General features: G+C 42.1%; 3 protein-coding genes across 4 annotated transcripts; 2 read left to right on the top strand and 1 right to left on the bottom strand.

Moving 5' to 3' along the window:
- Positions 1 to 1488: 1488 nt before the first annotated feature.
- Positions 1489 to 37611, top strand: mybpc3 (myosin binding protein C3). Its single transcript, XM_086288843.1, has 31 exons — positions 1489 to 1643; positions 4142 to 4411; positions 6362 to 6457; positions 7488 to 7565; positions 7857 to 8005; positions 8476 to 8593; positions 8763 to 8811; positions 11142 to 11201; positions 12020 to 12043; positions 13669 to 13832; positions 13927 to 14059; positions 15553 to 15555; positions 15672 to 15796; positions 15900 to 16005; positions 18443 to 18609; positions 19932 to 20097; positions 20185 to 20291; positions 20406 to 20435; positions 20520 to 20659; positions 22986 to 23145; positions 23295 to 23399; positions 23519 to 23707; positions 27445 to 27579; positions 27672 to 27839; positions 27960 to 28048; positions 28872 to 29067; positions 29205 to 29344; positions 32019 to 32178; positions 32267 to 32403; positions 33000 to 33186; positions 34276 to 37611. Exons 1-31 carry the CDS (start codon positions 1619 to 1621, stop codon positions 34335 to 34337), a joined length of 3738 nt encoding a protein of 1245 aa, XP_086144969.1. The 5' UTR covers positions 1489 to 1618; the 3' UTR covers positions 34338 to 37611.
- On the bottom strand, positions 36601 to 70020 carry lgr4 (leucine-rich repeat containing G protein-coupled receptor 4). Of its 2 annotated transcripts, XM_086288819.1 has the most exons (19): positions 69607 to 70019; positions 69131 to 69458; positions 58182 to 58253; positions 53498 to 53569; positions 52596 to 52667; positions 48398 to 48613; positions 46923 to 46994; positions 45658 to 45726; positions 45090 to 45161; positions 44828 to 44899; positions 44586 to 44654; positions 44432 to 44503; positions 44137 to 44202; positions 43938 to 44009; positions 43776 to 43847; positions 43565 to 43690; positions 43141 to 43238; positions 42806 to 42859; positions 36603 to 42711 (listed from the first exon to the last, which is right to left on the bottom strand). In XM_086288819.1, exons 2-19 carry the CDS (start codon positions 69310 to 69312, stop codon positions 41303 to 41305), a joined length of 2937 nt encoding a protein of 978 aa, XP_086144945.1. In that variant the 5' UTR covers positions 69313 to 69458; positions 69607 to 70019; the 3' UTR covers positions 36603 to 41302. The 2 variants fall into 2 exon arrangements, with proteins under 2 accessions (XP_086144953.1, XP_086144945.1); XM_086288827.1 differs by lacking the exons at positions 52596 to 52667; positions 53498 to 53569 and having other exon boundaries at positions 36601 to 42711; positions 69131 to 70020.
- A 25068-nt stretch (positions 70021 to 95088) lies between these two features.
- Positions 95089 to 98546, top strand: LOC147339087 (uncharacterized). The gene is made up of 2 exons (XM_086298965.1): positions 95089 to 95660; positions 98498 to 98546. Exons 1-2 carry the CDS (start codon positions 95089 to 95091, stop codon positions 98544 to 98546), a joined length of 621 nt encoding a protein of 206 aa, XP_086155091.1.
- Positions 98547 to 144179: the final 45633 nt, after the last annotated feature.

Raw genomic sequence — 144179 nt, forward strand, 5'->3', positions numbered from 1 at the left:
AGATAATCTGAGACACAAGCACAGAGAGGGTATAGATACGGCAAAAACTGAGTTGAAAAGGAAAAGGCTAATTGTGAGTTGTATGTAAGGCTGAACACTAAAGAAGAAGAAGATCAGAGAGGAAGTGTGCTGATGCCAGTTTTCAAGATGATGTACGGAGCTGTAGTAACTGCACAGGGATAAAGTTGAAGAGCCATATCATAAAGATGTAGGAAAGAGTTAGTTTAAGAAGAGAGATGATGATCAGTGAGCAGCAGCATGGCTTAATGCTGAGAAAGAGAAGTATAGATGTAATGTTTACTTTGAGAGTGTTGATGAAGAAGTATAGAAATGGTCAGACGGGGCATCACTGAATGAATCTGCAGAAAGCATTCAGTAGGAAAGAGTAAGCGAGTGGCAAGAGAGGAACTGTAGTACTGCATGAGGAAGTCAGGGGTGGAAGAAAAGTATGTGAGGGTGGTGCAGGGCACCATGAGGATAGTGAGTGAGTAGTGAGGTGTGTAGTAAGAGTGACAGATGGGTTCAAGGTGTGGGTGGAATTACATTACTGAACTATGATGTTTGCAGTTGAGATTTTGATCTGTAGTGGGAGTAAGATGCAGGTGGAAGAGAACCTGGGCAGGTGGAGGTATGCTGTGGAGAAAAGAGGAATAAATGTTTGTAGAAGCAGGACAGGGAGAAAGGTGTAACAGCAATGCTTCGAGGGGTAGAATTATGGTATGATGTATGTGGCATTAACAAAAAGGAGGCAGAGCTGAAGATTTTCATTGAGAGTGACGGGAACAGACAGGATTAGAAATAAGTACATCAGAGGGACAGTTCAGGGTGAGCAGTTTAGAGATGAAGAGACAAGGCTTTGATGGAGGGATAGTGAATATATTCAACACGGCATGTTGAAGATGGAGCTGAAAAGAGGAAGAACACAGTGAAGATTCATGGGTGTAGTTAAGGAGGACATGTTAAGGAGGAAGATGCTAGAGATAGAGTGAAATTGAGGCAGATGATCCACCTCGGTGGCCCCTAAAGGGATCAAGCAACTTTGTATTTGCTCGACAACCTCATGGCTCAGTTGCTGCCAAAAAACAACAAGATTGCCATGCATGTGTGTCCAAGACACAGACCAGTTAAAGACCTTATCCATTAAAAAAAACAAACAAACTAGAGTTTGTCTCTCTATTTGTAGTTTTAACTCTTAGACATACAGGCTAACAGGAGGCAGAACAGATGTGGGCAGAGCAGACTTTTTTTGGAATCAAAGTGCTAAATATAAACTACTGCGTTACATCTCTTCCCCTCCCTCTCAAGGCCTATCATTCAGCCGAGGTGCTGGAGGAAAGGATGGTTGAAATATAGCCCTTGGTCAGACGTGACCGGTGACAGGCGGTGGGCTGGGAAGTGGGGGCTGGGTCACTGCTGGAATGGGCTGTAGGAGTGGAGTGGTGTCTGCGGACACTGGCTTAGGACTAGCAAAAATGGCACAAGAGGTGGGATGGTTCATGGAAGGAGGGGAGGCATTTTTGGAAAGAGGCCCACTATTAAAGGCAGGGGGTGTTGAGACAGACAGCAGACTGTTTGGGAGCAAAGAGTCACACAATTTGAAGAGAGGAGATTGATCAGGATGCCAGAGCCAGTCAAAAAACCAAGTAAGTGGACATATTCGACTACCTTAGCAAACAAAGATGGAGCAATTTATTTCTCATCTTATTTAATGTTCCTACTGTTCTGTCACATGCCTGCTTTGAGCAAACTAATCCATGAATCAAAAGGTTTGCCATAGATATGAGTTCTCTTAATAACTGTAAACTTTTAGATACACTCTTTATTGTGATATTACCACGTTCTACCTTAATATCTAGTCAGAAGAACAACAATATGGCAAGACATGTGTAAAAAGTACATGTGAGAAAAAGCTGAGATGGGCCACACCCCTCTTAAGCAATGAACCACAACTAAACTGCCTGCCAAATACCTGCATATCATTTTCGTTATAGACGGTGACACAGCCTTTGTTTTTTGTTCATAGTGTTTTTATATGAAAAGTTTTCTAAACAGACTTAAAACATCATTTTAAATATAAAGCTTATTTATTCCCACGCAATGACTTTAACCTGTGTAACTGAGAAATGACATTTGGAAAACATAAAGAAAATGTAGCTCTTCCTTTTGATGATTATTAAATGAAAGGTGGTTCAATATGTTCACTTTGTACAGCTTAAAGATGTGTAATGCAGTTGACCAAGTAAAGTAGCAGTATTCTTCTTCCATCCCCTCAAATTTAAATATATTCCATGGCTTATTAAGGTGCCACAAGTGCCTTTATTAAAATGCTTTATCAGCCATCATGTAGCCAGGAAGGGAAAATCAGAACCTACTACATTCGTGTGCATGCAGTTGTTGTTTCTCATCAGAAAACACTCTGAACTTGAAGCCCTTTTTGGTCTCGTCAGTAGCTCACTTACAAATCTCGCGGCGCAGGTGGAAACATCGTCTGATGTGAAATCGACACTGTCACATTTCCAGCATCACTGCATTCACAAAATGATTCACTGATCCAAAAATGCCCCGCAGGATTCCAACTTGACAAATGACTTTCCACAGTTTTCTTTGCGCTCTTGAGTGGGAAATGAATGGCCGCTTGAGGAGCGAGAAGCCTGACATGTCACATATCCGATGACAAAGAGTGCAGCCCAAATGGCCAAGCTTGTGTGCGTGTGTTAAGACCTTTAGTGTCAAGGACTTGTTCAGGACAAATTGTCTTGAGCCCATAACATTACTGACAATTACTATCAGTACAGTGCGGTCAATAAGATTGTTTTCAGTCAAACATTTAAAGACAAGAATAAATACAGCAACAACATTAAGAAAAGCTGTAATAATATATAAATGAACACATTTGGCTGCAGAAGGTGCATTCAGCTCAATCCTAACCTTTAACACTAATCACTTGTTAATGTGATTGAATTAAACAGAGATTAAACTGTAAATGCCAACATTTAACCCGGTCATCGTGAGATTCAGCTGAAATAATTTGCTAAACATATCCAAAAATAAGGTGAAATTAGGTTTAAAAGACCACTAATCAGCTTTACAATTACTAAAATTCTCTAAAAATAAAACTCAAGGGAGTCTATTTGACCTTAAAGCCAGACAGCAGTATGAAAATTAGAACAGTACAGATGATTGACAACATGACAAGAAGGGCACATTATTCTTCCTCTCCCTTTAAAGTCACAAAAATAGCATCCAGCTAATCCCTCAACTATGATACCTGCAACCCCTGTTGCAGCTTAAGCCTGCCAGCCTCATTTATTAGTCCAGTACATATGCATCCTATATTTAAACTCATACTTGCGGGGCCATCTGTTAACATGTGGAGGGCTTTTTTTTTTTTCTTTTTTTGGTTTGTGTGTGGTTTGGTGAGGACTCGCTGAAGACTGTCCGCCTGCATTACGCCAGCACAAAGTGTGCGATTCATAACCGTTAAACCATTAAACATGTCAGTCAGTCGTGTCAGTCACGCTCCCTGTTTTTAGGCTTCTTGTAAAGATGACAAACACTTAAGAGTTGCTGAAGAAATTTTTTCAGTCTTTCAGATTAAAAGTGTTTAGCTTGTACACATACAGTACAGCACTGTTAATGCTTGTTCACGTTCCAGAATGTGCTCCGGAATTCATTTTTGTCTTCTAACTTGATGTTTGTGCTCTGACAGGATCTGTGTGGAGTGGCAAAAGGCAAATTTATTGGTTTTCAGTTAGCCCCACCCAGTGTGCTGTGGACTGTACAACATTTTTCACCCTGGGCAGCCATGCTGAGCTCATGACTCTTCTAGCTTTGCTGACATATTCATACTTATTGTTGCCCCCATATGTCTTGTTCTTTCTTCAGAATTTCTTCGGGCATGATCTTTGTTTTTTGAGCAGAGAGAAATTAACCAGATGAAAAAAAGTTTAAATAATGTCAAATCTCACAGATATTTGTCATTTAGTGTTTTTACAGCATGATCAAATTCTAATCACTGAATTGTCGGTGAGATGATGGTATCTGTGTTCACTGCTGGCCTGGCAGCATATGAGCTTTAAAGAAAGAAAGTTAAATTGACACATCAAAGGTTTGCTTTTAATTTCCAACCCACCCTCCCCAGTTTCAGCATTTGCCAGGAAACCAAAGACTCAGGAGGCAGAAGAGGGGTCCTCTGTGATCTTTGAGGCAGAGACCGAAAAGCCAGACGCTAAAGTAAAATGGCAGTGCAACTCAAAGGACATTGCCAGCGACAGCAAATACATTATTGCAGCCGACGGGAACAAGCACTCGCTCACTATAAAAGTTATTACCAAAGAAGACGCCAGTGTCTACGCAGTGATCGCTGGGGGCTCAAAGGTCAAATTTGAATTGAAGGTGGTGTCTCAACCAGGTGGGAGATTGCGATGCTGCTGCTGTGCATTTGAGGTCTCTGTGTGCTCACCTACGGGCTGTAATGTCATCACTGTGCACAAAGCAAAATGGAGCACTCGATGCAGAAAACCACTGAAGCAGTAAATAGTTGACACACTGCATGCACTTGATGTTTCTGCACATTCTGACAGCACCCTCTGACAGTACTCAAAACCAGATCTCTGAAACAGCTTGTATGCTGTGCATTTGAGAGATGTTTGCTTTAAAAGGATCAGTTTGACATTTTGGGGAATGCATCATTTCTTTTCCTGTCGAGAATTAAGTTAGAAGATTGATGAAACTCTCGTATTTGACAGCTAGATTCAAGGTTATAGTCAGCAGACAGCTGGCTTAGCATATAACTCATACTGTATTAAGGGCAGCTACCTTGACTCGGTCCAAAGATTAAAAAAAAACATCAGACCACCTGTGCATGAAAGGGCACCTCTATAGCTCACTGTGAAGTTGCTGGGGAACCAGAAATGACTGTGTCGAACTTTGTCTTGACCTTTTTTAAAAAGAGACATCTATAAAGGTTTAGACCCTCAGAAGTGGCCAATTGTTATGTGGTTAAATGTGTTTTGTAGTTGTGCATACAAACTTAGGAGAGGCATTCTTATGGGGCTAGAGTAATCAACTTAAAAACTTGTTTTGTGTTCTGTTGTCTGACGTCACACTGTGTTTTCCCCAAACATGACATTGTGATTTTTTAACACATCAAAAGATCCTACTGAAACTACATGAGAACCTACGTGGTCCACTAAATCAAAAATAATTGTCCCAGAAGGGACTTGAACACTAGTCAGCTGGCGTAAGGGTCTGTGACATTTGGCTTTGTCGCTATAACTGGAAACAGGCCTTCATGTTGTTTCAGTAAGACTTAAATTGTACATAACAGATGGTGGAGAGAGAGAGAGAAGTCATCCAAGCCAGTGGTCGGATGACTCGTTGTAACGTGACTAGAAATTACACAGCTTCCTTCAGTTAGTTGCATGCCTGTGTCCTGGGGACTGTTGTCTCTAAATACAAATGATATTACAACAGCAAGTTTATTTCCCAAAAAGTCCAGCTCTTCATTTGAGGCCGTGAACACACCTACTCACTCGTTTAACTTCACTCCTTTTGTCCTGTATTTTATCGCACCTGCACAGCACTCTAATGTACATTGAGATGATTGCCAAGTGTGTCACGGAGCAACATTTGTGCTATTGCATTTGTGTTCGTTTATCAGTGTGGCCCTTTGGCTTTAGTAAGATGTAAACAAATGTCAAAGAAAGACAGCGGCCAAAGTGCCCAGTGTGCTATAAGGGACTGGCCACAGCTGTCTGGGGCTCATATCAAAGCCACCTTTACTCTGTTTGCATGACGACCTTGACCCACACCAACGCATTATTTCCTCATGAGTAACCACCACTTGACTGGCACTGAGGAAAGGCATGAGAGGCAGCTGATAACACATGGAAAGTCAGCGGGCCTTTAAAAAATGATAAGATAAAAATATTTTGGTGATGAATGTTGGCCAGATACCTTTGTGGAGATAGGTTAATTGAAAAATCTAAATTGCCCATAGGTGTGAATGCAGGAGTGAATGTGAGTGCGAATAGTTGTCTGTCCCAGTGTGTTAGCCCTGCGACAGACTAGCGACCTGTCCAGGGTGTACTCCGCCTCTCGCCCTATGACAGCTGGGATAGGCTCCAGCGCCCCCCGCGACCCTGAAAATGATAAGCGGAAGCGACTGGATGAATGTTGGCCAGAGAGTTTTTGTTGACAAAACACAAAAATGTTTTCACCTCTCGTATTATTTATGTTGTTTCAAAGACTAAAAACTCACTGTTTGGAGCTGATTCTTTGTTGAGAGGGGAACAGTGAATGGACTAAACGTATGATTGTCGTTTCTCTGTGCCTCTCAAATGTTTCTTGCTATCTTCAGCTGAGGCCCCTGCTGATGGAAAACCAGAACAAGCCCCTTCTCAGCCTGCAGTAGCCCCAGTACAAGAAGAAACTCCTGCCCCAGCACAAGCTGAGGGTAAGTTCATTTTTATCACTCAGTGATTCCTTTGTTCTCTTACCAGCTGTCCATTTTTATAAAATATGCTGTGAAAATCATTCCCCGAATGCTCAAAAATGCCCCCAAATATCCCATAACTGTACATGTGTACTCCACAAAGACTTTGAAAACAGCTGCCATTTGTAAGAAAAGGCATTGCCTGGATGCTATTTTAAGTTTTGCACATGCTATGTTTAAAGAAAAGGTCTCCAAGGTCCTGTAATTCCATGTAGCAGGGTGGATAAATACAGGACCCCTCGGACTTTTTAATGACCTTCTTTTAAAGAGGATTTCACATTTATTTTTACTGTAGTAGAGTAATGTCAGATCAAAAATTGTCATATTCTATTTAACAACAACAGCAGAAAGTTGAATGGTTTATGTCATGTGCCTCTATGTGACAAGTGCATTAAGGAGGCAAATACAGGACACAGGAAATAACCTCAAACAATCAGCAAATCCAAACATTTGCCAGTGAAAAGTTGCCAGAAAACATTAGAATGAACCTCAAAGACAGTGAGCAAGTTTACTCAACAAAGGGCAAAAGGCGACTAAGACAAGACAGATGCAGAGGGATGATTGGGGCAAAGAGGACATACAGCTGAACTGGACAAGACAAGAGATGAGAGACTACCACAATAAAACAGGAAGTAACACAGGCACAACAACAGCCACACACAGAGACTTGACAACCTGACATGAGGAACAATATAGTGACCACAACAGTAACTGAAACTAAAAACCCAAGCGTGAACACGAATTAACATGCACAAAGCTGAAAAACAAAACAATAATAAACAATTTAGGAATGACCCCGAGGATCATAAACAGAACACGAGGGACCGAAATATAAAAAAGATTGGGTCAGCAGCCCAGGACCATGATAGGTTTGCCTTAACTCTCAGAGCTAAGCTAATCATGTGCTATTTTCAACATAATGAAAAACCCAAACATTTTTATAATTGAAGTTTATGCTGTAGCATTGTATTTTAATCCCGTCGGTTTTCAGATGCACATCCTCCAGACACCAGACAGGACCTGACTGGACTCTTCACAGAGAAACCTCAGAGTGGAGAAGTCACTGTAGGTGAGTGGCTTCAAAATACAGGATATAAAATTAAATACATTTAATCCTTAATCTAATCCCACAGAATTAACCAGCTATGTATAGGAAGGGTGGACACACAAAAGCAAAGATACTTGTAATGAAAATACTTAAAAAGTAGAATATTGTATCCTTTTAATAAAAAACAAAAAGAAGCTATATCGCACAATGAATGTAATGTGTATAATGTGCGCTCAGTAAGATGATCATTTGTAGAAAAGGCAAAGATGCCATCAGATATGAGAATCAAATCCAAGCCTTGTTTTCACACAGGTGAAAACATCACTTTTGTGGCTAAAGTGAACGCTGAGTCGCTGCTGAAGAAACCCACGGTCAAATGGTTCAAAGGGAAGTGGATGGACCTTGCCAGCAAGTCTGGAAAACACCTGCAACTGAAGGAGACATATGACCGCAACACCAAGGTGGGCTAATGCTAAAAAGACATCACAACAAGCAACACTAGAAGAAATTTGGAATAACATATGTTAAAAGCTATGCTTCCGTTCAAGGAACACACAAACGCAAGGGCTCATGTTGTTTGTCACTAAAATGACCTTAAGGCTGGAATATGTAGCATTTCACGCTGAAGCAACCGACATGTTTTGCAAGTCCTGCCCTTCTCACTCTCAGTTGGGCAACATCTTGCCTCAGGCATTTATCCTGAAACCACGACAAACCACAGGCACGCTATCTTCGAGGTAATGACACAGCAGTGACACATCTAACCTGTTCGGAAACCCAGAACTTCAGGGAAACTTAGAGATTTCAAAGGAAAGGAGGCAGGGAAAATCAGCAGACACCTTCCTAAAAACATCCCACATACACACAGCAAAACACATTATATCTCCAAACACATTAAATCTCACATCTCTTTGCACACATGTGATTGCAGGTCTACACATTTGAGATGCACATCATTGCTGCCAAGGCTAACTTTGCTGGAGGTTATAGATGTGAGGTTTCATCCAAGGATAAGTTTGACAGCTGCAACTTTGACCTCACTGTTCATGGTGAGTGTCCTTATTTTATTAATGTGACCCTCTTTTTATAATACATACACACACACACACACACACACACACACACACACACACACACACACACACACACACACAAACATATATATATACATGTATACATGCACCACAGTGATTTATGGTATTGGACACTTTCTTTCAGAGGCTCGTGCTCCAGAGGGCCTGGATATAAGAGCAGCTTTCAGACGCACGTAAGTTTTATTTAAAAAAATTAAATTAAATAATAATATATGTCATTCCAAGAATAAACAAAGTGATGTGACATTTTTAAAAAGATTTTAAAAAGTAAATTGTTTATATGAGTTGTTCATTGAGAGTTTAACTTCCTCATCCCATTTCTTTAATGTCACAGCTATAAAATTCACATTCCCTTTATAAAACTATTTATAATCCAGTAATCAGTCACACTTTTTCTTCAATTTTGTATTACCAGGCTGACTATATTTTAATAAAAGTGAAATATTGTCATATGTGAAGGGTACATTTTGATACATTTTTTGTGATCTGTTTTCTGTAATCTCGTTTTATAATCAGAAAACCATTTTATTTTGGATTTGTTTCATATGAACAAACCAGTTTTTGCCCTCTGTAGAAAAATACAGAATATTTCTAAACAGTCTAAAGATGGCTATTTAAAGGAAGGACTGAATTATTTCATTAGATGAGCTGGATTAATTACTTCTGCATGTTTTCGGTAGATAACAGAAACACTGAAAACCACTTAAGTACCCATAGGCAGATATATTTTTGCACATGCTTTAAATCAGAGTCAATGGGGAACAAAACTGCAGCCATCACTTTGCCGTCAGCTTTGTGTATGATAGCGAGGACTCAGTACATTATAAAGTCAATGCACAAGTACAGTTGCTAATAAACTGCAGTGGATTATTGCTGTCTGTGAAAAATAACTGTGGAAATGCTAACCTGTCAGGAGTGAAGGCGGTAAGAAGAGAAGTGGACCAGGAGCAAGGTAGTAAAAGTGTTTGTTGCAGCAATTGAGGCCTGTATTCAAACTCTGAGGACTTTGTTAAAGAACAGAGAAATCAGGATGCAGATCAGAGACTCCTCTCTCTTCTGCAGCCTGCCTTTTCTCTGCCAAACAAACCCAGTGTTGTGAATGATACGGCCTCCCTTTTGCAGATTTTTGAGAACGACAACAGAAGGAAGACCTTGAGAGAGAGCTAAGTGTGGGACTCAAATTCAAAATCCAGAATGCAACTGCTAATTATAGCTGCGATTGTGTTAATCTTCGGCTCTCCATATGTGGAGATTTGAGCTATTAAACTGTTAAGTGACATGCCGCTAGTTGCATCTGTCAGCTCCCTCTGATCTCCTCCTGGGTCTTCATCAAAACACCAAAGCCAGCTGCACAAACAGCTACATGGCAGAGTGAAATTGGACGGTGGTTTGATCATACTGAAAGTGCAGGATGTGCTAAGACACAGGCTTTTCAGTAGCCGAGCTCTTCCATAAGGGGTTGCCACACAGAGGAAGTGCAGCTATGGTGTGTTGTAACTCCACCGCATAAACCAGAGACTCACCTTCTAATCCTGCTGCCGGGTCACAGGCAGGAGACAAATACACAGTCACGTCTACTGTGCCCTTGTTTTTATCTGTTATCCCACTCATGAGCAGCAAACAGAGCCTATACCGTACGGTGACTTGTGTTTGCTTTAACCTTCAGTGTTTTGCTTTGTTCTTGCGTGAATGAATGCTGCTGCTCATGGCTTGAAGAACAGTTCTATAGTTTTGGGAAATACAACTTTTTGACTTTGTTTCCAGAAATGAAGTAAAGTTATCCTAATGTAACAAGAATGGAAGGAGATGTAAACGGCTTGCCTCGATGCCTTAGGCATGACTGGCTTTGCTGTTTTGCTCTTTGTTAAAAGATGCTGGTATAAGACAGATACAGCCATTCCGCAAAAACAAGAACACCATCTTGTGTAATTTCTAAACTTCCATGCAGTAAACTATTTGAGTTTCAGCAGGGATTATAGTCACATTCAGATGCACACTGGCAGCTGTGGGCACCACAGTTGAGCAGTTATTCCTGTTAAACTTTTCCAAGTCTGCTTCGAGTCCGGCTGGACTCATGAAGCCGGTATGCAGTATTTGTGGAGCTTTGTGGATAAGTTTCCACCTACAATAACTGGACCAAACAGACCCCGACCCCCCTGACTACACCAGCATAAATAAATGTGTATTTCCCAAAATGAAAGCTGCTTCCTTAAACATGGCAACATCTGTCTTTCCAGACAAAAACATCTGCCTGCACTTCACATCTTTCCATTTGTTTTCTTTTAGTTTCGGCGTGTCCAATCCAGTTTTTTTTCTTCCAACATTTTGATATGCAAGTCTCTCCCTTGCATATTCGAGTAAACAGGAAATGATTTACCGAGTCTGGGAATGTGGATTTGTTTTATTTAAAATAGACTATTTCTGTTTAGTAATAACATTTACTTATTGAAGAAATGAGAAAAAGGTAACCTACTGGGTTGTTGATATTTTCTGATTCCTGCAGTAGCACAGACGGAAATGATGACTCAGGAGAGCTGGACTTCAGTACTCTATTAAAAAAGAGGTAAGCAATTACAAACTAATAAACAAAAAAATTCTAATTATTTATAGTCTTTCAGCTTTTGTTGTTGTTTTTTTGGGGGGGGTTGCCCTTTATAATCTAAAACTCTCACGCTTTCATTCCTTCTGGATCTCCTTGCATCTTCAGAGAGTAAGCTACTTCTGCATTTGCAAACTAAAAGTTGGAATGATCACGGATCTGCAACCAAATAAGCCTGAACACAAACTAACAATGCAAAGTGATAATTTAAGGTGGCATGATGTGTTCATTATTTCCGAGCTTATACATTTGTCTGTCACGCAGAATAGAAAAAAGTGTTACCATTTTTTAAACGTATACACATGATTTTCCATCACATAACATCCTGAGTCACTTTGTCAGATCCCATTGTTTTTCCTGACACTTTAAATAAATCCCCTGCTCACCACTGTCACAGCCCCGAAGATCATTTCACTCAGTCTATAATAAGTCTGACAATACTTCCACCTCCGTGCACCTACATTTTTCTTTGAAAGTCTTCGGGGTTAACACATGTCACATCCCTAAAATCCGCATATATGCCTCACTATGAGCAAACCCTGTGTTAAAATCCTAACAATGCATGCTTTGTTAGCATATGAGTCATTTTTGACTGACGTTGTGACTCAGGTTTAGCGTGTGCACGATTGCTTCAGTGCATTTTAACCATTGTAATGATATTTAATGTGCTTTAAAAGCATATTTCTAATTTGCTGATTGCATTGCTTTTGAAATGCTGTGTTTTAACTTTTCTGGTTTGTTTTGCCATATTTGCCTCTTGGGTTCTACCTCTGAATGAGCAGCAGTTTCTTAAAACCCTCAAATCGGTAAGAAACTGCTGACACGTTGTCTGAATGTCACTGGGAAACTTCTTGTTGTTCTGTGTTACGTGTTTTTTTTCCCCCATGACAGCAAACATTTGACTGCAATAATTAATAGTAACGCTGAAATCACGATCATTCTTAGCTGATTAAGTGCTGCTAGTCTATTACAGAAGCATAAGCAAGAGTCAGTCATTTTGACAGTATATAAAACAAATGCATAATAATTCCCCATTACATGATGCACAGAGCAGGCAGACAGAGTTAAACAAAACTTTACTCAGGAGGCAGTCTCACACCAAACAAGACATCAGCAGCAAGTAAGCAACAAGGAAACAGATGACAGGTACACAGAGGTACACAAGCAGTGTGCACAGCTTAGATCCAAGGTATGAAAAGGAGACATTCTCATTTGTAGTGAAACTGCTCTAAAGAAAAAGAAAATGCACATTTTATCTTATTTTGATACAAATATGTTGATATTAATGTTTAATGGGGATCATATTTGCTAGGGAAATTTAAGCATCTCATAGTTTTTCACATCTATAACTTTTATTAACATTGACACTCTCATATGGAAGGTGAGCAGCGCAACTGGACTGTATAAAAGTAATGAATTTCAGGCCTCAATTATGGTGCAAGGGAAAGCTGTTTTCTCTATTTCTTTTATCTATATTATTTCTGCCTCTTTTCTGGCAGCCAGTTCTTTATTTAATGGGGTTAGGCAAGTAGTTTAGGTGCCTAAACATAACCAAATAAATAAATAAGTTCACATAAAATTTTAAAAAGTAAAAAAAGAAGAAGAAGAAATACAAAGTAGGTATATATGGAAATATAGTACTACAAGTAAGTCAAACTCTTGCCATGCCTTCACCACCACTTTAACCTTTTTTTTCAATCATCAAGTTTTTTGTTGTCTTCACTACCAAATGTAATTTAGTAGCGAAGATAATACATTGTTATGAAGCAGGGTACAGGGCTGTGGTTCAGGAGGTAGAGCAAGTCATCGACTAACTGGAAGGTTAGTCATAAAATCCCTGGCTGCTCAAGTTTGATATTGAACCCTGAGTTGAAGAATGAACATGAGAGAGAAAGCATTTAGGCGAGGGGAAAAAATGCTCGTTTAAATGTGTCTGTAAATGAGACATGTTGTACAATGCACTTTGAATGCCTAAGTAGGACAAAAAAGTGCTCTATGAGAAACTGTCCATTAACAGCAGCACAAAAAATGTGCATGGGGAGCTTCATAGAAAGCCTTTCTCAGGTGGCTCAGTAATTTTGTTCATGTAGTTTGTAATACTCCTAAATTCTTGAAATTAGCTTTACAATAACTACAAAATGAGATCAAGCCCATAATGACACAACAGGAGATTACAAAACACAATCGATATCGATCTGTTTAAGCTAATCGTTAGCTACAAGTCTGTAAACAATCTACTAAAATGACTCTTGAGCGGTTGCTTGTTAGTTTTTCAGTATCGAATAATGAACTGATGCATGCGATATCAATGAATCTGACTGTGTCAGTTTTGCCAGTGTGTTACAGTGACTGTCCCTGTTTTAACAGCCTGCTTCTTTTCACTTATTTGTGTCACTCGAGTGGTTTTAACATCTCTGTCTTTGTGTGTTAGAACCGTGCAGGTGCACACAGAGACCGATGTGGATGTGTGGAACATCCTCAGCCAGGCTCCTCCTACTGAATATGAAAAGATTGCTTTTCAGTACGGAATCACCGACCTGAGGGGCATGCTCAAGAGGCTGAAGAAGATGAAGAAAGATGAAAAGAAAAGTGAAGGTTGGTGCACTGAGATAGTAGCAAAACTAACACAATTTAAATGAAAACCTAACAGAGACTGATTATTTTATTTTATTTATGCTCTGAAACACAGCTTTCCTCAAAAAGCTGGATCCTGCCTACCAAGTGTCAAAGGGCCACAAAATAAAACTGGCTGTTGAGGTTGCCAATTCAGATATTGAGGTGAAGTGGCTGAAAAACGGGCAAGAAATTCAACCAACTGGAAGGTCTGAATACACCCTACCTGTGCACCTTTGCTAAGTTTTATTTTTATAGATGCAAGTATTTTATCTTAATCAGGGCCTCATGCCTCAGTTTGCAGGGTGAGCTGAGGGATACTTAAAATGCATGCAGCCTTCTGAATGAGAAAGTGAACGCTGTTTTATTTCTAAAGTTTTAAATAACTCTGCAAAAAAATAATCTGGTTTTTAGCAGGTCTTAAAATTAGTTAAATACAATTAAAGTCAGATGAACAACAGCACATATTATATATTACACTGTGTCAGTATTTATGTAACAAAGATTAAGGTGTGATGGAAGAGGAGTGTGTGGAAAAACTAAGTAACACTTCCACAGGAATTTGATTGATCATCGGTAAATGTGAGCGGCTTTATAAAAGCAGATGTTTTGGTAGTTTCTAGATCTGGAGCATTCAGATATATTTTAACACAATGAGAAGCAGGAAAGAAAACATCAGAGATCTTAGAGAAGCTATCATTGTTGCACATCAATCTTCACTTCAAACACGTTAAAGTCTGTCATTCTGCATTAGGGAAGCGTATATTCAGTTGTAAAACATTTAAAACAGCTGCCGATTTTCCCACGAGTGGACGTCCCATCAAATTCACCCCAAGGCAGAAAATTTGGAAAAACCCAACAACTACAACTCAGACTCTTACATGTTAAATGCTAAAGTTTGTTACAGTACAATCAGAAAAAGACTGAACAAGGCTGGCTTGCTTGGAAGGGTTGCCAGGAGAAAGTCTCTTCTTTCTAAAAAGATCTTGGCAGCATGGATTAGGTTGCATAGTTGCATCTCAACAAACCACGAGACTTCTGCAACAATGTCCTCTGGACAGACGAGACCAAAGTGAAGATGTTTGGCCATGTGGTGGAGGGGGTGATGATTTAGGGTTGTTTTGCAGCCGCAGGAATTGCAGTCACTGAATCGACCATAAACTCCTTTGTGTACCAAAGTGTTCTGGAGTCAAATATGTCAAAATTGCCAAAACTGGGCCATGCAAAAGGACAATGATCAGCAAAAGAATCAAGGTGTTGCAATAATCCAGTCAAAGTCCAGACCTCATGGGCATAAATAAATGCCCACAAGCCTCAATGACCTGTATTAATGTTGCAAAAAAGTGGGTCAAAATTCCTCCACACCAATGTGAAAGCCTGATAAAGTCATACCGAAAATGATTACTTCACATTATTGCAACTAATGGTCTTTCCACAAGCTATTGAATCATGGGCTGTGCTTAGTTTTCACACACTGCTTCTGCATTTTGCAGTTCTTTTTAATGTGTTGTTGTTCATCTGAAATTCTATTTAAATTATTTTAGAAGATGCTCAGGGTGGCTTTTTATTATATTCTGTTGCAAAACTTTAGGAAGAACATACTTAACTATATTACTGATTGTTTTTCATTTCTCTCTTTTGCCTCTCCATGACCAACTTCCCTAATTTGTGCCTTTATTGCGTCATTTGGTTAAATCGATAGCAAGTAAGTGTCATAAGTAATACAAAACATTTCCTTTCCTTCTCACACGCTATATTGTGGTTTTAAAAAACAAATAAAAACAGTGTTTTCATTGTGTGATAATCTTCCTCCCTGTCAAGGTACATATTTGAGAGTGTTGGCAACATGCGGTACCTCACCATCAACCACTGCTCCCTGGCAGATGATGCAGCGTATTCCTGTAAAGTGGGAGATGAGAAGTGCACCACTGAGCTCTTTATTAAAGGTATTTGATGTTTTGAGAACATTCACAGCATACCCGTTCCAGCACAGGTATGCAAAAACAGAGATGTTCAGCTAAATCACATGTTCTTATCTGTTTTGTGCAGAGCCTCCTGTCCTGGTAGTGAAAAATCTGGAGGATCAGATGGTCATGAAGGGTGAGCGGGTGGAGTTAGAGTGTGAAGTCTCAGAGGAAGGAGCAAATGTTAAATGGTTAGATGTTTTTCTTTACACTCATGGCTAAGCAGCCAGTAACTGATCATCCATGTCCCAATTTATAAAAAAAAAAGTGAATAATCATTATTAAATAAAATAAATGAATCATGACTGAATAAAAAAGCATTCAAAGTGCCATCTACCATTAAATTATATTTAATCGGGTTAAATTTAGGCTCTCTTTTAATTTGCTGGATCCTTAACAGTTGCTCAGACACCCCACAGATGGCATCTGAGGATGTCATGTCTGCAGATAGATACCAGGCCTCAGAGACTGTGAAATGTTGCTACAAGCTGTGAATTATCATCTCAATGAAAAGGTTGCATGAGCCATTCAGTATGTCCCTCATGACCTTTACCCGAAGAAGAAAGTTGCTGCTACAAATGTATACAAGATATTATTGTCTGGCCAGTGTAGGTTTGTTGAAACAAAGTACAAAGATTAAATGTATCAGATATAATAATAATAATAATAATAATAATAATAATAATAATAATAATAATACATTTTATTTAAAAATAGCACCTTTCAAAGTACCCAAGGACACTGTACAACAGATAAAACACAGAAACTGGAAATATACACAATAATAAGAATAACAGATAAAAGATATACCACCTCTGTATTACAGTTCTCTGTGGTTCTATGTATTCCTGAATTACCTGTTAATCTGAAAGGTCACCTTGTGTATTTAATGGAGTGATGCAAGTAGACCTAAACCTGCCAGTAAATTGAGTGAAGGAAATGTGTGATTGTGTAACTAAAATGCAAAAAAACAAAAAGAAACAGGTGGTTGTAACAAAGTGAGAATCATCTGAAAGTTCCAACTTTTGCTAAAGCGATAAAATAAGTGTATAACACAGGACTGCAGCCAAAATGCTTCAAACAAATAGTCAAACCTGAATTCTTTTGCAAAAATGGCCCAAACTGGCATGTGTATTAATTTGTACATGGTCCATCTAACTAAACAATGTATCCCATTTGTTGAAGTTGGGCTCATGTGAATTCAAATTGGATCAATTCTGAAATGCAATGTAAACTTTCTAACTTAAGATATTGTCTTTATTTCACCTATTGACCTGTACTCTGACCTTGGATTCTGGAAGCAGGAAATCTGTAATGTTGCAATGTAAAGTTACATGTTGTTTAAAGTGTAACACCCAGAATAACATTTTAAATTTTGTTCCACCGCATACTATGAAAAGTACACAAAAACTCACCAATGAAATGCACTGAACCATAATCAGACATGTTGCTAAGTGATGAAACCAACGCGTGTGTCATAATATTTTTAAGTGATGAAACAGATGAAATTTCTAAATGTCAAAACATCCCACAGGTCAGTGCTAAACCACCTAACATTGAAATATTAATCATTCAAGCTCTTTTATCTCAAGGGATGACTCAGTCATGTGTCTAAACATAGCAGGCAACTAAGCAAAGAAGTAATTTTAACTGTAACTCTTTAAGCTTTTTGTTACTAGCAGCCTGTTGCAAAAATAAGTAGTTTGTGGTGCGTGGTATGCAGTGTGTTCTTAAAAAATCTGAGGAATTTGGGCAAGTGGAGGACAAAAAAAGAAAGAACCTGCCTTAAAAAAATGTCTGCAGTAGATTAACAATATCTCACAGTCGTGTCCTTAAGATACAGGGGAAATGTCAGCTAAGCCCTGACACTGGCCCTTCAGTTGATCAGTCTAGTGTTCATCAAATCCTCATCACAAATGGTCTCGGTGGAAGTTTGGCTGACAAGAAGTCATTCTTGAGGAAGTGAAACAGGATAAAAAGAAGCCTGAGATTAGCGAGTTTACCTCAGTTGGACAGAAAGTAAGGTCTGATGAAGTGATGAATCCATATTAAAATTTGTGGGTACAAATAATCATCAGTGCATATGGAGGAGGTCAGGAGAGAGCTTCAACAGTGAGTATCTGCAGCCATCTGTAAAGCACGGTGGAGGCTCTGTCATGGTTTTGGGACTGCATTTCAGCCAATGGTGTTGGGGATCTTGTCAAAATGGAGAAAGATTGATGAATTAAATACTGATTAAATACAGAAAAGTATCCTCAGATTTTGATTTAGTGTGCAGTGCCAACTTACTTACTGTGATTTTGCCTTATGCTACATTTCCACATATGTTGGCACATGGTTTAGTAACATGTTTCACCATCTATTTACCATTTTCCTAGCAACATATTATGTACTGTACATAATATGATGCAAAATGTAACAAAAATCTAACGTCTAGCCAATTAGCTGTTTTAATTGTCATACTAGGATTCAGTGACATCAACATCCACAAGACGTAGTGCATTTTACCTCAAAAGTAGGCAACCTCTGAAAAATGGTTGAGCAGTGTAACTAGCTCTTTTTATCTGAAACGTTTCACCATGTTTGTTGATCATATTAATTTTAATTGTGGTTTTAATTTCTGTTCAGGGAGAAAGATGGTGTGGAGCTGACAAGAGACGAATCTTTCAAGTATCGCTTCAAGAAAGACGGCTGCAAGCATGTGCTGATCATTAACGAGGCCACCAAAGAAGACTGTGGCCACTACAAGGTTAAAACAAACGGTGGCGAATCTGTGGCAGAAGTCCTGGTGCAGGGTGAGTGTCAGTTACGCCGTACAAACCATATGAACCATTTTTGTCAGTGATGAATTTTTCAAGGACGTATTCCCATACCTTACCAATAGCTCCGTGGCCTTGCCACTCTTGGTATGTGGTCTATCTTTAGGATATAGCACCTATCATTGTCCCAAGGTTGCTCCACAGATGTAAGAGCACATGTAAGCTAAAGTTAGAAGACATATATTTCACCTAAAGGGCAAAGAGTACTTTGTGGTTTGAAAGTATGTTTTATTATTAGATGGTAGATTTTCCTCTAGTACCAAGTCACAGCAGCTGATGTAGGATCCCCGCTGGGCACAACTGAATTTTGTAAGTCTCCTTTTGAGAAATTAGTTAGATTTGGAACTTTTTTTTTCAATAACATGATGGTCTTTGGTATATTTAAGACAAGTGTCTCTTTGAAGGTGATTAGATGTTTTATTTTTAATTCCACAGGTGATCTAGAAATAATGGATGGAGACTGTTCAAACTCATCCATACACGGACGTAGGCAAAATTCATTAAGAAAAATCTAGTTAGTTTTCCCTGTAACCATTTTAGCACCATTATCTGACAGAACAAAACATTCATCAAAATCCCTCTAAAAGAAAAGATTATCACACAATGGTCATCAACATCTGCTTAAAATTTCTTCGCATTATATTGAATATGCATGCTCTCTCCTTTGCATATGTTGTTTTTTTTTGTGTGTGTGTGTGTGTGTGTGTGTGTGTGTGTGTGTTTCAGAGGTGTGTGTAGATATAAACCTGATCTTTGCCTCTTTGTTGGCGAGCCTGCCAAGAAATACCAGCTGCTATCGTGTTGCAGGGATCAACACCTCAGTCCACAGTAGAGCTCCCATTATAATGCCATTGGACATTCCCATCATATATGCCCTACCTAGCAGTGAGCTGACGTGAAACTGTTGTAACCTTTAAAAGGAGCGCGGTGTGAGATATCTCACCCAGATAACAATTTCCCTGGGACAACTTTAATAACCCTCTTGTACATTATTTCATCTGATATACAGTAATAACCCGAAGCTCCTGCATATGGTCCTCATATCCTCATATCTTGCCACTTTATTTTCTACTATAAATCTAATTAACTATTCCTCTTGTGTCTGTAGCTAAGATACAACACACAGAGGAGACCCTCATGCTCAAAATCATTATCACATTATCCACGCGTACAGTCGCTGGAGCTTTTATTTTTTTTAATCATATTATCCTCACAAGCTATCAACTAAACCTGGCGTCTCATAAAGCAGAAGGCCTGCTGTTATCTGCACTCTGAGCCTGTGTTTTCTGAACATGTAGAGAAAGAGCTGGAAGTCTACCAGAGCATCGCAGACCTCACAGTGAAGGCAAAAGATCAGGCGGTTTTCAAGTGCGAGGTGTCAGATGAGAACGTGAGGGGAACCTGGTACAAGAATGGCGTCGAAGTCAAGCCTGATGCCAGAGTGAACATCACGCATATTGGCAGGTGAGGACATGTTTGCACGTGGTAATGCGTGTTCGGTATGCTGCCTGCACTCCATGACGCCACAAGCTAAAGTTTTTGACCCCGTAGGATCCACAAACTGACCATTGATGACGTCAAACCGGAGGATGAGGGGGACTACACATTTGTGCCAGATGGCTATGCTTTCAATCTCTCTGCTAAACTAAATTTCTTGGGTAAAATGTGTGCTTTTATATTCTTACACTTTAAAATTAGAGTCTCTTTAGAGACTCACATGTTCAAATTTTACTTAAATAACTTATTTAATTGTTTTTTTCTTGATTTCCAAGAGGTGAAGATTGATTATGTGCCACGCCAAGGTACACAGCCACCAACTTACGCAGATTGTACCAGTCATAATACAAAATATTTTTCCATTTTAACCATTTACATTACGTTCACAGATCCTCCTAAGATCCACTTAGACTGTATGGGTCGCACCGCCGAGTCAACCATTGTGGCGGTGGCTGGCAACAAACTACGTCTGGACGTCCCCATCACTGGAGACCCAGCTCCAACAGTGATCTGGACCAAAGGAGAAAAGGTAAGACAAATGGAAGGCTTGTGCTATTAATCATTAATTAAGACATGTGCCACCAGTCCAGAGTTATATAGGTAAGATTTGAAATCTGGAAAAAAAAAACCCACTTCATTCATTACCAAAGACACACTGATCAATTACAACATTAAATCACCTACGTGACAGCTTACAGGTCACTGTTGTGCCACCAAAACTGTTCTGACCCAGGTGAGACCTCCGAGGTTGGATAGCGGAGCCTACAAGCTCAATTTGATTGAGATACAGGGATCTCAGAAGCCAGGAAAAAAGATCTTTTTGTTTGGTTTTGCTGGGTGAGGTGGCTGGCTGCCATCGGGGAGTGCTATCATCATGGGGGTGCATGTCCTTAAATAATGTAACTGCAGTGCAATGAGAAGATGAATGTTGTTCATTTTACCTGTCTGCAGTTTCAGTGTTGTAGCTGATTAGTTTATATTTGTAGCTGATTATTTTATATTTGAAAGACATACTAATACTGCATTTTAAAAATGAATGCAACAATATGTTACATGCTTCCAATATTAAACAAGCCAAGGAAGTATATTTTCATCAAATTGCTTTTGATAATCTAAAGTGGAACAGGCTAGTTCTTCCATATTCCATATTCCATTCCTCCCTGCTTTGGCTTGTAAACTTTGATGCTTTCACCGAGCCGAGTAAGCACAGTGCTGCTAATGGCTTCCAACAGTGATGCTAGCTGTAGTTTGCAAGTCTTTGATTTGAGGGGACCCTCTCTGTCCTCTTTGGCTTTTAAGGCTTTGCTCTGCTCAAATGTAGGCTAGTTCTGTAAAACCCGGTGGAGATGACAAAGGAGGGCATACAACCTCTTGGACCACGAAGGATGGGGAAGTAAGTGTACTTTTCATTATATGCTTATTTTTTGTTTGTTTTTTTTCACTCACGCCAGCACTGCCAGCGCATGCCTCAGTTTCTACGCATGTGCACTTGCTGACCTTTACAAGCTTTTGTGACACATAAACAGTAACGTCACATGTCATGCATTTAGATTTGCAAATGTATTGTAGAAATGTGCTGTAAACCTGCTGTCTTACAGCTTGAGCTTTGAAAAGACTTTAACAAGAAAACCTCAAAGAGCAGAAGTAACAATTGTAAACTAATACATGGATTTTCTTAAAAACACTTTCTCCAGTGAATACCATGGTTTTTTCCTTCCTCTGTGTCAGTTTTAAACACTAAGAACAGGATAAAACTGCATGCAGAGTTCATCCATGTCACTAAGGTAAGAGCATGTTATGACTCTTCCCTAAGACAGACAGAGGGCACAGGAGGCTGAGCAGCAAGTACAATGTGTACAGTATGGAAAAGGTATAAACCATATGAGCATGAAAACGACATTTGGAAGCTCTCTTGCCACAAGGGGTCACGACAGCAGGTAGTTCCACACGTCTGATTTGGCAGAGTTTTTTGCCTGATGTGACTCCAATGGGGATATTTGTATCTAGTTGAAAATGAGCTAGCAACCTTTTGTTTGGCAAGCAAATGTGTTAACTGCTACACAACTGGAGATAAAATATGCAACTAAATACTAGATTCCAACACTAAATGTAGTAATTGAGAAATATTGTCAAGGTATAATATTAAGTTTGTCATAAAGGAAGCAAGAGCAGCATCACCTCAATCCGGTATTGGTCAAGAAAAAAATTCAAATGGTTAATACTATCAGTCAGACCAGTATGTTATATTAGCATTTTAAAGTTCACCTACTCTGAGACTTAATCTGAAGGTTTTTTACTTTCTATTTTAAAAAAATAAGAGGAATTAATTAGCTCATGAAATTAGATTTCAAATTAGATCTTCAAGTTGTAAAGCAGCAAATTGACATGCTAAATTGTATATTCATGGAAATAATAATGAAAGCAATCAGTGTCTGCATTTATAAAAGCTGATAAATTACTTCAACAAAGTCAAGAAGAAAGGGGAGAAACACCCTTCAAATACGTTATGAGAGTTGAATTTGCATGGTTTGTCCACCACAGGGCACTCTGCAATTTCCTTGTCAGCGACACATGTTTGCAACACTACAAACAACCAGCAGATGTGAGCAGAGTGAGGCAAAGTGTAAAAAAATAATAATTTTAACAAATATTAACTACACAAATGGCAGTGTAAAATATTAGCTGATACACTTGGATTTTTTTTTTTTAAATCAGCAAATATTGTTATTTGTATTCGTCTTAAAAGTCATAATTGATCCGGCTACAACTATCATTTTTAAGAAAGTGCAGCACAAATTCCCCAAAAAAACTTTGCTCAATATAATCGAGTAACTTTCATGGTTGTCCTCATGTAGGTCGTCACAGAGGGAGATGGTAGGGTCCATGTGGAAACCACCAAGGGCCACTGCGTCTTCACTATTGAGTGTGCTGAAAGGCAGGATGAGGGAATCTACTCTGTTGTGGTTCGAAACCCTGCTGGGGAAGATACAGCAGATATCCACGTGAAAGTTGTCGGTAAGACATCTTTTATCATTATTCTCCCTACCAAAGCCCCAGCCCCAATTAACACACACCAACAGCCATCAAAGTTGTAAATTTATGAAATTTATCTATGAATGTCAAACTTTCTTCTGACAAAAAGAAGAGTAATGTTTCTCCTCCAGATGTTCCTGATCCTCCCATGGCTCCCACAATCCTCAGTGTGGGTGAAGATTCCTGTGTCGTTCAATGGGAACCCCCTCTGTTGGACGGTGGCCAGCCAATAATTGGTAAAAATAACTTCTAATGGGCTTTATTTCATAATAATATGAGCCATTTTCTTTTTGCATCTTCCTTTATTTTTCCTTGGAGACACCAAGCCAATGGCAACACACATTTGAATTTGCAGGGTATGTGCTGGAGAGAAAGAAGCTGAAGAGCTACAGGTGGATGAGACTCAACTTTGACCCCTACCCTGAAACCACCTATGAAGCCAAGCGTATGATAGAAGGTGTGCCGTATGAGATGCGAGTCTATGCTGTGAACAGCATTGGTATGTCTCGTCACAGTCCAGCCTCTCAGCCATTTGTGCCAATCGGTGAGTCTGTGAATTTATCTTTAGATTAAATAAACAGAAATAATTGCAACACTGAAATGGATAAGTGGATGTTCCATTTTCATTCAGGTCACTTTCATGAAAAGGTTGATTGATGAGTTGTCTTGGTTGTAAAGACAGATTGTGATAACATTGGCATGTTTGACTTGAATAAGTTGGGTCATGCAAGTTCCAGTGACTTAGTCAGTCTAACGTTTCACTCAGGTCATAGGGCTAGGGTGACTTGTAATGTGGTCATGAGTTCCGGGTCTGTGAACTGCGCATGTAACAAATTAAAAAACAAAAACATGATGATGCAAAGATCATCTCTGAGTTAACTCAGGAGTACAGAGCATGTCTGTTGGCTATAAGGAAGAAGTGGCATTTCTGTGGTATAACGCAAACATGAGTAAATAGTCACTGAGACACCGAACACATGTCAGGCTCCTATGATATTGATTTAGAATGGACTTTTAATTAAAACAATTGATAGTCTATGACTAATTCATCAATAGTCTACTGGGCTGCAGGCACACCAGTTCAGCTCCTGGGCTCCTCTTCTCCAAATCTATGCGGCTGTACTAGATGCAGTATGCAGTTTAGCATTGTTTTACTGAAATATATGACATAATCTGGATGGGAGCATGTGTAGCTCTAAAATCTGTATATACAGACTTTAGAGGCATTGATGGTGCCTTGCCACATATGCAAGTGCCCAGTTCCACAGCCAAACAAGGTTTGGAGTTAGATGCACTCTTTATGACTGTCACTTTTCATTCAGCAGCTCAGGTTTTAGTTGTCTTTTATTGTGGCACTAATTTATCTAAACTGCAGTCTTATCCTACACTTGTTGATTTAAGAGGGAGCATCAGTGTATCCAGATGGTCAGTCACTCCTAAGACAGCTGATTGGGAAACTATCCATGGCATCCCTCTCTATAAATAATGGCCTGGAAGCCCTTGACTCTGCTGGGACCAGCTGCTTAACACACAGGGGGGTCACTGCTTCTGTGGAGGCTGCTGCAGAACAAGCATCGTTATTACAACAAAGACAGCAGGACGAGAAGAGAAGACTGTCAATGAGAGAAAGAAAAAGACCACGTTGAAGAAGCAGATACAACCACCAGTTTAAATTAACAGCAGGACGTCTATGCACCGAGGAAAAATATGACAAAGGCTAAGCTCTCAAAGACGGCTGAGAAGAAGCCAGTGGAAGATAAGAAGTCTTTGGAACGTGTGGAAGAAATGGCAGCTGGGGCTCCAGAGAATGCACAAGCAAACTGTGAACACAGTAAAGCTGAGACAGAGGCACCTCCACCTCCTGATGCAGAACAGGAACCTGGAGCCAGTAGTGCAGAGGCAGCACCCAGTGGAGAAGAGGGAGCACCAGCTGAGGATGAAACACCAGCAAAAGGTGTCACTCTGACAGAAAGTGGTTCTCCTGCAGAGGAAGCTGCAGCCCCAGCAGTGCAGACCCCCGTGGAGCCTGCTGCTGCCGCTGAGCCAGACCCACAGCCTGTTTGCAGTAGGCATTGTTTGATTTAGGATTTTAGGATGTGATTTTTATTTGATTTTATTTTTTGCTGGATTATCATGCAGGTTTTAGAAAAAGGTTCAATCCACACTAGCAAAATTATTATGGTCATAGCTGACTGTATATTTAGGTCATGCTGGCAGTGAATTTTGATTAAGTAAATATTTGTCAGTGCACTGACTGCTCAGCAAATCATTCCCTAACATGTTTACTGGCTGTGCAACACACACAGAAATAGTCACACAATATTTAAAACTTTACACATTTGGTTTCTACATGTTTAAGGGCAAGATGGAGTAGCTATTCAGTTTGTTCATAGTTCCGCATATGCTTTCAGTTTGTCCTCAGAGTGATAACAATAGGGCTAAACTAGCCACTAAATCAGTTCCTCCTCTGTTTCACACAAATTCTAATTAACCCATTGAAGCTGTTCTTCTAACTGTCCTCCTAAAAGAAAAGATTTAATCCAAAGATGTAAGGCCGAAAATCGACCATCTTGGTCTCTATGGATGAGAGACTCCCAGGCAAAAGAGCTGTATAGCGCTCCAGAGCCACAGGTCTGAAATCACGTGTCACACAAAGTATCACAGCCACTTGGACTTTAGCCTGGCAAGTCAAGGTCAGTCATATTCACAGACTCATATTTCACTGGATGGAAAATGATGCCTAAATCTGGCTTATGGGCTAAACGGCCATTTGATAACTAATAACATTTAATATTTAATTAATATGTCTTTGTTGTTCAAGTTAGGACAGGATTAGGCAACCTGACGCTGATTTTCATTATTGGAGATGAAGATTGTGCTAAACCCTGTGGACTATATAAGACCAATAGCTCATCTTCACATACCTCCCACTACAGCTGCCTGAGTATGATCTGTGTATGCTAACAAGAACTTACACAAGTGCATACTGAATTTAACTTGACGGTCTACCACTGCTTCTTAAACACAGAAATGTAATAAATGCTGTCGATTATTATCTTATTGGATGTAGTCAAGCTTATACTAGCAAGCTATATATACAATTATAGAGTGTAGAGGAACACTGCAGGAAAGAAAGATGCAAATTAGCCCAGATATCTATACAGAATTCATCAAAACTGCAGCACAGGAAATTCTGGATGGTCTGTTAGTAAAATTACTGCAAGGCAAACAGCATCATTGTCATAATTCAATTAAAATGCTCTAGAACCTGCTTTTTAACTAAGTGTAGATCTTTGCCTTAAAAATAAATTAATTTAAATACAAGATGAGGAAAAATAGTGATTTTCTTTTCTCAGTCATTGCTTACCTGGCATGTTCTCCTTAAATTCTCTTTACATTAGAGTTTTAAATATTTTTATTCAGCCATAAACTGACACACAAAATAGGACCCAGTGAGATCCACTAAGATAGATTATGGTGATTTCTGATGCAAAAGGTATCTGGGGTCATGGAGATTTTACATTTTAAATGTACAGTCGAGAGCATTTAATAACATTCACACTATGTGGAGCCTATATTAAAAATCTCACATTATACTGCATTTACAACATTCATCTTCACTCAAATATTAACATCATCTCTAAAAAATATCTACAAAAGGCCTTTTTATCATCGATGTGATCAATTGTAAGAGGATAAAAAGTTAAAAAGATTGTGCATTAATATATAACATATATGATCCCTAAATTCTAAAGCTCTCTGTCACTGTCCTGACACTGATGACAGACTGATTGTGGAAGGAATTATTTTAAATAAAATGAATGACAAACTAGCATCTACCTGGGGTTTCAAGAAAGACATAATGTGCAGCAAAAGTGGAGGAAATGGAGAGAAGACCTGTTCCTCATAACTAACCTGAGGTTTGAGTTAGCCCTCTGGCTTTGAGCTTTTCCTCATTACAGGGTTCACAAATTTTACTAGGCCTCCTTTTTTGGAACAGGACTCTAAAGTGTAATGAAATGCAATTTATTAGGTAGACTTTAAGAAGGGAGTTTTTTTTTTTCTTACTGTCTATGACTTGGAGCTTGCTGACTTGACCTGGTGTGGAACAAAAGAAAAGGAAAGCTGCAGTGTAATGTGATGATGGCTCTGAAGAAGGGTTAAATAATCTTGTACTGATTATTGTCATCCACTTGTCGAGTAATTAATTAAAGTAATGTATTGCTTTAAAGCTCTAGCTGACTCAAAGGGACATTTATGTGCTCTCTGCCTCTTCCTCAGCTCCTACAAGCGAGCCCCTTGGACTGTGCGTCGACGACGTCAGTGACACTTCTATCACGTTGAAGTGGCGGCGGCCTGAGAGAATTGGCTCAGCTGACCTTGAGGGCTATGGGATTGAGTACTGCAAGGAGGGTAGTACGTACCGGAGCAAGTTGCATTTATGCTAATTTCCACATCATAACTCTGTGATTTGGTTTATTTGAATTTTTTGTGGTTTCTGGCAACAGCTGATGAATGGATACCAGCAATGGAGGGTCTGACAGAGAGGACGTCGACGGTGATCAAAGGCCTCACCACCGGAGACAAGCTGCAGTTCCGTGTGCGAGCCTACAACATGGCGGGACCAAGTGCTCCCGCCACTCTGGCTCAGCCCGTCACCATCAGAGAGATTATGCGTGAGTAATTATAGATTACACGCTTCATTATTCGCTTGCATCCTTTAGTTCCCTACGTGGACGTGATACACAATACTCAGCCATTTTTTCATACTCTTATTTTGTGTTTTATTTTCACAGAACGCCCTAAAATTTGGCTTCCAAGAAATCTCCGTCAGACTCTTATCAAGAAAGTTGGAGACACCATGAACATCGTGATTCCATTTCAGGTGGCTTCATGAACACATGAAACACAACAAGGGATGTTACCTATGTTTGATATCAAAGTAAAACATGACTGATGTCTTTATCATTATTGGTCATATCTGGTGGTCATATCAGTGTGACTGGATGGATAAAAAGGTAGGATTATTTCACCTTTCCCAGCACGGACATAAAAAAATGTAAACCTTGGTCAAAAGTCAAAAGTCACTTTCATGTTAACATGTAGGCTGTCAGTAATTAGGAATGAGGCCACTTAAGAATCTGCTCTTTGGAATCTGGAAACTTCACCTGTAAGGTCAGATAATTGCTTGTAAAACTTGTTTGGGGGAAAATTCATAGTAGTTTCCTCAAAAGTATTTAAGATTTTTTAACTCTGGATCAAAGCAGTGTAGTGATGCCACTTTGAGGTCAACCACTTTTAAAATGAGGTGCCTTTGATATTGACCATAGACTGGTCCAGGTCCAGGTCTGAAAAGGGAAGCCACAGTAGAAATGTTTTGAACCCACACTCTAATGGACCAGCAGGGGGTGAGTCCTGAGTTTGTAAAAAGAAGACAGGTTGTACTGAAGTCTATAGAGAACTGCTCCTCATCTCCCTCACTCTATCACCTCAGCCCTGATTGTGTTCAAAGAAGGAGTTTGCAGTTTTGTTTTGACAAGCTGACCAACTGTGGCAACGCTGAGCAATGTTCTGTTTATGAGCTGCTGTTTGAACTTGTAAGTGTGACAGGAGAGAGCTGAAAGGTTGCTTTTCTTGTCTCTTATTTGCAGACAAACACAGAAGCAATCTGAGTTACAGCCATTCCTTTCTCTTTTCTTGTGATGCAGGGGAAACCCAGGCCAAAAGTCACATGGAGCAAAGATGGGGAGCCCCTAGATCCCACAATAGCTAGTGTTAGGAACAGTGAAGTTGACACGATATTCTTCATCCGCAAAACAGAGAGAAAACATTCTGGGAAGTATGAGCTCCAGGTGCAGATTGAAAACGTGGAGGACAAAGCAGCAGTAACACTGCAGGTCGTTGGTAAGCAGAACTGAACAAATGGAGAGCTACGTTTGACTTCTAATCGGAGTATAAAAAATCACTGCATTAAAACAGCACCACAGATGTTTTGTCAGTGGGCACTGAATGAGAGCTCCTATTTTTTTTTCCTTCTACAGACCTCCCAGGCCCTCCTGAGGCTCTAAAGATTGTTGATACCTGGGGTTTTAATGTGGCGCTTGAGTGGAAGCCTCCAAAGGACAACGGAAACTGTGAAATAACCGGTTACACCATTCAGAAAGCCGACAAAAAGACTATGGTGAGACTGCGCTAGAAAGCTTTTTGGAGTCCAGCTGGATCCAAACACTAGTTCTCGCTTTTGCTTTTAGCATGTTTTTCCATGCTTTTCCACCCAATAATGAGCAGCTCAATTCAATAAAAGCAGAGATTAATTTAATGTTTTAATTTACCTAATACTTTCCTGTCCCTTTTTCCACGTTTCAGTACCAAAAGTTACATAGAGCAGACGTTCAGGTTAGGAAAATCCTGGTGGACAGAATCTATTGGAAGCACTTTTGCTCCACTTTCTTGTGGTACCATGCCTGTTCCAACTTTATGGTACCTGTGCCAGTAATAGAAATTTGTGCAATATGTTCCACATGGGGAACCTTTGGTAATTTTTGTTGCTAGTGCGTTTCTCCAGTGGTCAGGTTAGGTAGAAGAGATAATAACACTCAAATCTAAATTTCTTTCTCCCTGGCCCAACCGTCTGTGGTCCTGGATGAGGTCAGATTAATATTTTAGTCTCCCTCCTGGAACATATCCTCTAATTACAGCAGCTTATGCTGAACATGCAGTTTCTGCTGGCACACGGGAGAAGTTTGGTTTCTGGAATTTGTATTTGGAAACATCTGCATAGTTTGGTTACATTTAGGTAACAAAACTATTTTTTAAGTTAACAAAGTCTAAATATAAGTCAGCAGTTAACAAAGATTTATTAAATCAATGAGGCTTGGGACTCTCAAGCAAGCCCTACTTATCCACCACAGCCTGCTCCCAGCACCAACTTAGTCAGTCAGTATATTACAGTTGTGGTCAGTTTACATACAGTTTTTAAGTTTACATAAACTCATCATGGGCATAAATGGTAACGGTAAATGTCCTGTATTTGTATAGTGCTTTACTAGTCCCTAAGGACCCCAAAGCGCTTTACACAACCAGTCATCCACCCATTCACACACTGGTGATGGCAAGCTACATTGTAGCCACAGCCACCCTGGGGCGCACTGACAGAGGCGAGTAATATTATAGTAATTTGTTTTTTAAATAATTTCTTTCAGCTGTTAACCTATGGTATTTGGTTAATTGTCCCTTATCAAGTTGCACCTTGACCAGATACTTCTGGTGGCCATCAACAAGCCTCTGGCATCACACAGACCCAATTTCTAAGGAGGCCTACACATTTTCAGTAGGGTTTAGGTTGGGAGGTTCGCGAAAGAAGCTAAACGTTTTATCCACTGCAAAGCAGGTTTTGATGTGTGTTTGGGATCATTGTCTTTTTGGAACATCCGTCTGTGTCCAAGTTTGATTATTCCGTCCACTTTGTGCAATGCAGCAGTACCACTGGTAGAAAAGCAGCCCCAAAGTATGATGTTACCACTTTGACCATGCTTAAGAGTTGGTACGTTTTACTCCTCCAAACATACCTCTTGTCATTTTGGCTAAACATCTTAATTTTTGTCTCATCTAAGCACAAAACTTTTCTCTAGAAGTCATTTGGCCTGTTCGGGTGTGCAGCTGCAAACTTCAGTCCACCTTGAAAATGCTGATTTTGGAGCAAAGGCTTCTGCTGTGGTCAATAACCTCTCAGTCTGTGGCGATTTAAACCTTATTGTGAACAGTAACACTGGTGTTCCAACAGTTTCCAGTTAGTGGCAGCTTTGAGCCTTGGTGGTTCTCATCTGATGTTTAAATTTCTTTCTGACCTTAGCAAAATGGTAGCAGATCTAAATAACTTGTAGTTACGTACAATTGTGTAAACTCCTTATCTTGAAATCTGCAGTTGTTTAGAAACGTCTCCAAGAGACCTTCCCAATTCTACAATTCTCCTTCCTAGATCCTATTGTTAGTATTGGTTACTCCAGTGAGTGCTTGTTAAGATATAAGGCAGAACCTTTCAAAACCACTTATTAAAAAATTAAAGTGACTTTAATGGCGAACCCGTTGTGTATATTTGAGCCTTTTTGCCGACGTTTGATCCTGTGTGGATTATCGAAAACTGCAAATAAATTTGATCTTGAACACCCAATTCTTGTTTTTTAAAGTCAAATTCAGACTCTTCCCAGTAACTTTCCTCTGTGGGTCACTAGTGATGTAATATCTGGCCTCCTGGCAAGAGCTCCAACTGCCACCATCCTCCACCTCGAGCCGCCAGGAACAGTGTCAGCCAGGAATGTCCTAATCTTATCCTTGTAGCTTTGAGCTGGTCCAGATTGTCTGCACAGTGACGCAGGACCATTGTTCCCCTGCCAGCACAGCAAGTGCTCATGTTTCACTCCAGCCATTATTATTAGATCAAATTAAGTTTGCTTGCAACATAGTGAGGTAGGAGTGTTTGTTATCATGTTACCAAAAACAGTGTACCTGTTATGTGGCATAGATAAAAGCACTTAGGGCAGGTGTCCTTTAAATAAACCCTTGTCTCAGTGAACAAACAATATATCCTGTGTAACTTTATGTGGGCTGTGCCTTAATGTAAAGATTAAATGTCATAAAATGAAATATTATCATAGCCATCCAGAGTAGCTTCAGGTGTCTTTAAGCTGAAAACTTAAATAAGTATGAATGACACCCTTCTGGACTCTAAATAAAACCAATTTATAAAAGTATGATGATTCATTCTTTTTCCTCACTCATTCAGTTACATTTGTCTTTAAAGTGGTACTTAAACACTCAATCTGTTTTTTCGTGTGTTTTTTGAAATTAATGTGAAGGAATGGTATACAGTCCATGATCAGTACCGCCGAACCCATTGTGTTGTGTCCGACCTCATCATGGGGAATGAGTACGTGTTCCGAGTCTTTTCCATAAACCTTGTGGGCCTCAGCCCAGAGCCGTACTGCACAAAAGACAGTGTTTACATTCAGAAAACAGGTGAGCAAATATAGCCAGTGTGATGCACTTGTGGTTATGATTATATGCTCTTTGGAACTGAAAGGAAATTATCCAATTGTCATCTCAGGTATCATATACAAGCCACCCAACTACAAGGATCATGACTTTACAGAGGCTCCCAAGTTTACACGCCCTTTGGTGGACCGTTCTGTCATAGCAGGATACAACGCCACCCTAAGCTGCGCCGTGCGAGGAATACCAAAGGTCTGTAGGGTATGAATTAGATGTTTCAAAGATATTCACTTTTACTAGAATTAAACCTTGTTAAACATTTTCCTCTGCTTATATACAGTGCTTAACAATTTTTTAGACCATAAGTGTGTGTGTGTGTGTGTGTGTGTGTGTGTGTGTGTGTGTGTGTGTGTGTGTGTGTGTGTGTGTGTGTGTGGATAGATAGATATAGATAGAAAGAATAACTCTATCAGAAAAACTTCAGGAATGCAAATAAATAAGCAAATAAATAAGCACTTTACAAATCCTAAACTAGTACAGAGAAAACCCCACCATCAGATGACCCCCTATGAGCAAGACTCCAGCACGCTGAATGAACAGATCAGCAAAGCTGGCTCTGTGATTGGCTACAAACTGGAAACTTTTGAAGCTGTGGTGGAGAGGAAGTCACTGAACAAACTGTAATCATTATAATCTTGACCACCCTGAAATCTTTATTATTATTAGTAGTAGTAGTAGTAGTATTAATTGTATTATTATTATGTTATTCAATCAACATTTAAACTGCTTTCCAAAATCTTTTCCCAAAAATATATACTTACATAATTCTACTTTTCCTCCCTTATTAGCCCAAAGTAACATGGTACAAAAACAAAATGGACATCTCAAATGAAGCCAAGTACAGGATGATCAGTAAGCAAGGTGTCCTGACGCTGGAGATCCGTAAGCCCTGTCCATTTGATGGGGGGGTGTATACGTGCAAAGCAGTCAACGACAGCGGTGAAGACACAGTGGAGTGTAAACTGGAGGTTCGCCGTAAGTAGTTCATGAAATGCATGTGTCCTCTTTTGCATGCCCCACTTAGACTGCACTTTTTCTCCAGCATCCTCCTTTAACACCCCCTTCCACCTCCCTTGTTTGTTCTTAAAGAAAAACATTCACGCACACATGAACTCATCAAATAATTAAAGAAAAATATATAAATATATTTTAGTGTTAATAGCAGAATACAAAAAAAAAAAACATCCACATTTGATGTGAAATGGTTTCTTGGAAAATATTAACTGACCACACACCCCAGAAAATCTTCGACACAACAGTCTTGTATTTATGTATTTATTCCATGAGTAAAACTGGACATTCATTAACAAAGAAAGATAAAGAAACCCATTCAGTTTGATATTTCCCCACATCCTGAATTGGCTCTCAGGCTGCACACTTACTAAGAGATAAACAAGTTTCTGCTGAAGTCCTTTGAGTCCAACTAACAATTCATTTAAATTATGAATTAAACCAGCCGAGCCTTTTCTGTTTTTTCTGTTAAATACTAACATTTTATGAAGTTCTTTCTGAGATAATGTCTTGGGGATTATTGGGAAATTATAGAGCTCTAAATTGTGCTGCAGAAAAATAATCCTGTTAAAAACTGATTTGCAATTTCTGTCATAACTGCAAACATAAAAATAAAATCACATTTGCACAGAGTAAAAGTTGGCATTTTTAATTGTCATAATTTACCCTGTCAAGCTCCAAAATAACCTGTAATATGATGATAATATGATAAGTTCTTAGGAGGGATTTGACAGAGAATTATGGACTTTATTACAGTCTCCACATTTATGAGGTTTTAAATGTCCACTGAGAATGTTTAAACAGTTCAGCTGTATTCATTTATTTTTAATTCAACAATAATTATTAATTGAATCTACAGACAATCATCGCCAAGCTGTGCAACTCTCCTCAGTTATGTGGAGGTGTGACTTTCAGTGAACTTTCAGCATTTTTTAAAAACCAATAAAACAGTAAAAACACACTACAGACATTAATGTTACCTACTCAGCACCTAACAGATTAAGTAATTTTTTGTTTTGTTTTTACTGAATAAAAATCCCCCCTGCCTTGCAGCTCAAATTACTAGAGAAGATAAGAAGGAGCCCAAGAAGGAAAAAATTCAAGAAGCCAAATGAAGAGAAGATGGCATCTCAGAGTTCAGCTCCACATCCTTTTTATGTTTATGTGCTGCTTTCCTCTCCTGCAGTCATCTCACATCATGTTATCCTCACTGTTATATTAGTGTCATGTAAACCACTGGATGACAGAAGTGAATGGGGCTCACTGAATTTGCTGTTCCTTTATTTTCATTTTGCTATAAGTATTTATTATTAATTATCCCAAACAATGATCTTTATTTCAGTCCAGTTCTTGGTATTGATAACAGAGATAACAGTGTTTAGTAAATAGTATCAATATTTAGGAAACTACTGTCTGATTTGCTGCTTGTCTGGGCTGATTTGTGTGCATAAAAATTACTTGAAAACAGAATTACTAAGTGATTTTTTTTCAGTCATGTAGTGTACAGAGCTGTGAGGACTATGTATTTGCTGTCTTTCTACTTTTTAATTTCTTTTCACATTTAAGATCATCAAAGTTTACACAATATTGGACAAAAATAACCTGAGTAAATTCAAAACAGACTTACAACCACCGTGTTAAATCATGAATTAACTATGATTAATCACATTTTTCTTTTTGGAAAAAAGAAAAAAAAAACTACAGACCTCAGTCCTCAGTTAAGGTCTGAGTTCTTGATTCAACAATATGAAAGGGAAAAAATCACATCTATAGGGGAGCTCCAAGGAGAAAACCACTGCTGACCAAAAAGAATACAAAGACTCATCTTAAATTTGCCAAAAGACCTCTTGTTGATCCCCAAGACTTTTGGGGAAATATTCTGTGGACTGATGAGACAAAAGCTGAACTTTATGGAAAGTTTGAGTCCTGTTACATCTTGCATTAAAACTTCATAGAAAGAACATCAACAGTAAAACATGGTGGTGGTAGTATGATGTTCTGGGGCTGCTTCGCTGCTTCAGGACCTGGACAAATTGCCATAGTTGATGAAACCATGAATTCTGCTCTCTACCAGTAAAGGAGAACATCCGGAGGTAAAGAGTACTTGACTTATGCAGCAGGGCAATGATTAGAAACACACCAGCAAGTCCACCTCTGCATGGCATGAATGCAGGTGTTGGATTGGCCTAGTCAATCTCTGGACTTAAATCCAACAGACTTGTTTTTGCATGACCTTAAACAGGCTGTTCATGCTCAAAAATCCTCCAATGTGTCTGAATTAAAGCAATTCTACAGAGAAGAGTGGGCCAAAATTCATCCACAGTAATGTGAAATATGAAAAAAAAAAACTAAGAAATCAAGAAGTGTACTGTATATGTAGGTGGTATTACATTATAGTGCAGCAAGGATTTTTTTGAAAACCCCCAAAGCCTGCCACTGATACTCAGAAGTCTGGTGCAATTGATACGAGTTTCTGAGAGCTTAGTTTTATTGTAACAAAGCCTTTTTAAAGCCAGAGCTGTAAGGCATGTGCCTGAACTATGTGAAGGGCTAGAATAGCCGGGATGTGATTAAATGTAGAGTAGAGCACATTCTGGCTTTGCTCCATAGTGGGCTCCTGTAAGATCACTCAACAGTTATTCCTTTGATGCCTTGAATGTAAATATTTCCCGTGCCCTTTCAGCGTACAGCTGCAAAAGATCCAGAGAGCCTTGTACGTGTCACAGGGTCACCTGGAACATACTTGATAAATGCTTTAGAGCATCTCTGTTTTTTGCAAGGTGTTTTGACAACTCACTGGCTACTGACTAGTGACTGATATCTCTTTAGCCAATGAGTGTGCGGTTTCATACCACATATAATCCACCATTTTGAAATAGAATATCTTGAAGAGTTACAAAACAGAATTACATTTCATTCAGCATGACCCAAATTGGTTAAGTGAGTCCATAAACTCAGCAAGAAAGTCTTCAGAGAGGTCAAGACAGAGAGCAATTTTCCCATAGACCTCTACAGGACCGGCAGTCTTTTTGCAACCACAACTATCGCCATCTGGTGGCCTTCAGAGACACTGCAGGCAGGTTGAAGACACTTTCACATTGGCTTCATTTCTCCATCCAAGAAGCCTTGTCCTGGTTTTTTAAGGCTCTGGCTCAGAACTAGCATTGTGTAATTAATCACATTGTTAGCTTGAAGATCAACTAAGTTTCTGTAATTTACATTTAGTGGCAGAAATGGTACAAAGTTTTGTGTATCCATCACATACTGGGTAATAAGACTGATAACTCCTCACTTTAATTCATCAGTTGTACCTCAACTGAACATGTGGACAGAGCAACTGGCTCAAGTCACTTCAAATGTGGTACAAGCAAGCAAACAAATGACCTTTCCTCTCATATACTGCCAGATGCTGGTTTGTGAATAGGACTTTCATGGTCTTAAAAGCAACACAAAAGTACAAGAATTATTGTGTTCATCCAATTTTATTCATTCAAAATTTAAAGAAATAGCTTTTTTTCTACTTTAACAGAATAAAAACAACTCGGGGAGATCTCACGTGTAAAACTAGTAAGATTTAATTCAAACTGACAATAAGTGAGATACTTTATATATAATCTGTATTATTCTGCAGGTTCATACCTATAAAACATAAAACCAAAAAAATTCATAGTTTAAGGTTGGTTAAAAAAAAATCACAGTATACAGTACATAGATTCCTCCCACAATTTGCAAAGAACTAAAACGATGTACAAACAGAGGTGACAAATTAAAGGAAAGGCCAACTTTAAGCCCTATGTAAGGTGTGGCATTCATTCATTCATTTATTCTACAAGTCTGTTTGGATGACGGTGCCGGAGAGCCCCGTCTAACTTATCAGTCTACAATCTCCCATAGGTGCTGAGATCTAGCGACTGTGAACACATGACAAACATTATTAACGATTCAATGATCCCTCATGCCCTGTGGGATTATCATCCTGGAAGAGACTGCTCATATGATGACAGAAATGCGTCACCACAGGATAAGCTGTGTAGCTAGTCGCCAAGGAAAAGTTCTATTTTGCAGAGAGACAAGCAGACCTAAACATAACAACAAAGCACAGCAAAGCCTCCGAATCCACCCCACTGCATGGATGTCAGGCATTTGAGTTTTCCTTTAATTTGTCACCTATCCTCTGTCAATGTAAAGCCAAGAATGCAAAAAAAAAGAAAAAACAAAAAAATGAACAAATCACTGTTGGTAGCCACTACAGTTGAGGAGGTAGCTTCCGTAGTTAGCATCCCATTCTTGATTATCTGTGTTCAAATAATTTACAGACAGACACAGAAACAAATAACAATAATCAAAACTACACAGAAAGAAAGAAAGAAAGAAAGAAAGAAAGAAAGAGATGCATACATTTTCACCACGTGGCGCATCAGACATCTCAAACAGTCAGCGAGACATTTTAGTAAGTGAACTTATTTACACACTCAGTTGTCTGGTGTGTGAAAACAGAAGATAGGAGTCGAAACGCCGAAATTGAAAGTTGCAGTAGAAGAACACAAGAACTTTTTATTGGTGGAAGAAAATGTTTCCCTACATTGCCTGAATTCCAAAGCGCTCACATGACGTGCACTTGTGAATACATGCTCAGAGGGTGTATCCACCTCAATGTGTACAATCATGCTCTAGCACAACACCAGCCAATCCCTCGTCAAACACAGCTTCACTTAGGTCAGCTCTCAGGATGGAAAGACTTACATTTTACTTTGAAGCATTAAAAAATGCTTTTCTGATCAGCTAGACGGACGGGACTCAGTATAACTTCTCAGTTAAGTCTGAGAAGTCTCAAACAGCAGAGTTAAAGTAGTCAATCTGTTATAGATAAATCTTCCTTTTCTTTTTAAATCAAGGCCTTATTTTCCTTCTTTTTTTTTTGTACCATCACATATTTACTAGTCAATCCATCATATACAGGAAACACACAGCCTGCACACAAATACCTTTTAATACAAGAGCACACTGCAGATGCTTGTCTTTAAATATCTGTGGGTGACTAACAACCGCCCCCTCGTCCATTTCATACTTATTGGCAATGCTAATGCACCATCTTGTCAACTCAGCTGGCTGCCAGTCTTGTGTAGTGTTCAAATCACGTGAAAGTGAAAGCAGTATTACATTCATGTTTTTGTCTTGGATGATATTCATGTTTTTTTTTTCTTGCTCATGAGCCAAAATCTGTTTAATATGTATACGACTTCAATCAATAGTATATAAAAAGCAAGTTTTGGCTGCTCCATTGCCACAAGGGGTCACCACAGCGGGTAGCTCTGCACTTTTTTGTAGTATAACCAGCATAAATGTAGCTGATTTAAATTCGTAGACTGTTTATTGCCTTTTTTTTTGCAACATATATGTGAGTTTCCATGCTCTGAAGTAAATCCAGGGTTGTAAATGTTTGCTAAACATAGAGCTAGAGCAGCAGGTGGATAAAAAAACGAATACAAAAGAAAAAGCCTGGCTAAGCTAACAAGCTGCTGGCTGTCATCTTACCCTAAGCCAGTGGTTCCCAAATTTTTTTTGCTAGGCCCCCCTTTGTTTTACAACATAGGTGTCAAACTCTGGCCCGCGGGCCAAATTTGGCCCGCAGCCTAATTACATTTGGCCCGCGAAGCCATACCAAATTACTATTAGAGCTGGCCTACTGGTATTATACAGCTAATATATATATTGTTTAGTATTAAGCTTTGCTTGTTCCATATTCAGTTTTTCAGCAAAACTTGTTTGAGTCCATAAGAAAAGATTCATTCTTATATCTAGAGGAAGATTTTTTTTCAATAAATATTAACGTTAGCCCGCGACTTTGTTCCAGTTTTGAATTTTGGCCCACTGTGTATTTGAGTTTGACACCCCTGTTTTACAAGAAAAATGTTCGCGCCCCCCCTCGCACGCACACACCCTTATTTTGCTCCATTGCAGTTTATTTCACACCTCAAACATTTAGTAAACAATTAAGCAAATACAAGTAAACTGCAATAAATTACAGGTAGTAATAAAATAAACTACTAACTCTTTTATGCTACGTCCGCACCTACACGGGTATTTTTGACAACGCAGCTGTTTCGTCCACACGTAAACTGCGTTTCGAATCACCGACTTTTTAAAACTCCTTTTTTGCGTCTACCTGTTTACGAGGAATACAGAGCTCGTCACGCAGCGTCAAAGGTATGTGCCTTTTTCACGTCACGCTGTGCGCCACGTTATTGTTTACATGAGATGAATTGCAGAATGGCAGATAGTCAGATTAACAGTATTTTGTCTCTATCTGCAGGTTTTACACGCTTACATATACATACACAGTTACTGTCCCTCTATTTAGAAAGGCAAAGGCGTCACGGTGTAATTATTTTACATGTAGTTGTTTTTTTCCTGTGTAATAATATTCAACATTGCTATCAATACATTTTTCAAAAAATGCCTCTCTGTGCAAAATGGGTTTAAAAACATAAACAGCTGTAGGATACTGTTTGTCCGTGATTTGAACCGGGGGAACAAATCGTGGCAGGATCAGCCTGATATTATTTGTATCCCACTGTAACTTTACTGTATAAAGAGCTAACATCTCCAAAATGTCAGGAGTAGTTAGTCATTACAAGTGTTTGTGAACTAAAAATCACGAATGTGGGATGCTGTTTGTCCGTGATTTGGAGAGCCCAGCGCTGCTCCCGACGAAGGGGAAACCAATTATGCAGGGGAGACCTACCTTGGCAACTACCTTGGAAACATATTCAGCTATGCTTCATCTCCTGCTTTGCGTTTCTGTGGCTGCCCTGTGCTAGCAGTGTCCATGCGTTTTGTTTTTCCCCCCCTTTTCATACCGCGCCCCCCTGCAATGGCTCTGCGCCCCCCCTAGGGGGGCGGGCCCCACACTTTGGAAAGGTCTGCTCTAAGCAAACAAGCACATTTCCCAAAATATTGGTTTATTCCTGTGATTTAAATGATTTCTTTTTTTATTATTATTATTCATAGGATTCAATTTTTGAGCAGTTTATGCTTATAAATACTCTGCATTCAGCACCACTAACAATCACCCTGTAGGCCACAACCAATCTGAGTATCAGGCCTAGGCAGATCTCATTTAAGTGTCATTGTACTGAAAAGGCTAACAGCATGCATCGCTCTGTAATTTAGCAAACAAATAGCTCAAAAAGGAAAAACAAATATGAAAATAAGGCCCAGATTTTAAAATAACTGGAATTTTCCATAAGAAAGATCAAAAATTGTGACATGAACCTGCATGAGAGTGCTTGTTTTGGTTTTTTGGTGAGGAAAAACTAATAAAGGTGCTGTTTTTTTGGTGAATGCTTGTTATTACACTGTATTTATCATTCAGAGGCCAGAAACTGTCTCCACCCAGCCAGAGACTTAATGCTACTCAAACAATAAATAATCTTTCACATCCGCTGTGCCTAGTTGTTGCTGAAACAGTGATATCTGCTACTTTTAATCACATTCTCTTAAAGTAAAGACATGTTTGTTTTAGACTATTTTAGACACTTTACAATCACACGCAGGCAGGGCAGAAGTTATTGCTGACTTTATATTATCCCCCCCGCTAGGTGAAGACCACCTGAAAGTTACATTCATACATGAAAGTTTAGCGTGATTATTACATTTGCTACATTTTTGTAAAAGAAACAAAAATTCTGAAATCAAAAGTTGCTGTGAAGAAACTTTAAAAATTGACAAGATGTATAATAATTAAAAATTTAAAAGCTTATAAGTACAGGTGAAACAGGGCAAAAAAAATCATTAACACATACATGGAGGCTTGCAGACGCAGGCACCGGTGGCAACATTTTCCTTTGCGAGATCCTTTGTCGACCAGTTTGTGATGCAACTTTCTCGGTTCAGGTCTCCTAGAAACTGTTTCTCAGTTCAAAAAACCAAGTTCCCTTTAAATGATTGGCTGTGTCTGTTAACACAGTTATTAGAAACTAAGTGCTTGCTGAATCGTAGGGTAGTTGGCACATTTTGCTGTTTGATATAAAAACGTTTATTCTTGTAGCATCCAAGTTCACATGACACAGATGCGTCATTAGTCCTTGACTCGAGGTATGTTGTATGAGTAGTGTACAAGAGGAAGGCCTCTGCTCTGACAAAAGCAAGCTCGGCCACACGCCTGAATCTGGTCCGAGCTATCTGACACAAAAGAGTCCCCCTCGTCTGCGTACTCAGACTGTGCAGACGGCGTGCTGCTGTCTCCCCAAAACCCCTCCGAGCGCTGGTATGCCGCAGCTCCAACCAGGAGGGTGGGACAACTGTGGGACTTGACCAAGTGTCTACAGACTGTGGAGGACGAGGGGGAAGAGCAGGTCCTGGCACGCAGTGCTGCCTCACACTGCTCACAAACAACCACCTCACCGCAAAGCTGCGAGTACATCCCACAGTCAAAGCCCAGGTGTGTGGAGGAGCCCCCGTCTGTGAGCTCAGACCCTCCGCCACTGTCATCTCGGTGACCTTCTGTGGTGGTCTTCATCTCCCTGGTTGAACTTCTGCGACTGCGTAGTCTCAGCCAGTCCTCCCTGAAGGCTGGGCTGAAGAACACGTACAGCACTGGGTTCAGGCAAGCGGGCAGCGGGAAGAAGATGAGGGTGACGGTCTTGGCAATCTCCGGGCCACCAGCTGTGGAGCCAGTCAGGAGGGGGGCAAAAGAGAACGCTGCCACAGGACAGAAGAAGATGCAGTTGGTGAAGATGAGCCAGGCGATGTGTCTCAGGGCACCCGTCTGCTCCGGATCTGCCAGCTCCACCCTGCCCAGTGTGCAGTACAACTGGGTGTACACAGCTGCGGTGAACAGGTAGGCCACGGCGTTGAGCAGCACCAAAATGACCGTAACACTCAAAGCTGGACGCTCACCGCCGGCAAACGGCAGGCAGAGAGGAGACGAAGACTGATCACCGGAGGTCACGAGAGGCAGGCAGGCCCCAGCGGCGGCCAGCAGCGCCAGCAATCCTGCAGCGAGGCTGAAGCGTCGATCTCCTCTTAAGCACCCGCGACGGCTGCTGGCACTCCTCCTGGGCGACATCATGACCTTCCCAAGAATCATCCGCACGGCCACGCTGCGCTCCACGGCTGCCAACGACAGCAACAAGACTGACCACTCTGACGAGAAGACGGCCAGAACTCCTGTGATCTGACAGCCGGGTCCCATCTCCCACCACACCCCAAACTCAGCGAAGGATCCCCACGTAGCAACATCGAGCACAGTCAGTACGCCGACGTACAAGCCCGTGAGCAGGTTGGCCAGAGCCAGCAGCCCCATCAGCAGCCTGGCTGGAGAAAGAGACGGGGTCGGGCAGTGGGAATGGGCAGCAGCTCGATGTGAGGGAGAGAAGGTGGCCACCAGCACCAGGCTGTTAAAGACCAGCGACACCAGGCAGATGAACCAGACTGTCAGACGGATCATCCAGTTACCCAAGAGGTGTTCACAAGGCTTGAAAGCTCCTGAAAAGCCAACAATATGACAAATTTAGTTATTATCTTTTTTGGGATTATTTCAAATCTTTAACACTGATTGATAAACACAAAAGCTGACTACCTGGTGAAGGAGAACAATGCATAACCATTGAGATTTTTTCCACATCTTCCCCACCTGCAACAAGAAAGAAAATGGATATACTAAGAGGGGAAAGTGTTTTTTTTTTTTTTAAACTCAATCCAAACTAGTAACATTGCTGTTTAAGCTCTCTGTGATACTTTCAATTTAAATGTAATTTACATTTTTTTATATCTTTTTTTGGGGAATTTTACAACCTCATGACAGCCAGGAAATATAGCACAATTTTTAATGTTAGTAAGATGGAGTAACACTAACACTGCAAACAATCTTTTTACTTCAATAACACATGCAGTTAACATGTCCGCCATCCCCACCTGCAGTTTTCTTCATGTGCTCTTTCTCAAAAGAAGTCGTCACTGAGTCACATCCAACGAATGCACAGCACTGGTAGGCGTAAGGGACAGAAATGGACCTTAAAAAAAAGAAAATGTTTATCATTTAATAGCACTGGCAGATTTAAGTGTCATATATACATTTCTGGCCCTTCTGATTGCTTCCAATAGTAGTATTTAGATGTGGATTAGCCTCCTCATTCGTGGAAGCTGTTGTGTTTTCCTCAGTTTTTCTATACCATTGTTGATTTGTTTCTCTTTGCTGTACTGAGGGATAACTGTTCAGTTTATACTTGTGTGCACCATGTATGCTTTTCAGTTCTTGAAAACTACTTGCCCTCTTTGTCTAAGCATGCAAGTGTATTTTACACTTACATGTCCTCAGCCTACACAGCGTCATTCTCACCTGAGTTTAGGCAGGTTATTTGCAGTTAGCACATTTTTCATCTGCGGGTTCCCGGAGAGTTTCAGCTGACTGAGCACGCTCAGTCCAGCTGTTGGAATCCCAGTGAGAGAGTTCATACTCAGGTCTCTGCAGAAATGATTGCACACAGACAGTTTAATTTTGTAGGGCACAGAGAGTGACACCAAACAGTGTGACTGAAGGTCCTACTCACAGGTTGGTGAGCGCCCTGAGGGTGAGGAAAGCATCTCTGTGGATAACTCGGATTTCATTTCTACTCAGGTCTCTGTGTAACATAACTCAGTGAATTCACAAATCAGGCATAAAAACATTTGTTTATATTGCATCAAGGAAGTGCATGACTAAGTGGACTTACAGTAAACGGAGAGCAGAGAGACCTTGGAAAGTGTCTCGGTTAATTTTTTCAATATGATTGTGCTGAAAGTTTCTGTAAATGGGAAACATAATTTTATCAGGTTATAAACAAGCAAACATTTCTTTAATCGCCTTATTTGTTCATTTTTTCTGCCTTTTAAAGCTTTCTTTTGTGTAATGGCTTTTCGATCTTCACTCACATCTCCTGCAGCTGGGTGCAGCCCTGGAGGGAAGGTAACTGTTTTATCTCATTGTAGGACATGTCGCTGATGGAGGAAAAGAAACAGCTTCAATAACTGCACAACTGGGACAAATTAAAATGAAAGAACAAAGACAAAAAGGTTGGACTGTTCCATTCAGTGATAACTGGTCTGTAAAAATGAGTGCACAGACCTTACTAAAACACTATGCACTGTTCGACCTACTCTGCTCTCTTTGTATTTTCCTAATGATCAATTACCTGCTGTAGGTAACAGGAAAGAGAATGTTTCTTACAGCGTTCGCAGCACTTTGAGGTCCTCGCACAGATCAGTGGGTATGGATGATATCTTGGTGCCCGAGAGGGTCCTGAATATGAAAAGCTACTCAGTCACTTCTGAAACACAAAATCGCACAAGCAGAGAAAGATGCCACATCTGAGTTCACTTACAGACTCTCAAGGTTGTTAGTCCATGTAAGGATGGGGAAGTCCTGCATCATACTGGCGCCACGCAACATTCTGAAAACACAAGTTTGAAGAATAGTAAAATCATTATTACAGAGATCAAAGTGTGAGATGGTGTGACTTAAATAAGACTGACTGACTCTTAGAGCACATTCAAATTGCCTTTTTCATATATTTTTATTCAGCACTACCATCTGTCAGGAGTTGAGCCTGACGGAGGGACTTACAGTGAGTGCAGGCTGGACAGGTTCTGGAAAGCTGACGCGCCCACGAACGACAGAGGGTTGTCATAAAGATGTCTGGGAGAGCAGAGGGGGGAGAATTCAAAGCAAAAGTCATTCACTATGCAAGAATGGCACCATCTTCTGGACATTCATCTTTCTGAAGCCTCAAACTTGTATATGGCGTATTTACAAAGTTAAGCTATGAGTGTGCCATGTCTGTTTATAAATGAGTGTCTGCAAGTCAGAGGGGAGAGTTGGACCTTACATGGTTTTCAGCAGGGGATTGTTGTGGAAGGCCCCCTCGGGTATGGAAGCAATATCATTGCTATGAAACCCACTAAAGAGAGAAGGTGGCAGTGTCAGTAAACTTTCCACAGTTCAACACGTGGCATACACATTACTTAATTTCACATACTCTAAGCCAAAGTTTAAAAAAAAAAAGACATAATGATTCTATCAGTGAGTGTCAAATGCTTTAAAAAAATTTTATCAAAAAAACATGTTATCTATTTCTCTTTAAACATCATATCCAAAAGGTAAAAGCTCAGATATATAACGATGTAACAGCATTAAAGTCAACAGAATATTTTGTTTCTGTGTGTGACAAACAGAAACAGTCACAGAAATGAAGGTAGCTTAAAATAATTTCAGTATACATGTGTCTAATCCTCTAATATTTAATATAATTAATATTTTCCTCATTACACATCTGTCCTTTTTTAAACCAGAAAAAAAGACAGCAACTTGCCTCAGTGAGGCATTAAAAGTTTCCTGACTTTAGTAACAGTACAAAATGTCTTTCTCGGGCAGTAGAAATGGGGCAGTATACTCACAGCTCTTTCAGTTTGGGGAGGGCCTGTATTGCTTTGGGAAAAACCTTCAGGTTGTTGAAGTTAAGATCTCTAGACAGAGAGAGACACAGGAAATCAGTGCAGTTTCATCCATCCTGTTTCGCATCCAAAAATCAATGCAACATTCAAACAAGGACATCTACAATTAGGAGGAAAGACTGGTTTTGTGACTAAGGCCAGCACAGAGTCACGCAATATTGCGTGCCCCCCCCCACACACACACATTTTAGCCAGAGTCAAAGGAAAATTATCAGCCCTGTAAATATTTTATAAACACTTTTGTTAATTGGGGTTTCATGTACTCGGACATAACTGATGTTTTTGTTTATTAATGGTCACACATAATGGGGAAATGCATTGATTTCTGTCAAATAAGGTAACAGAGACTTATTGCCTCTAATGATCTACTGATCAATTGAGCCTGTTTCTTCCCCCAAAGGCCTAGCTCCAGAAAAAACCCCTGCTCGTTTCTCTAAATATAACAAAAGCACATTAATCTATTAAATATTAAAATACTGAATGCTTCCAAGTACACTGTGTTGTAAGAAACTAGTTAATAATTCATTTTTAATCAATTTATTACTCGGTTCATATTTTAAGCAAAAAAATAAATATTGTTGACAATATCCTTGTTCAGGTTCCAGAACTGTGACATATTCAGTTTCAGTCATAAGCATTTTTCTTTGCTTAATAAACATATGCAATAACCCACAATGAGTCTGCCCCTGAATGTATGAATGAATCACTATTCAGCAAAAGCAAAGAAAGCCCTTCAAGTCCTTACCAAACCTTTCTGTCAGCAGCTAAACCTCCTGCCTCCACAGATATTACACACTTAAAGAAAAAAGATACATTAAAAAAACTGTTGAAATGTAATACTGCACTAGTTTTATAAGCTTACTTGTGTCCCCTGTGCTGTGTCATTGTGTCTGTAAATACCAACAATGGCTCAGAGCAAGTGCCACCAGATTATGTGTTGTACAGTAACCATTTGCCAGGAGGTACGGCTGTCACTGAAAGGTTTTTCATGGCTCTGTGGCAGTAGGAAGTGAACAGTGGGAGGGCAGATTTGATAAGCATCATGTACTTTGCTCTATTTATCCTAGAGCAATTAAAGGAGGAAGTGGACACAATGATGTCTGGAGGACTGAAGCACAGGAGGGTGGGAGCACCAACACACACGCACGCACGCACACACACACACATGCACACACACGACAACAATTACCATACTGCTGTGTACTTACAGCGTCTCCAGGTTTACAAGTCCAGAGAAACAGTTGTCTCCTATCTCGTTGATTCTGTTGTTGTGAAGATGCCTGAAAAAGGTAAAACACAGATCTGCAAGACCGTCGTACCAAAGAGAAATAAAATAATTCAATCATTCTTCGTGGGTTTTAATTTACTTTTTAGCTTTTGCAAAAATATCCCATGCATGATTTCTGAATGGCGCTTGTGAATCAGGTGTCTGTGCTGTATGTGTATATGCAAAGAGTCCTCCTCGCCTAATAGATTCAAGGTCTTTTCTTCCTGTTTATTCTGACGTGTTTATACTAACCCTGCAGCAATGCCACTCAATGCGTGTGTTCTTGAGCGTGTGTTTATGTGAACATATAACAGCAGCAGTGAAAAAAAAAAGGTCTGGAACAATCCCTTGGATTCGCAGTGCAACGCATTTTTGTACAAGCTCCTGGCAAAGGATGGTTTTAGGATTTCCCTTAATACATAAAACAACATAACTTCTGCATCACTGCTCAGCATCAAGCTCCTTTTACAAAGATTTTGCTAACATTGATTTGCGATGTCCAGTGCCTGTGGCTCGTTTCACTGCAAAAACGCCCTCGTGCATAAACACAGCAGAGAATGAGTAGCGACCTGTTTAGCTGACTTATTAAGCTGTAAGCTGTGGAAATAAACTATGGTATGTCTGTGTTTGGAGTTTGACCCGCAGTCAAGCTGAGGATACATTGATAGCTAAAGCTCAGCTCAAAGAAAGGTATTTTATGTTGACTTGTGATGACAGAATAATACAAATGATATATGAAAAAACACATACTATAGCTTACTTAACTCAGATGGGAACACAGGCAATACATTTAGATTTTACTAACATGATGTTAATTATACAGCCAAGTAGAAGAGATTTACACATGACTCAGAAACTTAAGTACCTTTAAACTATAGCTAAACTCACCCTATAGAGAGTTAACATGTGCTGGCATTATAACCTGAGAATCGTCCTGATCTTATTGACAACCCACCCCCGAGGAGTTTCACTTTGGCATCTCCCTCAGGCCATGTGAATGTTTGCAGTCGCATTGCCTGCTTAATTATAGTTTTTCCAAAAAGTACACCAACAAGTTGTTCCTGCTGAGTTATTCTGTGTATAGTTCTATGAAAACTGCATGCAAAGGTCCTTTAGCTATCCTGGGGAATTTACTTTTATGGCAACTGTTTCACAGGCAGGCTACTTAAACATGATGTTAATAATTTGATATTTATACCAACTATCAACAGATCATTTATAGATTTATATCCATCTAAAGTTAAGGCACAAGGCGGTTTGGTGCCCTATGACGTTCATCATCCGCCCTGCACTCTGCAGCATTGGCCCGACTGGCCAGAAACAATTGTCAAGTACACTGTAAACATTTGCGCTCAAATGCTACTGTGCAGATTTTCATTCTAAACCACAATTAAACAGAAGCTTAATATAACTTACAGTACAACTAAACTGGTGAGGTTTGCAAAGGCGTTGTCTGGTATGTACAGGATGCGGTTAAGTGCCAACGTCAGAGCCTGAAGGTTCGCCTGGTGCCTCAGAGAACCGACGGGCACCTCCATCAGGTTGTTATCATCCAACCAGAGGTGGCGCAGCTGCTGAAGGCTTTCAAAGCTGTCATCTGGAACAGTTGTAATATGGTTGGCATCCAGGCGACTAAAAAACAGAGCAAATAGGAAACGCATTTGTACTTTGGATTGGATTTAATAAATACATATAGAAATTACATTGCAATAATGGCACCGTTACCTTCACCCTCTACATTTTCTTGAGCTTTTCTCTGAGCCCTTGGTATACATTTGTTATGCAAATATATATACAGTATATTAGGGCAGGGCAATATGGCCAAAAATATTTATCACAAAATATATTTGGAAATTTGCGATAACGATATAACTGACAATATAATTGACGCGAGACAAAATACTTTACAACTCCACAACTTTATTAGTGCAAAAAACCCCATCAATGTATTTTCACTGAAACAAGCAGCTGTAAAAATATAAAAATTTAACAGTGCAAACGCAAATTCCTTGCTGACAGTTTAACCAAAAGGCATTTCCAGTGAAAACTGGCTGACATATCCTCAGCATAACCATGTTTAATATCCACAAAACTTAAAAAGAAGTTATACACACACAATACGGTAATATTATGTTGAAGCACAGTACGTATCACTCTGCAAGGCTCCTGCCTACGATAGCCGTAATGCTCCGACAATCCATCAAGTGATGCTAAAATTAGCAGGGAAAAAACAACGGCGAGCACGTCAGGGATGACGAGAAAGTGACAGGAGAAAATCCGTCCCAGTCAACCACCCAAACATCAATAACGGGAACCTTATACAGCGCTTCCCTATACACGTCGAACTCCCGCAGGCACAAAGAAATTACGGAGGCTATCACTTATCACCTGACCAAACATATGGCTCCCATCAACACTGTGCAAAACCAGGGATTTAGGAAAATGATCAACACCCTAGACAAACACTACACAGTGCCGTCCCGCAACTATTTTTCTATTGTTGCACTACCTGCTCTATACACACAGTGTCGAGCAACGGTGGAGACGGAATTTCAAGCAGTACAACATTTTGCAGCAACAACAAAACGTGAGACATTTGTTGTTTTTATGTTTATTTATTGTTTTTATGTTCAGTCTCAACTGTTACGAAGTTGATGTGGAGTTAATAAGTGCAATAAATATTTATACTGGAAAAGAGAATCGTGAGAGAATCGTGATCTCAATTCTAAGCCAAAAAATCGTGATTCTCATTTTATGCAAAATCGTGCAGCCCTATCGATCAGAGTGTGAATGTTAGACAGGAAGCACTTGCGCACAGTAAAAATTGCTTGTGTGAATTAGGCAAGTAAGCGCTTTGATTGCTCAGGTAGAGCAGAAAAGCACTATATAAGAACCAGTACTTTTACTAATACTTACTACTTTATTTAATTGGATAGAAATTGTATTAAACACGTAAACATTCTGTTACAACCCGGCTTAAAAGCCGCAACATAAATATGGAGACTAATACCAGAATTTCATAGAAAAGGGGTTTTATTTTAAATTACATAACAAGTGGGGCGTAACACATTCATAACTTTACTGACAACAATGGAAATCTTTCTCTTTACTTTCTCTCGTTTTCTTAAACTATCCATGTTGTATATTAGGTGGTGTCAAAAGCAAATTACCTATATCATCATGTTTCTTTGGCATGTTCTATAGAACATAAGACAGGCCCTTTTGCCACAGTGGTTTAACTCACAGCCTACTTTTAACCCTCACTTCTGAGAAACAGTGAAACACCTGAAATTCTCCACGTCCCCACAAACTCGTAGCTAAGACATGAATGTTTATTTAGTAGCCATATATAGCAAACTCAAATTCTTTGTAGACAATTCACAGAATTTACATTTTAAAAAAGCAATATCTGCGTGTACGATGAATGATCCAACAAGATCCTAAAATTCTGATCACTGACAGTTTTGGGATTAAAAAAAAATAAACAAGAAGGTAAAAAAAAAGGGATTTAAACAGTATTATGAATGCACAAGTGCTCTTTTCACCATAACCACGTTACGTTCTCCTGCTATCCTCCCTAACTGAGTGTCTCACCCTCCCTCAAAATTCCTCAAGTGTCTGGCCTGTAAGAAAAACAGACATGATTGACATTTAGCTCTCTCCAGGCTTTATACAAACCAAGTCCTTACTCTGCCAGTGCATAATACTTCAGCTACAGACCCTAAAACCCCAACAGAGAAAAGACATCTGTTAAAAAAGGAAGAAGAAAGCCGGAAAAAAGAAAAGGGAGGACATATGGAGGGATACAGAGGAGTGATTATAGCTGAAGGCAGAATTTTCAGCACATTTCTCCAGCTGGATGCATTCCTACTTTAGTCTCTGTCAAACTCAAAGGCACGGTGCTGGAGAGAGGTGGTGTCTCGAAGAAACTGGTATTTTGAAGTTGGTGAAACGACACTACATATGAGGGTTAATGGAAAAGATAATTGTGAAAAGGCCGATGCTTACAAGCAAACGTAAAAACTCCAGAAACAAACAGAAACGTTAGAAACGGATTGGCTGAATAAGACTCACCTACAAATACAGCAGCGGAGTGATAAGAATGTGATATGACTGAAAGAATGTTCAAATGCCTCAAAACAGATTAGGCAAATAAATCATTTCAACAATCACTCTCAACATTTTAGTTACTGTAAAATTGCTGTGTACAGTCACACATTAAACAGGAGCCACTATCTACAAGAACTTGGTCCACCTGGTGCGCAACATAAATGCAACTCCACCACACACTCAGGCATGAGACAACAAGGCTATAACGTTTACAGCACAAATGCTTACATCTAGAACAGTTATTAGAAAAATTCAGCACGTGTTTTTAAAGACTTGGACATAACTGATGTTTTTGTTTATTAATGGTCACACATAATGCTGGTTGTGCGTTCAGCTAAATCCTAACGGCAACACATCTGCAACGTCAACACTAACACGATGAAGCTCAGGAGGTAAAGTGCTTACAACTGTCACTGTCTTAATTTTTGCAGCTTAGTAAATAAATGTTTACTAGTTAGTACTGAACACACAATACATCCTAAATACTGCACAAGCTGAAAACCAAGATACTCAGTTATTCATTAGTTGCTGAAGACAACTTTTGGGAGTCAGTTTAAACCACACGGTAGTACTGTGAATCACATAGCGGTACTGCGAAAGTAACTGGGATTTATCATCTGACATTTGGGAATCTTTGTGGTAAATTTAAAAGCGATCCCTCTCATAGATGTTTACCACCAAAATTGTGGGCCAACTAATCAACACAGCAAGAAGATACAACACAGCCCTCCCCCCAAAAATAATCCCAGTAAAAATCAGCGCAGCCGATTTTTTTTTCCTGTTTTTCACAACATGAAACTAAAAGCTCAGCTGCACAGTACAGACCCATTTGCATACATTTGTTATGCAAATTTTCAGCAGCAAATGTTATCGTTACATATCATAGTAGATAAACTGTCCTGCAGTGCTACTGTTGCTTCATTATCATCTTTGTGAGTACCCATCTTGGATGGGCTTGTTAGTTTGACGTTAAATTCCATTTCCACACTGTAAGTTGCTTAATACACTAAGAGTGCTTTGTTACTACAGTACATATTCCTAAGTACACACTTAAAACACATCAGTATCTGTAAATTCTAGAAGAAACAGGCTTTTTAGTTATTGATTGAGCCTCTCTAATAGAAACACTGTATGTTTATAGTAATAATAGCAGGACTTAAAACAGCATCTCCACTTTTTGACCATTCACATTTTCCATAAGCAATCCAAAACAGACAGTTTTCAGTCCAGAGTTGAGGCTAAACTTTATTTCCCCTGTGAGACCACGTTTGGAAGTTTACAACCTTTTATAACTAATCAAACAATATATCTAAACAGCACTGTAATACAATAACAAAGAACTATTACAATCTCTGGAGCAGGCCTGTGCATCGCTTCCTCCAAGGTTGATGCAGGAGAGGAAGGTCCACTTGAATCCTTGAAGGATTTTTATCTAGACAATACCCGGCACGTGCTTAAACATGCTGCATGTGTGTGTGTACGTGTGTTCATGCAAATGACTTACAGAGACTGGAGAGAGTGAAGGTTCTTCAGTGCCGAGTTTGGCACCGTCTTCAGCTGATTATTCTGGAGCATCCTGAGGACAAATTGGAAAAAATATATCTGAATATTTCAATTATTTCAACTCTTGTTACAAAATAAATAAATTCATTTCCTGAGGTTCCCGTTCGTACACTATCACGTGGCTTCACTTTGGCTATTATTACTCGCTTTAGAAAACGGAGTTTCCCCGAGCAAATACAGACAACCTAAAGTCTACAAAATCTCCCACAACTTTTGTGTGTTTAATAAACTTAAAACAACATCACATTCCTGTCTAACAATAACTCTAAAGTCTAAAGTTTGCAAACAAATATGAAGAAACCCTGACCTGAAGTGAACATTAACTTAGTCTGCCTGAAGCCAATTATTTTCATTTGTGTACTTATAAGTAACATGAATAAATCACTGGATCTGACATGCACATATAATGTTTCCATGTGTTTCTGTTTGCAGTTTCTATTCAAAACTTCCCCTGTATATCAGCAGGACTTTGAACTTTTGGCTAAGTGCACAATCTACAGGACTGTGCTTTGTTTGTCACTCCCTGTGTGCAAGCACACTAGGGTGTGCTGCCTGATGTAAATTTTGGAGTTCTAGCTTTTAAAGCAGAGCATGTACGCAGTTCTCTGTTGGGGATTCCCATATACACAGTCATAGTTGGGGAAGGGGTGGAAAACTACATTTAGTTTAAACCAAGTATATGCCCAGCCTGTCAGTAACTGACACTGCCACAATGTTCCCGCAAACTGCAATATTTACTCTCTCCCCCAGTGTGTAGAAAACACTGTCACAGCCGTAAGTGCGTCTGTGTGTGTTTGCGGGGGTATGTGAGTGTTGAGATTGGCAGAGAAGGCAAATGCTTACAGGACTTTGAGCTGATGCAGTCCAGAAAAGGCTTCGGGGTGGATGAACGACAGGTCATTTCCTGGAAGTCGACTGGGTGAGAGAGAGAGAGTCAAACTTGTATTTAAGACATTTTTCAAATGATCAAAAGCTGCAAGAGGCATTTAAGCAAAAACAGAACAGAGTGTAAGAAAACTGCAGACTCTGTTTTATTTCTGAAGCTATGCATTCAGTTGAGGACTTCTTCATATCCAGCGTCTCTGCATATCATGTTCCAGCTCTCAGGGTGAACACGGGGCCTGGAGTGTCAAAGACATGCGTCTGTGCCCCTGGCCTGTTGTCACTTCATCTGTCACCCATGAGAGATTAGAGCTGTTCCTGGATATCCCCTGCTTAAATCCCTTTCTGAGCCTCCAAAGCATGACTATGAAGTGCTCTTTTTAGAGAGAGTGAAAAATAATTCACCTCTCTGAGGCTGACACAAGCAGAGTTATTCCCTTTGAACAGTGCTGCCTTGTTACATTTATCATCACACAGCTCCTTCAGAGCATTTATGAATAATTTGAGGCTAAGGGGACAACTCCCTTTCCTGTTGGAAACAGGAAATATATAGGAAATATGGGTGTAAATAAGCATGGGACAGACTGACTGGGATACAGAGACCAAGTATCCTATCTAGTCTGAGAGATTAGCAACAGATTTATCACTCTGCAATGCGAGTCAGGCCAGGCTAAATTCCCTGCAACAAGAGCTGCTGGGTGTGAGCCTGAGAATCAAGGCTGAGTGTATTAGAAGACAGTTTATCCGACTTAAAATTTGTCTTTCTCTGCATGTCACGTGTTCAAATTTATTTGAGAGTTAGTGCACTTTAGTGCACAAATTTAATTGGTTGGATTAAGGAAGAGGTCAGGTCAGAAAGTTAGTAAACTCTACACATAAGAAGCAAAAAACACAATAGATTCAAATGCTTCCGCTCTCCCCCTTCAAGATCGTTTCCTTGTGAAGTCTTGCGTCTCTGTCGGCACTGCTGCAGATGTTGGAACAGTCTGCAGGAGTCTCGTGCTGACCACCTGCACATCCTCATTTGTCACAGCTTTAGCATGGCCCTTAAACTCATGCAGAGAGAAAACATTAACTTCTGTGTCAAACTGACCCGACCTTCATGCAGAAGACCATCAGTTGTGATACAAGCAGGGCTGGGATCCAGAGAGCAAATATCAGACTGGGTGCTTCTCATTTGATCATTGACAGGGATTGTGCACTACCCCCAGGCTTGTAAAGCCCTGAGGCATCTGAGGGAAAACCTTTGGCGGAAACTTTCTAAACCATGGCGTGTGCCATAACGTCATCGCACACTTTCCAAAATGAAATTCAAGTTCAAGGGTTTACATTTTGTTACTGGGGGAAATCAACGGTGCGTTGCAAATGTGCGCCTGCAAGTGGTCAGAACAGGATTTCTAAGAAGCGCTTCACATGAGCCGAGCTCATGGTGAAGTTTGAGCTGAGTAACAAACCTGTCATACATTTACTGTGGTGTTATACTTTTTTGTTATACATGTTCTTTAAACACTAAGCAGTTTTCTTATAGTTACATGTACGCATATTGTACCACAGATGATTAATACAGAACCTTCCTGAGAAAAAGATATTTTGTCATTATCTAAGTAATTTAGTGGTGCTTTCTAGTGGTACAAACTGGATGCAACGGACAAAGAAACATCAGGTAACCTTGCAAGATTTGTACATAATGGGCCTTGTGCTGTAGATTAGCAAACTATATCTACAATATTAAACTTATTAAATCTGCTTTCTGTTAGAGTTTATATCTGTTCACATGAAACAGACTTAAAAATATTACAATTTAATTGCAGAATACCATCAAGCCATTTTATGCATCACAGTAAATCAGGCACAGCCACTTTGCTGCAAGCTTATCAAGTGAAATACATGAAGCAGTGAAGTTCCTGGTCAGACAAATCAGACAGATTAAATATTCCTGCTTCAATAGTCAAATTGGGTCCACTGTTGACTTTATCACAAAATCAAAAAGCATGAAAAACATGTTTTCAATATTTGTTTCTTTTTTTCTGTTAGAGTCATCTAAATAACTTGACAAATTCTGATTTTGGACTTGCATGATACGCATGTTAACATGACCTTAACATTTAGTATTAACTGTGAATGTTTGCCAGCTATTAGAGGCTGCTACCTCACACTTTGAGACAAACCCAATTATAACCTCCAAAGCAGAAGCCCGTAATTCACAACACCAACAAATCAACCAATAAATCTAAACATTTGTTTCACTTCCGACTTAAAGGTTGTCACAATGATGTCTTGCAACAGAATTTGGACTTCTAATTATTAAAGACCAGTCTGCAGGTATAGTCGTGACTGTAGCAAGTTGGCACACGCATAAAGACGCCTATAAATCAAACATGACATTAATCTTGTCAGTAACTGTTGAGTCACTCTTGTTCATTTCCAACAGATAGTGACCAATGTGGCTAATTCGATCACACAACCCAGAGCTTGTGGTGACTGTCACAAGCCGCTAATTACGACGCGCAAACACAGTTTGACAAATCGTTCAGGTTTCTCAACATCTTTCAGCAAATTCAGCACATGTCCCCTCAGGGCTTTGATGGATTTCACTGAGGAAAGGCTAAATCCTTTCCTTGTGCAATACCACTCCCACAGGTCTGCCTCTGTCAACAGCAAATTCACTAGAAAATGCACAGTTTTGTAGCAGTAAATAAAAACAACACGATTACTTTCTATCTGGTAAACTACTGTGGGTAAATCAAAACAAGGACCCCCTCCCACACATGTGTAATGCACACCTGTTTGTACAACTATTAGTACAGTTACCTGTGATTATACAGGCCTGACGTCATTTCCTATCTACACACAGCAGACGCAGTCCTATGGTTTGGATTTGAACTCCTCTGGTTTATCATCTGATAGTGAACAATAACAATTTGAACGTGATCTGAGCCGTATCGTCTTCTGCCCAGCAATAATGGCTGGAACTTCAACTTCTCAGAAATGAAACCATGTTATAAAAGCAGGAATACGGAGTAAATCCCATCACAGAACCACCATTTCTTCTTTATATACTTTATAACTCAACAATTTTCATTACACTGTAATATATTAACTTTACTTAAAAAGAAACTAAAAAAACAAAAAACAAATACATTAGCTTACATTTACTAAAATAATATGCCAGATTCTGCAACTTATAATTATCAGAAATAAAGAAACTTTTATGTAACCATTTCAATGCACAAAAGAGAAAAAAGATGTGGACCATGCGGCTGCAACCAAAAATATTTAACAAGGATGACTAAAAATAATAAACACATTAATGTTTTAAATCTTTGTTTCACGAAACTAAACATATCAATGCTGACTGACTCAGTTGAGTGCAATTCCCTCTTGATACACAGAGAGCCAATCAGTCACAGGTTACTTTAAAGAATATAAACAAACAGTGAGGGAGACAGAAAATACCTCTGTCATCACGTCTGTTGAGCTTTGTTGTGCGCCATTGGCAAGAAAGAAAAAGAGTGAAGAAGATTGCGTGACTAAGAAGGAGGGAATATTCCTCCCTTTTCTGTGCTCCTGTTCTGTAAAGGGACGGCCTGCACTTTTTTCTTTTTTCCCCCCCTTCTCCTCCTGATCTCTTTCTCCCCCTGTTTTTTACCCTCAGGGCCCATGCATTGGTTGACTGACACTGCTGAAGCCCTAAAGCGAAACAGTTGTCCACCAGAATTCACTGAATACTGAAGACTGATACTGCTGATTTGCTCTGAGAAAGAAATGTAAAAAAACAAAAACACAAAAAATGAGCTAAGGGTTTTTATCAATAGACCCCTGGAAATGCCTTCTCCGGAAACAGACAGCTCATCGGCAGTCAGACAGTTTTGATGATCTAAGACGAGACAGAAGTGGCAGCGAGACTGGGTGGGTTTTTTTGGCCTTGTTTCCATAGAAACCATTGTTTTGCCCTCTTCCTTCCTGCCTTGCATTCCTACACACAATGCGATGAAAAGTAAATTGCCCCTTCCACAAAGCAGGTTTGAGTGGTACACTCGATGAAGATTCTGCCGACTGAAAGATGCACAAGGGGCTTGAAAAAACAACAACAAAAAAAGTACACAACCGCATCGAGTCAAGTGGAGCTGGAACTGCCCGAGTACGTTCACTCGCTGGTCATTTTTCTCGGGGCTGCGTGTTACCTGATACCAGGTAGACAGATTTTTATCTCTGGCACTCAGCAGTGCCGAGCCAGACAGCAAAGTATTTAAAGAGCAAAGAAATAACACCCACGAAGATTAGATGGAACTCCACTCCAACAAAGCCCCAGAGCACAGATGTGCTGTTGCCACCCTGATAATCCCTTAAAAGCAAAAATCCACACAGGATGTCACATGATCGTTGCCTCAATGCATGTTGTCTTACCTCACCTTTTTAATTGAGCATTACTGCACCTTTTATTATTGCCCTTGCTCAATTCGTGAATGGTGAGTGATTCGTAACCTCAGTTAATGCTACGCTTATCTCCCTCAGCTATGAGGAAGGGCACGCTCTGTGCACTTTACAGTGCAAGCTAAAATACCCAGGTGCATATCATAAAGACCAGCCCTCATGTCAACACTGCACAGAATAAATACATCATTTAGAGGGGGCATGTACTCACAGTTCTTCGAGATAGGGGAAGGTTTTGAATACGTATGCTGGAAGCTCAGTGATGTTGTTCATGCTCAGGTCACTGTGGAAACAGGAAAAAAATTTGTTTGAGTTCACCGATACATTTGCAAAGATCACTTTTCATTCATTCGAGACTCTTGTTTTTTTTTTTAAGTTGCTTTCTTGGCTTGATTTTGCACTCATTTTCCAAGTGTTCACTTTTATGTTGATTATAATAGTTATCCCCTCATTTTCAACAGCTGTAAAGTATTCATTTAACCCTAGATTTAAATAGTAAAATACGCAAAATAAAGTTTTTCTTAGTTGCAAAATAACTTCCACGTGAAATCATCTGTCTATGAAGCCTGATTTTATCACATAAACTAAACATGCAGACAAGAGATATTACCGTGATGGAAGATTTTGATTGCCATTGCAGCCTATTTACACAAACAATAGGGTCGTTAGATCATTCGTCCCCAACGGCAGCTTTCTATCTTTGACTGTGCCTGCATGACTCTTCAACTTCCACCAAAAAAACCCTTGAAAAAGCCCTTCTCTTTAGCCGCAGGGATCTTCATTTTTCAAATCAACAAGTAAAGATAGGCATGTAGCAGCATGAAAAATATGCACAGAGGACTTGATTTGCTTCCCCATCAAACCTAAAGTGTGTGTGTGTGTGTGTGTGTGTGTGTGTATGTGTGTGTGTGTGTGTGTGTGTGTGTGTCTGAGTGTGTGTGTGTGTGTGTGTGTGTGTGTGTGTGTGTGTGTGTGTGTGTAAGCCTGTGTTTACATATTAATAATAATAATAACTTTAAATGTAAGACTCTATTGTGTTTAGAACTGGCGGTACAATGTTTTCAGCTGGTGATGAAAAGTAAGCGTCCCCAAGAATAAAAGAGCGGAAAGGACGTCTTGGGGTTTACTGCGGATATCACGTCTGGATGCCTACTCCTAATATGTAAAGAGACATCAATCCACAACAGAGACGGATAAAACATCCAGTATTCGCGAATGAAGCAACCCCCTGCACCCCGCTCTCTCTCCCCTCTCACTCCTTTCACTCCCTGAGTGGCCATCTTGAATTTCACTGCCAGATCTCTCTTGGACCTTGTGTGTGGGCCCCTGAATCTTACAAGGATCATATTGCTCTTCCTCTGCAGACCCAGATACACACACACACACACACACACACACACACACACACACACACACACACACACACACACACACACACACACAGATACACAGCCAGGCAGACACACAAACACACACAAAAGCCTTAAAAGGCAGGCCCTGACAGAACCCTCATCATCCCTGCAACCTACAGCATGTCCCATCTCCATTTACCTGGTTATCCAGTTACCATATAGACTAAATAGACACAAACACACTTGTATCAACAGTCCTTATGGTTTTGTTCCTACACTGACAACATCTCAAGTGGTGTTTCCCAACCACGGCTGCAATGGTCAGATGGATACATCCTTAACCACATTTTTTAACCTTTTGACTAAATCATCCACGCAGACTGTTGAGTGGCCTAAACCACATGCCGTTCTGGGGAGTACAGGAGGCTTGAATGACTCTATCACACTTCCTTCCCTCCCACTGTGTCTGGCTGCTTTACTCATCAAGGTCCTGGCCTGTCCCTGCTAAGACAGATTGAAGAGGACACTAAAACTGCAGCTGTGATAAATGGTGACAAGCCTAAACGCTTCTACAAACAGGTATCTGCACATTTCTATCCCGTGTGCTGTTTGGCTTCATTTTAGCAGCAAGGAAAGAGATAATCTGAGAAAGGTATGAGATGTGCTAAGAGAAGAGGAAAATATGGAGAGCTAAGGTGAAGCAGGGATATATATTCTTAAAGTCAAAACATAGGATCTTAAAAAAATGCAATCTAAATCTGCCAGATAAATTGGGTCAAGGCAAGCAAGCGCTTGCCATGTCACAAAAATACTACATATAAAACTGTGCTGAAAGGGTTGGCACCCACACAGACATTGTTTAAAATATTTAAAACATCTCTGAAACTTCTTACATTCAAAAGTAATTATAAAAAAAAAACTACAACAACATAGCTATTTGTGACCTAGAACCAATTTCAGGCAATTTTTGGCATCTTTTTAAAATCATCAGATTAAGAAATTAAACAAAGCACAGGTCTGCAACCTATAGCCTGTGGGTTCAAACTGAGTACAGGTATAAAAATTGCTAAATTACCACAAACACAGTCTTAACAGCAAGCTTACATGTCAGTACTTACACCTGATAACTACTGGGTGTACCTGTTGCTCAGCCCCTTTAACCACATGATTCATCTCTCTTGGGAAACAGTGTGACAAAATTTCAGAGAGAACAAGAGGACTTATAAGAAGAAGGAAATAAAAAAGCACTTGCGCTGATTCTCCAGAGAGCTAGCTGTCTGACCAAATCTAAACAGGAACCGTGAAAGGGCTTTAATTAGGGTCTGAGGCCAAGATGCCAAGAACTACTGTAAAATAACTCGAGAGGTCATCGGTTCCTGTGGGACACTTCACCGGAAGAGAAAACAATCGCTGCAGTGCTTCACAAATCAAGCTTGCATGACAGGGCCAAAACACAAAAAAGGGGTTGTGTGAGGCACTTTTTATATCCTTTTTATATGCTCCTAGGTCTCGGATTTTTCCAGATCTTGTGTTGTAAGAGCAAAAAACTAAAACATACAGACTACTGGAGCACACTGTGCCACCTTTTTCCTCAGTCTGTAGATTGATGGCTGATCTACTGCATTCTCCGTGTGTGACACTTTCCACCAGTTAGATAAAGAAATGTACAATAAGCAGAAAATGGTAGAAACCTTAATAGAAATATTTGACTTTTTTAAAATAGTCATTCACTGGGTAAATATTTTTAAATTCAGATCTTTGTTTTTTCAAAATGTGGAAATATACTCTGCTTCAGTGCCTGATACCCTCATGACATACTCACAGCAAAAGCTAAGCAATGCTTTCATGCCACACAATTACATAAAGAAGACATTAACTGCCCCAAAAACTGATTCAATTACACATGAGTATGGAAAAATTTCAACTGTGCTGCTAAAGGCTTGTCAGCTGGGATTGATCCCCATAGACTCGGCATTCTCGTGATGCCTCTAACAATCACAAATTTGAGTTATTGTTTTTGTTTATGTGACAAACAAATTGCAGGACTTTTTTTTTTTTTTTTTTTTTTTTTTCTTTTAAATGACATCAGAAACAGCAGTATGCGACATTACGTGATGGCAGAGCTTCAGTTCATCCTTTGTCATTTTTTTTTTTTTTTTTTTTTTAATAAATAGGACAGGGGGAATGAATGAGAGAAAGAGGGGGAGAGAAAGAAAGAAAACCAAAGGGGAGAAGAGACGGTGAGAAGGGGGGGGAAGAGAGAGAAAAAAAAAAAAGAACTCCTGGGTCACCTGTAAAATTGCAGGACTTCTTGGTAAGTTCTTAAAGTCACCCAACAGCCACTGGCTTTCATGAATGACTATTTGTGGGCCTCAAAAAAACACAAAACTATCCAGTAAAGAAGCAGAAATATAGCAACAGCCAGCAGCCCTCCAACCACAAGCGCACCTTACTCTGAGTCTACTTTGTTCAGTGAGGGGCTGAAAGAAGAGAGCAGCTTGCATGTGAGCAGTTGCCTGGCTAAAGGCCTCTGAAACGCTCCACTCCACTGAGCTGGACTAAGAATTAACTGATAATTACAACTAGAGCAGGGCGATATAACCAAAAATATTTATCACGATATACATTTGAAAATTTGCGATAACGATATAACTGACGATATAATTGACACTAGACAAAATACTTTACAACTCCACAACTTTATTATTGCAAAAAAAAAAACCATCAATGTATTTGCACTTAAACAAGCAGCTGTTTTTTATGTGCATTAAAGTTATATAAAAATTTAACAGTGCAAATTCCTCACCGACAGTTTAACCAAAAGGCATTTCCAGTGAAAATTGGCTGACATATCGTGAGCATAACAATGTATAATATCCACAAAACTTAAAAAGAGGTTATACACACACACGCACAATATGGTAATATTATGTTGAAGCACAGTACGCATCACTCTGCGAGGCTCCTGCGTAGAATAGCCGTAACGCTCCGACAATCCATCAAGTGGTGCGACTTCGTAGCTTAGCAAAGTCGTACTAAAACATTTGACAGATTTTCGAGCGCCGTGTACCACATAAAATCGTTTTGAGGTCAGTAAACACAACCAGAATTCATACATAAAGCACACGGGATTATAAGGGGCACTGTCGATTTTCAGAAAAATCAAAGGATTGATTTTAAGTGTGCCGTATTTTCCAAAAAAAAAAAAAACTAAGTAATGACGACGGCCCGCTAGCATGCTCTACCAAAAATAGTGCATTGTTGTGTATCTGATGGACGAAAGCTGCATGCAGACGTGGTCAAGGCCCCGACTATATTCTGGTGGCTGCTTCCTGAAGGATAACGTGCCGTGTCACAAAGTTCAGATCATCTCAAAATGGTTTGTTGAACATGGCAATGAGAACTCAAACACCCTCCACGGTCACCAGATCTCAACCCACTCCCGCAGGGATGTCAAACTCAGATTAAATTCTGGGCCACAATCTATACACTTTGATCTTATGTGGGCTGCAGAAGTAAAACTACAGTTTCTCTCACTGTGAATACGTTTTACTATACATTTAATCAATGAACTATACACTCAATCTTAATGTAAGAAGAGAAGAGCATTTTCAATATTATTTCAGAGAATATATACGTGGTAAAGAAATGCTGCTGTGGTAAAAAGAAATTTGTCAGCATTACCTAAGCCATATGTGTCAAACTCAAGGCCCGCGGGCCAGATCATTTTATATAGATTTATTATTACTGTTATGCATGGCCCGGCAATATGAGGTGCTAATAACACACAAACAACAGATCCCATAATGCAGTGCTGCAGCCTCCTTTTCGAATGCTAGGCTACCCAGGAACATTCCCGCGTCAATCAAGTCAAACTTCTGTTATTGCAAAGCTAGCCCTCACAACGGCGAAGAGAAAAGTTGATTCTGAAAACAGAGCCTTTCAGCACCGGTGGGAGGCTGAATATATGTTTACAGACATTGCTGGTAAACCCGTGTGTCTTATTAGTGGAGCTAATGTGGCTGTAATTAATTTAATTTAAGACGGCACTACGAGACAAAACGTCAGGATAAGCTGAAAAACCTAAATGCAGAGCAGAAACTACAGAAAGTAGAAGAGCTAAAGAAGAATCTGACATTTCAGCAGACGTTTTTCACCAGAGCAAAAATCACAAAGTGAAGCTGTTGTGAAAGCAAGTTTTATAGTAGCAGAGGAGATAGCCAAATCAGCCCGGCCATTTACCACTCTAAAGTGCTGCATGATGAAGGTGTGCGACGTCTTGAGTCCAGTCAAAACGCAGATTTTGGCAAATGTCAGCCTGGGGAGAAATACGATTGCTGATCGGGTTTGTGAGATGGCCACTGATTTAAGAACACAGTTGTGTGAAAGAAGCAAAACCTTTATTGCATACTCTCTTGCTGTGGATGAAAGTACAGACATGATGGGCATTGCGCAGCTGGCCATCTTCATCCGTGAAGTGGAAATATTGGACATTAAATTGATTCACGGGACAACGACAGGAAAAGACATTTTTTAAAAAGTATGTCAAAGTGTAACCGACATGAAACTGCCCTGAGACAAACTTGTTGGACTTACAACACTGGTGTTGTGCGGTGAAAAAAAGTGGACTAGTCGGCGGGATGTGAGTAAATATACAGGAGGAGAACTGTACCGGTGAGTTAACAGCATATCACTCACTTCATCATACACCAGGAAATGTTGTGGTAAAGTCCTAAAAATGGAGCATGTAATGATCACCGTAATGCAAACCGTAAATTTTATCTGAGCTAAAGGTTTAAATCACTGTCAATTTCAGTCTTTTATGTGGGAAATAGATTCAGAATTTGCCGACATTCCTTATCATACAGTATGATGCGGTGAAGGCATTTCAAGTGAAGCTATCACAAATGCACCAGTACAACCTTGCCTTTTTGACAAGTAATGTTGAACCAAGTCAGCGCAACAGTGTTCCCAAATGCGCACTTTGCTGATAAACTGAGTGCACTGAGTTTGCACGGAGCTTTGGTGACTTTGAAGCACATAAAGAGAATTTCGGGCTGCTTCGCAACCCATTTATGTGGAAACTGCACCTGTGCAGATTCAGATGGAGCTGCAGTGTAATGGTACACTCAAGGCAAAGTACAACACTGAATGGCCCGCCCAGTTTATTAGTTCCATTCCTGAAGCAATGCCCCAGCTCAGTCTACACGCGGCTCGAACCTTGTGTATGCTTTCATTTTTTTTTTTTCTGGGGTTTTTGGCAGCATGTTCATATTTCTAACTTGCATAATTTTGACAGGATATATTTTTATGAAGAGCAAAATATTTAAAGTTAAAGTTTATTTTTTAAAGTTTATTTATTCTGGAATAATATTCCTGTCTGTTTTTATTCATATTTATGTTTAAAAAAACATTGTTTTAGTGTGTTCAATAAATGTTTATCTTGTTTGGCCCGCAACCTAAAGTGTGCAATGAATTCCAATTTCTGGAAGAACTGAAAATGTGCACAAAAGCCCATCCTGTTATAAAGATATGCGATGGCATTTATGAGGGTATTACTCTGAGCTATGGCGCAGGTTGCACAGCAACACTGCAGTTAAACTGTTATATTGTAAACTATTGCACAGGGCAGTAACTGATTGTCAAGTTTTGCAAATGCTGTTGGAGTGATTAAAAAAAATAAACAACGAACCACAATTTCAGGTAAAAAATTTTAATTGCAGTTCGAATCTCAGATTAACAGTTATGAATCATTCATGTTTTCTTAAACATTTGGTCATTTAATGTTAAAAATATTAAAATAAAGGAACCCAATTAAAAGCAACTATTATGGGGAAAAACAAATAGAGAGTCGAAACAGCTCCACTGAACGTTTGGTTTTTTGTTTTTTTTTACTTTAATCTGGTAAATTAATTACTTTTTGAGAATTTTAAATGACTGGTCTCTACTTCACTGGTTGACTTATTTTACAAGAAAAGTAAGTATCACCCTTCACAAATGACTCCATTACATCAGTGATGTGGAGCCTCATAATTCACTCATAACATATAATTAAGGTTGTTAAACAGTTCAAGATACTGAACACAAAACATACAATTAGATTAATTCTAGAGAACACTTCACAATAATTTAGCACGACAGCAAATAGACAACATGATGATAAGCATTTCATGTGTATGTGTGAGACAAACTGGTGGCTCTGGTATATTAATGGCCAACAAAGCATGGTGGATGACTCATTTTAGTATTGAAGTACTTAATCCACCAACTAGTTGGTGGGTAAGCTACCAGGCTAACAGCTGTAGTTCAAGTCCACCCACAGGACAAGAGATCTACTGGAGAGGCAGCTGAATCCAATCATTTAACATCCACCATATTACCTAAGTGCCACCCCTAAGCTGATTTCCCAGACTGTCATTTGCATATCACCTGCCACAGATTAGATTCATTTTCAAGGATGTGGTCTCACATCCTTTTGAGTTACCCTAAAACCTCTTCCAGTTATCTCTCTTTGACATTATAGAAGACCAGACACTTAAGTAAAAAATCTGAAACCCTGAGTTTCTTGTAGAGGTTTGAAGAGAATTTCTGAAAAATCTCTGAACGTTTGAAGCTTTGCAGGTGGAGGACGGAAATAGGTATACCAATAAAGCTCAGTGTTAAGAACTCAGAGAGGATGTTGATATTCTTCCATCCACAGCTCATCCTGTTTGGAAGCAGGAACTACTTACTGGCTCCTTTCACCTCTGCTGACCAAGAACAAAAGTATCATTCAGTTAAAAATGGATTGAGGGCACCAGTGGTGAAGTCGGCAAGCTCTACCAGCAGAGTGCAAGACCCATGACGCCACCCCTCCATTCGCCTCCCAAGTCTCAGGCACCCTCACGCTATGAAAGGACCTAACATTACTGAGATATCAGCTCTAATAATGCCTCTATGCTTGCTTAAAATACACACGTTTGTGCAGACACTGTAGCAAAAGAGAAACCTATGTGGACACTCTGTGACAGGTACACTACAAGAGTGTTTGCCTTGTCACTGGCTGAGGGGCCTCTTCTTCCATCTGTTTTTCTGTGACAGGCCTGGTTCCATTATAGAAGCCAAAACTCAAGCCCCTGTGGGCTGAAGGTAAGAGTCCACGCCAACAATGTCATATGATTTATTGTAAAAATGCGTTGTCTCCCATTACCACGTTTATTTTTTCCTTCATGACAACGATACACTATTCCACAACATTGAGATCATTTCCTTACCTTTGGGCACTGAATCTGCTGCTGTGAGCGAGCACACTTGTGTTTGTTTCTTCACACACCTTCTTTCCTGATGCTGGAACCCACCAGCCTGGATATAAAAGGTTCTACTTTTGGAGTGTTTCTGATTCTAAACACATGATAAACAAATGGCCCTTACTGTAGTGACAAAATGCTCATATGAGACATTTCCTTTACACTTCAGCGGGCCATTGTGGGTGCATTAGCCCTGAGAGAAGGAGCCTTTGCAGCTGCAATATGTCTCACTAATCCATCATGATCCCTAACCCCCCCTTGCTCCACATACAAAAGACAGAGAGAGTAAGAGAGGACAACTAAAGTTCAAGAGACCAGGAAGGGGAAAAAAGAGAGGGGGACAAGCAACATACTTTAAGTCTCAAATGAATACATTAAGCGGTTTAAAATGTGTCACAGAGCATTTAGATTGCTATGAGTAGGACAAACTATGAGAACCAAAGACACCACAAGCTCGCAAACAACACAGTGTTTTCCTTTTTGGCATAAAACTAGCCAACAGAGTAGCATGGAGAGCAGCAGTGTTTTTCTGTGAAAACACTGCACCATATTGTAATTCAGATGTCATAATACAGTGGTGAACCTTTTATTTTGTTTTTACCCAGAGGAGCAAGTATGCCGAGAGGTTCAGCTGTAAGCCTCATGCGCCATGCAACCATTTCCCCTCTGTTTAGTTCACCTCACACCTTCAACAATGGGAATTTCAAGTGGTACACTGTCCATTCTGGTGCAGCAGGGCTTTGGCCGCCATTCTTAGAAGGCAGCACAGCAGCACAGAGGTTTCAACAAACAAGCCTCTACACTTTTCTGAAAGTCGCATGCACTTTTGCACATTTAACAAGGCCCAAACTCAAAATGGCTGTTCGTATGTGTGAAGCTCGAGTGTGTTTTTCACGCGGGAACTGGCAGAGTCAGTGACTAAAGAGTTACTTTAGTTTGTGATTAACCCAGAAGTTGTGACACAATCTTTTTCTTCGTGGGCCAGTCATCAACTGTATCTGCACTGCTCCATAAAAGACCAAACCTACCTGGTCTCTATTTGCTCAACTTGTTGTAAAAATGAGTGCAGCAGTTAAACATAGCCAGACTTGCTGTGAGAATGTGATAAAGGAACAGGCTTGACTCCTTATTTTATTGTTTCAATCTTACAGTAGAGGGAACAAGACACTGCTGGCTACCATCCATGCATTACTCACCCAAATCTAGCCCTATTTGTGATCACAGCACTTGGTGCATTACTCGGTGATTCAGTCATTTTTCCCACAAAAACCTTTAGAGAAACAGTTGGATAAGTTGTGGCTTTACCTGGAGGATTTATTTTAAATATATTTGTCATACTTGTGTGTACATGTCAGGAGCTAAACCAATGTTTAAATATAATATTTCCACATAGACTATCCATGCAGTCTGCACAGATGACAAAAGACAGAGAGAGTAAGACGGAGGTTACCCATGGTTCAGGTAAAGCAAAAATCAAGAGAAACTTTAACTGTATTTGGCCCCTAAATGGACAGTGGTTTTGTAGCGCTTTTCTACTCAATTTGAACACTCTAAGCGCTTTCTTACAACAAGCCTCATTCACCCATTCATACAAACACTTTTAACCCAACATTCACCCCTGACTGATGCATCGGGGTAACTCTGGATTCAGTATTTTGTGGGATCCAGGGATCGAACCACAAAACCTTCCAATTTACCTCCTGAGCCACAGCCACCCCCCTGGAGAACATTTCATTGATCATGGCAAAAGTCAGACATCACGGAGTTCAAATGTACTTTAAAAAGGCTTCCTGAAGCTGGGCAGTATTTAACCATAACAATCGTAAATAGGTAAATATGTGTATTTCATTTCTTTGCAGTGTGTTTTCCTTTTTCCTTTATGTTGTCATGCACCATAGACGACAGTTTTGCATTAGATCAAGTATTGCAGAATCAATGTATCGTGGGAAGCTTCATAGTAGCATCATAAATCTTTCACTTCTCAGTGTCTACTGCTTTCACTCTATGATTAGTAGCAGATATTTTCTCATAAGGAACCACTTTTAGTAGCAAACCACGCAAAAAGTTTCAACCTGTGCTTAAAAATGACTTTATTCACCTCTTCTGGAAACAGTTTATACAGATCCATCTATCAGCTGATTCCCTGTTTTAAATAATAACTGATAATCTAGTTAATTATTAGCTGCAATCATTACACATGTCATTACAACATTAATGGAGGCTGTGGTGCTATACTGATGCTATAATAGTGATAAGTCCTGAAGATTCAGCTGTGTATAGTTTGTTTCTGAACTATGCCAGGCTTTTGAGTGTTGTGATGCTTTAGATAACAGGTCAGCCTTTGTAAGTCCGAAATCCTAAAATCCACGGCAGGACATTCCCTCCATCTGCACTAAGTTTACCCGGTGATGTTCAATGGCCATCACTCACTTACGTCGTAAACACAGTACAGTAAACGATGAGGCAGGTTTTAAGTGTGCAAATAGCTTGTGTTTCATCATAGATGCTTGGTTGTCACTTACAGGTAGTAGGTGAAAGTACTGAGCCCGGTTGGGACGGCGGTCAGCCCTCTCCCGGAGCAGTCTGCACCCCCATCTTCATCGCAGCTGCATGAGAGCGAACAAACGGCCGTCGACTGCCCTTGACCGGTGGCACCGGGGCGAAGCAAACACCACAAACAGACCCAAAACAGATCCACACGCATTTTCTCCTCTTCGGTTCAGGTGGAAGCGACGGTAGAGGGGGGAAGAAGTGGGGCCTTTGTTTGCGGTTTAATCTACTCCGGACGTCGTCTTCTTCTCATGTGGTTTGGTAGGTTGTGAACCATGAAGAGGTGAAGCCTAACCGACGCTTTTCAAAACAAAACCCCAGCGGTTCAAACACTTCATACATTCACAACCCCGACCACAGAAAACAAAAAGCAAAAAAAAAAATGTACCCACAAAAGCGTTTAGCTAGCTCAAAACACAAACACTGCCTTCGAAGACGGCCAGTTTACCTTGGTGGGAAACATTTCTCAACCCGTGTGTCGTATTAGTCCGTGAAAATAAAAGTAGCTCTGCTGGCGACAGGAGCGGTAGCGTACCTTGCGTTTTTTTGCGTTTTCGCTGTCCCATTAAATAACCCCCCCTCTGTAAAAGAAAAGAAGAAGAAAAACACTAGCAGTGCTTGTTAGTGCGTCGCTGAAAGGCTGGTCCGGGGGGCAGTCAGGTCCTCAGCTAAACATAGCGGACGTTTGCGTCCCGGTTTGTTTCCTTGCGGGAGATCACCGTCAGTTTTCAGCCATTCCTCACGTTCCTCTCCTGTGCTCCTGACATCAACAGCATGCTTGTAGCTCGGCAGGCACCCTACCGGACAACCTGCAGCACTGGGCCCGGCCTGTGTAACACTGAAACCTGCACCACCGCATCAGGCAGCCAACCACTGCACACTCCCCCACTACACACACACACACACACACACACACACACACACACACACGCGTCAGGTAAAAGTGCTCACACATGCATGGAGGACCAGTACGGCTGCAAATTTTCTTGCATGGTTGTGCTGCTGTGCATAGCCAGCTGCTTCTTCAGCCTTTCAATTGTATATAAGCATGAAAACTTCTCAAGAGTAATCGTGCAGTAAACATGTGTGAACATGCGCGCAACATGCATTAATGTACTTTAATGGTTGTTACATGCACAGGTAGTTCATGATGCAAATACACAACCCAGTCTTATATATGTAGTTTTACATTATATTTAAGATAAGATATAAATTATTATACAGGTAGAACATCTCTGAATAATCATCACCAATCCAAAAGATTGTTTTTTAAAATAATTTCAAATTCAAATTTTATTTGTCACACACACAACCATACACAGTATGACATGAGGTGAAATGCTTGTAGCTGTGCAATGCAATGCCATTAAATGACAGTAATTTATTAGTAGTATAATGTAAGTAATCAGTTCATGATACATTTATAATTAAAAAGCTGCTATTTTAGCAGTAATGAATCTTTTAAAAAGTTTTTTTAAAAGTCCACAATATTTGCGAAATATTGTGTTTATAGCACAGTAACACATCCAGGTGCAGTCTTTTACATAATATATTTATTATGTAAGATTTTTATCTTGGATGTAACAGGTAATGTAGTACAAGTATGTGATTTACCAAAATGGGAATAAGCACATGTCATTCTGCTTTAACTACTTTACACTTTGAATGTAGTGACTGGGCACCAGTAGTTTTGCTCACTAATCTGCCCTGACAGATAATTGACTGGGTGTATACTTGTCAAAGTAGATTTACTACGTACAGAGTTCACTTGAGATTGCATTATACATGCATGGATGAGCCAGGTAACTGTGCATGCAGTGGAGGATGTCAATAAATGTAGATATCATTGTAAACATATAGCGAGAATTAGTTTCAAATAATATGACAACAATCACACATAAATGTATTTTTTTAAAGTGTGCATGTTTTTTCTTTCAAACCTCAGAAATGTGACGATTAAGGGAAAAGTAATACTGTGAAGGCAGGGTCAAAGACTCCTTGTTTTATTAAAGGGATTACATATTGTTGTTTTTAGGGTTTTGTTTTTTTATCATCTTGTCTGTTAAATGTGCAAGAGACAGGAAAGCACTCTAACGAAGCATAAATCAACAACTCCCATCAAAGAGCTTTGAGCAAGAAAACAGTAAACCGCCAACAGCTCCTGCCAAACTGTTTTGCAGACCACAGCTTTTCCCTGAAGTGCTTTGTGTGTCTGTGTGTCATTAAAATGTGGGCATGTTGTAAATAACTAATCAGCTAGACTTGGCCTGCTGAATTTGGGAAAAACTACAATTCTAAAGAATAAGGTTAATAGTGAAATGTAACATTGTAATGACCAAGTGAGTTTCAGATGATTTACTGCCTGTGTTAGGTTTTAATGCTTACAGAAAGTGCGATCAAAAAGCGAACGAAACAGAGCCGGATCTTTGAAGTGAATGACACAAGCCGTGGGTTTTTTTTTTTTCTTTCTCTCACCCTCTCTCTCTGGCACTTTTTTACCGCTTCACTCCGCATGCGAGCCTTGTGCTTTGCGCTGGGAAGAGGGGGGAGGGGCGGTAGTTACACTCGCAGTAGCACAGGAACAGAGCCGGAGGGAGAGAGAGAGAAAGAGAGCCAGGGACAACAACGTCACATTAGAAAGGTATAGTAATCATCCACAACTATTTTCAGTTGCAGATGATAAAGGATTCAGAAAGTTTATTCATGCAGGTCCATATGACAGAGAATGTGCATGTTCTTTTTGTTTTCATATTTTAATTTATATTTAATTGTGTTGTGGCTTGCAGTGTTTTGTGTTGTTTCACTTTAAATTTGTTTAAAAGGAAAAAACTGAAAATTTAAATAGCTAAAAGTTGAAATGTGAATAGTTGGTTTTTGTATAATATGATTTTATTTATTACATTTTATGTGGAGTGAATAAATAAAAGTATATTTATGGTGGCCCCTACAGACAAAGCACGTACAAACTTCAAAACACGTACGAATTCTGAAGCATGTACAAACTCCAAAACACAGAAAAACTCCAAAACACGTAAAAACTCCAAAACACGTACAAAAGACAACAGAAGTGCTTCAGAATACTAGGCGCAGTGTTGAGCTTTTGTTACCTAGTGGCTACACAAGCCAGCAAGTAGCAACAACTGCATTTGGCATGTGGTAGTAACAGGTAAATGAACTTTTTTTTTTAATTATTTGAATATATATGAGTGCTTGTGTATAAATACACAAATAATACACATATGCTTTCATTTGTGTGATTTAAGTGATCTAAGTAGCTCTGTTTTGGAAGTTCAGTTAACGCTAGAAATGTGTTTTGGAATTTGTACGTGCTTTTTGGAGTTTGTACATGTTTTGTCTCTAGGGGCCACCGCATATATTTATATATAAACATATATAAATAAAACCACTTTTTTTTTACATTAGTAATTTCTTTTGTGCATAATTTTATATTATTGTTAATAATAAATTAATTAAAGCAACAAAACAACCTGAAGACCTGGTTCGGAGCCGAAAGAGCCGGCTCTTTTCTCTAAAAAGAGCCCGGAATCCCATCACTATCGCACTGACCGTTTGCACCTCAGCACTGAATTCTGCATGAATTTCAATTTGGGGAAGAGGACTAAGTCTCAGAGAATGCCATCTGGTGAGTTAAGTAATTGTATAGACTGGGACAGTAACTGTAAGGTTACACAGGTTATCCAGATGAAATTCAACTTATCAGGGGGAACTTTTCTGTTGTAAATATGTTCTAAATTGCCCTTAAGTCTGGTAAGGCATGGTCTTGCATTTGTAATATAGGCACTTTATGTGTTTTTGTAAAAGTGCATTCAACAGCTCTTTTCTTCTTATTTTTTGAGCCAGCACCATTTGGTGCACTGTGACTTTAAATGGCAAGCACATTTCATTATATGCAGGAATATGCATACATTCAATACCATCATTCAATTAAGTGCTGACTGCAAACATAAACTGGCACAAGAAGCTGCAATGCAACCAGAGTAAGCCCACAGACTTCTACATTAACAGCTTCTCTTAAACACCACAGCAGTTACTTCTTTTTTTTTCACCCAATTTAGTGACCTTGCACTTGCTTGACTACTCTTTTTTTGTTTGTTTCCATGATGAAGAAATTCCTCTTATTCGCTAACTACATACAATTATAGTTTAACAGCACCTGACACTCAGAGCATCTCTACTGTTTGCATTATAGGATAATCAGTGGTCCATGGGCAAAAGGGCAATCAACCAGATAAGGCACAAGGCGCACAGGGTGTGGTGACTATGTTAGGTATTTGTGTACCCAGAGGCACATGGCGCACCTGCGGCACAAGTGGTATTGTATTACTATCAATACAGTGTGGTGTTTACTGTTTGGTATCTAAATCAGGCTTGTATATTCACTTTAAAAGGACTCTCAGCAGTCCTTTGAAAACCTAAGTACACCCCACGATTCAGAAGATTGTACTACTTTTAGCAATAGTAGGTTGAAGTTTTCTGTTTAAATTTATCTTTCTCTGATTTTGTTGTGGAGAAATTTTGGCCTCCTCTTCTTTATGATGTTTCAGTTCACTGAGGTTTGCAGGGGTTCATTTATGCACAGTTCTCTTAAGGTTAAGCATTTCAATCAGGTTGAGGTCTGGACTTTGACTGGTCCATTGCAACACCTAGATTCAGATGACATGGGTGACTTTACAGGGTGGGCCATTTATATGGATACACCGCAATAACATGGGAATGGTTGGTGATATTAAAGTCCTGTTTGTGGCATACTAGTATATGTGAGGGGGCAAACTCCTCAAGATGGATGGTGGCCATTTAAAAGTCGGCCATCTTGGATACAACTTTTGTTTTTTCAATAGGAAGAGGGCCATGTGACACATCAAACTTATTGGTAATGTCACAAGAAAAACAATGGTGTGCTTGGTTTCAATGTAACTTTATTCTTTCATGAGTTATTTACAAGTTTCTCTTTGTTCACAGCCATTGACATGTGGAAGGGGTTAACACGTGAGGAGCAGATCGAAATTGTGTTGATATCTGGTGAATGCAGTAACCGGGTCATTGCAGCAGATTTCAATGCAAGACACCCTACGAGACCACCCATCTCCCATGCTACAGTTACCAAACTGCTTGCTAAGTTTCGTGAAACTGGTTCAGTGTTGGATTTGCCAAAATGTAGACGCAAGAAAACTGTCACTAATGAAGAAACATCAGTGGCTGTCCTAGCTTCATTCAGCAAGAGCCCACAGCATAGCACTCGCCTCATGTCACTGGAGAGTGGCATTAGTTGAACATTCCTTCGGCGGATATTAGCTACTCACAAATGGCACCCTTACAAACTCCAGCTACTGCAGCATCTCAACGAGGATGACACAGATCGGCGCACAGAATTTGCAGAATGGGCAAAACAAAAATTGGAACATGACCCTCAGTTCACGCAGAAGATTTTGTTCAGTGATGAGGCAAACTTTTATGTGAATGGTGAAGTTAACAAACAAAACCACCGCTATTGGTCTGACACTAACCCACATTGGATGGATCCCTCCAAGACTGTTGGAACAACAAAAGTGATGGTTTGGTGTGGTATATGGGGTACAACGATAGTGGGTCCATTCTTCATCAATGGAAACCTCAAGGCCACTGGATATTTGAAATTGCTACATGATGATGTGTTTCCCTCTTTATGCACTGAAGCTGGCACGTTCCCTCAAGATGGTGCACCACCACATTATGGGTGCCAGGTCCGAGCATTCCTAGATGAACAGTTTCCTTGAAAGTGGATTGATCATTGTGGGCCAGTTGAATGGCCCCCAAGGTCTCCCGATCTGACCCCCTTAGACTTTTATCTTTGGGGTCATCTGAAGGCAATTGTCTATGGTGTGAAGATACAAGATGTGCAGCACCTGAAACTATGAATACTGGATGCCTGTGCTGGCATTTCTCCTGTGGTGTTGCTATCAGTGTGTGAAGAGTGGGAGAAGAGGGTTGCATTGACAATCCAACACAATGGGCAGCACACTGAACACATTTTATAAGTGGTCAAAAACTTGTAAATAACTCATGAAAGAATAAAGTTACTGTCATGGTCCTGGGTCGTGCGACCCAGTGTTTTGTGTTTAGCCTAATTTGATGTTTATTGTTTGTTTAGGTTCATTAAGTTAGTCCAGCCCATTTGTAATTATGTTACCCTTGTATTAAGCCTCCCTTGCCCTTCGTGTGTTATGTCTGTGTGTCTTGTATTGTCAAGTTCATGCTGTCGCTTCAGTTGCACTCTCCTGTCCTGTCGTTAGGTTCATGTGTGTCAGCTGTGCTCCCATGTGTGGCCACTTCCCCTGATCATCCCTCATGTGTATTTAGTCTCGGTGTTTCATACAGTCTGTGTCGCGTCGTCTGTGTTCCCACCCTCCGTGTTTCCATGCCCGGTCTGTTGTATTCTAAGTCATAGTCTTACCATAGTTTATTCCCAGTTTAGGTTTCTGTTTAGTTATTGCTCTTGTGCTGCCCTTATTCTTGTTTGCTTCTTTTGTATTCATCAGCCACAATAAAAGGCTCGCTTTTGGTTTAAGTTCACTCCCGTATCACTTGTGTCTGCACCTGAGTCCTCCACGCACTCTCCACACGGTCTGCCACAGCGGACTGTGACAGTTACGTTGAAACCAAGCACACCATTGTTTTTCTTGTGACATTACCAATAAGTTTGATGTGTCACATGGCCCTCTTCCTATTGAAAAAACAAAAGTTGTATCCAAGATAGACTTCTAAATGGCCACCATGGTCACCACCCATCTTGAGGAGTTTGCCCCCTCACATATACTAATGTGCCACAAACAGGACTTTAATATCACCAACCATTCCCATGTTATTACGGCGTATCCATATAAATGGCCCACCCTGTAGAATACTTTGTTATGCAGAGGAGTTCTTAGAGACGTCTTAGAGAGCCACATCTGGCGAGTTGGGTAATGGTGTAGACTAGGACAGTCATTGTTCTAGTCTATACCAAATTACTGTATTCAAGGGAAAACTCCAACAATCAGACAACATCCTAAGAAAAGCGGTTTGCAGTGGTGGGAAAGTCCATCCATCCACAATACGAAGCTTGTCATTAATATACTGCAACAACATGGGAATAGAGCAGCTTTAAGAGAATTCAACATTAATGAATCAATGGTACGAAGAATGAGTTGAGTAAAGTTTGACTTATCTGACTGTTTTGTTTCGCTTAATGCGCCTTATAATCCGGTGCGCCTTATGGTCCGAAAAGTAAATAACATGCTGGAGTAGTATATAAACATGTGGAGAGTGAAAAGACACGCATGGAGAAAAAGTGCTCAATGCACAAGTCCACAGCAGTCTGAGCCAATACCAACATAACTAAGAAATAGGTTAGGGTCATCTGATCCAATCCTAGTAAAAGACTAGGGATGGGTACCGGTGTCGGTTCTGACATAAACGGTAGTAACCAGACCGAAAAGCAGTGCACATTTCTGTGCTTTATTTCGGTGCTTTTTTTTCCTGAGCTGTGATACACTTCTAGCCAATCATTTTACGTTTCCGAGGATAGTAGGCGGGCCCAGGTACATACGGTCTTTTAGAGCAGAGCTACAGATTAAAAATGCCCAAGGCGAAGCGGTCAAAAGTCTGGCTGTACTTCACAGCAACAGATGCAAACTCAGCAGCCTGCAACAAGTGCTTTAAGCTGATACTGTGAGACTGTCAAAGGAGGTAACACCTCGAATCCGATGAAACACCTGGCGACGCATAGCGTTTTTTTTTAAAGCCGAGAAATGCGCCGTATTTGATAGCTTGCTGCGAGACCTCACACCGAGCACATCTACTGCGGGTGGGTTGCCTGTTATGCAACATCCCCCAAAAACCCGAAGAGGAGAGTCCTGGCCCCTAGCCCTGCCAGTGTAGCAGAAATGATGACGGACGATGATGGCAGCAGCAGCTGTTCTTCTCTGCGTGAGTAGCTTAATGTTGTTCGTGTGTAATCTACGTTGAGTAGGCTAACCATGTTATTACATTAATGCATGTAAGGTGAACTAGTAAACATGGCAGATACTCCCTTCACCCTGGCCAAAAAGGCTAAAATGACCAAAGAAAAAGTGGAAAACAGTTAAACATGAGAGGTTTAGGACAAAGTTTGTGTTTTTTCCATTGTTTAAGCACTGCTTCCAGCCAAGAGTGATACCATATATGCCCCATAGCTGCAGAAAAGGCTAACATTGTTATCTTTTTACAAAAAAAACAGCTGAACATGAGAGGTTTTTGGACCAATTTTGTGTTCTCCATTCTCTAAGCACCGGTTTGAGCACCGGCACCGTTTCAAAAGTACCGATTTGGCACCGGTATCGGATAAAACCTAAACGATACCCATCCCTATAAAAGACTTAATGAAAAAGGAAAGAATCTGGAGATGATGTGTATCTCCTGAATCTAAAATGGAAGCTAGTTCCACAGGAGAGGGGCCTGAAAGCTGAAGGCTCTGCCTCCCATTCTACTTTTAGAAACTCTAAGAACCACAAGTAAGCCAGCAGTCTAAGAGTGAAGTGTTCTGTTAGGATTATAAGCTACTATGAGGTCTTTAAGATATGATGGGGCCTGGTTATTCAAGATTTTGTATGTGGGGAAAAGGATTTTACATTAAATTCTGGATTTAGTAGAGAGCTAAGGAAGAGAAGGTGATAGAGGAGAAACATGGCCACTCTTTCTCGTCCTTGTTAGCTGGCTCAGTACAGTGTTTTGAATCAACTGAAGCTTTTCACAGAACTTTTACAACAATCTGATAAAAATGAATTAAAGTCGTCCAGCCAAGAAGTAATGAGCTCATGAACTAGTTTTACAACATCAATCTGAGACAGGAAGTAAATTTAAAGATATTGTGCAGATGATAGAACAGCCCTACATATTTGTTTGATATGGGCTCTGATGGACAAATCCTGATCAAAAATGACTAAAAGATTTCTCACAGTGTTGCTGGAGGCCAAAATAATTCCATCAGAATTAAGTATCTGATTAGAAAACATGTTTCAAGGAAGTCTCAACTAATTGATTTGTGTCATCTGGCTTGATGGACAAATAAAGCTGGGTATCATCTGCCCAGCAGTGAAAATATGCACAGGGTTTCTGATAATCTTGCTGAACGGAAGTGGGTATAAGAGTGATCCCAACACAGAACACAGTGTAACTCCATGACTAACTTTTGTGTGTGAAGAAGACTTCCCATTTTCTAGAACAAATTGGAATCTATCTGATAGATATGGCTCAAACATTGCAGCTTAATAACAACAGTGTATTCTCTTCTCTGTATTAAAATGTTATCATCAGCGGTACAGAATGCTGCACTGAGGTCTAACAGGATAAGCACAAAGACTCCACTGTCAAAGGTCATAAGAAGATGATTCAGAACTTCAGTAGTGCAGTTTCACTGCCATGCTGAACATCTGGATTTAGGACACTGATCCAAGAGTCTTGTGGTTTGTTCAGATGCAGCTTTGCAAACCGAAGCTCTGCTTCTATCTTCTTTCTACATGTTAACAAGGCTTGTAGAGTCTGAGATGTAGCTCTTTATTTTCAGTTTCTCTGTACATTGCACAGTCTGACCTTAGTGTCAGTTTGCATTCACTTCTAGGAATATTGTGGCATTGTGTCAATGCACATCTGAATCCTCCAGACCATCAGTGTCACGGTCTGGCTGGCAGACCGTGGGGATGTGAGAAATGAGGACCCAAAATGCAGGACTTGGCGCTGAAGGCAGTGCGTTTATTTACAGTGGTGACAATCCAAACAACAATAAATTCCCCGTGCGATCCCAACTCCCGTTCCGTGTCTTCTCCTTTATCCCGTGCTCCGTGCTCTGTCTCCGTTCCCTGTGTACTGTCCGTGTGCTGCCTCCTGGTCGCCACAATTCCTCCTGAGGAAACACACATACCAAAAGGCAGCCGTGAGTACAAAACCTAACGGCAGACTTGCACTAACCTTGCACGATAAACTAAGACTGACGGGAAGTCACTCAACGATCCAGCGTCGAGGAGCTCTCAGCCACACTGTTTTGAAGCTCCTCTGACGAGGCTTGATCGGTGCCAGGTGTGTGTGGATTCCTGGGTGGGACCGGTCAGCTGGCAGGGCCACACCCACCAGGCCTAAAAGTGCCTGCCACGACCGCACCCTCACACACCCATAAACACCTGACAGTACACCAACACGGAAAACAGGACAGCAGACACAACCATAATAACAATAACCACAATAATAATGATAATAACTACAATAGTAGTCCAGACTGCTCACGGACCCCGAATCCCTGGAACTGGGTCCGTGACAATCAGACACTTGACGATAATCAGTTAATCAAATGAATTTGATTAGCAGCACTACCCCCTAATTCCTATGGAAGCAGGAAGGGCGTACTGCAATTTTTGTTTTGTTTCGACTATCCTTTCTTTTTGAGCGAGGTGGGGGGGGGACTGCAGATTCCTATGAAAATGTTCTTTTTCAGGTGATTATGTAGGAAGCCATGGACCTCACAAAGATTAATGTCATCTGAATGTGCAACTTTATGAGCAATGTATTTATTGAATTTTTAAATAAGTTATTATTTAACATCTGCACACTGTAATTATAGATTAATTTCTCATGCATGGTATCTAATTGACTAAGAAATTAGGCTAAAGATCAAAACACACTTAATTTACTTCTAGACTGAGGTTATTAATTTTAGGTAGTGCTGCAGAGAGTACACCTGTTTAGAACTGTAAACAATAAGAATCCTCTTAATGGACAAATAGAAACTGAACTGGGGAAAATTAAACTATGCTTCCAGAATTACTACAGAAAACTTTACTCCCAATCTCCTGTAGATAACAACTCTATTGTCAATATTTTCTTGTCAGGTCTAAAGTTGCAAGGTGTGACAGAGGAACAAAATAAAATGCTGTTGTCCACAATAACTAAAGAAGAAATTTACTTGGCAATTAAAAGATTAAAGGGAGGGAAAATGGCAGGGCCAGATGGGTTTGGCCCTGAATGGTATAAAATAATGCAGGATCATTTGATCCCCACCATGATAAAGACATTTAATTGGGTAATGGAAAAGAAAATTATCCCTCCTTCATGGAGGGAAGCAATAATTTCCATTATACCAAAAGAAGGAAAAGATAAATGAGAATGTAGCAACTATCGCCCAATCAGTGTATTGAATATTGACTACAAGTTGTTCACATCTATTATCTCTAAGAGACTAGAAATGATATTACCTAGGTTAATACATAATGAACAAACGGGTTTTATTAAACATAGACAGGCCCAGGACAACATCAGAAAGGTTTTGCACATATTGCGGCAAGTTGACAAACAAAAATTAGAGACCTTAGTGTTAAGCTTAGATGCCGAGAAGGCGTTTGACTCAGTGAGATGGTCCTTTTTATACAAAGTGCTTGAGAAGTTTAATTTTGATAAATCTATAATTGATATTATCTCAGAGTTATACAACAAACCAACAGCTAAAATCAAAATCAATGGGGACCTCACCGAATCATTTATACTGGAACGAGGGTTGCTGCATTTCACCGCTGCTTTTTGCTTTGTTTATAGAACCATTAAGTCAGTGGATTAGGCAGAGTCAGCATATAACAGGAGTACGAACGCCATGAGGGGAACAGAAATTAGCATTATTTGCTGACGACTTACTTTTAACATTAACGTGTCCCTCACAGGCACTCCCCCATCTCATGGAAGCACTATCACAGTATGGTTCTTTATCGGGATATAAGGTCAATATAAATAAAACGCAGGTATTAACTTTAAATTATGAACCACCAGTCGAAATCAAGAATCGTTATAAATGGAAATGGGATGCAGATAGCATTAGGTATTTAGGGGTGGTAATACATCGTGACTTCACCAAAATGTTCAATGCCAACTATGCCCCTCTAAATGAATCCATAAAATCAGATATACAAAGATGGAACACTATTCCATTTCTGGACCTACACTCCAGGATTGAATCAATCAGATTAAATATTCTTCCTGACTGCTGTATTTGTTTCAGTCTCTACCGATTACCATACCACAAAAACAGTTTGCGGTATGGGATAGAACATTGTCAAAATATATCTGGAATGGGAAAAAAGCTAGAGTTAAATATAAAACGCTTCAATTAAAGAAAGAAAAGGGAGGTGGTGGGCTTCCCTGTCTACGAGAATATTATTGTGCAGCTCAGTTAAGACCGCTGATTTGTCTCTGTTGTCCAAACTACACCGCCGGATGGAAAGATGTTGAAGGAACAATAGTAAAGGAAATACCAGTTTCAGCTTTAATATCGGACATAAAATTGCAGAATAAAATACATATGGCAGATAAACCTATACTACAAATAATGATATCAGCTTGGAAAGAAGTAATAAAAATTGGTGGTTTGGAAAATGCCTCTAAGGTTTTAAGATGGTGTGCATATCATTCAGATTTTACTCCAAATCAATATGATAATAGATTCAAAAACTGGATTTCAAAAGGTATAACCAATTATTATTCATTTGTCCATAAGGGTGCATTTCAAAGCTTTGAATCTATAAGGAGTAAACATGACTTGGGATCTGATGATTTTTTTAGATATCTACAGATCAGAAATTATTTTAATCAAAACTTAAAAGTGAACCTAAACAAATTACAATTTGTAGAAACATTCTTATTACTAACCAAATCTGAAGTGCAAAGTAAAATTATTTCTAAATTATATAACAGCATCCGGCGGTGTAAAAACGACAGCACTCTGTATATTAAAGCGAAGTGGGAAAAGGAGGGTAATTTGACAATTACAGAGAAGTGTTGGGCTCACGCATGCAAGATACAGTGGGCTACCACTGGGTCTAATGTTTGGCGTGAATTTTGCTGGAAAAGCATTATGAGATTTTTCATTACCCCTGCTCAACAAAGATATCGAGGAATTGGTGATAAATGTTGGAGATGTGGGGGAGATGGAGCTAAACATTTCCACATCTTTTGGGACTGTAAAGATATTCGCCAGTATTGGTCTCTAATCCATGATCATTTACAAAATGTTTTTTCATTTGTTTTTCTTTCAACTTTTGAGACCATGTTTTTATGCAATGCACCAGTGGATAAACTGAATTCCAACGACAGAAGACTCTTGTATATCCTTCTGGCCGCAAGTAAAAAGCCTCTTACGAGAAGATGGCTTAAGCCTGAACCACCAACGATAGAAGACTGGATACATTCTGTACAAGAGATCTATACGATGGAAAAAGTGTCATTTTCTCTTAAACTTCAGAGGGATACCTTCTACGGAATATGGTCTAAATGGACAGACTATGTTAAGCATATGAGGTGTGATGTTGTGTATGATGTTACAACCCTGAGTTCTACGTAAACCTACCAGCCCTGCTGCCTCCTAACCTTAGTTTTTTTTTGTTTTTTTGTTTTTTTGTTTGTTGTTGGGTTTTTGTTTTTTTTTTTTGGGGGGGGGGGGGGGGGGTTGTTTTTGTTTTGTTTTTTGTTTTTTTCTTTCTTTTCTCTTCTTTTTCTGTCTTCTTTATTTTTCAATTATAAGTTAAAATGTGACAGCAAAGAAAATGTAAAAAGGCAAACTACTGTTATGTTCAACAGCTGTCCCAATAAAAGAGATAATAATAAAAAAAAAGAACTGTAAACAATATTACTGAATAGGAGCACTATTTACTGAGAGTTTGCAACAAAAAAAAACATTGAGATCTGCATTTATTTTGTACGTCCACACAGTAGAAGTCCATGTAGTATGACATTTCAGTCCAAGCAAAGACAGGTGAGGTGAAAGTGCATATTATTTTTATGATCTTTTCTTTATTAATGTATTTGTGGGTGTAGCCAAATTCTTGTGAAGAGAAACACTACCCCACAGTGGTTAGATTTTCTCTGTGCTCCAAAATGTTTTCCTGTGTCACACAAGTGGAAATACTTTTGCCCCCCGCAGAAGGATTCTGTAAAAGACAAAAGTGCATTTTTATATGCGTCATGTGAGAGATTTAAATTAAGGTATATGTGTAATAAATATAACCTCCACTGCCAGAAAGGGTTTCATCTGCCTTTAAAAAGAAAAGAAACAATGCAAAAGGGGAAAGAATGCTTTAATTTAATGCAAATGAATTTAATGATTTCTTTTTACATGTTGGCTATAATATACCAAAAGAAATACCAGAGCAAAGAAATAATAATGAAATAAATAAACATATTACTCAAAATTTGTCCTCCATGTTTATTGGTGCTGTAAGTCATAGAGAAATACCTGATATTGTGAAAACACTTAAAAAGTATGCTGATTGTTTTGGTAATGATATGCTATTGCTTGAAACTGTTATAGAATATATAGTGCAACCTTTCACATACATTTGTAACCTGTCCTTTCCAACTGGTATGTTTCCCTCAAAAATGAAAATAGCAAAAGTTTTTCTCATCCATAAAAATGGAGAGAGGTGTCAATTTACCAACTTTAGACCAATATCACTACTTCTGCAGTTCTCAGAAATCTTAGAAAAATTGTTTGTTAGGGCTTAGGGCGTCGGGGGGTTCCCCGGAGGCATCTTCCTTGGGGGGCTCAACCCAGGGTAGCGGTCATGTCCGGGTGGGGGCTCTTTTGGCTCTCGGATGACTGTTTCCTCGTGGCTGCATGCAACGGGGCTAGGGGAGGGTCTGTGCTGACGGACGTGGGTTACTGACCTGGTAGCCTGTCTGCCCCTGGGTGGGTCCGGGATGGGCGTGAGGTTCTGGGGGCGCTCCGTCTCTGGGCTGGGGCCTTGGCCGGGCCTCGGGGCCTTGGGTCCTGGTTTGTGTGTTGCCGGGGTTGTGGGCGGGTGGGTGCATGGGGGCCCATCCCTGGCGCAGGGTGCCGCCGGTGCGTCGAGCCGCCTGCGGGGCTCTTCAACTGGTGGGGGAGATTGTCACACCTTGCAGGAGCTTTCCTCTCCTCAGGAACTCTCTGCAGGAGGGGGAGATACAGGAGAGGTGGAGGAAGATCTCAGCCTGGGCGTCTATTGTCTCATGTAGTCTGGAAGATGAATGAATGGTGGGGTGGGTGCAGTTTTCTCTGTGGTGGGGTTGGGTGGACTGTCCCGGGCTCTGTGGGGCCGGGGGGCGCTGCTGCGCTGGGCCCCGGTCTGGATGGGCCTGGGCCCCCTTTCCCTGGCGGGTCGCGGAGTATGGGAGTGCCTACTGGGGTCAGCGGGGGAGCTGGCCCCAGGGAGGGGTCACCTGCCCCTCCCTTCCTTCCCTCCCCATCTCCAGCTGCCTCCCTCTTCCCGCTCCACCACAACCACCCACACATGCAGGGCCTTGGAGTAGGGGTATGTCACCAGGGTGCAGAGGAGGCTACCCCCCCCCCCCCCCCCCCCTGTCCCCTTCTGGCTGCCTCTGCCTCAATTTTATCCCACAACTTAGACATTCACATTACTCACACTCTCATTACACATACATATAGGATCTTGGGGGTGGGCACGATACACGGAGTCCAAATTACCATCAGGGTGTACACCTCACCCCTGGCGTCGCTGCCCACCTCTCAATTTTGAATACACGTAGACATTGAGGGTTAGCAGGAGGGACTATGCGCTTACCTGCTGCTGTCTGGCAGGTAGCTCCATGCCCTCCTGGGTTTTAATTGCACCTTAGAACACACATGCATCAACACTACAATGAGCGGGTGGAGGGAGGTTTGGAGTCTTCTCTCACCCCCGTTCTCTGCGGCCTGCTGGAGCGGGGGGGCTAGGAGGAGTTGGCCGTCCGACTGCGGTCAGGAGTGTGGGGCCTCCCTGCTGCTGCGGAGTCGGGGCGGTCTGCCTCTCCCCACCGCAGGGAAAAGGGTAACACCACCTGGGTCTGGGTGCAGTTCCCCCCTCCAGGGGCAAGGGTACGTAGATCCGGTTCGTAGAGTACGCTTGGGGAGTGTGATCGTGTGTACAGCGTCTCTTTATGTCTGTCTCCACGTTGGTTGAGTGTGGAGTAAGTGCATATGAGAGCATGAGGGTGGGAATGGATGTTTGTGTCTGTGTGTGCCTGTATGTCTGTGTCTGTATGTCAGGTTGGGCATCAGACGCCACCTCTCTGGGGACATCTCAGGCCCTCCAAGGTTTGGAGGCCTATCTCCCCCTACCACCACCACTTCCCCTGCCAGTGGCGGACTCCCTCAGGTGTCGGTGCATTGGTGGTTCTTTGTGTCTGGGGGTGGGCGTCCGGGTACACACCGGCTCACTCCTTGGCGGCCGCTTATCGGGGCCTGGAGCCTGCGGCTCGCTCGGGCCACTTCGGAGGTGGGGTGCCCCCGGCCTCTCGGCCTGGGGCTCGGTCACTCAGGCACAGCTGGCTGCCGGCGGAGCTCACGGGCGCGTCACTGCAACTCCCCCTGGCTTCTGCTCCGCGGCTGCTGAGTGAGCCCTCATCTGCGACTCTCCTCAGCTCTTACTGGGACAGTGGCGCGGCTGCCCCTCTGTTGGTCTTCCTTGGTCTCTTGTGTTCTGGGGGCCTCTGGATGTCTGGAGTTTTGATCTCCTCCATACCTGCTTCATACCCTGGAGGACGGGGCTATGGCTCCCCACACTCCCTAGCAGATCGTTACATGGAGAAACCTTTGGAATGCAAGCATGCTGATCCACACAGGTATGCACACAGGTGTACACACGGGTATTCACAGACGCGGACTACAGCTTTCTTGGCTGCTGCCTCAAAGCACATTGTGCGCTGTCTATCTTGCGTGCTGCACAATATCGTTTATTATTTAGTATCTACTGATATCTACTGCTAGCTAGTTTATTGTGATGGTGCCGTTTTTTTTATTATGTTGCTCTCTGTTGTTTGCTTTCTCTTCTGTTTTTTTTCTCCATACAGGTGACCCAGGTGTTTTGTTTTTTTTGTTTGTTTTTTTTCTTTTCTTTCTTCCCCCCCTTCTCACCGTCTCTTCTCCCCTTTGGTTTTCTTTCTCTCCCTCTCTTTCTTTCATTCTTTCTCCCTGTCCTATCCCCCAGTCATGTCTGTCCCGTTTGTAGCAACTGAAAATAAAATAAATTCATAATTATAATAAAGGTCAATCAAATGGACCAATATGGCAAGGCCATGATGATCCACTTGGTAAAATAAATCCGCTTGGCATCTTTCTTGGCCTTAACCTTCCTGCCTTCTTGGGACCTTTTTGTGCCACTGCTATGTGTTAAATGGCTGCCATTTCCACTGTGTTCAGTGGAATATAACCAAACTTGCCACAGGATAGTTTTTACCTGTCAATGTTAATATTCCAGTGTGAATTCCTTAAATCAGCCTAAAATGGCTGAGCAGCAGAAATCCCCACACCCATCACCCTGGGGACCATTTTCTGCCCATTGACTTCCATTATAAACGCTATTTTTCAACCCCAAATTATCATCATATGATTTAATTTTTTCTTCTTTTCTTGGATGTCAATGAAGACTCAGGGCCTTGAAGTTTTAATTTTTAAATTGCAAAAAAAATGCAAAAAAAATAATGGCAGGTCAAAATGTATGTTGGTGCCAATCTTTGGTCCATCTAAAGGCCTACTTATAATGACAATCACATATTACTTCAACTGGTTTTTTGTGGAAATATTTAGTTTAGTTTTTTGGTTTTTGGGGCTTATAACACAGGGCGCTCATGTAATAACACTGGGATTTGAAGGGTTAAAACAACGAAAATATAATTAAAACTTTACATGAATATTTCAGGGAGAAGTAGTTTTACAAGGTTGGCTAATTTAAAGTGGAATAAAATATGGATATATGGTCTTTTTATGGCGTGGCTGAGAATGGTCCCTAGGGTGATGGGTGTGAGTTTTTTAAAGGATGGCAGGAGGGTTAAGACAACAATTCTGATGGCTAAAGATCCAAACGGGACACAAAAAAAAAAAAAAAAAAAAAAGAAAAGAAAAATTGTTTGTTTAAGGACTTGATAAATATATTGAGAAACATAATCTTTTAGGTGACACCCAATATGGCTTTAGAGCAAAAAGGTCCACTTTGATGGCAGTGATGGAACTTGTCGAAGGGATATCTACTACATTAGATAATAAGAAATATACTGTTGGTGTTTTTATAGATGAGATGATGAGATGAGATAGCCTTTATTTGTCAGTTGCAGGTCTTTTGCCCACAACCGAGATGACAGACTTTGCCGACCGTACATACAATACACTAACATCACATTGGGGAGCAGTGTTGGTCAAGTTACTTGAAAAAAGTAATCAGTAACTAATTACTGATTACTTCCCCCAAAAAGTAATCCCATTACTTTACTGATTACTTATTTTCAAAAGTAATTAATTACTTAGTTACTTAGTTACTTTTTAAAAACACGATTTACAACCTGAATAGGTGATAAAGCGATAGATCTTTCAGCCCAATTCTACTTTTTCTACATAATCCATCATACAAAATGTAATCAAATGGAAAGGTCCCTTTTTAAAACTTGTTTTATTAGTTTTAATCTTTTAACTTCATGCATCAAGCAAATTTTCTTTTGTGTTTACACTCACTCTTTCAAATAGATGCAAGTAAAACACAGCAGAAAATAAATAAAGTCAAAGACTAGCGGTCCTTTTGCTCTATTTTCACCTGTAAAGCAGGAGTGGCGTAGGCGGAGGTTTACCCTGGTGCAGGTGTGCTGCAGCGGTCAGTTGAAGAATCCGCGAGTTTCTCTGTGAATTTCCCATTACGTCGTAGCGCACTCGGTGCTTGCTAGGGAAGTTTAGGGTTTTTCGCTGTAAAAAGAAGTTTTCTTCCCACACACAACGGACGCTAATGTTTTTGTCACTTTTTATGGAATCAAACTTAAAGTAAGGTCAGTACTTCCACGCTTTAAACGCTGCACGCTCTTACTCTCTCCTGCACTCGATATTGTTGATCTGCACACAGCTGTTGTCACAAACGACGCACTTGCTTACGTCACTGTCATGAGACATTCTCACAAAGAAAAAAAAGGTTTTTGTAACGCAATAACGCAGCGTTCCTACGGGAAAGTAACGGTAATCTAATTACCGTTTTCGCAATAGTAATCCCTTACTTTACTCATTACTTGAAAAATTAATCTGATTACTGCCCATCTCTGTTGGGGAGACAGGTCAGGCTAGGTAGCGAGGAAAAAACATCGAAATGTGTAACACAAAAGGATAATACAGGAATGCACAGATATCAACACACCATAGCACAATAAACACAGACAAGCAACATGGGAAAGTGTTCCAGTGTGTACATCTGATCTGGGACCGCTGCAATCTTCGACTGCGCCTCCAGCTGACCCGATGTCCACATCAGAGGGGAGGTAAGCGTTGAAGGTGGCGTTGGATCCGGGGTAGAGAGGGTGATCCGTCAGTGAGTGCTTATCAGTATCAGTATATGTATGTGTTTGCATGTCCACAGTTCAGCTGAGACAGTGTCCTTCACCCTGCCAGGCTAAGAAACAGTCTTCCAGCCAACCCAGGTGGCCTTTGCTTGGAATGGGAAGGAACAGACTCAACACAGTTGTTATCAGGGAGTTTTTGTTCGGCTCCAGCCTTGAGCCCATAGCTGGCGCCGAAGGGGTAGCCGGATTATGATGGTAATTTTTCTTTCGCAACAACTCATGAGAATTTCAAAGCTGCTCTTTAACACTCCGACACTGGTCTCTCAATCTACCGTTGGAGAACCGCGAGCTTCCCCATGATGGTATCAAACTTGCGTTCCGTGGTGTTGTCATTCTTTTGCTCAGAGAGCCGATTCTGAGAACTCACGACTGCAGTTAGCTGTTCCACGATGTAATCCAACTTTCGCTCAAAGGTGTTATTCAGAGCAGGCCTCTCCTTGATGTAACCCAATATATGCTCAGAGGTGTTATTCTGAGTATTCATGGCAGCTGTAAGTGTCTCCAAGGTCTTAACCATGCTGCTCTCAATGAGCCCGTTCTGAGAAGTCGCGCCTTGTCCCTAGGGATGGGTATCGTTTAGGTTTTATCCGATACCGGTGCCAAACCGGTACTTTTGAAATGGTGCCGGTGCTTAAACGGTGCTCAAACCGGTGCTTAAAGAATGGAGAACACAAAATTGGTCCAAAAACCTCTCATGTTCAACTGTTTTTTTGTAAAAAGATAACAATGTTTGCCTTTTCTGCAGCTATGGGGCATATATGGTATCATTCTTGGTTGGAAGCAGTGCTTAAACAATGGAAAAAACACAAACTTTGTCCAAAAACCTCTCATGTTTAACTGTTTTCCACTTTTTCTTTGGTCTTTTTAGCCTTTTTGGCCAGGGTGAAGGGAGTATCTGCCATCAAACAAGAAGAGAACCGCATGTAGCTATGATGATGTTTGCTAGTTCACCTTACATGCATTAATGTAATAATGTGGTTAGCCTACTCAACGTAAATTACCCACGAACAACATTAAGCTACTCACGCAGAGAAGAACGGCTGCTGCTGCCATCATCATCCGTCATCATTTCTGCTACACTGGCAGGGCTAGGGGCCAGGACTCTACTCTTCGGGTTTTTGGGGGATGTTGCAAACTCCGGGTCCGATAACAGGCACCACACCCGCAGTAGATGTGCATGGTGTGAGGTCTCGCAGCAAGCTATCAAATACACCATTGAGCGTATGGGGGGATACATCAGAGAGAGGCCTGCTCAGAATGAGATCCTTGAGCGACAGTTGGAACACATCGCGGGACGGATCACTGCAGTTGTGAGGTCTCAGAATCAAAAGAATGACAACACCATGGAACAGAAGTTTGATACCATCATGGGGAGGCTCGCGGTTCTCCAACGGGAGATTGAGAGACCAGTGTCGGAGTGTTAAAGAGCAACCTGAAAATTCTCCTGGGCTGCTCGCATGGAAATTTACAAAATCAATATCAAAATTGCGGACCCCATCACGGCGCCAGCTGCAGGCCCAAGGCTGGAGCCGAACAATCACTCCCTGATAACGACTGTGTTATGGCTGTTCTTCCCATCCCATGCAAAGCCACCTGGGTTGGCTGGAAGACTGTTTACTTAGCCTGTCGGGGCAAAGGACATTGTCTCAGCTGAACTCTGGACACACACACACATACACTGATATGCACACACTGATCCCCCCTCCCTTTCGAAATGCCTTCGATGCTTGTGCCCTACCGGGGAAGATGGCAGTCAACTGGACCAGCGCAGACATGCTGCAGGACCGGATGCGCTGTCTACACCGGCTCTCTCTCACCCTTTACCTGCCCCTGTTGCTTGTCTTGTGTTTCTATGGTGTATTGATAGTCATGTGCTTTTTGTGCTGAGGTGTTTTTTCTGTTATCAAACTGTTCTCCCACTAGGAGCTCAGTCTGAGTGGAGTTTTCTTTCTCCTCCTCTTACCTCATGTTATGTATTTTCGTTGTTTTTTTTTTCCTATCAGCCTACCTTTCTGACATGTCTCCCCAATGTGATGTTTGTGTAAAGTTGGTCAAAAGGTTCCTTTGTAAGTGCGCATGCGCCATTAGCGTGCTGCCCGCTGTAACCCTAATTTCCTTCGGGATTAATAAAGTATTCTGATTCTGATACGGCGCATTTTACGGGTTTTAAAAAAAACGCTATGCGTCGCCGGGTGTTTCATTGGATTTGAGGTGTTACCTCCTTTGACAGTATCACAGTATCAGCTTAAAGCACTTGTTGCAGGCTGCTGAGTTTGCATATTTTGCTGTGAAGTACAGCTAGACTTTGACCGCTTCGCCTTGGCCATTTTTAATCTGTAGCTCTGCTCTAAAAGACCGTACGTACCTGGACCCGCCTACTATCCTCGGAAACGTAAAATGATTGGCTAGAATCTAAAGTGTATCACAGGTCAGGAAAAAAAAAAAGCACCGAAATAAAGCACTGAAGTGTGCGCTGCTTTTCGGTCTGGTTACTACTGTTTATGACAGAACCATACCGGTACCCATCCCTACTCGTCCCATTGTTTCAATCCCAGCGGGCAGCCTTGGGGGGGTTTGAACAGCCGGTTCCACTTTCTTAATTCTCCGATAAGCCAGGGCCAAGCCAGCTCCAATCAGCAAGAATCCTGTTATCATGGTTCCGAATAGGTAGATATCTTCAGCGTCCTCGATCGACCGTCCCGCCAGGCACACGACCCTCCATTTCTGCCACCCGTCCATTGTGTATCCGGCAGGGAAAGTCCCTCCAGGGCACTCGGGCTCTCCCGAGCCCAGACTTCTCGTTGAGAAAAGGGTGTCAATAGCATTCAGAGACCAGTTGATCAAATCCATAATTTTATAGACTTAAAAAGGCATTTGATACAACTGATCATAGAACATTAATGAATAAACTAGAGAGATATGGTATGAGAGGGATAGCGTATAAGTGGATAGTGGAATAGACATCAATATGTGCAAGTCAATGGTGTAAGATCAAATCAGTTGAAGGTAACTTGTGGGGTTCCTTAGAGCTCTGTGTTAGGCCCTAAATTACTCATATATAAATGATATATGTAATGTTACCAAACTGTTAAAAAAAACAAATAAAATTTTTTTGCACCAGACCAATGAAAAATGTGGCTACAGTCGGGGATCAATGGCTCCGGGAGGGAGTATCGTCACGCCGTAACAAGCTAGCTACAGCAACTTATTTCTGGCTTCCCATGGCTACCGGATTCACTTTACCCACGGAACGCTCCGACTCCAACCACTTACCTGCCTGGCCCACCAGGGGATTTGCTGCCCGGCCCGTCTAAGGACTTTCTGCTCGGCCCGCCGGAGGATTCACTGCCGAGCCCACCGAAGGATTTTCTGCTGAGCCCATTGGTTCTGCCTTCGAGGAGGAAGCAGCGCCCATGTCGCCGATGCTCCTCATGACAGCCGGATGCCAGACGTGTCCAGACGTGATAATATGACTGCAAATAAAAGGCCGATGTTCCCAAAAGGTTGATTCTGTTCATCTGGACGTAGCATTTTCAGTGAGAGAAACGTTTTGTCACTCATCCAAGTGACTTCTTCAGTCTCAGCCTAGTGCAGGTTTCCCCAACCTTATAAACAGATCAGTGATCAGTGGTCTTTGATCAATTGTCTTTCAGTGGGCTGGTTTCAATTATTGCGCAATGTACTGCTTATGGGTCTACCTTACAATATAAAGCGCCTTGAGGTGACTGTTGTTTTGATTTGGTGCTGTACAAGATAGATCTGAATTGAATTGAATTGAACTGACCTCTGGCGGAGACATCGCTGGCCCAGATGGCAGAGTGGCAGTTGCAGGTGGTTCAGCTGGTGGTGCACAGACAGCTGGATGGGCTCTCCTAAGCCTCCGGCAGGAACAGGTGACGGTATGGAAGCTGCAGATGGCCGGACAGACTCCTCAGAGTACCCAGCGGAGACAGACGGCGGCATGGAAGCTGGAGACGGCTGGAGCGGCCCCCCAGCACAAACAGACAGCGACGTGGAAGCCACAGTCGGCTGGATGGAAGCCACAGATGGCTGAAGTTGCTCTCATGATCCCCCAGGGAAAACAGACGGCTCTTCTGATCCCCCAGTGGGAACAGACACAGGGCCAGCAGGTGCAGAGAACTCTTGTTGAGGTGAAGCAGGCTGAAGCTGCACAGGGCACAAAGTTGGCTCAGGATGCTAGGGCTGGGGCTGCGCAGTGTAGACAGTCTGTTCACGCAGCAACAGTGAAATGAGGTCCATTAGTGGCTGAGTGAGCTCACCAGTGCACTCGGCAGATGATGGAGGTGACTGGGTCAGCACACCCAAGCTCTCAGTGGAGGCTGAGACGACTCGGCTAGCCTCCAAGGTGGAAAGAGCTGTGCAGATCTTGTTACCTCTAGGGGCCACAGGCTCAGCCTCTGATAAAGCCCTGGGAAGAGATTCAGACTCTGGGGGGCCTGACGTGGCCAAACAATGCATAGTCTCGGAGTTAACAGTCTCAGGGATGACAAACTCAGAGTTAACAGTCTCAAGGGTGACTGACTCTGGTTGACTGACCCTGGGCTAACAGTCCATTCAGCTTGAATAAATAGCCTCTGAGTTATTTTACTTTCAGTCAAGGAAGAGGCACGAGTTAAACAGTCTATCTTCTCCACAGAACTGGAAAAACGTGCATAGAAAAAACAGACTTCTGATCCAGTTGTGTCCTCTTCCTCTATTTGTCCCACTATCCTCTATCCTAGCATTCAACAAGCCAGTCTTTGTCCACTTTATTTGTTTGTTCTGTTTTGCTTTTCCCTTGGACTTCTGGCGACCCTCAGTTTTCGTAGCATGTTTCTTACTCAGAGCCTCAATCTCCTCCTCATAGTCATTATCAGCCCGCATCACTGCCGCTGCAGCACCAATCCGTCTGTCGATCTCCGACTCCCTTCTCCCATCACTCGTGAACAAGACCCTTAGATACTTGAACTCCTCCACTTGGGGCAGGAACTCATCCCCGACCCAAAGTGGGCACTCCACCCTTTTCCGGCTGAGAACCATGGCCTCAGATTTGGAGGTGCTGATCCTCATTCCCGCAGCTTCACACTCAGCTGCAAACCGTTCCAGTGCGAGCTGGAGGCCATCACCCGATGAAGCCAACAGAACCACATCATCCGCAAAAAGCAGAGACGAGATTCTGAGGCCACCAAAGTGAAAGCCCTCCGCGACAATAGAAATACTGTCCATAAAAATTATGAACAGAATCGGTGACAAAGGGCAGCCCTGGCGGAGCCCATCACCCACCGGGAACGAGTCCGACTTATTGCCGGCAATGCGAACCAAGCTCTTGCAACGGTTGTATAGGGATCGAATGGCCCGTAGCAATGGGCCAGACACCCCATACTCCCGCAGCACCTCACACAGGACACCCCGAGGTACATGGTCGAATGCCTTCTCCAAGTCCACAAAACACATGTAGACTGGTTGGGCAAACTCCCATGCGCCCTCAAGTATCCTTGAGAGGATAAAGAGCTGGTCCAGTGTTCCGTGACCAGGACGAAAACCTCATTGTCCCTCCTGTATCTGAGGTTCAACTAGTGGACGAACTCTCCTTTCCAACACCCTGGCATAGACTTTCCCAGGCAGGCTGAGGAGTCTGATCCCCCTATAGTTGGAACACACCCTCCGGTGTGTGTGAATGGGTGGATGACTGGTTGTGTAAAGCGCATTGGGGTCCTTAGGGACTAGTAAAGTGCTATACAAATACAGGCCATTTACCATTTACCATTTGCTTCAGCCACTGCCGGAGCCGCATTCCGCTTGGCCTGTCGGTACCTGTCAGCTGCCTCCGAAGTTCCACAGGCTAACCAAGCCTGATAGGACTCCTTCTTCAGCCTGGTGGCTCCCTTCACCTCTGGTGTTCACCATTTGGTTCAGGGATTACCACCACAAAAGCCACCAACCACCTTACGGCCGCAGTTCAATGCAGCAGCTTGGGCAGTGGAGATGCTGAACATTGTCCATTCGGACTCAATGTCCCCAGTCTCCCTCGGAATGCTATTGAAGCTCTGCCAGAGGTGTGTGTTGAAGATCTCGCGGACTGGGGCCTCTGCTAGGCGTTCCTAGCGCACTCTCACTACTAGTGAGGTGTCGGTCGCGAATGAAACGGCTCTTAGAGCCGGATCTTTGAAGTGAACGACGTGAGCCGTGGGTTTTTTTTTTTTCCTTTCTCTCACCCTTTCTCTCGCACCGGGAAGAGGGGGGAGGGGCGGTAGTTACACTTGCAGTAGCACAGGAACAGAGCCGGAGAGAAAGAGAGAGAAAGAGAGCCAGGGACCACAACGTCACATTAGAAAGGTATAGTAATCATCCACAACTATTTTCAGTTGCAGATGATAAAGGATTCAGAAAGTTTATTCATGCAGGCCCATAAGACAGAGAATGTGCATGTTCTTTTTGTTTTCATATTTTAATTTATATTTAATTGTGTTGTGGCTTGCAGTATTACGTTCCCTCGAACAGTCTCTCACTGTCGTTCTCTAAAACCTAAAAGAGAATTATGGATTTGATCAACTGGTCTCTGAATGCTATTGACACCCTTTTCTCCACGAGAAGTCTGGGCTCGGGAGAGCCCGAGTGCCCTGGAGAGACTTTCCCTGCCGGATACACGATGGACGGGTGGCAGAACTGGAGGGTCATGTGCCTGGCGGGACTGTCGATCGAGGACGCTGAAGATATCTACCTATTCGGAACCATGATAACAGGGTTCTTGCTGATCGGAGCTGGCTTGGCCCTGACTTATCGGAGAAATAAGAGAGCGGAACCAGCTGTTCAAACCCCCCCAAGGCTGCCCGCTGGAATCGAAGCGATGGGACGAGGCGTGACCTCTCACAACGAAGGCAGCATGGTTAACACCTTGGAGACGCTTACAGCTGCTGTGAAGACTCAAAATAACAACATTGAGCGTATGGTGGGATACATCAGAGAGAGGCCTGCTCAAAATGACACCCTTGAGCGAAAGTTGGATCACATCGTGGAACAGCTAACTGCAGTCGTGAGTTCTCAGAATCGGCTCTCTGAGCAAAAGAATGACAACACCACGGAACGCAAGTTTGATACCATCATGGGGAAGCTCCATCACCTAGTGGGGGTGGGGGGTCATAGTCTGGTCCCGCCTTCACTGTTGTGATTGGTGTGGGGGTAGGGACAGGCTTAGGGCGTCGGGGGGTTCCCCGGAGGCATCTTCCTTGGGGGGCTCAACCCGGGGTAGCGGTCATGTCCGGTTAGGGGCTCTGTTGGCTCTCAGGTGACTGTTTCCTCGTGGCTGCATGCAGCGGGGCTAGGGGAGGGTCTGTGCTGACGGACGTGGGTTACTGACCTGGTAGCCTGTCTGCCCCTGGGTGGGTCCGGGATGGGCGTGAGGTTCTGGGGGCGCTCCGTCTCTGGGCTGGGACCCGGACCGGGCCTCGGGGGCTTGGGTCCTGGTTGGTGTGTTGCCGGGGTTGTGGGTGGGTGGGTGCATGGGGGCCCAGCCCTGGAGCGGGGTGCCGCCGGTGCATCGAGCCACCTGGGGGGCTCTTCAACTGGTGGGGGAGATTGTCACATCTTGCAGGAGCTTTCCTCTCTTCAGGAGCTCCCTCTGCAGGAGGGGGAGATACAGGAGAGGTGGAGGAAGATCTCAGCCTGGGTGTTTATTGTCTTATGTAGTCTGGAAGATGAGTGGATGGTGGGGTGGGTGCAGTTTTCTCTGTGGTGGGGTTGGGAGGACTGTCCCGGGCTCTGTGGGGCCGGGAGGCACTGCTGCGCTGGGCCCCGGTCTGGATGGGCCTGGGCCCCCTTTCCCTGGCGGGTCGCGGAGTATGGGGGTGCCTACTGGGGTCAGCGGGGGAGCTGGCCCCAGGGAAGGGTCACTTGCCCCTCCCTTCCTTCCCTCCCCATCTCCAGCTGCCTCCCTCTTCCCGCTCCACCACAACCACCCACACATGCAGGACCTTGGAGTAGGGGTATGTCACCAGGGTGCAGAGGAGGCTACCCCCCCCCCCCCTCTGTCCCCTTCTGGCTGCCTCTGCCTCAATTTTATCCCACAACTTAGACATTCACATTACTCACATTCTCATTACACATACATATAGGATCTTGGGGGTGGGCACGATACACGGAGTCCAAAGTACCATCAGGGTGTACACCTCACCCCTGGCATCGTTGCCCACCTCTCAATTTTAAATACACGTAGACATTGAGGGCTAGCAGGAGGGACCATGCGCTTACCTGCTGCTCTCTGGCAGGTAGCTCCAAGCCCTCCTGGGTTTTAAATGCACCTTAGAACACACATGCATCAACACTACAATGAGCGGGTGGAGGGAGGTTTGGAGTCTTCTCTCACCCCCATTCTCTGCGACCTGCTGGAGCGGGGGGGCTAGGAGGAGGAGTTGGCCGTCCGACTGCGGTCTGGAGTGTGGGGCCTTCCTGCTGCTGCAGAGTCAGGGCGGTCTGCCTCCCCCCACCGTAGGGAAAAGGGTAACACCACCTGGGTCTGGGTGCAGTTCCCCCCTCCAGGGGCAAGGGCACCTAGACCCGGTTTGTAGAGTACGCTTGGGGAGTGTGATCGTGTGTACAACGTCTCTTTATGTCTGTCTCCACGTTGGTTGAGTGTGGAGTAAGTGCATATGAGAGCATGAGGGTGGGAATGGATGTTTGTGTCTGTGTGTGCCTGTATGTCTGTGTCTATATGTCAGGTTGGGTGTCAGGCGCCACCTCTCTGGGGACATCTCAGGCCCTCCAAGGTATGGAGGCCTATCTCCCCCTACCACCACTTCCCCTGCCAGTGGCGGTCCCCCTCGGACATCGGTGCGTTGGTGGTTCTTTGTGTCCGGGGGTGGGCGTCCGGGTACACACCGGCTCACTCCTTGGCGGCCGCTTATCGGGGCCTGGAGCCTGGGGCTCGCTCGGGCCACTTCGGAGGTGGGGTGCCCCCGGCCTCTCGGCCTGGGGCTCGGTCACTCAGGCGCGGCTGGCTGCCGGCGGAGCTCACGGGCGCGTCACTGCAACTCCCCCTGGCTTCTGCTCCGCGGCTGCTGGGTGAGCCCTCATCTGGGACTCTCCTCAGCTCTTTCTGGGACAGTGGCGCAGCTGCCCCTCTGTTGGTCTTCCTTGGTCTCTTGTGTTCTGGGGACCTCTGGATGTCTGGAGTTTTGATCTCCTCCATACCTGCTTCATGCCCTGAAGGACGGGGCTGTGGCCCCCCCACACCCTCTAGCAGATTATTACATGAAGGAACCTTTTAAAAAACAAAAAACAAGCGCGTCCATGCTCACAGGTGTACACACGGGTGATCACACCCACAAACTACACCCTTTTTGGCTCCTACCTCAAAGCACACTGTGTTCTGTTGATCTTATGTGCTGCACAATAATGTTTAATATTTAGTATTTACTGTCATATTCCCATATATCATTGTGATGTTGTTTATTCTATTACTCTAGTTCTCTTCTGCTTGTTTTCTTTTTTCTTTCTCAGCAGGTGACCCAGGTGATTGATATATGCATTTTTTTTCTCTGCCCGTTCTGTTGGTTTTTGTCTTTTGCCCTTCTCCCCCGTCCCTCTTCTCAGCTGTTTCTCTTTCCCTCTTTCTTTCTCCCCTTCTTTCCCCCAGTCAAGTCTGTCCCGTATCCAGTAAGTGAAAATAAAATAAACAATAAAAGGTGAATCAAATAGACCATTACGGCAAGGCTGGGATGGTCAATTTGGTAAAGTAAATCCGTTGGGCATCTTTCTTTGCCTTTAGACAACAATTCTGATGGCAAAAGAGCCAAACGGGACAGGCAAAAAAAAAAGAAAAGAAAAAAAAAAAGAAAAAAAAAAAAAAGAAAGTTGGATCACATCGCAGAACGGCTCACTGCAGTTGTGGGGTCTCAGAATCAAAAGAATGACAACACCACGGAAAAGAAGTTTGATACCATCATGGGGAGGCTCGCGGCTCTCCAACGGGAGATCGAGAGACCAGTGTCAGAGTGTTAAAGAACAGCTTGAAATTCTCCCGAGCTGCTCGCATAAAAGAAAATTCAACATGCGGACACCACGGCGCCAGCTGCTCAGGCCCAAGGCTGGAGCCGAACAACAACTCCCTGATAACGACCTGTGTGATGACTATTCCCATCCCATGCAAGGCCACCTGGGTTGGCTGGCAGACTGTTTACTTAGCCTGATAGAGCGAAGGACACTGTCTCAGCTGAACTCTGGACACGCACACACATACACTTACACTGATAAGCACGCACTCATCCCCCTCCCTTTCCAAACGCCTTCGATGCTTGTTTCCTGTGGGGGAAGACGGCGGGTCTGTGTGCCGCGCTGGAATGGTAGCGCTGTGTAGGACGACTGCTGTGTTCCTTCGGATTACCCCTCACCCCCCACCCAACCCCTGTGGCTTGTCACGTGCTCCAATGTTGTAATGTGGACATTTATGTGCTCTCTGTGCAGAGGAGTTTTTTTGTTTCCTGTTCTCATGCTGTCCTCCCATAGGTGCCCAGCGTGAGAAGAGGTCTCTTTTTTTCCTCTTGTACTTTCCCATTGTTGTGTACTTTTTCAGTGTTTTTTTCTGTAACGCTGCCGATCTCCGACTGTATTCCCATGTGATGTCTTTGTTGTGTGTGTAAGTCGGGGGGGGGGTCCTACTCCTCTGCGGGGCAACCTGCATATGGCCAATAAAGCATTCATTCAATTCAATTCAGTTCAATTCAAAATAACCTGAAGAGCCAGTTCGGAGCCGAAAGAGCCAGCTCTTTTTAGTGAGCCGAGCTGAAAGAGCAGGTTCTCTAAAAAGAGCCGGAAATCCCATCACTACTCACTATGCGTTTAGGTGCACCATGTCAGTCCAGCGTCCTCCCCCGCCACCTGATCCAACTCACCACCAGGTGGTGATCAGTTGACAGCTCAGCCCCTCTCTTTACCCGAGTGTCCAGAACATATGGTTGCAGGTCTGGTGATATGATTACAAAATCGATCATCGACCTGCAGCCTAGAGCGTCCTGGTGCCACGTGCACTTATGGACACTGTTATGGATGAACAAGGTGTTCGTTATGGCCGAACTGTGATTTGCACAGAAGTCCAATAACAAAACACCGCTCGGGTTCAGATCAGGGAGGCCGTTCCTCCCAATCACGCCCCTCCAGGTCTCGCTGTCGTTACCCACGTGAGCATTGAAGTCTCCCAGCAGGACAACAGAGTCTCCAGGTGGAGCACCTTCCAGCACCCCACCCAGGGACTCTAAGAAGGCTGGGTACTCTGGACTGCCACTCGGCGCATAAGCGCAGATGACAGTCAGGACCCGTTCCCCAACCCTAAGGCGCAGGGAACAAACCCTCTCATCCACTGGGAAGAACCCCAATGTAACGGCATCAGGCCGAGGGGATATTAGAATACCCACCCCAGCCCGCCGCCTTTCACCAGGGGCAACTCCAGACTGAGACAGAGTCCAGCTCCTCTCCAGGAGACTGGTTCCAGAGCCCAAGCCATGCGTAGAGGTGAGTCCGACTATATCTAGCCGGTACCTCTCAACCTCACGCACTAACTCAAGCTCCTTCCCCACCAGAGAGGTGACATTCCATGTCCCAATTGCCAGTCTTGGTAAGTCCGCCAGGGCTTTCACTCCTGCCCACCGCCCGGCACACAATGCACCCGACCCCTACGGTGCCTCCTGCGGATGGTGGGCCTGCGGGAGGATGGGCCCATGTCCCCTTTTCGGGCTGTGCCCAGCCGGGCCCCATGGACTAAGGCCCGGCCACCAGACACTCACCCCCGGGAACCGTCCCTGGGCCTGGCTCCAGGGCGGGGCCCCAGTAACCCGTTCCCTCTGTGTTTTTCTCATAAGGGTCTTCTGAATCACTCTTTGTCTGGTCCCTTACCCAGGACCAATTTGCCATGGGAGACCCTACCAGGGGGTAACAACATATCCTCTGGGATCCCTGGGACATACAAACCCCCTCTCAACCCCTCTCATGGGCAGGACACTTTACCCTACCGCCTACTGGTGTTGGCCAGAGGGGCCGATGGCGCGATATGGCAGCCTCGCTTCTGTCAGTCTACCCCAGGGCAGCTGTGGCTACAACTGTAGCTTGCCTCCACCAGTGTGTGAATGTGAGAGTGAATGAATAGTGGCATTGTAAAGCGCTTTGGGTGCCTTGAAAAGCGCTATATAAATCCAATCCATTATTATTATTATTATTACTATTATTATTATTATTATTATTATTATTTCTTCTGGGCTTCTGAAGTGCTATTGGAATCCCGTGATTTGCCACACAAACACTTCGTACTGCAGCTCTCCCAAAAATCCACTTAGTTATTTTAAGGGACCTACCGGCTAAAGGACGTGTCCTAATATATTTGGTTTTTATATCCTGTTTCTTTTGTTAAATAACAGGAACAGGAACTGACGCCCTCAGACATTGGTGCGTTAGTGGTTCTTGGTGTCTGGGGCTGGGCGCTCAGGTATGCACCGGCTCACTCCCGGTGGCTGCTTATTGGGGCCTGGCATCTGTGGCTCAGTCGGGCCCCTTCAGAGGGGTGAGTTGCCCTCTGCCTCTGGCCCTGGGGCTCGGTCCACTCTGGCACAGCTGGCTGCCAGCGGAACTCGCAGGCACATCACTGCTACCCCGTCTGGCTCCTGCTCCGTGGCTGCTGGGTGACCCCTCTTCTGGGGCTCCCTTAGCTCTTTCCGGGAAGGTGGCACAGTTGCCCCTCCATTGGTCTTCCTTGGACTCTGGGGGTCTCTGAATGCCTGGATCTCCTCTATACTTGCTTCATGCCCTGGGGGACAGGGCTATGGCTCCCCACACCCTCTAGCAGATCGTTACATGAAGAAACCTTTTAAATACAAGCGAGCTGTTCACAGACACAAACTACAATCTTTCTTGGCTGCTACCTCAAAGCACACTGTGCGCTGTCGATCTTACGTGCTGTACAATAATATTCAATATTTAGTATTTACTGTTATATACACACAGATTATCGTGATAGTGTTGTTTATTATATTGCTCTCTTTTTTTTGCTTGTTTTCTCTTTTTTTTCTCAACAGGTGATCCAGGTGATTATATATATATATATATATATATATATATATATATATGAGTGGCCATATCTTCATGCGGCCCTAAATAAATTTGAATTTGGCCCATTGTTTCGAAAATGGATTAAAATACTCTATTCCTCTCCAGTTGCGGCAGTGAGGACAAATAATGTAACCGCTGACATTTTTCTGCTTAGTAGAGGCTGCAGGCAAGGCTGTAGTTTATCTCCCTATCTTTTCAACTTAGTAATTGAACCTTTAGCTATCGCTCTTAGGGAGGACGGTCAGGTTGCCGGAATCTCTAGGGACCGGACAGTGCACAAAGTATCATTGTATGCAGACGATTTATTGCTGTATATATCTAATCCAACGGCATCAATCCCTAAATTGCTCAAGGTATTAGACCACTTCGGACGCATATCTGGATACAAATTGAACTATTCAAAAAGCCTACTGTTCCCTATTAATAACATAGAGCAAGATTTCTCTGCCTTCCCTTTTAAATTAGAAAAAGAAACGTTTAAATATTTGGGAATAAATATAACCCGCACAATAAACAAGTTGCGGATTCATAATTTTGACACTTTGTTAGAACAAACATCACAAGATTTTAAAAAATGGGCAATACTTCCAATCTCATTAGCATGCAGAATAAATATAGTTAAAATGGCAGTCTTACCAAAATTTCTCTGTTTTCCAAATGGTCCCTGTTTTTATAACCAAATCAAGTTTCAAAGATTTAGACAGATTAATAGCAACATTTATTTGGAAAAATTCAAATCCCAGAATAGAAAAAACATATTTGGAAGTATGAAAGAGGCTGGTGGGCTAGGGTTGCCAAATTTTATCTTTTACTACTGGGCGGCTATTATCACCAAATTATTGCACTGGAAATATGTTTATGAAAATAGCGAGGGTGAGGCTTGGGTAAAAATGGAACTGATGTCTAATCCACTTCCCCTCCTAACCTCATCCCTAGCTCTAAATCAAAAACAGAAAATAACAAATCCAGTTGTAAGAACATCTATTAAAATATGGCTTCAATTCAGAAGGCACTTCTGTTTGCAACAGGTTAGTAATTTTTTCCCTGTTGCTTTTAACCCTTTTTTTTGCTATCCATTTCAGATAAAGCATTCCAAATTTGGCATAATAATGTTTTGAAGTTTTTTTTACAATTTATTTTCAGGAAAAACTTTTAACACCTTTGACGCTCTGATGAGAGATTACAATATACCAACCTCACACATGTTTACCGGTAGATACCTGCAAATACGAAGTTTTGCAAAACATTGTTTCCTTCTTTCCCCTACCTACCTCCTAAAAATCAAGTGGATACCATTTTGGAAATGGATCCTTTTGGCAAAAGGAGAATTTCCGTCATATACAAACTGATACAGAGCTTAAGGCCTATTACTTGGGAAAAAACTAAAAATAATTGGGAAAAAGACATTGAGGTGGATTTATCTGATGATGAGTGGAGATCTCTTTTGAATCGTATACATACTTCCTCCCTTTGCATTCGCCATGGTTTAACTCAGTTTAAAATTCTTCATCGTCTTCATTATACAAGAGAGAGGCTTTCAAAATTTTTCCCAGAAGCCGATCCTGCCTGTCCCAGGTGTGGACATAATCCAGCAAATGAGGGTCACATGATGTGGTCTTGTCCGAACCTGGATAATTACTGGGGAAATATATTTAAAGTATTATCTCATATCAGTGCGCAGAACTTAGTGCTTGATTTCCGCATTGGCATTTTCAGAGTTATGCCATCTCAATACAAAATTAGTAAATCTCAGGAAAATGCCATAGCATTTGCTACATTGCTTGCACGTAGACTTATTCTATTCCACTGGAACTCTGATAAGGCTCCTTCATACATACAATGGTTTTTTACCACTGGAAAACTCAGATACAGAGTTCTCTTGTCATGATTCGTTGTGTGGCAGGCAGGAGAAGGACCCAAGATGCAGACTCACAGACACGGGGATAAACTTAAAGATCACAGTTTTCATGCTGGCTTAAAGGTGAAACACAAAACAGTACTGAACTAAACTGGAAAAACTAAACATGAGATGTACCAGGAACCACGGGGAGAATAACACACAACATGAGGGAGAACGCGACGCCGAACAGAGGAAGACGCAGACAGAAATACACAGAGGGTTAACGAGGAAAGTGGGAACACACGGGGAACACAGCTGACACAGATAACCATAACGAGACAGGGCGGGGTGAACATAACACTGACGGGAGACGGGCAGAGTCAAACAGGAAGTACACAGAGGTTCAGACAGGAGGAGAGAGCACGGGGAGAACACAGACATAACAGGCTGGGGAAAACATGGAATAAAACACGAAAGGGGACAAGGGCTCATGAATACATAGAGGGGCACACAGGGGGTGAGAGTCACAAAGGGAAAGCACACAGGGAACAACATAACAGGGCAACTCAGGAAACAGAACCTAAACAGGGAACTGAATACAAAAATACAAGAGAACTAAGAATACTGGGCCAACACGGCCCAGGACCATGACATCTCTCATCACAACAAAAATTCTCTGCGACTTGGAACCCATTTATTGACTATATAAAAACGTATTTTCCAGATGTGTGACATACATTTTTTGTTTGTTTTGTTCTGTTTCTTTTTATATGAGCCTCGGGTGGGGAGGGGGGGGGTCTTTTTGTTGGGTTTTTTTGTTTGTTTGTTTGTTTGTGTATAATGGCAATGTTTTCATTATGTATTGTGACCATGATGTGTGAAAAAAAATTAATTTCAATCGAATTAAAAAAAAAAAAAAAGATTTTAAGGACTATTGATGATGTGTTCAGGGAAGTAACAGTCCTTTCACATTCCAGCTGCATATCTTCGAGAGAGAGACAGGGGGAGAGAGAGAGAGAGAAAAAACTGTTTCCAAATTCAGTTTTATTCACAATGGTATCTCTCATTCCTTGTCTTCTTTTCTGGTTGTTTTCTTTCTGTTCCTGCCTTCCTCCTCCCCTCCGTGTTATTCTCACCTCCAGCTCCCAAAACTGCAGCCTGGCTGACTCATCACTGGCCTTGCTATTAGGCTCCTGCCAACACTCACTGATTAAATCATAAAGGAAGAGAAAAATGAGCGTTATTGAACACACTGGGCCCTATGCATGTGCCAGTGATAAATAAAGAGAATACCTTAAACAAGGGAATAAAGTCAGCACAGGCAGTGGGGAGTGGTATGTTTAAAGCATATTTGACAACTTAAATTCTCTCATGTCCCACTGGTACATAACACACATAACAGATGTACAGCGAGAGGATGGCAGAGTATAGACACGAGTTTCATCTGTTATTTAAACTGTCACTACAGTGATCATGAGTTCTACAGTTTAAGCTATAATAATATATTTCTTTTCCATTAGAGGGCAGAAGAGTTCCAAAACGAGCTGAGAGACATACACACCTTGTAAATATGCGATAAGCAGTAACGATATATATCGCGATATATATCGTTACCGCACATGCTTCAAATTATACCGTGATATGGATTTTAGGCCATATCGCCCAGCCCTATGTGGTATCCACAGAAACCTCTGAATCTCTGCTAAAATCTCATATAAACCATTTCTACAATCACCAAACACAACAAAATTAAGACATGATTAAACAAGCAGTTAAGTAAATGCGCAGAAGTCCGCTAAACAAACAAAACCGAACCAGAAATTCTTCAGATTTCATGTAACCGGCTAAAGGAAAGCTAGTTATCTTCCAGAGCTATCACCAATTCCAAACACCAAGTTTCACCAAGCTCTGACCAAAATTCACTGAAAGAGCCGCAAAAGAAGACCACAAAAATGCACAGCGGCACAAATGCGCTAAGACAGAAATTGGCTCACCAACCTGATTTCCTCTGTTATTTTCGCCGGTAGCCATTTCCGTCAACAACCTCCATTTTAGACCCACCCACAGACACGTGACTGGACAGACGCCACATGCAGTAAATTTGGGTGGGATTTGGCTTTGCAACTTCTGATTGGCTGAAGTTACGTGAATGTGGCATCATTACTGTGATCCTATTGACTTAAACAATTTTTTTTTAAAAAGGTGTCATTTGTCTTTTGTTTAACAAGAAAAGTTAAAATGTGTGGGAAGGAAATGTTTGAGAAAATATGTCATATAAGATGCATACAATGTATATGAGTTTGTATAATCTCTTGATAAACAAATAAAAAACAAACAAACACAGGTGTCAATCATGCAAATTAGCCAAAAGAAACCAAAGTTACAGCCCCTCAGAGGTTAAAGGGCCAGAGGCCAATTAAACGCTGCATGCACGGCAGAAAAGGCCCATTGCCATGTAAATGTGTGGTTAATTCTTCAAAGAAAATATTTTAAAAAAACAAGCATTTTTAGGCCTGTTAATAAAATTAAATCATTTCTGCTCTTTAATACCTAAAAAATTCAACTGACAAGGTGTCCAATGTGTGCCAAAATTGGACATTTTTGTACAACGTCTGGATATTTATGTATTGACAGTGCTGTAATTTTTCACTGTTTCACTTTAGAAACATAAATCTTTGCACAGATGATGTTTATATGTTGGTTACTGAATTTCTGGAATGAAATGTGAACTGAAGCATATTTTTAAAAGGGTTATATGCTAAAAAATAAATGCAAAATTTAGGCAAGGATAAAATCTACTTTCTGTGTTCCAGTCTTAGTAACTTTGACACAGTACTATCTGCTAAAATATTTATACCTCTGATGAAATTTTACAAGTGTTAGCTTTATTTTGATTTGCAGAGAAATAATCAATTAATTTTGAGCGTTTCATTTTTGAGCAGGAAGCTCAGAAACCCCTTTGGGGCTAAGAGGTTAAGTAAAAAAGAAAAAAAAATACAGCGGTGGACAGATAGTGTTCGGGCGTAACGGAATACATGGACCCGTGTTGCGTATTGAAAATACAAAATATGAGTAACTGTATTCCGTTACAGTTACAGTTTAAAAAGGTGGTATTCAGAATATAGTTACTTTGTTGAAATAAATTGATTAAACGGCGGTCTTTTTCTATTTCATATGTTAGGCTATGCCCTCTCTATTTTTGGTAATCCCACGCTGGTGGAAACCCAAACAAAACACACATTATGAGGCTCTAATGCCTGTGTCTAAATCTCGCGGCCCATGTCACCCCTGCACGCATAATGACGTGAAGAAATATTTTTTAAAAATTATTATTCAAAAAATAATTAAATATGAAAGCAATGGGCAGAGTGTTACAGGCATAGCCCTAAAGAATGTAGCCTCATGGGCAGTGTATTCCGTGCTGCAGGGAGAATGGACTGCTATACCCATTATGTGTCTGTGAGCGGGAGTCGAAAAGTACGAGTTGTCACCGACCAGAAACAGGAGATGGAAGCATGTAAATATAATAATAACCGCTGAAGCCAAAAAGAGTGCCTGACGAGCCCAGTTGTAAGTAAGCTATTAAGACTCGACTGTACACTGTGTTCGTGTTTTTCTCCGAAAAAATAAATTCAGTTGGAGCAGCCTTCCAACGCCTCTCTCTGTCTAGTTGACCCAGACAACAAAGAAAAGCTAGTTTTTGGCTACGAGCCCGACATGGAACCGGATGAATTAGCCAGAGGTCCCTTTACTATGGTTTTATATACGCGCGGAAAAGTGCAGCCTTACCTAATGTCCACCCTACTGTTACTCATTTTATATTAAAATATAAAATTAGTTTCCCAGGGGTCGGCAACCCTGGGCACGACTATAGCTGGACTGGCCATCGGTGGGGCCGATGGTGATTTTTCGTTTTTATGGGCCGATGATTTTTTTTTTTTGTAACGGTATAAACAATGAAAGGAAGTGGATTGGCCAGATGCAGGTCGATGTGTAAAAATAACTCCGTTGTTTGGTGGTGGCTATGGCGGAGCTTCCACAGAGGCCAGCAGGTGGATGAGGGAAAGGGGAGGCAGGAGGAGGAGAGACCCGAGGCGGCCTCCGGTCCGAGTGTCAGGTGAACTGAACTTCAGGTAGGAAGTTATGACCTGCAGTCTATCTGGGTCAGATATAAACCAAGGTTAGTTGTAGTTTATTTTCGTTGTGCTGACTTTTTACAGTCAGTTACAACAACTCATACTACTAGCTAGCATGACAGAGTTTCTACACAGCTGGGTGGGTGCTATGATGTTACTGATAGTGAACTTTATTTTATTCATAAGGTTAGTTAGTAGAGTTGCCAACTGTCCCGTAAAAAACGGAATCGTCCCGTATCCAGAGAAAATATTAAGCATTTCGTATTGAGCTGAAAAGGAACACAGTTTGTCCCGACTTCAGCTAGAATAGAAAACGACAAAGCTGGAGTTATTCTGTCTTTACGCTGCACAGCTGTTTCTTCTTCTCTCGTTCTCTCCCCCTCCCTCTCCTTTTGCTACTTCAATCATGAAACTGCTTGTTTATCGCCCACTTTGCACCAGAATCAGGAAACCAGCGGATGTTGCGCAAAACAACAGCAGCACGTTTAAGCTTGATCAGCTGTTGTTAGAATTTATTTAATATTAATTTCTAGTGTCAGCTGATGTTTGCTGGAGCCACAGCTGTAAAAGCTGCTGGTCGTGATACTGGTTTGGATATCTGGTGAGAGGGAAACATGAAGATGAAACCAGGAGATGTCCTTACTGAATCATCAGGGCTGAACAGGTGATGGAGAAACAGGTTTACCTTTTAGGTGACATGAATGAGTTGAAGTTATGAACTGTTTCTGAGAGACAAATAACACCAGGATCCTTTTCTAAGTAGCTGACAGCTGGTAACTGTGCAGGGTCTGGTCTGGCAAAGCTTTGCCAGGGGGCCAAGTAGGGCATTAACAGGGAAAGGGGTGCACAAAGAGGAAGGGGAGAGAAAGGGGAAGAAGAGGCAGGTGCGCAGCGTAAAGACACAGAATAACTCCAGCTTTGTGTCTTTTTTTCACTCTAGCTGAAGTATGGGACAAATCGCATTCCTTTTCACCTCAATACACCTCAATACTTTAAAGTTTGAACTCCTCGGCTGTAATTGGTCCAGCCCAGAGTCCATCATGACCAATTGCCCAATCCACCACCTTTCATTGTTTATACTGTTACAAAAACAACAACAATAATAATAATAATAAACATCGGCCCATAAAAACGAAAAATCAACATCGGCGGCCAATGGCCAGTCCAGCTGTGGCTCCATATATTGGTTGTTAAGCTTAACGTGGGAGTGCTTTACAAACATTCAGTTGCCTTACTTCTCTGGGATAGCTTTCTAAGAGATTAAATGCCAGTTTGGAAGCACATAGTGAGGCTACAAATGCTCAACCAGACCGCTGACAAGTCTCGCACACCACAGCCGCTTTATCATCTGCAATTTTCAGTTGCAGATGATAAAGGATTCAGAAAGTTTATTCATGCAGGCCCATATGACTTAGAATGTGCATCTGCTTTTGGTTTTCATATTTTAATTTATATTTAATTGTGTTGTGGCTTGCAGTGTTTTGTGTTGTTTCACTTTAAATTTGTTTAAAAGGAAAAAACTGAAAATTTAAATAGCTAAAAGTTGAAATGTGAATAGTTGGTTTTTGGATAATATGATTCATTTATTACATTTTATGTGGAGTGAATAAATAAAAGTATATTTACCTGATGCCTCAGGTATGCTTTTATCCACACCTGACTAGGTGTGGCCAATTAGCACCAGCTGAAAACATTGAGGACATTAGGGGCTGCAGAGGAACGTAACACCACTGTATATTAGGAAATGCACCCTAAAGCATGTCTTTTATCCTGCCTTCCTTCTCTCACCCCAACCGGCCGGTTGCGTCAGATCTCCCTCCCCGAGTCTGATTCTGCCAGAGGTTTCTTCTTGGTAAAATGGAGTTTTTCCTTCCTTGCCAATGTGCTTGCTCATAGGGGGTCATATGATTGTTGGGTTGCTCTCTGTATGTATTATTATGGGGTCTACCTTACAATATAAAGTGCCTTGAGGCGACTGTTGTTGTGATTTGGCGCTGTATAAATAAAATTGAATTGAATGGAATTAAAAGCAGCCATTGGAAAATGTAATCGCTATGGCAATATAAGCATTGTCATTTGTACTCATTTACAGACATTTAGTTATTCTACAATATTATTCTTGCTGTTAGCTTTCACATTGTGACCTTTACATGTAATATCTAACGTGCCATTTAATGTCAGAGAAAGGTTCTAGCTTAAATGCTACTGAAGTGAACCTAGAGGCATTAATGATCTTATGGGGGGGTTTTTTTGTTTAAATTTATTTTTTTGTTTTACCACCACTCAGCGATCCTTTGCCAACTACTGTTAAGAAAGAGCTCAAAGGGTTATGAAGCTTTATGCCGCACTTTGTATCTGAGTAGTTCAACGAAAATATTTTAAGTGTTTTTCTGCAAGTGATGGGTGAATCATCCCAGCTCTGATGTAGCAGCTCCTGTTCATCACAAACAGTCTTTTTTCTGCTTTGATGAACTCTTTATAAACATAAACCTTCACTGCAGAGCTACAAAAGCATTTGCTCTCTTAACCTGAACACTGTTAGGTCTGAAAGATATTACAGGCTGCTGGCCTGTTGTGCTGTTCTTTGTCTCGCAGTGCAGAGAAAAGGTGTGACTCACTGCGTTTCCACCACCGAACTGTGCTATTGTCTGAATATTATCAATACAAAGATATCACTTTCACATTGTCAAGATATCTAAAAGAAAAAGCAAATCCCTTTGTACACAGCACAGGATGACAAAGCCTGGAACTTCTCTTGAACGTCAACTCTTTTATTTATTATCCTGCATTTTTGACTATATATATAATTTTTATTTTTATTTTTTATTTAAAGCTTTTATCATAATTAGAAATAAAACATTTCATGCTTGATGAGCACCCACCCCAAAGGTGTGGAGAGAGACAAAGATAGACAAGCATAGCTAGGACTGGCGTATGCCATGGATGTGAAGAGATCCTCCTGAGGAGGTGGAGGGATGGAGGGAGGCAAAGGCACATTGAAGCAGATGCAGAGAAATGTGAGAGGGTGTCAGTGAGACTGGTGATGACGCGCTCATGGCTGCGGAGAGCTGGCGAGGCCGCGGCCCTGGCTCTGACTCACCTCATCCCCACGGGGCCTCCTGGTTGACGTCACTCAGTGTGCGCTGTGGCATTTCTCTGCTTCAACTTCTTTGTGTGTAGCAGCCACACTTCAGCCTTTCTCACATCTGAGAGAGTCTGAAAATCTGCATTTGTCTATGTTTACAGCATCCATCTATCTATGTTAGTAAAGCTGAAAAACAATAGCACACTTTATTAGCACCATTGATACTGCTACTTTATACACATATTAGAAATATTCAAGAGGCATCATAGGATTGTTGATATCGGGTATAACAGAAAATCCTAATGGTAATCTCTTCCTACAATCTCCGAACCATCTGAGTGTTCTTGGATACATACTACAGGGATTTTACTTTGAAAGGAGTAAAAAAGAAAAAAAAAATCCCCACTAGGAGGAAGGTGGAGACAATACTTGCTGTTTACTTTTGTTTTCACCTACTATTTGTGTATGATTAGACACAAAGAGACAAGGTTACTAATGTGCTGATTTCAGCCCCAATAATGTGGACCACATTCTACATGCACTGATTAACATGGGCGTTAAAGATCCGTTTACTTTAAAAAATAAGTATGGGCTATAATAACAGCATTTGTTTCATACAAACATCCATGTTTTCTCACTCCTGTCCTCCAGCATCGATCTACCTTTTTTTAACCCCCCTTATTAATCTCTCTCGCTCTCTTTCTTACCTTTTTAATAGTGGCATGGCCATCCTCTGGTTCGCACACGCTGCCGACTGACACACCTGCAACCAATCTCCACTCATCTCCTGCTCTTAAGCACCAGCTCATCATCTTGTTCTCCATCACATCGTTCCATCTACTTGTGTGAAAATCTCACTCACACTCACAGTTACACTTAGTAAAACTCTAGTTCTTGTTACCTCAATGATCCTGCCTCAGACTTACCTTTGTCTCTCGTTCTTTTCACTGTTGCAGAGCCTCCCCTTATATTTGAGCCGCCATCTCAGTTCTCAAAGGTGGCTTTTTGGAGTCACTCTCACATACCTGTAAAGTGCTTACCTGATGCTTACCGCATGTATGCGTTAATACATCTGCACTTTATATGCTAATTGTTTTCCAGTTGTCACATCCTCCTTTAAGGACAAAAACAAATAAGTGACAAGAAGGAATTAAGCTAAAATTGTGAGGCAAGCAATGTGGCCTTTGAATTGCTTTCAGGCTTGGCTAGGTTTCACTAATACTGTGTGAACATTGAGTTTCATTCTGTTAAGAAGAGCGCACTGAATGCTCTTCTGGACCAGTTTTATGCATCCAAGTGAAACTATAGCATCATCATGAACTTCAAGCTGATTTATTAAATGAATGAGCCTCAATTAAGCTGCATATGCTGTTGCCCTGAAGACAGAACAACAGCACCTTGGGTTTGTACAGCCACGGTGCTAAATTGCCTTGTGTCATTTTGACCATATACAATATAACAAGCAGGAAATCTTTTTATTTAAAACAAAATATACAGATAATTATCATCGGCATAGCAAGGGTATATATTTTCCTGAAGACTTTGTGGCCAAATCTGTACATTAAGCCAAGACATGTGCGGTGCTGGGGTTGTTACTCAACAAACCTGTAACCTAATGAGAACACACACGATCTTTCTTTTAGTGTTTTCATTTGAATACAAAGCCGACAACACAAAGCATAGTTTAAAACCAGCCCAAAGATACCTAAAAGAGATCGCCACACATAATCTGTCTCCATAGAAACGTGTAAAGGTGGAAATGGAGGCTACAAAGCTACAAGCCTGACGGCTCATCACAGCTTTTGTTTCCTGTCATATATCGAGCTCTGGCTGCCGGGCTGGCATCGGTATACACTCAGCTATAATATCACTCTAGGTTCTTAGCGAAGCTGGAAACCTGGAGAGAGGTGTGTGTGTCTGGAAGTGGACAAGCAACTGGAAAGTTGGTGAACACGGTGCCGAACCATAAAATCACAGGTGTGGTGCTTCAATAAACACTCCTCAACTGTAGATAATAACAGTGTGTTGGGTCGATCTTTATAATATCGACTCCTCAAACGTTCTAGACCACGTTGCCATTTTACCCCTCTCTACATATGAACTGAAATCAGCTGATTGTAGTCTAGGCATGCAAAAAAAATATCAATGTTTGATGTTTCTTTCTTTCTTTGAACTCATGTCGTTGTTCATACAAACAGATGTAAAGTTAACACAGTGATGTGAGACTTACAGCATGTTTGATTTGAAGGTAAGGAAAAGCTTTATTTTTTTTGTTGTGTGTAAGATTAAATTGAGCTTAACAAGTAAATAATGTATTGCAGCATTCCAGGCAAGAGGCCACATAAAAATGAATAAGCAAGAAGTTAGCTCACTAGTGTGCAGCTCTGCCACCACTTTGCAAGTAAACAAAAATGGAAAACAAAATAGCAATAAAGTTTGGAGGGTGAATTAGTGAATTTGGGCTAGCTCACATATATAATGATGTACTAATTGGTAGCTAGCTATGGAGCTAGGCTAATAGGTGGTTAGGCTAAAATCAAAGAGCAGAACATATAGGATGGAGGTTTAATGCTTCCCGGGAAAAGTTTATTTGGAGGATCCCTGATAGGTAGGCCCATCATATGGCAGGAAGAAGACACTTAAAATGGACCCAACTCCAGCTAAGAAAACCTCAGATAAGAGCCAATCCATAACACGTGGTTGGTCATTAGTTTCTTGCTGTGTGGTTTGGATTACTCACTATGAAAAACATTATGATCCTAAGTCTTGATGCATGCTCAATCCCAGTGTCAAGACTGAAAAAAATCACTTGTATGAGCGATGAAACATTCCCCCCTCTGAAAACACAATCTCCAGATGATCAAAATCAGCTTTCTGGGATTATGATCCTAAGCCTAATGTCCACACTGAAATTATGTTGACCCGAGAGGGATTCTCTTCTGAAGCATTCACATGAGCCCATGGGATGTAATATAGACTGACAAATAAATAGTGTTAATAAAAGGCCAAAAATTACCACTGATTATTTTTTTCTGAGCTTGTTTAAGTTAAATAAAATAAGACACCAAGCAAGCCTCAATCAACACAGCACACACTTGGACTCGGAAGCAGAGCTGATACGTCATCACTTAACAAGCGGGTTTGATTTAATTATTTTTGTAATGCCAAAAATTGCTAAATAAACTTCAAACTTTTTGTCAGATTCTTGCAGGAAATGATCTTGCCACAGATTCTCGATTGGATTTAGATCTGGACTTTGACTGGGCCATTCTAACACATGGATATGTTTTGTTTTAAACCCTTCCATTGTTGCCCAGGCTTTATGTTTAGGGTCGTTGTCCTGCTGGAAGGTGAACCTCCGCCCCAGTCTCAAGTCTTTTGCAGACTCCAAGAGGTTTTCTTCCAAGATTGCCCTGTATTTGGCTCAACCCATCTTCCCATCAACTCTGACCAGCTTCCCTGTCCCTGCTGAAGAGAAGCACCCCCAGAGCATGATGCTGCCACCACCATATTTGACAGTGGGGATGGTGTGTTCAGAGTGATGTGCAGTGTTAGTTTTCTGCCACACATAGTGTTTTGCATTTTGGCCAAAAAGTTCCATTTTGGTCTCATCTGACCAGAGCACCTTCTTCCACATGTTTGCTGTGTCCCCACATGGCTTGTGGCAAACTGCAAACGGGACTTCTTATGGTTTTCTGTTAACAATGGCTTTCTTCTTGCCACTCTTCCATAAACGCCAACTTTGTGCAGTGCACGACTAATAGTTGTCCTATGGACAGATTCCCCCACCTGAGCTGTAGATTTCTGCAGCTCGTCCAGAGTCACCATGGGCCTCTTGGCTGCATTTCTGATCAGCGCTCCCCTTGTTCGCCCTGTGGGCCTTGTCTTGGTAGGTTTACAGTTGTGCCATACTCCTTCCATTTCTGAATGATCGCTTGAACAGTGCTCCGTGGGATGTTCAAGGCTTGGGAAATCTTTTTGTAGCCTAAGCCTGCTTTAAATTTCTCAATAACTTTATACCTGACCTGTCTGGTGTGTTCTTTGGACTTCATGGTGTTGTTGCTCCCAATATTCTCTTAGACAACCTCTGAGGCCATCACAGAGCAGCTGTATTTGTACTGACATTAGATTACACAGAGGTGCACTTGTTTTAGTCATTAGCACTCATCAGGCAATGTCTATGGGCAACTGACTGCACTCAGACCAAACTGTCATGCTCAACCTCACATAGGACTTATAATTGTTTCGCAGTTTTTGGTACTTTCTGTGAGGAAATTGACTTAAATGAATTAGAATAGAATAGAATAGAATAGCCTTTATTGTCATTGTACAGAGTACAACGAAATTGGAGTGCCACTCCCTTGGTGCAAGTTTCAATAATAAATATAAATGTAAAATATAAAAGGTACAAAAAAAACAATCGTAAGTACTCAAACAATAGTATGTACAATATATACAGGATAGCAGCATTAATATAATGACAGTATGAATAGCAGCATAATATAATGACAGTGACGGTATGGAATAGGTTCAATTGTTTTTGTGCTTATTTACTACGGTGATAGCTCTGGGAAAGAAGCTATCCCTGAATCTGTTTGTCCTGGTTTTATGTGACCTGTACCGTCGGCCTGACGGTAATAGTTCAAACAGTTGGTTGCTGGGGTGAGAGTGGTCCTTGATGATATTGCCAGCTCTGCTGAGGTACCGAGAGTTTGCAGTGACCTCCAGGCTGGGCAGAGAGCAGCCAGTGATCTTCTGGGCTGTGTTGATGACCCTCTGCAGTACTTTCCTGTCTGCAGCTGAGCACCCTGCATACCATGTTGTTATGCCGTACGTTAGGATGCTCTCTATGGTGGCTCTGTAAAATGTCACCAGCAGCCTCTCCTCCAGGTTGTTTCTCCTGAGCACTCTCAGAAAGTGGAGACGCTGCTGGGCCTTTTTAACCACCGCTGTAGTATTTGCAGTCCAGGAGAGGTCATCAGAGATCTGCACGCCCAGAAACCTCATGGAGTGTACCCTCTCCACACAGCTCCCGTGAATGTAAAGTGGGGCCGGGTCTGCTCTGCCCTTCCTGAAGTCCAAGATAAGTTCTTTAGTTTTCGTGGTGTTCAGTTGGAGGTTGTTAACTGAACACCACTCAGTCAGTCTGTTGACCTCATCTCTGTAGTCCGACTCATCCCCCCTTGAGATGAGTCCAACCACTGTGGTGTCATCCGCGAACTTTATGATGGTGTTTGAGAGATGGGTAGGGGAGCAGTCGGATGTGTAGAGCGTAAACAGGAGGGGACTCAAAACACATCCTTGTGGAGACCCGGTGCTGAGTGTGATGGTGCTGGACCGGTGGGGGCCGAGTCTGACAGACTGTGGTCTATTTGTCAGGAAGTCCTTGATCCAGAGGCAGATGGGGGTGGAGAGTCCCAGGTGAGACAGTTTCTGGACCAGGATCTCCGGGATGATATGATTGAATGCTGAGCTGAAGTCCAGAAAGAGCATTCTCACATAGCTTCCTCGGTGCTCCAGGTGACTCAGCGCAGTGTGGAGCGCTATGGTGATAGCGTCCTCGGTGGAACGATTTGTCCTGTAGGCAAATTGGTGGGGGTCCAGAGTGGGAGGCAGACCGGCCCTGATGTGCTGACAGACCAGTCTCTCAAAGCACTTCATCACTACAGGCGTAAGTGCAACAGGCCTGTAGTCATTTGGGCTGGCCACAGCTGTCTTCTTGGCGATGGGGATGATGGTGGAGGTTTTGAGGCAGGGCGGGACGGTGTTTGATGACAAGGAAAGGTTGAAGATTTTAGTGAAGACTCCGGTCAGTTCGTCAGCACATGCTCTGAGAACCTTTCCATGTATTCCATCAGGACCTGCCGCCTTCCTGGGATTCACTGACCTTAGAACACACCTCACTTGGTGCTCCCTAAGTGTTAGTGTGCCAGTGCTGGGGGCGGGTGGAAGTGGTGTGGCAGCTGAGGGCTTGGTCGTCTCAAAGCGGGCGAAGAAACGGTTTAGATCCTCAGCCAGTGAGGCATCAGTCCTAGATGTTGCCTGGTTATTGCTTCTGTAGTTGGTAATGTGATTGATCCCCTGCCACATTTTTCTGGGGTCGTTGTCAGCAAAGTGATCTTCAATCCTCCTCCTATAGGCAGCCTTAGCTTTCCTGATGCCTCTACTCAGGTCTGCCCTGGCCGCCCTATACGCAGCCCTGTCCCCTGACTTGAAGGCAGTGTTGCGGCTTTATAGGAGGGATTGCACTTCGCTATTCATCCAGGGTTTTTGATTTGGAAACACCCTGACCCTTTTGTTGACGGTGACATTGTCAACACAGTTCCTGATGTACGAGAGTACAGTGTCCGTGTACTCCTGGAGGTTGTGGCTGGAGAATAAATCCCATACAGTTGTTGAGAAGCAGTCCTGCAGTTGAGAAAGGGCTCCTTCAGGCCAGGTTTTTATTGTCTTTGTCTGGGGCTTTGTTTTTCTCAGCAGGGGGGTGTAGGTGGGGGTGAGGGACATGCAGAGGTGGTCAGATCCAGCCAGGTGGGAGAGGGGTGTCGCTCTGAAAGCATGCCTGATGTTTGAATAGACATGGTCCAAAGTGTGTTCTCCTCTCGTAGCAAAGTCCACAAACTGGACAAATTTAGGAAGCACAGTAATTGCAGCAGCACGGTGGCACGGTGGTTAGCACTGTTGCCGCACAGCAAGAAGGTCCTGAGTTCAATTCCAACACCAGGCCGGGGTCTTTCTGTGTGGAGTTTGCATGTTCTCCCCGTGTTTGCGTGGGTTCCCTCCGGGTACTCCGGCTTCCTCCCACCGTCCAAAGACATGCAGCTTGTGGGGATAGGTTAATTGGATAATCCAAATTGTCACTAGGTGTGAATGTTCGAATGAATGTGAGTGCGAATGGTTGTCTGTCCCTGTGTGTTGGCCCTGCGACAGAATGGCGACCTGTCCAGGGTGTACCCTGCCTCTCGCCCTATGACAGCTGGGATAGGCTCCAGTGCCCCCCGCGACCCTGAAAAGGATAAGCGGAAGCGAATGGATGGATGGGTGAATTAATTGAGTTAATTGTTAGATAATTGTTAGATTGTTAAATGAACAATGCATGACAGTGGTTCAGGATGTTTGTTTATCGGAAGGTTGATGGTTTGATCCCTGGTTCCTCCAGTCTGCATATTGAAGTACTGGCATATTGAAGGGTAAGATAACAATATATCTATCAAAGCGTGAGAACGTATGTGAATGTTAGATCAAGTGCTCTATGAATGGGTGGATGAGGTGATCTTGTAGTGTGATTTTACCTCAGTTTTATTTTGTTATCTTACAGCAGTACAGAAAAAAATGGCAGTTGTTTTCCTGGAATGAAACAAATTTCAGTGACAAGGTATGATCTAAAGTTACTAATCCTGAAATAAGGTGATCAATTATTTGTTTGTACAAAAGTTAAATGTTCTTCAGAGTGTCAACTGCTCAAAAGACAAAGCATAATGAAATATCATGGTCGTGTTGTTAGTTTAAGTTTTCCTTTTGGAATTATGTTATTTTGTTATATTAGATTTATTGTTTCTGGTTTCTAGGCTTCTGTTCTGGTTCTGCACCTCATGTCGCCATGTCTCAGTGTCGAGTCTGTGTCCTGTGTCAGTGTAGTCTGTTTTGCTTTCTCCCTGTCTCGTCATGTTGGATTAGTCACAGCTGTGTTCCTTCCTGTTTACCATTTCCTCGTTTCTCTCTGTGTGTAAATATTGTGTGTGTTTACCTCTGTTCCTCAGCAGATTGTCTGTTCATCTTCCTGCGTATCATCCCCTGTTTCTTCCTCTGTCTTTCCATGCCTCAGGTTCCTCATTCCCAGCATCAGGAGTTTTTGTATTATTACTTTCTGTATTGTTTTTCTATGTATTTCGCACAGTTAAATTTAGCTGTCCCAGTTTAGGTCTTTGTTAGTTTATCGTAGTCTCCAGTCGCCTTTTGTTTATAGCGTTTTTGTGCAGCCCAAATAAAGGCTCGCTTTCTGTTAAACCTCCACCTGTCTCTCCGTTGTCTGTGTTTGGGTCCACTCCTCTCTCATTTTCCTTGCTAACCGTAACAGTACAATCTGACCATACTATGGACCCAGCAGACTTCGAGCTGCACAAGTGGTGGGAGGCAGTCTCCCCTGCACCTGAATCAGTTTCCTGGGTGAGGAGAGCTAGGGCCCAGTTGGTCCTTGATCCAGTTTCTAGGTCGGATGAAGCTCTGCAAGCCCCTGCACCTGTACCAGCTCCTCAGGTGGGGACAGCAGCTGGCCAGCAGTTGCCGGTACCTGTTCCGGATCCCAGGGTGAAGGCACCTGTGAACCAGTTTACTCCTGCACCCATACCTACTCCTTGGGTGGGAGCAGCTGGTGTCTTGTCTGCCCCGGGACCCGTGCCGGTCCCTGAGGTGAGGCCAGCCAGGATACAGCCGGCCTCCGCACCCCTACCTACTCCTTGGGTTGGAGCGGCTATGTCCGGCAGATGTCTGCACCCGTTCCTGTCTTCGCTGGAGGCTCATGTGAGCCCGTCCAGCCATTTCCCTTGTTTTCTGGAGGCTCAGGAGAACCACTACAACAACCACTTCAACCACCACTACAACCGCCACTTCTGTCCCTTGCTCAATCATTAGCTTTGTTACTTGCTCAGTCATCAGCTCAGGTCTCTGCACCTGTTGGCCCTGCTCCGCCTCACCCAGAGGTCTCCATACCTGCTGGTCCTGCGTCTGTTCCCGCTGGAGGCTCTGGAGAGCCGCTCCAGCTGTTTGTTCCCGCTGGGGGCTCTGGAGAACTTCTCCAGCTGTCTGTTCCCGCTCCAGCATTTCCTCGTCTCCACTGGGGGCTCTGGTTAGCTGCTCCAACACTCCGCGGCTTCCATGCCACAATAATAATAAAACAGGAAACTGGGGAACATGACATAGGAGTGGAGGAGACGCAGACGAGCAGGAGCAAGGGAACACAAAGGAGCACGAGGGAAAGAGCGAGGAGACATGACCGAAGGGGAAACTTGGATAAACGTGGAATAAAACACAAGGAGGGAAAACAAAACACAAGAATTCACAAAACTATATAAACACAAACACACAGAGGGAGACACAGAGGGCAAAGACACAAGGGGGAATCTAATAATCAAAAAGCTAAACAGAATAACCTAGGTACTATAATATAAATCCTTAGAATAAAAAAGTAAACTTAAACATAATACAAAATGACAAAAAACACAAAAAAACTCTGGGTCAAATGAACCAGGATCATGACTGCGGCAGCCACGCTGCTATCAGATCCATCACCTGCAACAGCCACGCCGCCAGCCGTTCAACCGCCTCTGGCTTCCAGGCCACCATTTGGTCAACGGCCTGCGGCTGCCACGTCATCATCTGGTCCTCTGTGTCCTTATCCATGTCCTGTTTGGCCTCCGCGTCCTTGTCCAACAACCCAACCACACCAACATTCTTTATACACCAAACCACACCAACACTGGCCATCCACCAGGGAGCTTTGCTACCACCTCCGCTTTTCACGAGGTTGGCTCCCTGAATTGTGCCTGTGTTGCCACTTTCCACGTGGTCTGCTCCCTGAACTGTGCCTGCACTACTGCTTTCCACGGTGTCGGCCCGCTGAACTGTTTTGGTCTGGACTCCTGTGCTATCTACCTCCGGGTCGGCCCCCTGAACTGCCCTGTTATGGACTATTGTGCTGTCAACCTCCAGGCCGGCCCCCTGAACTGCGTGTGAACTGTTTCCTGAGCTCCAGTGTCTTTCATGGACTTTTTTTTCTGAACCTGTGACTGTCTGGATTACCTGAGTATGTTTGCCCAGCTGCCTCCACTTCTCTAACCCTAATAGTACACACCCATGGTACTGTGTTGATTGGCCTGTTTTGGTAGCGGGCCATGAAAATCAAATGATACAATGATTTCATAAGGTGTTATAGACTCATAAATGCTAAAGCCATTCTTAGGTGTTTGTTAGAAAACATAACATCATAATATATGATATATCTCCAAAAGTTGATTCTGTTCATCTGGACATAGCGTTTTGGGGGAGAAACGTTTTGTCACTCATCCAAGTGACTTCTTCAGTCTCAGCTGACGGCAGGTTTCCCCAATCTTATAAACAGTACATTTGCATAATGACTAAAACCCAGCCCACTGAAGGAACAATCAGCTGGGAGGTTGTTCCTTTGTTCCATTGTTCCTTCAGTGGAACAATGGGTTGACCTCCCAGCCCATTGTTCCTTCAGTGGAACAATGGGTTGACCTCCCAGCCCATTGTTCCTTCAGTGGAACAATGGGTTGACCTCCCAGCCCATTGTTCCTTCAGTGGGCTGGTTTCAGTCATTATGCAAATTTGTAGGCAAACAGTTTACACTTCTGGTTTGTGTTTCAGCCACTCAGTTAGCACTTGTCTTTAGACAGATTAGTGTCTTCGTTGAAAACTACAGGCAACCACAGTTCTTGGTGCAACACCTGTGTGACCAGGTTCACCGAGTGACAGCCAAAAATCTCCAGCACACCACTTGCCACACAGGTGGTGAATACTGAGGTTTATACTATAAGTGAAGCTGCATTTTAACGTGGGAGACTATGGTGATTAATGGACTTTTGGACCAAGCCTCATTTATATATCACTTTTCTGATCCTTCTGGTCATGCAAAGTACTTTTAGACTACAGGCCACACGGAACCATAAGTTCATACAGTGCTTCATTGTCCACACTTTTCTCTTTATCTACCTCACATCCATTTAGAGTCACCAATCACACTGCATGTCTTTGAACTGTGGGAAGAAACCCATGCAGATACAGGGAGAACACACAAACTGTCACGGTCCTGGGTCGGTGACCCAGTGTTTTTTGTATTATTGTTGTTATTTCATGATTCCTTCTTTGTATATAACTTCTAGTGTTCTGAGTTCTGTTTTCTATTCTAGTTTTGAGGTTTAGTTCTGTGCCCTGTTTTACTTTGAAGGTCTGTGTCTCATGTTAGTGTGTTCTGTTTTGCTTCTTGTCTCATCTTGCCCAATTAGTTCCAGCTGTGTTGCCTCCTGTTCCTTGTTCCCTCATGTTCCTACTTATGTATTTATAGTGTGTGTTCTCCAGTGCTCCGTTTGCCTGCCTGTTTGTTTATTTGCTTTCTCAGTTTAGTTCGTTTTTTTGTTCAGTCTGCAATCTCCCATCAAAGCCAAGTGTTTTGAGTTCACCTTTGCCTCCGTGAGTCCTGCTCTTGGGTCCACCATTCCTGCCTGCCTTCACACAGCCATGACACAAACTCCACACAAAAAAACCCCATGTTGCTCCAAGGTGACAGTGCTAACCACTGCACCATGGCCATGAAATCTAGCTAAAATGAAATAATTGCGAAAACAAGAAGTCAATTTTTTAGATGTTTATTGCTTTGCAATGTTTACATGTTTACATGCTTTGCAAACATGCAAACATCACATTTTTTAATATAAAAGAACAAATGTATTTGTTGTATGTTACATATGCATTTGATTTGATGAATTTCATTTAAACTTTTCTTAGCAAAGGTTTGCGATTAAGTTTCCCCTCAAGCAATTGAAGCCATAGCACACATATGGGCGAGGTTAAAAATCCTCTGTAACTATTATTATTACTTATTAGCATTCTCATCAATCCTGAGAATGAGTCCTTACAGCATCTTATATGAGAAATGAATCACTTCTAACATGAACAAAACCCTTAAAATGTGGCTCATAGGTTTCAAACCAAACATCTGCATTGTTTAAGACTTGTTTAATCCCATTTAGGATGACAGAAGTAAAAATCATTATACTGTAAAAAATTGGAAGAGTTATTTTTATTTATTTTTTAATTTTTTTCCAACATTAACAGGGACTTTGGACAGCATGACTGCGGCAGGGTTTGTTATTGTAAAGCTAAAATATGTCCAAAACATTGCACGAATCTGTTGGTATTTGTGTTATTCAACTATATGTTTGGATTTTTGGCTGCTACATGTTTTTCCACCAGTAGGGGGCAGTCACGGAAAAAGAAAAACTATGTAAAAAAAAAAAAGAAAAGAGAAGAGAAGAAAAAGAGAGAAGAGTGTATTCTTGGGCTCTGTATGTGAAAGCCACGGTTCTGAAGTACCCAAATAAACTCGGTTCTGCTGTTTACACCAAGTTGTCCTGGAGTGGTGTAACATTTTGGAGGTTCCACCGAGATCGTTTTGGGACTACTTCACACAGAGGAACACGGTAAAGGAGCATGACAGAGCAAAGGAGCTAATGCTAACGGATTGCGACAGTCTAGCTAATGCCACGCAAACTGTGTTTTCTCCGGTCGGATACACTGAGAGAGTTTTATTCATCTTAGTTATCTTTCAAGCATGTCTGTGAACCGTGAAGATTTTTTGTTGGAATTGGAGCAGAAGTTATGTGGACTTTCTTTGGAAGAACTGCTCAGAGTATGTGAACTATGTAATATTACAGAAAAGGGCAGCGAAGAAATACAAAGCAAATCTCGCAGAGCTCTCGTTAAGCTTATTAGCCAGTTTTGTGAACGAGAAGAGTTTTTACAGCGAGAGGATGAAGGCATGTCGGTGCTTCTGGAGCTAAATGATGTGCTGGTTTTGCTGGTGGAGGCGCGGTCAGCGGCTGTCGGCGCAGGAGCGGTGGTCCGGTCTTCATCTTCAGACAGAGCAGAGATGACGGCGGAGGCTGTGCACGAGGAGCAACTGGCAGCGGCGCGGGCACCTCCGGAGCGGCGGACAGGGCCGATGACATCGCTGGAGCATCAGGCGGCTCAAGGGACATCAGCAGAGCAGCAGGTGGCCATGAGGACGTCGCTGGACGGCGAAACACAGCGCAGGGGGAGAAACTGTATTGGCAACAGCTGCTGTAATGTTTCATCAGGTGGATTCAGAAAAGACTTCAGGATAAGTGGACATGGATAAGTCGACAGCTAAAGACACGCTGAGTTTCAGTAGCTTAGAGCACCAGATGGAAAGCGGCTTAAAAACGGGCTACTCTGAAGCTGAGATTGTGGAGGCTGTCATACGTGCATCAGTCCTGGGTTAAAACTAAGGAGCTATTTGGAAGGGAAAGAAGATCTCACATTGACCAGCCTGAGACAAGTTCTAAAAGCCCATTATGCAGAAACGGATGCAACAGTACTGTACCAGCAATTAACCAAAGCTACACAGGGGGCAAATGAAACACCACTTGAGTTCCTGATTAGAGTGCTGGATTTGCGTCAAAAAATCCTTTTCGCATCTGAGCGCACCCAGTCTAGCCTAAAGTATAACAAAGAACTTGTTCAAAGTCAATGTTTTCAGTCCATTAGAACGGGTCTTCTAAATGACAATGTCAGAGCAGAAATGAGAGCATATTTGCAGGATGAAAACTGTAGCGATGAACTCTTATTAATGAAAATGCAAACAGCCCAGTACAATGAAAGCGAGAGAGCGTTAAAGGCAAAAGCCCACAGGTCATTTAGAACAGGACTAAATGTAGTTGAGCAGAATGTAGCGCTTACTGATCCCCGCACAAGCCAGCCTGACACAAAACCGGCTAAAACCCTCAAAGATAACTCCTTATTTGCAAAAATTGAGGAAAGTAACTCAGCAATCAGGGAACTCACAGGACAGGTAGCTTCACTAGTGCAAACTGTCCAACGACATAGAAGTGGTGATGGTGATAGACAAGTCAGGGCGTACAGAAAGGCAGCTCAGAGACCAAAAAGGCGATGCTCTGCATGTCAACAAGAAAACATGGACTGTGACCATTGTTTCAAATGTGGCAGTGACTCTCACTGGGCAAAGGGATGCAAAGTAAGGGGAGCTCAGAAGCAGGAAAACTGGGCGGGGCTGTGACTGCGGGACAAGCCACAGCTTCAGCACCAATGTCCCAATGTGATAACATTCCCAAGGCCCGAAGCTTATCCCTTGCATCACCAACTGACTCAGGAAATCCTAAAATTAGGAACCAACTACCAAACGTGTTCAATTTAAGTACCAAAAAAAGAAAAGTAGCACAGCTCGTGGGCAGAAAGTGTCTAGTATGGTGTAGAATGAATAACTGCAAAACACAGGCACTGTGGGACACGGGAGCCGAAGTTTCAATAATGAGTGCATGCTGGAAATCAGACAATTTACCTCACTTAGAAGTTCACCCCATCAGCGATTTATTAAGTAAGGATGAACTTTTAGACTTGAGAGCTGTAAATGGATCTGAAGTCCCTTTCCAGGGTTGGGTAGAAGTTAGCCTTAGCCTTTGTGATTCGAGAGGAAAAGCTGCAGCTCAGAATGAGGTTTGGGTTCCAATCCTAGTAAGTCAGGATGTGATGCAAAAACCAATAATAGGGTTTAATGCTATTGAGGAACTGATCAAAAAAGACACTACTCAGTCCAGTGAAAGCTTGTCTCTACTCAGAAACTCTCTAAGAGTAGGATCAAGCAAAGCAGAAGCACTGTTGAACCTTATCCACACCACCAGTAACGAGATAGTTACTTATCCTATCAGATCAGGACGCAAAGCTATTGTCGTACCGGGTGGGCAAATGTACGGCGTTAGTTGTTCCATCAAAACAGACCTAAAGGTAAAAAGTGAAATGCTTTTCGAGCCAGATGAAAACTTGTCTTTAGATGAGGGTCTGAAATCTAACTGCCAGTTGCTGTCTATATCAGGCAGCACCTGCAAAGTCAATATCTATGTTACTAATTGTCATGGTCCGTGGTCCTGTGTCTGTGGAATGCGTGATGCTCGGGTAGCCACACCCCCGGGCTGGGCCATCACCAGCACACCTGCTCTCCATCCCGGTGATTACACGGAGATCCACTTAATCCGGCGCTGACGGATGCTCCACGCCAGTTCGTAGTCATCCCCACAGTGGTTTCTACTCGGCGTCTGCTACCTGCCTGTCCTCCGGCTCAACTGGATCTCGCGGTGCTCACCTGGCCCACTCGCCATTCCACGGACTTCCTGCCCCCACGGACTGCCACACTTCCCTCCCGAGCTCCCACGGTTCCGTTCTATCGTAAGCCCCTACTCTAACTCAGTCCTGATATGTTCTCCCCGCTTCCTGGCTCCCTAGTAATCATCTCCCCTTTCTATTGCAGCCCCCCGCCGTCCCGATCCCGGCTTCCTCGTGTCATTGTTTCCCCGGATTTTTAGTTTCTGTTTTGCTCTCTACTTTCCCCGGGTCGCCTTTCGTTGTTTTATTAAAGTGTCTTTTTGTTAGCTCGGAGTCTGCGCCTGGATCCTTTTGTGCCCGCGCACCACGGCGCATGACACTAATGCTACCAAACATGACATTGTGTTGCCACCTAAAACCCTTCTAGGTAACATAGAGAGGGTAACACATAGTTATCCTGTAAATCTCAAAGAAGCTCAGATAGGCTCGATTGTAGAAAAAGACAATCAGAACTCACCTAGCTCAGCAGAAGAGCCTTGGGAACCACCTGTCAATTTGGGCCACCTTAACACAGAACAACAGGCGGTCGTCATGAAAATGTTAAGGGAGGAGTCAGGCGCATTTGCTTAACACAAAGAGGAAGTTGGTTACATAAGAAATCTAAAAATGGATATCAAACTCACTGATCAGATTCCTGTAGCCAAATCCTATAATGCAGTCCCACGTGCTCTCTACGATGAAGTAAAAAGTCACATTCAGGACTTGTTAAAAAAAGACTTTATTCACAAATCAACCTCACCATATGCCTCTCCAATAGTGTGTGTGAGAAGGCGGGATGGAGGCCTGAGACTGTGTGTCGATTATAGGGGCCTCAATAAAAAGACCATTCCAGACAGACACCCTATTCCACGAATACAGGAAATCCTTGATGGACTTGGCGGCAATAGGTGGTTTAGTGTGCTTGACCAAGGCAAAGCGTACTATCAAGGTGAAATCAGCGAAGACTCGAAAAAATATACCGCCTTCACAACACCCTGGGGGCTGTACGAATGGAATAGGATCCCATTTGGACTCACCAATGCACCTGCAGCTTTCCAGCGGAGCATGGAGGAAAGTTTGGAAGGCTTGAGGGACAAAATATGCACTCCATATTTAGATGATGTTTTGGTGTACAGTCAAACATTTGAACAGCATATTGAAGATTTGAGATCAGTTCTCAAACGTCAGCGGGCTTGGGGAGTAAAACTAAGACCTGATAAATGTGACTTGTTTAAAAATGAGGTCCGCTATGTGGGCAAAATCATTTCAGCAGACGGCTACAAAATGGATGAGAAAGAGGTACAAGCAGTACGAGCTTTGAAGGACAACCCACCAACAAACATTAAAGAGCTGAGAAAGCTTTTAGGATTTTTAGGATACTACCGAAGCTATGTACAAGATTTTTCAAGACATGCAAAGTGCCTATATGATTTACTCTCAGTTGACCACACGCAAACACCAGCGCGGTCAGCCAAGGCGGGGCATGCTGCACCCACCCAAAAAATCATATGGAGTGACAGCCACCAAAAAGCACTAGACTATTTGGTGGATGTTTTGACTAATCCACCTGTGATGGCTTATCCTAAATTTGAGGAACCCTTCATTCTGCACATCGATGCTTCAGAAGAAGGCCTTGGTGCAGTCTTGTATCAGAGGCAGGACAGTAAATTAAGAGTCATTGGATATGGGTCAAGAACATTAACACAAGCTGAGAGGAATTACAGGTGGCACTCAGGGAAACTTGAGTTTTTGGCACTAAAATGGGCTGTGACTGAGCGCTTTAGAGACTATTTGTTCTATGCTCCCTCAGTGACAGTGTACAGTGATAACAACCCTTTAAGCTATGTTTTAGGCACAGCTAAACTGAATGCAACAGGACACAGATGGGTTTCCGAGCTGGCTGATTTTAACATAACACTGAAATACCGACCCGGAAAAAGTAACGTTGATGCAGACTTTTTGTCCAGAACACCTTCTAGTATGGATTCATACATGTCAGAATGTACTGAGCTGTGTTCGCCTGAAGTGTTAAGCGCAGTACTGAATGCCATTGAAACACAGGAAGACAAACAACTGTATTGGATATCAGCCATAACGTGCAATCCAGAAGTAAACAAAATACTTACAGAAAATCCGCCAGATGTGAGGATCACAACGCAGGAGCTATTGCAAGCTCAAAAGCAGGACCCTGCCATAGCTTATGTTCTCAACTTAAAGAGTACTGGTGCGAGTTTTGACAAGACATCAGCGCTCAAAACCCCTAAAGGAAAACAGCTACTACACGAGTGGAAAAAGCTGTTTATCTCAGATGACGGGTTGCTGATACGAAAGACTGTGACTTACACTCAGATTGTGATTCCGGAATCGCACAAAGAACTGGTGTACAAACACCTTCACTGCAAAATGGGTCACTTGGGGGTGGACCGTGTGATGAATTTGGCAAGGAGTAGGTTTTATTGGCCGAATATGTACAAAGATATTGAGTTTTTCATTACACAGGTGTGCAAATGTAATATTCAGAAAAAACCTACAGTTCAGTGTAGGGCCCCCATGTGTCATGTGCCGGCTACTGCACACTTTGAAATGGTCTCAATAGACTATGTCCATCTCGAAAAGAGCAGGGGAGGGTATGAGTATATTTTAGTGTTACAGGACAACTTCACCAAGTTTGCTCAAGCCTACCCTACACGCAACAAATCTGGCAAAACAGCAGCAGATAAAATTTTTAATGACTTCTCCTTGAAATTTGGTTTTCCTGGTAAATTACATCACGATCAAGGCAGAGAATTTGAAAACCATTTATTCAAACAGCTGCAGAAGTACACAGGAATAGCCAATTCAAAGACTATACCCTACCATCCACAGGGGAACCCGGTGGAAAGGTTTAATCGCACTTTGCTGTCAATGCTGCGGACCCTGGATGAGGAAAAGAAAGGAAACTGGAGTGACTACGTAAACAAAGTTGTGCATGCCTATAATTGCACAACTAGTGACTCGACAGGATACTCGCCCTTTTATTTACTCTTTGGTAGACATCCACGTCTCCCTATTGATGTAATTTTTGGACTGAGTGAGACGAACAAATGCAAATCATATGAGGATTATGCTCACAAATGACAACAACAAATGAAAGAAGCATATGACATTGCATCCAGAAACATTAAAAAGACTCTGGCAAGAGGGAAATCACATTATGACCTGAAGAGACAAAGTGCTGTACTCTCACCTGGGGACAGGGTACTTGTCAGGAACATGTCAAAGAGGGGAGGCCCGGGAAAGTTACGCTCCTATTGGGAGGATCAAGTTCACATAGTGATCTCTCAAAAGGGGGAAAACAGCCCTGTCTATGAGGTTAAGCCGGAGCGTGGTGCTGGGCGAGGCCGTATCCTCCACCGCAACATGTTAATGCCCTGTAATGCATTACCGCTTCCCACAATAACAAGAACTGAACGAAGCCACACTACACAGACACAAAAACAAAGAGACCTACAAGACGCATCGAACCATATAGAGAGCTCAGATGATGAAGAGCAGTATTGGTCTCAGAGAGTGAGGCACCACCACTGTCAGCCTCAAGGGGATTTAATGGTGTCTGCACCTGCTACTGAACTGGACCAGGACCTTCAGCGAAAGAGCACGGAGCTTAGAGTGGATGCTGAAGAGTTTCAAGTAGATATGGTGAATGGACAAGGTAACGCTAAACATGACACCTCAGCATCACCAGACACTGTTGCTTCGTCAGGTCAGCCCAGTGAAATGAACCCAGAACTGTCGGAACCGCAGCCGAGAAGATCTCAGAGGGAGAGATGTCCATGGAAAATATTGACTTATGATGCATTTGGCCAACCAGTTCAAAGAGCAATTGGTCACAGTGTTAACCCATTGTATGCCAGTGCAGCAGCACCGCCATTCTATGACCAGTTTGGAGTACCTTGGGCAGCTCTACAAATGCCTTACTATGCAGCTTATGTACCAGTTAGTTATTATTGAACTGTGAAAGAGTTTTTCTGAATTTAAATGATGTTATTTTTCAAAAATGTATGGGGACTTACAAGGCCTTACCAATATGGTGACACAAGTATTTGATACTTTTGGGGATGGTAGCGTAAGACATTGGATCATTATGTTTGATGAGGTAAATTGTGATTAAATGGTTACTATCTAAGTTGACAAGCTCCGGAGCACGTGGTAAAGTGATAGTAACGTCTTAGAGGGTAATATTTGTATGTGGACTGTCGGAAACAACTCAGCACTGTTGTAAGCCGATGCTTATCTGGTAAGAGAGTAACATGTGATTCTGTCACCTGAGGTCCAATAGTGCATCGTGAAAGTGATCTTAGAGCACTGCTAAACCCTATGCCAACTTACGCCATCTCTACATTGTCACAAGGAAGAGAGAAGTATATTTGTTTATTTTTGTTTCTTATTGTCATGTTTTCTCAATGTTGGGACAACATTTATTTAGCAGGGGAGGAATGTAGCACTTGGTAAAGTGTAAAGCTAAAATATGTCCAAAACATTGCACGAATCTGTTGGTATTTGTGTTATTCAACTATATGTTTGGATTTTTGGCTGCTACATGTTTTTCCACCAGTAGGGGGCAGTCACGGAAAAAGAAAAACTATGTAAAAAAAAAAAAAAGAAAAGAAGAAAAAGAGAGAAGAGTGTATTCTTGGGCTCTGTATGTGAAAGCCACGGTTCTGAAGTACCCAAATAAACTCGGTTCTGCTGTTTACACCAAGTTGTCCTGGAGTGGTGTAACATTATAGCCAAACAGAAACGAGCAGGTGCAAAAATCCAATTGGCTGTTACAGGAGGCAAGAAAACTGGTGTTGTTGTCTCCTTCAGTTTGAGATTCTGGAGTATGTGAGCTGACATCAGGTCACTCTGTACCAGAAGTGTGGACTCGAGTCACATGACTTGGACTCGAGTCAGACTCGAGTCATTAATTTTATGACTTTAGACTTGACTTGAAAAATGTTCTAAGACTTGTGACTTGACTTGGACTTTTACACCAATGACCTGGGACTTGAATTGGACTTGAACCGGTTTACTTGAAAAGACTTGATATTTCACCCCAAATATAAAATTTAACATGCATATTATATAGAGATTGAAAGTGTGACGTCATTCAGGGGTAAACCGCAAAGGATTCTGGGAACTTGTGGCAAGAGGTACTAGCGCACGCAGGCTTTCAATTGAAATCAGTCACACAGCGATAAAAAGAAACACAAAAATGTCAAGAAGCTGTTGTATTATTAACTGCAATAGCCGGTCGCATGACAGCCACGGGAAGCCGACGGGTAAAGAGATCGGTTGTTATCGGATTACGTCGTTGAAGAGAAATTGTTCAAGCCATGTTTCCGAAGTAACAAAGACGCGACTGGATTGCAGCCATTCAAAGATCAAATATAACGTCCCAGAACACTCCAGCTCACAGGTTAGTCTGCTCAAGCATTTACACGAAGGTCAGTGTTTTTTAGTAGTTAACTCATTCACTGCCAGCCATTGGCAGTGAATGAGTTAAACCCATTGACTCATTCACTGCCATTGACGGCTATAGACGTCAATGGCAGTGAATGAGTTAATGCGTCATTTTCATAACATAATTGGTGATATAGGTTACAAGCAAGTCTGGCGCTGAACAGAAATTGTCGCGCTATGCTCCTTTGTTTATTGTGCATAAATAGTGAATTGTCCTGACTCAATATTGCGTTTCTCCTCTGTTATTATGGTACATTGACAAAAACATATACTTTTATTCACAGGATAAAACAGGTTTTTTGTATCACTAATTGCCCAGTACGATTACAGCATACAGTATTATTGTCACTGCTACATTTCTGTGATGCCTACCAGAAATTATTTCCACTACTAATTATTTACCCTTGAGCTCAAAGGTCCTATTAATAAACGGTTAACGAATGTGTATTTATGACGACGATTTGTGAGACTGGTAAACTTACCTTTGTTCGTACGATGGTCTTTCGTTCTACACGGTGCATTTCAAGGTCCTGTATCCATCCGTCGGTAAACTGTACCTGGGCTTGTTGCAGTGACCTGAAGTTACTAAACTTCATGAGTGTATGCACTCACTCCAAGAACCGTATGATTATAAATATGCATATAAATATGCTACGATGAGATAGCTGACTTCATCTAACTAGCAAATGTTGTCCAGGCTACGTTGGTGATGCAGTTTTTTTTAATATGTATGATATTTTTGTCATGCGATTTTAAAGCCGGTCCTACAACCGCATCCAAGAATAACATGCAGCTTATCTCAGAACTGTCGGTGAAAATTATTCTTGGAGCTAGGTTTAATTGAGCTGCATTTTAAAGAGGTGCAATTCCACAATTTGTGTATATTTTCTAAGTTCACTATTTTGGCATGTGTTGAGAAAAACACAGATTTAAAAATTACATGGTCTAATATTTACATTTAGCATAACTGCAACATTATTTTTTCGTTTTTTTTTTTTTTAAAGACTCGAAAGGACTTGAAATTCAAAATTTCAGACTTGTGACTTTACTCAGACTTTTACACCAGTGACTTGAGACTCGACTCTGACTTGCCTGACATTACTTGAGACTTGACTTGAGACTTGAGGATAAAGACTTGAGACTTACTTGAGACTTGCAAAACAATGACTTGGTCCCACCTCTGCTCTGTACACTACCTGACACAGCAAGTGGTAGTCTGGTGACGGGTGTAACATAATAAAGAAGCTGTGATCAGCTTGGGCTCAAGGATGAACTACACACCAACCCAAAGGTGACAAATTTGAGTAAGTCTTAAAAAGGGGGATTTTTTCAGTGCTGTGGTATAATCCCTTGAGCAGAGTTCAAAACTGAAACTTAGCAGTTGGATCTCCTTCCCACGAGACCTTCAATCATGAAAATGATTAAAACAGTTTTGACCTTAGTATTTTGCCGTAAGAAAAATCTTGCAGCACGTGGAGCAGCAGAGATGGGCATGCAGTGAGAGTAAGACAGAGGAGTAAAAATATAAACAGAGGATTCTGAGACTGTCTTAGCCTTCAACACTGTGAAACACATACATTCTTCAGTCTGCTACACATGGAGCCACAGACCAACTTATCTCTCTCCTCACACTGAAAGGTAATGGTCACAGGGCCAAGATTACATCTCTCTGCCAGAGAAGGTCAAAAAACAAAAGCTACAATTAAAAAAAAAGCTATTCTTTCAGTCTTCATATATTTAGCCTTGTCTCTTTTGATTATGCCCCTCACAACGGTGGCAGCTGTGGAAAGAAAGCTTTCAAGTCGTTTTATCCGTGTCTCTTGAAAGTTGTGGAAGCATGAATGTTCACTTTGACTGAGGACACTCTTGCATTACAGGTGGCGCTAATGCAGTTTTTGGAAGTGATGTCTGTGTTGCCACAATACTGTTAGTGACAGATCCTGGACACAAAATTTTAATATCTGACTTATCTCTTTAAAAATATCTTTTCAGCATCAGAATGTTTGATATGTGACTTAAGGAAAATGTGTGCATTATATATGGCAGGACACCAAGGACCTGCTGTTAGTATGCTACAGCTATCTACTTGACAGTCAATTTATAGAGTCCAAGTCTTTAATAACATCATCACCTTACCATATATTTACTGTTATCTGAAGATACCGTTTCCATGGTAATGGAGAGTTTGCAGTCATAGATAACAGTAATTTGTAATTAGTGCTCCTGTCTATCAGTCTCTCCTGCACTCGGTAATAAACACCAAGTGATGAACTTCAACGAGTATTTTGTGCATTTACCTGCAATCACCCATCATGAAACTGCTCACACTCAGTCTCAAAAATAAACCGTCCATGAAAGTCCATGAAAACAGCAGATCTGAAATGATGAAAACTCACACTGTCTGAAGCATAAATTATAGGTTTATGAATGACTGCAAAATAACAAAGCAGAATATAGCTTTATAATATTATATCTTACAATATATAAGAGTGGCACATGATGTGGCCTTGTGCTCCTGTAGCCCTTCTGCTTCAAGGTTTGAGATGCTCTTCTGCATACCTCGGTTGTTACAAGTGCTTATTTGTGCTAATGTTGCATTTCTTTCAGCTTGAAGCAGCCTGGCTATTCTCCTCTGACCTCTGGGATCAACAATACTCAGACCAACCATTTGGGCACCAACAACTATGCCACATTCAAAGTCACTTAAATCACCTATCTTCCCCATTCTGATGCTCGGCTTGAACTTCAGCAGGTTGCCATGCCATGTGATTGGCTGGTTGGATATTTGCGTTAATGAACATTTACATATATTTGCATGCTGCTAACGACCCCGCAAACTGCTAGTGAGTCCAGATCTTTCATGCTCCACACTTAAATGATGTGTTTCCCCCTTTTTTCAAAACTGCAGCTTTAAAGTCAGTGTTAAATGTTGAGCTACTTATCAGATGAATTAGAAAATATTTCAAGTTCATCTTAATTTTAGTCATGCATCTATTTTCATGACTGCTGTAGCTAGACTACTTGTGGTGAATATGATCCTCCTGTGATCTGCAGATGCAGAGGTAAGGTTACAATATGCTGAAAATAAGAACGCACACAATACCATGGCTCCGTACTGGGTACAATGATAACAGAAGAAAAGACTGCTTTAAAAGGACAAGAAAACGTCAGAAAAAGACTACTATTATTACTGTTCAAGGAAAATGTTTACTCAGAAAAAAGTGCATCTCATCTCCCCTATCTGCTGCTTTCTTCATCCTTTTGCATTTATATGAACGCTGTCACTTGTCAGTGTGAAATGAAGTCATGAGTCTAAGTTTCCTACCCGTGTTCACCACCCGACTCAAATGTCAGGACATATTTTGACATTCACTGATGTCAAAAATGAGGGACAATCAAACTCACAATGCAGCATTATTTCATATTAGATTAAAACAGCATATAATTTTAGACTCAGTTGAGTGTTACTTGCGCCATTTAGTTTCCAAGGTAACGAGAAGGGTTTACTTAGAGAGCACCAGTGAAGACTCCACAGGTAGTGGAGTTTTTTGTTCTTCTCCATTGTAAGAGGTAACAAGGGAGTGTGAACTCTTTCTTTGGGGGGGAGACCAGTGGTGTGAAAACAGCTGTGTATTGCCTTTTGTTTCTGTAGAAAGTATTTAAACCCAGGGCTCTGCCGGGTTCAAGAGAGACTCTGCCGGTTGTTTGCCCCTTGATGGCTGCTTTCACCAAGCTTGGGTTTTTGTTCTTTTTGATTAAAGGATGTTAGCTATGTTCACCATTTGTCTGCAGGCTTTACTAAATGGGAAACTTCCACAACATGATCCTCCATAACCGAGGTAACGACAGTTGACTGAAATACAAAGGGTAAGCACTTATCATGTTTTGCTCCACACGGTTTACAAAGCGTCTTATTTTCCGTGACGTCAAATGCAAAATGGCTACATATGGTAAATGGCCTGTATTTGTATAGCGCTTTACTTAGTCCCTAAGGACCCCAAAGCACTTTACACTACATTCAGTCATTCACCCATTCACACACACATTCACACACTGGTAATGGCAAGCTACATTGTAGCCACAGCCACCCTGGGGCGCACTGATAGAGGCGAGGCTGCCGGACACTGGCGCCATCGGGCCCTCTGAATATGACTCTACATATGACTTGTCTTCTTCCCAAGCATTGACATTGTGTCACATTTTCTTGAGAAACAGAGGGCATGAGAGCTAGCTGTACCATTTACCCAAAAAATCTCATCTTATTTCCCAAGATTACTTTTGATTGGATCACTTCCCCAAACTCCTCCCACCTTCCTTTTTATTCATTCACCAAATTGTCAATACATTTCATCACAGTTTTTGTTCTCGTGCATTAGTTTTCCTTTAGTTATCATCTTGTTTTTGTCAGAATAAAAAAGGTTGCTGACAAAAACTAGGCCTATGAAATCAACACTGGTAAACCTTTTTTCCATTTAATTCAAAATTGTAATGGTAAAAAATATTTTGTTCTTTACAAAGCAAATAGGAAACAGTACAATCACCTCATGTCTAAAATCTACTTAGTAGCTGTCAAGAGATGTATTATTTTTTTTTCTTATCTTTTTTCTTTTTTGTGTCCCATTTGGATCTTTAGCCATCAGAATTGTTGTCTTAAGGCCAAGAAAGATGCCAAGCGGATTTATTTTACCAAGTGGATCATCATGGCCTTGCCATATTGGTCCATTTGATTGACCTTTATTATAATTATGTATTTACTTTATTTTCAGTTGCTACAAACGGGACAGACATGACTGGGGGACAGGGAGAAAGAATGAAAGAAAGAGAGGGAGAGAAAAAAAACCAAAGGGGAGAAGAGACGGTGAGAAGGGGGGGGGGGGGGGGGGGGAGAAAAAAAAAACACAAACAAAACATAATAAAAAAACAGCACCATCACAATAAACTAGCTAGCAGTAGATATCAGTAGATACTAGAGATGGCACGATACCACTTTTTTATGTCCGATACCGATACCGATATCATAAATTTGGATATCTGCCGATACCGATATGAATCCGATATAATGTTTTTTAATCAACAAAACTGTTTTTTAAATATCTTGCTGCATTTTGTATAAGTTCATACTCAAGTTTAAAACAACAACTACACTAAAGCTATTCTGTTATACCTGTATGCAAAAAAAAATATTTCATAGTTCAGCAATACTGATCAATCTAATAAACTCAAACCTGCACCATCCTCCCTATTCTGGTATTTTAAAGAGTACTTAGCATAAATATTAAGCAACCTAACTAATAGGGTTCCAACTCCCAGCAACAACAAAAATAAATAAATAAAAAATAGGGAACCACCCCTCACGCTCCACCTCATGATGCTTAATCGACGTAATCGACCTTAATTTGATGCAGTGTGAAAAAAAATGCACAGAAATCAATTATTTTTCAAGAAATATTAAATAGATTCAACATCTTTCTTCAACAAAATTGCAGACTGCACAGATGGTACCTTCCCAAAGGAAAAAGTACTATAGCTTACTAGGGTATATATATATTAGACTTAATAGTTACTATATACAGTAATTGACTTCTATTCATTTTACATCAAATTAAAACTTTGGGTGTCAGATAATTATTTATTAAAAGCTAGACATTTTAAATGAGAATAAGAAAGAAAAGTATGTCTTTGTGCCCCCTGTTAATGCCCTATCGGCCCCCTTGGCTAAACTTTGCTAGATCCGCCCCTGCACAGTTACCAGCGTCAGCTACGTAGAAAAAGATCCTCGAGTAGAAAGTAATATTAAATACATTCTAACAACAGCTGATCAAGCTTAAACGTGCTGCTGTTGTTCAGCCGCTGGTTTCCTCTTTCTGGTGCAAAGTGGGCCAAAAGCAAACTAGAGACACGGACTCGCGACAGAAAAGCCGATCAGCTGATCGTTAAGCAGTTTCATGATTGAAGTAGCAGCAGGAGAGGCAGTCGCTTGTTAAGCTTAACGCAGGAATGCTTTACAAACATTCAGAGATGGACTTACACACTTGCTTTACTTCTCTCGGGATAACTTTGTCGGAGATGAAATGCCGGGTTGCTAGCGAAGCTCCAAATGCTATCCAGATCACCAACAGGTTCCGCATGCCACAGCCGCTCTATCACGTGATGCATACTGCTCCGACGTGCTAACATTCTGAGGTGAGTTACGGCGTGTTGCAAGTTTTGTGAGGTGCTTTCGTGATATTTAATGGATCGGATTACATTTTTTATTTTTCTCCAATATCCGATCCAGTAATTTAGGTCAGTATCGGACCGATACCGATATGTAATATCGGATCAGTCCATCTCTAGTAGATACTAAATAATAAACGATATTGTGCAGCACGCAAGATAGACAGCGCACAATGTGCTTTGAGGCAGCAGCCAAGAAAGGTGTAGTCCGTGTCTGTGAACACCCGTGTGTACACCTGTGTGCACACCTGTGTGGATCAGCATGCTTGTATTCCGAAGGTTTCTCCATGTAACGATCTGCTAGGGAGTGTGGGGAGCCATAGCCCCGTCCACCAGGGTATGAAGCAGGTATAGAGGAGATCCAGGCCCCAGATATCCAGAGGCCCCAGAGTACAAGGACCCGAGGAGGACCACCAAAGGGGGGGAACCGTGCCACCCTCCTGGGAAGAGCTGAGTAGAGCCCCAAAAGAGAGGTCACCCCGCAGCTACGGAGCAGAGGCCAGAGGGGGTTGCAGTGGCATGCCCTCGGGCTCTGCCGGCAGCCAGCTGTGCCAGAGAGGACCGAGCTTCAGGCCCAGAGGCCAGAGGCCTGAGGGCATCCCACCCCCCGGAAGGAGCCCAGCCGGGCCACAGGCGCCCGGCCCCGCCAATCAGCCACCAGGAGTGAGCCGGTACATACATGAGCACCCAGCCCCAGACGACAAGGACCACCAACACACCAACGTCTGCGGGCATCAACCACCGGCAGGGAGTGTGGTGAGGGGAGATAGGCCTCCGTACTTTAGAGGGCCTGAGATGTACCCAGAGAGGTTGAGTCTAAGACCCAACCTGACATATAGACACAGACGAACAGGCACACGCGGACACAGACGTGCATTCCCACCCCATATGCACCACCAAATACTCGGCACTCACCCAACGTGTAGACAGACACAAATAGACACTGCACAGACAGTCGCACTCCCCAAACATACTCTATATCCCAGGTCCAGGTACCCCCGCCCTCAGAGGGGCAAGCCGCACCTAGACCTAGGACATGTAACCCTTCTCTCTGGGGTGGAGGCAAGCGGACCACCTCCTTATCTGCAGTAGCGGGGAGGTCCCGCATCCCAGACCCCAGTCTGACGGCCAGCACCTCCTCCCAGCCCCCCAGCCCTGAATAGTGAAGACCTCAAACCTGTATTCTAATGACGTAGATGTATTCTAAAGACACTTCTTCAGCTGAGAGTCAGAGAGTGAAGACACACACGCTGCAGATTTCACTTGCAAGGGCAGTCACAGAGCGCTCACACGAGAGTGGGGGCCCTGTGATGTGCTCTCTGAGATTGCTCCTGTCTTTATTTATATACAAGGGTAATACAATATTGAATACGTCTGTTTGTAGACAGAGGAATGTTGGTGCGTATGTAGGTGTATGTGTGTGAGATTCTGAAGGAAACGGCCCCTCTTCTTGTTAGGGAGTGAAGATAAGAGTGTTCAGCTCTCCTCTTCCTGGTATGGAGTGAAACTGCTTGTTCAGCTCTTATTATCGCTGTGGGAAGAAACTTGTAAAAGAGAACAGAACAAGTCTTGTAGTGAACAACAGTCTAAGTCATCGAAAGGTCAACATGCAGTATTCTATCATATATAAACTTATATCATTAAAAGTTTATACTGACTACTATGTACAATTTTCTAATGACAGTAGCTTACAGTAACACACTGACCTCCGAGCTCCTCTGTTACAAAGCAAGACCAAGTCTACTGAGATTTAACCCTAAGTCTTTGTAGAAGTTTAATTATGTTCAATGTAAAAAGCTCCAACGTTTTTTAACAACTTCTATTGTCTTATATTTAATGTTCAATAGTTATCGTCTCAGTGCTGCCCTGAGTTTGGAGGAGCGTCCTCGAGGATTCTCTTTAACGTCGTCTTTTTGTGGGGTGATCACTTTTCTTCGCAGAGGAAGCTAACAGACACTTCCGTCTCTTTTATCATGCGACAGGTTTTCCTTCTTGGTACCTTGCTTCCAATGGCTGAAGTGATCCAGATTAGATAAGTCATCTCCCCACAGGAAACGTTTGACCAGTCTATCTTCTAGCAAATGAAAGGTGATAACACAGAGACGTCCGCTGGGTTTTAGCAACGTCTGGGCAAGGCCTGGAAAGTCTTAGCGGCCACGTGTGCAGGTCTGTTGAGCCGGTCTTTATACGCATAGACCGCAGGAGGAAACAATCCTGGAAATAAGAATTGGTTTAGAGTTAATCTTACAAGTTTAATGGTCTATTAATGAATGATTTATTATAGCATTGTTACATTTCATTTCCACAGAAGTGGAAGAAACTGCAGTTCCTCTAGGCCAGGGGTCGGCAACCCGCGGCTCCAGAGCCGCATGCGGCTCTTTAGTCTTTATTTTGCGGCTCCGGGTGGTTTGGAAAAATAAATTAGAAGTATTTAGCTGAAGTGTATTTTATTTGTGTTTAGTTCTTTTTTTAACTTGTAGTTCTAAATTGGAAGATTATTGTGATTTTGAAATATAAAAATAAAATTATATCTTATTATTTTTTTCATCGCTCAAAATAAGTGTCACACTCGCGGAAGCCGGTGTACCCGCCGAAACGGTGTGCATTTATCGAGACCTTCGACCCCAGGTAGGCCAATTATGGATCTTCGGATCCACATTATTTCAGCAGCTGTTCTCCACCATGAACTATGTTAAAAACACACGGTGTTGTACGCATACAGCCGGCTGTAACTTTTCAGCTCACATCCCAACAACACAACAGCATAGATAGCACAGGCGTTAAGACGGCGAGGCGTGATTGCGGGTGCCGGTCAGGTGCGTCCGACTCCCATGCAGCGGCACTGCAGACCACGCCCCGCCACACACATTAACCAGGTAAAATACATATTTAGGCAGAATTTTGCAAATATCGATTTTTTTTAGCAGCATAGTGCTTTTTTCCAATTATTTTTTAAAAGTCAGGTCAAGGCTCCAAAAGCCCAAAGGCTATATGAGGGAGGCGGCTCACAACAGTTTTTGTTTGCTACATGGATCATTTTAGTTCAGCTGGGTGTCTTTCCTTTTGTTATATTTCTTTAAGAGTTCAAAATGTGTTAATTACAGAAATAAAATGTAATTTTCTCTGTAGCACTTCATGGATTTCATAAGCAACACACCTTAGTTGCTCTGTGGATTCTTTTAAAAAGCAGTTAAAAACTTTTCTGTTCAAACAAGTCTTTTGTTGATCTATGTATTTTATATTCTTTACATTATTTACATTTGATCTTTTACATTGTGTATAATGTCTATTGATTGTATTGTTTATTTTAATATTTGTGTACAACGCTTTGTGACTGCCTGTCTGTGAAAAGCGCTTGATAAATAAACTTTACTTACTTACTTTAGTTGTTCACACAAAACATAAAGGTAAAAAAAAAACAATAAATATACTGTGTTATCTTCATTTTAGATTTCAAAAAGTATTTGCGGCTCCCAGTGTTTTCTTTTGCGTGGAAACCGGGTCCAAGTGGCTCTTTGGGTGTTAAAGGTTGCAGACCCCTGCTCTAAGCCCACTTGAGGCTACCTATAAAAGTGAGCCAGTCCCCAGAGACTTCCATGTTAAAGTGCCTAATTTTACTGCATAAAAAAATCATATTGGTAAAACAATTTTGGCCTCTAAAGGTGATTTCTAGAAATGTAACAACTCCGAGTGGAGTGAATGATTTCTTATCTCTGCATAATTGCTTGGATAAGTAAGTTAGGGGTGAGTACACATTGACTGACGAGTGTCCTGACACCAGCAGCTGTAGTGTGTGCTAAGCCTTTATACACTACTTGAGTCATTAAACTGGACCTCTTGACTGTATGTGCTGTTGATGAATTTGGGAGTATTTTTATTGTATTCCCAAACTAATAATATGGCTTGCTGTGTGTACAAAGATTTGTGTTTCAGTAATGGGGATGAAATTCTAGTATTTTATTAGTACACCACTAAGCACCAAAAAATGTGTCTCTGTGTGGGACCCATGAAGTATATGAATGCAGCTGCTGACCAAGCTAGCTAACATTAGCTAATAATTTGGCAGTACTTGTAAAGAGTGTGGACTGGCCAGACTGGAGGACATGGTTTTTGTTTTTTTGTTTTTTTGCTTGTCCCGTTTGGCTCTTTTGCCATCAGAATTATTGTCTAAAGGCGAAGGAAGATGCCCAACGGATTTACTTTACCAAATAGACCATGCCAGCCTTGCCGTATTGGTCTATTTGATTCACCTTTTATTGTTTATTTTATTTTATTTATGCTTGCTAAATACGGGACAGACTTGACTGGGGGAAAGAAAGGGGAGAAAGAAAGAGGGAAAGAAAAACAGAGGGGAAGGGGGATGGGGATAAAGGGCGAAAAACAAAAACCACCAAAATAAGCAGACAAAAAATACATATATCAATCACCTTGTTCACCTGTTGAGAAAGAAAAAAGAGAAAACAAGCAGAAGAAAAAAAAGAGCAATATAATAAACAACATCACAATGATCTACTGTATGTGAAGATAACAGTAAATACTAAATATTAAACATTATTGTGCAGCACATAAGACCGATAGTGCACAGTGTGCTTTGAGGTAGGAGCCAAAAAGGGTGTAGTTTGTCTGTGTGAACACCCGTGTGTACACCTGTGAGCATGAGAGCACTTGTATTTAAAAGGTTCCTTCATGTAATGATCCGCTAGAGGGTGTGGAGAGCCACAGCCCTGTCCTCCAGGGAATGAAGCAGGTATGGAGGAGATCAAAACTATAGACATCCAGAGGCCCTCAGAACACAAAAGAACAAGGAAGACCAACAGAGGTCTCTGTGCCAGAGTGACCAAACCCCAAGCCGAGAGGCTGAGGGCACCCCACCCCCGAAGCAGCTCCAGGCCCCGACAAGCAGCCACCAGGAGTGAGCTGGTGTGTATCTGGACGCCCATCCCCGGACACAAAGAACCACCAATGCACCGATGTCTGAGGGCGTCTGCCACTGGCAGGGTAAGTGGTGGGGGGAGATAGGCCTCCATACCTTGGAGGGCCTGAGATGTCCCTAGAGAGGTGGCGTCCAATACAAAACCTGACCTATAGACACAAACAGGCACACACAGATACAAACATCCATTCCCACCCTCATGCTCTTATATGCAATTACTCAGCACTCACCCAACGTGGAGACAGACATAAATAGACACTGTACACACAATCACACTCCCCAAGCATACTCTAAGCCCCAGGTCTAGGTACCCTTGCCCCTGGAGGGGAAACTGCACCCAGACCCAGGTAGTGTTACCCTTTTCCCTGGGGTGGAGAGAAGCAGACTGCTCCAACTCGGCAGCAGCAGGGAGGCCCCACATTTCAGACCCCAATCGGACGGCCAACTCCTCCTACCAGCCCCCCCGCTCCAACAGGCAACAGAGAACAGGGGTGCGTGAAGACTCCAAACCTCCCTCCGCCCGCTCATATGTAGTGTTGATGCATGTGTGTTCTAAGGTGCATTTAAAACCCAGGAGGGCATAGACCTACCTGCCATAGAGCAGCAGGTAAGCGCATAGCCCCTCCTGATAGCCCTCAATGTCTATGTGTATTTAAAATGGAGAGGTGGGCAACGACGCCAGGGGTGAGGTTCTTTCGGATTCCATGTAGCGTGCCCACCCCCAAGATCCTATATGTATGTGTTATGAGAGTGTGAGTAATGTGAATGTCTAAGTTGTGGGATAAAATTGAGGCACAGGCAGCCAGAATGGGACAGAGTGGGGGGGGGGGGGGGTAGCCTCCCCTGCACCCTGGTGACACACCTTTACTCCAAGGCCCTGCATGTGTGGGTGATTGTGGTGGAGCGGGAAGAGGGAGGCAGCTGGAGATGGGGAGGGAAGGAAGGGAGGAGAAAGCGACCCCTCCCTGGGGTCAGCGGGGGAGCTGAGGAACCCCCATACTCTGCAACCCACCAGGGAAAGGGGGCCCAGGCCCATCCGGACCGGGGCCCAGTTCACCAGCACCGCCTGGCCCCACAGAACCCGGGATAGCCCCCCCGACCCCACCACAGAGAAAACTGCACCCACCCCGTCATCCACTCATCTTCCAGACTGCACAAGACAATAGACGCCCAGGCTGAGATCTTCCTCCACCTCTCCAATATCTCCCCCTCCTGCAGGGTGAGTTCCTGAAGAGAGGAGACCTCCTGCAAGATGTAACAGCCTCCCCCACCAGTTGAAGAGCCCCCCAGGTGGCTCGATGCACTGGTGGCACCCTGCGCCAGGGCTGGGCCCCCCTACACCCACCCGCCCACAACCTCGGCAACACACCAACCAGGACCCAAGCCCCCAAGGCCCAGCCAGGGCCCCAGCCCAGAGACGAAGCACCCCCAGAACCCCACGCCCGTCCCAGACCCACCCAGGGGCAGCCAGGCTACCAGGTCAGTAACCCACGTCCATCAGCACAGACCCTCCCCTAGCCCCGCTGCACGCAGCCACGAGGAAACCATCAGCTAAGAGCCAACAGAGCCCTTAATAGGCCATGACCGCAACCTCGGGTTAAGCCCTCCAAGGAAGATGCTCTTGGGGAATCCCCCGACACCCCAAGCCTGCCCCTACCCCCACACCAATTACAACAGCGAAGGTGGGTCCAAACTATGACCCCCCACCCCCACTAGGTGATGGAGCTGATCAAAAGAGCCCAGAGCAATTGATCTGATGTGGTGGCAGAGGCTGTATCAAGACTAATGTAATCTAATAGATAATTTCTATATTGGTTAGAATTAAGATTATTTTTATTTTTCCAGTTCATGAGGACTGTTTTCTTGGCTATGCATAGGGCAGTGAAAACCATGTGGGCTATATTCTTTTCTGTAGTGACATTATCTAAGCTGC

This window comes from Aulonocara sp. 'chitande type north' Nkhata Bay, linkage group LG1 (genome assembly GCF_057382095.1).
Source record: "Aulonocara sp. 'chitande type north' Nkhata Bay isolate Kocher_YH1m ecotype deep benthic linkage group LG1, A_spYH_male_GT1.1, whole genome shotgun sequence".
NCBI lineage: Eukaryota > Metazoa > Chordata > Actinopteri > Cichliformes > Cichlidae > Aulonocara > Aulonocara sp. 'chitande type north' Nkhata Bay.

Excerpts from the sequence above, each read along its gene's own strand:
- LOC147339087 (XM_086298965.1), top strand. The coding sequence starts at position 95,089 with ATGGATTTGATCAACTGGTCTCTGAATGCTATTGACACCCTTTTCTCC. Across the intron at positions 95,661-98,497 it reads TTTGATACCATCATGGGGAA|GCTCGCGGCTCTCCAACGGG; the intron begins GCTCCATCACCT and ends CATCATGGGGAG.
- mybpc3 (XM_086288843.1), top strand. The coding sequence starts at position 1,619 with ATGCCAGAGCCAGTCAAAAAACCAA. Across the intron at positions 20,098-20,184 it reads AACATCACGCATATTGGCAG|GATCCACAAACTGACCATTG; the intron begins GTGAGGACATGT and ends TTGACCCCGTAG. Across the intron at positions 33,187-34,275 it reads GTGTAAACTGGAGGTTCGCC|CTCAAATTACTAGAGAAGAT; the intron begins GTAAGTAGTTCA and ends CCTGCCTTGCAG.
- lgr4 (XM_086288819.1), bottom strand. The coding sequence starts at position 69,312 with ATGCGTGTGGATCTGTTTTGGGTCTGTTTGTGGTGTTTGCTTCGCCCC. Across the intron at positions 48,614-52,595 it reads CTTCACTCTCTCCAGTCTCT|TCGCCTGGATGCCAACCATA; the intron begins GTAAGTCATTTG and ends TCTGTTTTTTAG. Across the intron at positions 45,727-46,922 it reads CTTGTAAACCTGGAGACGCT|AGATCTTAACTTCAACAACC; the intron begins GTAAGTACACAG and ends CTCTCTGTCTAG.